Source organism: Piliocolobus tephrosceles, chromosome 5 (assembly GCF_002776525.5).
Source record: "Piliocolobus tephrosceles isolate RC106 chromosome 5, ASM277652v3, whole genome shotgun sequence".
In the NCBI taxonomy this organism is placed as follows: domain Eukaryota; kingdom Metazoa; phylum Chordata; class Mammalia; order Primates; family Cercopithecidae; genus Piliocolobus; species Piliocolobus tephrosceles.
This window is the reverse complement of record NC_045438.1, coordinates 21,816,850-21,945,680: the sequence shown is the minus strand read 5'-3', so window position 1 is coordinate 21,945,680 and position 128,831 is coordinate 21,816,850. Positions and strand designations below refer to the sequence as shown.

General features: G+C 36.3%; 1 protein-coding gene across 1 annotated transcript; it reads right to left on the bottom strand.

Annotated features, from left to right (window-relative positions):
* Positions 1-10,373: 10,373 nt before the first annotated feature.
* CLVS2 (clavesin 2) lies at positions 10,374-78,313 on the bottom strand. The gene is made up of 6 exons (XM_023230721.1): positions 77,514-78,313; positions 76,080-77,037; positions 62,980-63,154; positions 25,908-26,018; positions 19,086-19,306; positions 10,374-10,781 (listed from the first exon to the last, which is right to left on the bottom strand). Exons 2-6 carry the CDS (start codon positions 76,466-76,468, stop codon positions 10,694-10,696), a joined length of 984 nt encoding a protein of 327 aa, XP_023086489.1. The 5' UTR covers positions 76,469-77,037; positions 77,514-78,313; the 3' UTR covers positions 10,374-10,693.
* Between the last annotated feature and the right edge of the window lie 50,518 nt (positions 78,314-128,831).

Genomic DNA, 128,831 nt, shown 5'->3' with positions numbered 1-128,831 from the left:
GAAAGAAAGAAAGAAAGAAAGAAGAAAGAAAGAAAAGAGGTAGCTTTTATTGGGATGAGAAGAAATAGGAAAGTTTATACTTTGTGTATTTTCTTAGATGTTGATAATTATCTACTTGGCAGTATCTGTTATTTGAATATTTTATATAATTGTTAAATATCCTCATCATTATTCTAAATTTAAAAATATTTTTGCTTAGATATTTGTAGTTATTTTTAAAGTATTGAGTTGTTTCTACAGTTTATTTTACTTTTTTTTTTTGAGACAGAGTCTTACTCTATTGCTCAGGCCGGAGTGCAGTGGTGTGATCTTGGCTCACTGCAACCTCAACCTTGTGGGTTCAAGCTATTATCCTGCTTCAGTCTCCCAAGTAGCTGGAATTACAGGCATGTGCCACCACACCCAGCTAACTTTTTGCATTTTTAGTAGAGATGTAGTTTCATTATGTTGACCAGGCTGGTCTGAACTCTTGACCTCAGGTGATTCACCCATCTCAGCTTCTCAGAGTGCAGGGATTACAGGCATGAGCCACCATGCCTGGGCTATTTTACTATTTTTGAGAAACTTGTTAAAACATATTTATAATATTCACTAAATGATAAAAGAGCAACTGTGGCTACACATGACCTAACGCCATCCTCAAAAGAGCATGGATAAGGGGGGGATTATATTGGGGTTTTCCATGAAAAGGAAGAAGCCAAGTTTTCAAGAAGATACACAGGAAACTTAGCTCATATTGTTGGTACAATTATTTCCCTATTTTATTGATGAGAAAACAGTGTGCTGGCAGTCAATTAAACTAGTAGGTCTTTATTGCACTTGCAACTCTTACTGGCTTTTTATATGTTGTCTCCACTAGAGTGACTTTCAGAAGGGCAAAGACTTTGTTTTGTTCATTCCCATACCTCCAGTATACAGAACATAGGTTATGTTAGTGTAAAAAATGAAATAAACGGAAATCTTTATTCAACCCAGTCCACTCCTTTAAGGGGAAGACTTTATATATAACTGACACTTTCTTTTATCTCCATTCTATCATTCTAGAAGTCAGGAAGTTTTTTCTAATGACTTGGAGATAATACTAATGTATCAAATATATTTGATCAAATCAACAATAATTTCAAAATATTACAATATGGCCATATATGTTTTAAGTCAGTTTTTAAAGCATTTTATACGTCCAAATGCTAGCACCAAATACATATGTCTCTATATGACAAATTTCTTCATAGCTATTTGATATGATGTTTTCTAAATTTACAGAAATTTAGTTAATGATGAAAAAGCTGAAAGAAGCATATACACACACCTGCATTTCTGAATCCGAAATTTCATTTAGTGTTATTTTATTTAAGAGTACTTCATTCATCCTCAGAAATAAAAAAGACAATAGTTTCTCTTTAAAAAAGGAAATAAAATATTAATATCATGGTTTTCAGAATATAATAAGCAATTATCTGTTTTGTAAAATTGTTGAATGCATTATAAAGTGGACATAATTAACACGATTTACCAAGGAACATACCCTCAGGATTGAATCATAAGAAATTATGAAAAGAAAATGCCACCTAAGAGAACATGAACTATAGTATCTTTCATGTGCTGTGTATACTTGAGCTTGAACTCTATGTCTGAAGTGATGCTAAACACATTCATAAAGGTTCACAAGGATGTCACAGAGGGAAATGGTTTCCACTGTACAGACTATCAAGGAACAGATATTAAGAAACATAAGGAAATTCTGCCTTATTTGTGAGCAAGAATCATTAGTCTCTTCTCTAGAGAATGTTTTCCAAATTGTTAACCCTGATTACCATATCCTTGTGTAACTGACAAGAAACATAATCTATATTGATGAACAATGTCCTACATAGTGCACAAAGAGGAATAAAACTCCTACCCATCACAAAGCCACTAAAAGACTACTTCTGAAACATTTTCAAATATCTATCCTTATTCTTCAGGTTATATTTCTTCTTCAGCATAACCTGCTGTTCCTTTAAATTCAATGTCTTCTTAATATAGGTTCTGATAGGAGATTATAAAATAGGAGGCTTAAATTTTTACAGAGTTGGGCAAGGCACAACAATGTAGCTGAGAAAAAGGAATAACAGGTTTGGTAAGGATTAAAAGTTAAATTGCAAAGGGTACAAATCATAAACCTATCACACCAAGAACCAATATCTAGGTCATTTAGTTACTAAAATTATGGAGAAGTCAGTTCAAATAGGAAATAAAAATTTGGGATAGTTAAGAACAATTGTGACTGTAAGGCTCTAAAAACGATAGCTGAAATTAAAATAAAGAGAAGGGAACAAATTGAAAAGCCAGTTCAAATATATGTGAGCATGAGCAATTTCTATCATCTTGTGTCAGAGCTATAAATTTTCAACATAAAACTTTAAAGATATGTAACATGAAACCCAACCGTTAAAATAGTTCACAGACTAAATGACTGTAATATACAGATATCAAGATCATGGAAAGACCTTAGAAACACCAAAATACTTTCTCATTCATTTTATAATTGTTACAGAGAAGGTACGAACACAATGTCTTTCTTTTTTTTCCCTCTTCTCCTTTCCATTAAAAGTATACCTGATGTAAATGACGAGTTAATGGGTGCAGCACACCAACATGGCACATGTATACATATGTAACAAACCTGCACGTTGTGCACATGTACCCTAGAATTTAAAGTATAATAATAAAAAAAAGTAACTAGATAGTCACATTCTCTTAAACTGGCTTCCAATACTCGAATTATGGTCTTTTAACTCCCTGCAGATTTTTAAAAATAGAAATTAACTATGATAATCCATAAAGGACAATTCCGTATAGTTTTAATCTCAAAATGACTTTTCCCATGTGCTACCTTATAGTCTCTCCAAGAGTAAGCCATGTGGATAGATACAGGGTCCAGTGACCATGGAGTAACTTCTAAAGACAAAACTGAAACACTGACGTAAAACTTAGGCTCAGAGATAGAGACTACAATTGGGGAGAAGAGGATATCATTTTTGATTCATGATTTCATCATCATGAGAGGATAAAATTTCCCCTTTGAAGATAAATAACAAAACTTTTAAATTAAGAAAACAAGAAACTGTCTTTCAATTCATACTATTGGCTGTTATATAACTTGCTGAAACAAATTAGGATCTTCATGAAATCCTTTTGGATTCTCTAAGTTCCGGGAACTGTTCAAGGCACCAGTAATGCAGTAGTAAACAGACAGAAAAAAATTCCTGCCCTTGTGGAGTTCACATTGCTTTTGAGGGAAAATGTAAAGTAAATAAATAATCTGTATGGGGTATCAAGTGATAAATGCTATGGAGAGGAAATACAGCAGGAAAGGAAAACAGGGCTGTTTCATCTAAAATTGGGAAAGAGAGTCCTCACAAAGAAGACGACATTTAAGCAAAGACCTGAAGAAGATGAGGGAATGCACCATGTGGATATCTGAAATTAGAGGCAAAGGGAACAGAAATGCAAAAGTCCTGAGACAGAGGATGCTTAGCAAGTTCCCAGAACAGCAAAGATGACAGTTTGGCAGCAGTAGATAAAGGAGAGATTCTTAAGAGATGATCTAAGAAAAGACAAGAATGGGGTAGAGAACCTCAAAAGCAAGTAATTAAAGTATTTAACAACTATTTTTGCATATTACTGGCAAAAATGTCAGCCCAATCAGAAACCATGGTATGTTGCTATACTGGTGCTTACTGCCTTCATATCAACACTTCTCATACACATCGCGATATAAAGACATTGACTTTTACTCTTTCAGAGGGTTTTGAGAACAGAATGATCTGAGTTACATTTTAAGAGATTCACTCTTGCTAATGTGTTGAAAATTGACTCTGGCAGCAAGGAGACTAGTTTTCAGGTTATTAAAATATTCCAGATGAAAAGTGTTGAAGACTTGGGCCAACGCAGTGATGATGAAGATTGGAGAAGTGGTTAGAGTGTGGATATATTTTGAAGACCCAACAGCATGAGCTAGCTGATTGGATGTAGTTTTGAGAGAAAAAGAGGAAGGAAAGGGAGGATGACTCCAAAATTTTTATTCCTAGAAACTGGAAATTGGGGTCCACACATAGTGAGGTGAGAAGGCTAAAGGGGAAGCAGGGTCAGAGTGTAAGTAGTTTGGTTTTGTAAATGTTAAATTTCCCATGTCCATTGGCCATCCAATTAAAATTGTTAGCTATATGAATGAGGAGTAAGGGATATTACCACTCTTCCCTATGAATACAAGACACAAAAAACACAACAATTTTCTAGCACTAAAACTTTATGATTATATTTCATAAAACTTTTAGGTAATAATTTATAAACCAGCATGCAAATATTTCAATCATATGCAACTAAGTGAATTATGTTCATATATGTATAATATAGGGTTTTTTTCTTAAATGGCAACAAAGCATTTGTGGCTTCTGTCTCATACTTTTATGATACCAATTAGAAAAAAAGGGGGGAAAACAGCATATTTATTTTTATTTTTAGAGAAAGAAGTGATGCTCAGAGGTACGTGTTCTTGATGATGTTTCTATGTGGAAACTAGCTTCACAACAGAGATTTGACCATCACTTCCCCATGGTCTCTTTTCACTTGTCAAGTATTCAACAATTGATATTAGAAACGTTTGACTTTTTGAAATAGCTTTCTGCTTATAATTAAAAATATTTTCTACTCGATCCTCCTGAAGAAGGTACACACTTTTTGGTAACGAGAGTTGAGACAATATCTCTGGCTTTCTCTGTGTTTTCTGGTTGCCCCGGTTCATTCCCACCGAGGATACTACTGCCAGAAATGTGGCTTCTCCTGGCCTGCCTTTAGGAGGGAGCAGCAATAATGATTCTTGATAACCTCAAGAATTCTGTGTAAAGGAAATCCTCTGAGTTTGAGCCAAAGAAATTCACGAAGTCTACTTGTACATGGTCCTAGGTAAATGTAATTGAATCTCTTATACCTTTTAGATGACATTTCATCCACAAATAGGGTAAACGAGGGAAATTCACAGAAGACACAAATGTGTATTTATTGAGTAAGCATTCTTTCTCAAATCAGGTTGATTTTTTAAAATTTCATGTCATATTTTGACCTGGGATTACTTTTTTGAGGCTTTATTTAAACTGATGCTTTTCTGTAATTCAAATTCCTAAATTTAATCTCTTGCCTAATCCAGGTATTTTATGTGCAAATGTGAAAACCCTAGTAGTTTTATTTACTGATCATTCCTTTGCTATATGTAATTAAAACATTAGTTTACTCCTTTCAAACTTTCATTTGAAAGTTTGACTAGAAGTTATAGCATATTGAATATGTCATTTTGATGAAACAAATTACTATATATTTTCCTTTTTGATCTCCACACATGCAAATATCACAAATTTGAGGAATCCTAACTTAAATAGCTAAGCACAATTTCTCTCAAAATAAAAATATTGTTAATCTTTAGATGATTTTTAAAAGAAATCTCCATTTTATAGATGCAGCAGATCCGGGACTCACAAATTTAACATTAACCATGTGCAAAATAAATGTATACATGTAAAATATAAAATATACAAAATAAAAGTAGACATTTCTTTTAAACAGAAATTTATACTTATCCAAAAATTTTATTATACTGTACTAGAATTTATAACTCCTTCAAAAGGCCAAGTAGTAAATACTGTGTAGTACTAAATAAATAGTATGTAGTAGTAAAAATTAATAACATTGGAGTAAAATAGCAAATAATATACTCAATATTCTTCAAGGATTTATATGATTTCCTGTTAGACATCTTTTATTTTTCCTAGATAGCTTTGAAAACAAAACTATTTGGTTTTCTGAGTTTTATTTATCGTTTAAGCAAATATAGAATCTGAAAAATTGAAAAATTGGATTAGAAACAAGATAATGCTTTGTATCTCTGTTAAATATAAATGAATTAAAATTCACTGCAATTTTTTTAAGTAGTTGAGGATTGGTTGACTCTGAAAACTGTGGTTAAAATTTATTTTGATTTTTACCTAAGGCCCTCTCGTTCACCAGGTGAAATAAGTCTTACAGAATAAATGCACCGATATCAAGGACAGAAATATTTGCATTGAGACTTAAAACAAAGTCAAATACAGACAAAACATCTTCTAAATTTTAACAATTTCCACTATTTACCATGAGTGCTTTGATTATATTTAAGTCCTATAATTAAGTGATTTCTATTTTTTTTATTTCAATAGCATCATTTGTACACCTCCTTCCTTGAAAAAAAGCTAATTTGAGTGTTCCAATCTACAAAGTTGTTATTTTGTATTTTTTTCCTATCGTACCCGGGTGTTCATTCCCATATTTAGTACATAATAGAATCCACAGCACTATTTTCATGTCTGATGTTAACCTCCAAATATTTATAAAATAAAAACTTTAATTCTTAAAAAAGAATATATTCTCTAAGCCATTGAGATCATAATATAATAATGTTACAAAGCCAAGCTTCTTTTGTATTTTTACTTATTTGCCCCTTTTCATGTAGTAAATAATGTCAAATAGTTCCAGTAGCATATGGGAAGCTATTTTTTCAATTAAAACCAAAGACCAAAAGCAAGAAAACAAATCCTTTTCATTACTGAAGATAATTACACACCTTGCATATTTAACCAATCTTCTTTTGTTCCAATACATTGGTTTATAATCTGCCTCTTCTTGTATGATCAGTGACCTCACAAATTTCAAATGCATTACTGTGTTTCAAGCTATGTATTTATACAGCAGATCTAAAATGGAATATATGCCTATGAGCTTATTGTTGTAAAAATGTACATATACCATATCTGAAAGTTCAAATATCATGCTAGAGCTCTGCTCATTTTATTTTGTGTGTTAAAAATTGTTTGAAGTGTCCTCATGGCTGATGGCAACTTTTCATGTAATCATTAATAAATATACACAAAAAAAGAAGCTGAGATATTATTCACCAACCACACAAGGCAGATCTTTAAATAAAACAACAGAAGAGTGTAAAGCCTCTTAGCGAACTTTCTTAATGTAACTTCTTTAAGGACCACAGACATGTCCATAAACTTTTACATTGTAGAAGCAAATGAACCCTGTCCCTGAAGACATACTCCATGGCTCTGAAGGTGTCTTTTTGTGAAGTCATAAACATATTCCCCAATGTCCAAAACAACTCTCCAATTTCTTGATGCAATACAGGGACTTCTGTTCCCTCAGGAATATTACGGAAGCTTCACATGTTTAACAATATAGCCTAGTTAACAGTGTTAAAAGAAGCTAAGTATGAATGTATGAATTTTTGGCTTTCCTGCTTATGAATATATGAATTTTTGGTACTATAAAGTAAATAAGTATTCTGTATGAAAAAACTTAGGAAATATCCCTGTCTACACTTATGCAAACCATTACTGAAATAAAAGAATTCATGCATGCCCACTTTGAAAACTTGCTTGCAAAACTCTGTTTAATACTTGTATATCATTTCAGCATAGTGTCATGTTTATCATTAACATGTATTAAAGTTACTGTATTTAACTTACACAACAGAGACTTAATACTGTACGAGTATGCTCAAATAAAGGCCTTAAATATCCTTCTTCAAATGACATCTATATTTCACCTTTATAATATAGATTTATGTATTTACTTTTTGGAAGAGAGTACAAATAAAATCCATATGCCTGTATCACTGTTTTATTCCATTTTCAAAGAGGCACTTTTTCATATTTGTTAGAGTATATTTTCATGATAATCTCTTCCTTCTTAAATAATAGTCAAAAATGCGGGCAAATATCACTGACAACATGATAAGAGAAGTTACTTATTTTTAAATCAGCTTTGGAATCACCTGCCCCTGAAATAACTGGAAGAAAGAAAAGATATCAAAAATAGAAGATGGAACAGGTAGGGTGAAAGAAGGAAATGGACTACTGCACCATTCCAAGTCAAATGTGGTAATTCTTTGAAGCCCACAAATTTCAAGTGACAAGACAACTAAAAGAGCTCTCAAAGTACAGAGAAAAATTCATTAGGACAGTCTAGTGTGTTAATGTGTGTGTGTAAGAGTGTGTGTGAGAGAGAGAGAGAGGAGGTATGAGGAGGTATACTATTGCAATTAAAATACAAGAATATAGGAGTGTTTACAGGCATACAAGTATAGTGTATAGGTTATACATAGACATAGGTATGTGACACAGAATATCATGAAGGGAAAAATTACTAAACAGTGCTAACTAGCTGGTGCTGAGGGGTAAATTTATAAAGTTGAATGAATATCCCTTGACTAAGGTTCACAAACATTACTAGAAAATTAGTTTATTCACAGAATGAACTAGATATGGTGATTTCAAAAGGCATCATCATTGTAATTTGTTCATTCGTTTTAAAATATTTTTACACAATCTAGCCAACTCTCAATTACTCATCTGAAGATGAGCAGTAATGCAATGCAAACTTTCCAAATGCGGGTCTGGGAGACAGTGTGAATGATACTTATAATTAGATAGGCATACACATAAAATATGCCTTTCTAGTTATTTTTATATATGACACTAACTTTATGATAGGAGAAAGAAGCTGCCAATGCTGGTTGACATCTGAAACTGGGAGAATTTTGAAAACTGGAAATAAATGGTACACATCAAGAGAAACTCATGAGAATGAAAAGTTGACTGCCCTCTGCACTTACAATGTTTCTATTTTATTCCAATGGATTATACTGCCTAAGGTTTATATAGTCTATAAAGCCCATGGCTACAAACTGTATGTCAAGTAGGCAAGAATGTAAGAATATCAATGCTTAGAATTCTTAAAAAGGTAGAAACTGCTGAGACACGTTGTCCCCAGTGCATTCCAATCTCTGTAAAAGTCACAAGGAGAGCAGAGTGCCTGACAGTCATTATTCTTCTGCACTTGACTGGAGGTTGGCATTATTAAGGTATCTTTCATTTGTATTACTGAATGTATTTTTACACACATGAGGCAGTCCATTGATACACTGTATATTGGTGTACTCAGCTTGCTTTTACAATTTTTGGCTGCAGAATTGTAGTAAATTTTTGAAGCTTTTGGCTAAAAAATGTGAAGACTGCCACATGCCTTTATTTTTGATGATTTCCAAGAGTTTCTGAGATATTTTTCTTCCAAAAGAATATTTTAATGGTAAATTCTAAATCTCAAAATTTATTATGGGTGATAAAAATCTTTTTTTCACCTTGAAATTTAAAATAAAAAAATTAAAATTTGCTGAAATTGTATACATTTTATGAAATAAAATGTTAAATATGCAAATTTCTAAATCAATGTATAAATGATTACATGCTGTCTTAGATGCCTTCCGATGATTTCATTATATCTCCTGAATATAATGTGTTTTTTCAGCCTTTTCTGAAAGAAATTGTGGATAAATAGGATCACGAAGATAATTAACTTAAATTTGAAAATAAAATTGGCTCTCTGTCACGTGATGCTACCTACACTATGTTGAGATCTGTTGCCTCTTTGAAGGAAAAATATAGTTCAAATAAGATGGCACATATTTAAAATTGCATTATAAATTAAATTGGAATTCCCTTAAATAGGTACACTGAAAGTCAGTTTCACTATTTCTCATATTCATTAACTTCGGTGGAAGTAGTTTTCCAGAGTAATCTCATGTAATTATCTATAAGATCATTGAATATCTATGATTTATTTTATAAGCCTGTCACATCAAGGATTTGTTAGATCTCAGTAAAAATATATACGTGTGAATATATATATATATATAGATAGATATACTTTTTAACCAGTGCACAACAATTAGAAATTAGCCCCTCATCTGTAAGTGGAAAATTTTATGTTCAAAATTAGCTGTCAAAACACTATTCACATATGAATTCTCATTCTCTTGGTCAAAGAGTTTTGGGGAGGAAATGTACTTAGAGTACATTGGAGAGAAATATAATGGGGTCTTGAATAAAGGACACATTGCGAAGACAGCAATTTAAAAAGAATCCACTCTCTTTTACAATTCTACATCTTAATTGAGGAAATACATCTTTTCATAAGATTCCAAGAATTAAACAACATGGAAGAGTTCAAGTGTTTAGTTTACCAGCTCATCTGCCATTCCTCGTCTCCAAAATGCAAGGCCAATGATAGTTACTAAGACACATTTCTCTGAAATGAAAATCACTAGACAGAAAATACATTAATCATAAAATTTCCTGGAATCATTTAGTTGTGTGTGCCCTTTAAGAGTATGTTTGAATACTGACAGAGTTTCAGAGAAAAACAATGAAAGAATCACTATGATAGCTGAAATATGGCTTCATAGGAAAGAGGGCTACATTTAATTAGCTTTGATTGTGTCTTTTCTACTTTTTGTTATAGTTCATACCATTGGCATGGACTTCTGAGCCAACCTTTTTCCAAACTGAGTTACTACTGAAATTTACAAACTTGACATGAAGATTACATTATATTTACAAATAACTTGGCACTTACAGAATAAATTATTGACATTTTAAAAATCCAGCCTAGGGCCCCCATGGTTCAGGCCAAGGAAAGCCTGATGCCTTATTATGTATTATGCTACATTAACATGAATAAGTCGGTTTCCAGCTGGTAATTCCTCCACAGTGCTGTCCCTGTTGCTGAAAACCAATACTTCCCATTTCTAATCCATGAAGGGGATGTAGAGAAGTTATTAGTCCAGAGAAAGCAATGGTTGCATGTTTTCTTCCTCATTTTTATCCATGCGTTTTAGTACTGTAGGATCCACTACTGATTGAGATCTGGAAAGGATAAAGCCAGCGTCAGTGAGTTATTATCAGCTAATTGCACAGACGACATTCTCTCATCTGTCTTTTTGTCATTACTTCTCCCAAGAATGTGAATTCCCTTCCTCTATATCAAGAAATTTATGAACTGTGGATGTTGCACATTTAGAGAAAAACCTCTGCTGGTGATGTTTTTCCCTGGAGGGAGGAAACAATCCCCTCTGGCCTCTACATAGAATACTGAGCCACCAATGATTCTAAAGAGACTATACGTGACTTAAGAGCTCCTCACAGTTGAGCAAGATTCTTTTCTTTGAGATACCAAAAATTTCTAGTGTAGGATAGATGTTTTCCAATAAAGCATCTCCAAATGGGAAAAAAATTACAGTAAAATGATTATTATGATAAATTAAATAGAAATAACAGGAGGCTTAATTCCAGTCTTTAAAAAAAACTATGGAAAAAATGCAACAAGAACGCACCTCTTTTTTGACTGTCATTTTTTAACTAATGATTGTATCAAGAAAAAGATCAAAATTTTTATGTTTTTGTTAAATTTCCTAGTAGAATATCCAAATAAAATCAACCTTATCTTGAAAATGTCATGGAATTTTTACATTTCATGAATTTTTATTTTTTTAATTAATTAATTAATTAATTAATTTATTTATTTATTTATTTATTTATTTTTTGAGATGGAGTCTCACTGTCGCCCAGGCTGGAGTGCAGTGGCCGGATCTCAGCTCACTGCAAGTTCCGCCTCGCGGGTTTAAGCCATTCTCCTGCCTCAGCCTCCCAAGTAGCTGGGACTACAGGCGCCTGCCACCTCGCCCGGCTAGTTTTTTGTATTTTTTAGTAGAGACAGGGTTTCACCGTGTTAGCCAGGATGGTCTCGATCTGCTGACCTCATGATCCGCCCGTCTCGGCCTCCCAAAGTGCTGGGATTACAGGCTTGAGCCACCGCGCCCGGCCACATGAATTTTTAAAAAGTAAAACCCCCTCTTGTTTAGGCAGCAACACTTTATGATTAGTAAAGCACATAATTTGAAAACTCACTTATACATGCCTTTGGTAGCAGTTGGGGCTTATATCTCAATTTATCATTAGGAAACAACATGAGAGTGGGAAAGAGGAAAATCAATGAAACATGCTCCCGTCATGGCAGGAAGCTGCCATCTTAATAGCTATAGCATTTAGTAAGCAGCTGCCCTTTTAGAATTCTCCTTGGTAATGAATTCTTCCCCTGCTGCTGCATTCCAGCCAATTGGCTTTTGCTGTGGCAATATGCCTCTTAGCAAACCTCATTAACTTCTGAAAAGACTATAACCTAAAACACAACTGCACATGCAAATGAAAAAGAACAGCAACGGAACTAATTATCAGAGAAAAAATAATTACAGGATTAACTGATAAACTGATTAAATTTAAATGAACTTAAATTATTTCCTAAAGAGGGAATGAAAATGAAGGTGAAAGCATTAAAAAATTGAGAGATTTTATTTCCTAAGTGTCATTTACACTATTTTATCTCAATATTAAATAGGCATTAGATGCCTATCACGGAAAAAAAGACTGACTAAAGTTGTGTGTGTATAAGAGAGAATAGATGAGGATATAAGAATAGGATAGGATATGAATATAAGAATAGGATGAGGAAAAGGACAGTAAGGAGAAAGAATAGAGAAAATAGAGAGTTTGTGTCACTTTTAAATGCAATAATGCATAATCATCTTTATTTAAAGTACATGAATAAAACACTTTTTAACAAAGGAGACAATTGCACAAAAGACTAAGTAATTAGACTTTTAACTTTGTTTTTAGGTGAGACCCAACCAAGCAAATTGGCTCTCAGAAGAATTCATGTCAAAAGGGAAAGAGGCTCATTTAATGTCCTGTGCTAAAGTATTAACTTGACAACTGATATGCACTAGACTGCAAGCTCCATAAGCAGGGACTTTATCAGTTCCTTTCCTTATTGTGAATACAACGTGCATAATAGGGCTTGGAAAAGAGTAAGGTTTTCATGTCTTGACTTCTAGCCAGTAAATAATTTCCATATTAAAAGAACTTCAGTATTAAGCACTCAAAATGACGAGTAATGAGGATAATAGAGAAAGCAATTCTATTTTCTTTACAGAAAATAAATTTTAAAATTTTCATAAAATTAAATCTATCATATAAATATTGAGGTATATCCTAATAATATTCCATAAGTACATACCAAAGCTCTTCAGACAGCACAAGGCACAATAGTTAATTTGCCATAATATTCTATTGCACATTATACAGATATGCACACATATACACATTCTAAGTCTGTGTGTTTCATGACTGTTTTTGAAAAAATATGAGAGAATATGACATTTTTAACAAAATATTTTAAATTACAGCGTATTATTCAACCTGGGATTAAGTTTCTAGTTTGCTTTTATCATGCACTACAGATATGAGGATTGTTGGACGATGAATTCTGGTTCTATATGTGAAACAATGCCTCAATCACAGAACAAAAGTGAGTCAGAAACAATTTGAGATTAATTGTTTTTTCTTTTTGGTATTTAGTTGTCCCAAGTGTGTGACTATTTTAGTACAAATTTTTTTACTCTCTTTTATGACAGAATAGGATTATTTGTGCAGGATCAAAAGTGTTAATGAATTGATTTATTCCATCCACAGTAGAGGGAGCTGTCTCTCATTAACTCATACATCTCAGAAGTTTCTGGTTTTTTTTTTTCTTTGTTTGTTTTGGTTTTGTTTGATGCGAAGTCTCACTGTGTCACCTAGGCTGGAGTGCAGTGGCGCCATCTCAGGTCACTGCAACCTCTGCCTCCCGGGTTCAACTGATCCTCTCACTTCCCCCACGTAGCCGGGATTACAAGCGTGCATCACCACGCCTGGCTAATTTTTGTATTTTTAGTAGAGATGAGGTTTCACCATGTTGACCAGGCTGGTCTCATGTCTCCTGACCTCAAGTGATCCACCCACCTTAGCCTCCCAAAGTGCTGGGATTACAGGCATCGGCCACTGTGCCCAGCCCATCTCAGGGGTTTCTATGCAGCTTCTATTGTTTACACAATGAATATATTTTCTTTCTTTCTTGAAAACCAGTAATTTAGATTTAGGTATCCAATACTCATTTCTCATGCATCTACAATACATAGTGTTTGAGAAACTAGATTTTGAACAGAAGCGGATCATAACTCCACTTGCTAATAACAGCAGTTTATTAGCTGTGTGATCATGGGAAGACTAAACTTCCTAAGATTTTGTTCTCTATTTTTGGAAAATGGGGAAAATAATACCCACATCATACAGTTATAATGAGGATCAGATGCAACAATGCATCCATAAACCCCGCACAAATTCTGGCATATGGTTAAGGAAATGGCTCATAGAATACTATTGCCTATGTACAGATATTAGCATTACTACTTTGTAGTTATGCAACATGTGGAAGTCACTTACCTTTCCTGTTTCTCAGTCTCTCTATCAATAAAATGGGGATACTAGTACTTGATTAGTTGCTTCAAGAAGCAAATGAGTCAACATACACAGAGCATTGGAACAGGGTTTTGCATAGAGCAACAATAAATGTTTAACCTTATTCAATAATAATATATTCAATATTCAATAATCAGAAGTGCATATCATGAAAATAAGTACTGTTACTCACTACTGTTATGTGCCAGGCACTATCATAGGCATTGGCAACATAAGGTAAAAGGCACTCTCCAGTTCTAAAATACTTAGTCTAGTGAACTTTGTATCTTTACACATGATGACTATGCTGTTCCTCCATAAATTTATACCAAAAGACAAAGTAATCTTTTTACATGTCTAGCTACATTTACCCAAAAGAAGAATTATCCACAACTCTTTAGTGATGGAATTATTTTCTCTCTCTTAATTTAAAGATATCATAAAACTACCAAAAGAAAAGGGACAAGGGGAATCAATGTGGAACATAGGAGCAATCTTCTCTTATCCTTGATGGTGAACTGCCATTTCCTGACAGAGAACATGAGAATCAAGTGCAAAACTTTTCTTAATTTCATTCTTCAGGAATTGTCCAATAGAATCATAAATGTTTCATATGATACCAAACATACTCCAAACAATGCCTAAAACTCTAATCAGCCCATGACACCAGCAAGAAACTCAAGATTGGGGCCATTAATGGGCTATAAGCAAAGTGTGCAGGGGATAAAATAGCCTAATTAGAGAAAAGAATCATGATACAAAAGGTGGATAGACTGTGCTAAATCTAACAAGATGGGCCTTAATCAATTAAAATAATGTGATTGGAGGTCAAAGCTAAACAATAGGAGGATATGGATTGGTAAGTAAAGAGACTTTCCAGTTTTCAGAACTCCCATATGAGTCAGCTCTGGCTGTTTGAACAATAGCAACAGTGACAACAACAGCAACTCAAAGAAGCCACTGAGGTCTATCCTGCAAAGTCAGAACTCTGCAACTTAAATGCAAGTACCAATACCAGGTCAGATGTTCCCTATTCAGTTATGAATACTGCATTTAAATAGGGCCACTGATGGGCAGCAGAGCACTCCTCCATGCATTCAACTTGTATTTCCTGAGCACCCTCTGTTGCTCCAGGACCTTCTCCAGGCACTGGGGATTCAGAGAATAGGGTAAACATAGGCAATATCATCTCCTTGAAGCTTACTTTGGGGTGTGGAGTGGATATAAAATTGAACAAAATCAGCAATTTCACAGGCTAATAGTGTTATGAAGAGAATAAAATAAAGAAGGGTGATGGACAGGGAGTGACCAGAATGAGGAGGAAGCAGAACTGACTAAGACCAGGTGGGTGACGAAGATCAAAAGACTCTTTTGAGGAGCTGACTTTTGATTGGGACGAGCCATTTGAAGATGAAGGAAAAGAGCATTCCGGGTGGTGGTGACAAGGGTAAAAAGAGAAGACTATTGTGTCCCAAAAGCAGGGGAGGAGGAAGAATGTGGGATACACCTGGAGAAGAGAGGCAGCTGTGTCAGGTCAGGTAGCATCTTGTAAGCCATGATAAGGAGGTGATTCTATTCATTGTATAAATAACAGTCATTAAAAACATAAAGCCAAGGCCTGCACAGTGGCTCACACCTGTAATCCCAGCACTTTGAGAGGCCGAGGCAGGTGGATCATTTGAGGCCAGGAGTTTGAGACCAGTCTGGGCAAGATAGTGAGACCCGGTCTCTACAAAAAAAAAAAAAAAAAAATTAAAAATTAACTGGGCATGGTGACAGGCACTTGTAGTCCCAGCTATTTGGGGGAGTTGAGGTGGTAGCATTGCTTGAGCCCAGGGAGGTCGAGGCTGCATTGAGTCATGATCACGCCACTGCACTTCAGCCTGGGCAACACAAAGAGAACCTGCCTCAAAAAAATAAAAATAAAAATAAAGCCAAGATGTGACATGGTCTGATTTATATTTTAAAAAGATTTTTTGGATTGCCATGTGGATAATAAATTGGGAGTAGGGGAGCAGGTAAGGCTGGAATCAACAAGAACAGTTAAAAAAATTTTAGGGAGGCCAGGCACGGTGGCTCAAGCCTGTAATCCCAGCACTTTGGTAGGCTGAGACGGGCGGATCATGAGGTCAGGAGATTGAGACCATCCTGGCTAACACGGTGAAACCCTGTCTCTACTAAAAAATACAAAAAAACTAGCTGGGTGAGGTGGCGGGCGCCTGTAGTCCCAGCTACTGGGGAGGCTGAGGCAGGATAATGGCATGAACCCAGGAGGTGGAGCTTGCAGTGAGCCGAGATCTGGCCACCACTGCACTCCAGCCCAGGCGACAGAGTGAGACTCCGTCTCAAAAAAAAAAAAAAAAAAAAGAATTTTTAGGGGAAGGGTGCAGCTGAGCAGAGTGCAGGTGATGTGTAGTAGATATAGAGAAAAATGTGCTCACATGATGGGCCACACGAGGAATCATGCCTCAGGCAGAATGGCTGAAGAAAAAGGGCTTCATTAGCTGACAAAGAAGACCACTAGTGGTCACCAATGACAGCTGCCTCCAAATCCTTATGTAGTTCAGTTCCTGAGAAAGGGCCTCTGTGCCACAAAGGGTAGGCAGGCTTTATGTCAGTGAAGCGAAGGACGCCACATCTCATGCAATGGAGCCATGCTCCGCTACATATAGACTACCTAACGTTGAGGATGCAGTATCTGTTTAACATGGTTGCTGTGAGAATTTAATAAATTAATGTAAAAAAAAAAGACACCTAACTCATGATAACTACCTAGTAATTGACAGATTATAACAACTGTGATCATTAGGATTATTTTATTAGAAGAACACTATTTTAGGGGAAGTTTCTTTTAACCACTTTTGTTTTAGAAAACTTTTGAATAATTTGATGAAATATACGACTTTTCCACAGAAAATAAAAGCATGACATATACATAGAGTGCATTCATACTTATGCACACAAAATTTTGCATACAACTTTTAGCTCTTAACAGAATCCTTCGAGAGCCCATCCATGAACCCCTTAGGAAAGCAGAGATCTCAAGAAGTTCTGTTCTAAAAGAAGGGAGTTAAGAAGCCTAAAGTTGGTTTAAATATAAGCTTGCTAGCTAGTGGAAAACTAGAGCAGGGAAAGTTTCTGGCCTTTCCATTCTCTCCAAGGAGTTGTACAGCAGCCTGGGGAGAGGAAATCAATGCACACATATACTAACAACAACCACAACAGAGGCAGTAGCATAAAAGAGACCATCCTGGCCAGGCGCAGTGGCTCATGCCTGTAATCCCAGAATTTTGGGAGGCCGAGGCAGGTAGATCACAAGGTCAGGAGTTTGAGACCAGCCTGGACAAGATGGTGAAACCCCATCTCTACTAAAAGTACAAAAATTAGCCGGGTGCAGTGGTGGGAGCCTGTAATCCCAGCTATGCGGGAGGCTAAGGCAGGAGAATTCCTTGAACCAGGGAGGTGGAGGTTGCAGTGAGTCATGATTGCGCCATTGCACTCTAGCCTGGGCGACAGAGCTAGACTCATCTCAAAAAAAAAAAAGACCATCCTTAAAGAACAGGCACATTACTCCATGAGTCAGAGCTATGGGCAAAGGGCCTTAAGGCTTTCATCAGAGAAGGATGTCAGACATTGGCATGACCCGTTCAATGTCCTTGTATCCTCCCTGAGCTAGGTGAGGGGAGACTTGCAGGGGCTATGGTGCCCATATTTCTGTGAATGTGAAATGAACCAGAGAAGTCGTATTTGTTACTGTTATCCAAATGGACCCAGAGCTGTTGTTTCCTGGGAAGTCTGAGAATTACACATCTACTTGTTTGTGACAGAATGCAAACTCAGAGCCAGGTATTCATTTGTGCATGTCTGACAACTCCCCAGACTATTGACTGAAAGAAGAAAGGCATAAAAGTGCTGTGAGAGTCAAAGCAGGTATTTGGACTCTGACTCAACAATGAACTCTATAAAGATTAAAACTGAAGTGAAATACAGTGTTTTGTACTAGTAATGTTTAGACCTTTAGACAAAGACTTGGCAGAGATATTGAAAAAAGACCACAAACTTTGAACACAGTGTTTGAACTGATGTATGTAGTTGCTTTCTTCAAAAGAAATTTTACACAGAAATCAAATAAATTGCTTATAGGCGAGTTGCTCCCACTGCAGTGGAAATGGGCACTCTCTCTACTCTACCTACTTGGCCTGAGGCACCCCATCAAAACCCTTGGTTTCTCAGGATACAATTTGAAAACTACCAGATTTGGTGACTTCTAAGGGCCCTGCTAGACTGTCTATGAATTTAGAACAACACTAAGTTGAGGTTACCTCAAATTACTTTATCTTTTTCTTAATTGACAAATAATTGCATATATTTATGGAATACAATATGATGGAAAAATACTGCATGATTTCACTTTTATGTGGAATGTAAAAATGTCAAACTCATAGAAATAGAGAGTAGAATGGTGGTTACCAAGCACTGGGATGAGGCAGGGCGGTTTGGGGGATGGATGTGGAGATACTCGTCAAAAAGTACAAAGTTTCAATTAGACAGGAAGAATAAGTTTGGGAGATCTACCTTACAGAAAGATAGTTTTCAAATATATGATAATAATGTATTGTATATTTGAAAAATGCTAAGAGAATCAATTTTAAATGTTCTCACTATAAGAAAATGACTTTATCTTTGACTCAAAACTCTTAGACATCCAATTATAGGGCATAAAGAGTTTTTAAATCCCACCAGAAAAATATATACAGAAAAATAGAAAGCTTTGGGTTTGACCCAGGATGCCTCTCCCTGCCCTGGCCCAGCCTACTCCCCAGTCTACCTTCAGCATACCTCTTCATGGACTTGGGGGAGAGTTCCTTCTCTACTTCCTTCACAGGCATGCTGTAGGAATCTACGTTGTACTCGCTGTCATCGTCATATTCATGGTCTAGCAGTGTTCTTGCCCATGTCCCCATGTCATAAGGAGGCAGCATTCCTCCAAACTCGGAGGGCAGGATCTCGGGATGAATTAGTTGGTGTAGACTGTTCAGGTTGTTACCATGCAAAAATATCTATAAATGCAAGAAGACGGGAGGAAGGGAAAGACACAGAGGAAACTAAATACCATCTAAATCCTCCAGGGAGGAAGTGAGGATAGCAATAGCAAATATGAGTTTTCCACGTCTGTTAAAATACTTTAGCAAGTCATCTACTCTGTAAAACAGGTAGAGCTGGTACTTTTATACCAAAATCTTGAGGCTCAGACACTTTAAGTAATTTCTGGAAGGTCAGAGAGTTATTGGGTAAAAGAGCTGCAACCACAAATTTGGTTTCCTGCTTCATAGGCAGGGACATGAGCAGAATGATATGTACATGATGATCTGTACATCATCCTGGTGTGAGTTGTGCAAACTTGATGATGTGTATAATGAATGCAGTGAAAACAGATCCTTCTCATAAGGGACTCATCAATTACAGAGCCTATGCGAATTATTACACCCAAAAGCTGTCACTTGCATGGCTTTCTCTTTATCATCAATAAAAATAAGAATAGTGTAACAACTAAATAACTGTTTTGTAATGCAAAGTGGATGATGTAAATAACCAAAGTAGATGAGCATCATCATAATGAAAGGCTGAGTGAGGTTCATGTCCCAAAGGACATTATGTTCTGTAATGTTGCCAGTATCTTCTCTACTAAAGATTTCCATACTGACTGTACAAATAGAAAAAGAAATAATGAATTAAAAATGTAAAGCTGTATGCACACCTTAATTATTTTGTCTAGATAATGATTTAAAAAAAACTGGAGCAATATTCAAGCGACATACTCGAGATTTGTTTTTCCATAAACTGCTACCTTTCCTCTTCTTTCATTTCAGTTTCAAAACTGCAGATTGACCTTCTCTGCTACAACACTGTTGTCTCATCTAAATTTATATAATATTTATTTTAAAAATATACTTTATAAGTAACAAAAATAATTTCATTCTTCAGTTGAAGAAGAATAAGCTAACACATTCATATTTGCTTTCCATACCTTTAGAATCCACTGAAGTAAATACATTGGAAAACAAAGAAAGATTACTCTACAATATCAAATAAAATTACAAGATGGTAGTTGCCACTTAATAAGCATTTTCAACAAATTATAGAAGAGTAAAAGCAGATAACAGCAGGGCACTGGCCAAAATAGGCAAAGCAAACAGCTGCCTGGAGTACATAACATGAGGCCCAGAGGAGGTGGAAGATGCCGTCTGTCCCAAAGTACACCAGGTTAACTGCAAACTTTATACCTTCCCTTTCCTGTCTGAGGGCACAACAGCCAGTATTTATGTCCAGGAAAACACATGTGCACCCTTGTGTTCTCATAAGAAGAAATAAAAATAATTTTCCTGTGAAAGTTCAGTTATGGCACGTGCAACCCTTATTAGATATATAAATTTTACTTTATCCGATGGGATCATTCACATAAGAAATCTTCAACTCATGTAAGAGTCATGGTAATAAATCCTTGGAGCAGTCAATGTAATCCTAGCACACTACTTCCTCTCTCTTCTCTAACACTCTGTTGCCTCCTTCCGCAGCATCGTTTTCCGCTTTGGCCTTGCTTCCACTTTCACTGAGAAAATAGGACAACCAGATGACATCAACCCACCCACCAGCATCTGTGTCTATGTATTTTGCCTTCACTGCTAGTACAATGAACAGATAAACCCTACAAAGGGCAACCTCTCCACCTGCGCACGAGAATTCATCCTCTCTCCCCTACTCATTTGTATTTCTTAACAGTTCTCTCTTATCTCTCACACATCCTCAGATTTCCTCTCTCTGCTGGATCTTTCCCATCAGAGAAAGAACATCCTGACTCCACTCCCCGCAGACAGACACACAAAACCTCTCTCAGCCCTACTTCCATCTCCAGTTGCTTTCCTATTTCTCTCCTCCTCTTTATAGCAAAATTCACCCAAAGAGTTGTCTATATTCATAGTCCAAATATTCTCTCCTCATTTTTCCTAAATGGAATCCTGTGTCTTACCAATGAATGGCTTTGTGTCTTACCAATGAATGAAGACAACTTTTGTCAAGGTCCTTCTCATTGCTAAATTCAGTATCCAATTCCCAGTCCTTATATATCTTGAACCCTCAGCAGCAATGGATACAATAGATGACTCTGTTTATTGAAACATTTTCTTCATGCAGCTCTGATTTTCTCCTGCCTAACTCCTAGATACTTCTTTGCAGTCTCTTTTGCAGATTGTCCTAATATCTTTTTTTTTTTTTTTTTTGATAGAGTCGCACTCTGTCACCCAGGCTGGAGTGCGGTGGTGCAATATTAGCTCACCGCAACCTCTGCCTCCCAGGTTCAAGCGATTATCCTGCCTCAGCCTCTCGAGTAGCTGGGACTACAGGTGCGCCATCACGCCCAGCTAATTTTTTGCATTTTTAATAGAGACAGGGTTTCACCATGTTAGCCAGGATGGTCTTGATCTCCTGACCTCATGATCCACTCACCTTGGCCTCCAAAGTGCTGGGATTACAGGTGTGAGTCACTGTGCCTGGCCTGATCTTCCTAATATCTTAACTGGAGAATGACTGGTCTCAGTCTTTGGATTTATTATCTTCTTTATACTTTCTCATTGGTGATTTCTTAAGTTCGTTGTGTTCAGTCAGTGACTTTCAAATAATATCCCTGCACTAGAAATGTATGTCTTCAATCCAGGCCTCTTTTTCAACCTCTATAATTGTATTTCCACTCTCCACTTAAAATATCCATTTAAGTATTCAATGACCACTGCAAATTTAACATGTTCAAAATTGGACTCACAATCTTCCCCCACACCAAATATGTTCCTCCCTATCTCTAATATCAGTTAATGGTGTGACTATTCTTCCACTTTCTCAGACCAAAACTTTCAACTCAGCCTTTTACTCCTCTCATCATCTCAGTTGACAGTAAATCTTTTTGGTACTATCCTCAAAATGCATCCCGAATCCAATCATTCTGATTAGCTCTACCCAGACACCCATAACACAGCTACTATCCTTTCAGCTGTGCTCTTGCATGAGCCTCCTAACTGTCCTCTCTATGTCCACTCTTCCATCTATACTCTATTCTCAACAGCAGCCAGAATGACCATGTCAAAATATAAGTCAGGTCATATCTTTCTGCTCACAATTCCCCATTGACTTCTTTCTCTTAGCATAAACCTATAGGGTCCTATAAGAACTACTTATTTGAACACATCTCCTACTAGGCACTTGCCTCAGAACATTCATAACGGATATTTCTTCTGTCTGGAGATTTCTACTCCCAAATGTCCTCATGACTTGCTGACCTACATCCTGCACTTCTCTTCTTAAAATTCCCCTTGTCAGGAAAGCCTCCCTTAGTAAACCTATTTAATACTATAACCCTGCCCAACCTAGAAAGCCTATCCACTTTCTGTGTATAATGTTTCTTGACAGCACCTCTCATCTTCTAATATATCATATAATTTCCTTACTTAACTCATGCATATATTGTCTTAGCAATTCATTAAGTGCAATGCTGTTATTTCTCCAAAGCCAAAATTTGTTGAAAAAATATATATTATATGATGATGCTCTTTTAGAACTCTTACATGTGAATTGCATCTCCAGACTAGGCAGTAAAGATGCATTGCAATTGCCCAACTGTTAAGTTTCTACTCTTGGATTTTTCTTTGTTTTCACTAGTTCTGTGTAATAACATCATTTATTAACATTTTACTATTTTTCTTTCATTATAAGTTGTTTCTCTTCCTCTATTTCATGCAAGAAGTCTGGTCCTTTTTGGTTCCTGTATCTCTGAATACCTTAAAATTCTGAGAATTAGCCTGAATAATACTTTCATTTTTATTTTACTTTTCTACCCTGTGCCATTAAAGAGATTATGCTAGGTGATCTGGAGTGGAAAAGAATAGATGAAAGACTTTCGAGAATCACCAAGGAGTAGAAAACAACATTGGCCATATTGACTAAGAGGAAGAAATTTATGCCAATTAGTAGGAAAACCTGTTTCCCATCAACTTTTAAGTAGCAGGAAGACAATCACTGACTTGCTGAAGAAAGCACTAGGGTAGTGGGTTTCGTTGGATTTTAGCTTCAGCAAAGATACCCCTTTTTCACAGATAACTTGGGAGCAGAACGAGACCTTAGTTCAAGGAACTAATATTGGTTTGAACAATGAGGACATCAGAAGGGGCCATGATGGGTGGGAAGTTTGGCTCTGTGTAAGACTCCAGATACTGGTGAGCTTTTGAGGAAAAAGGACACCTGTGCTAAGGGTGATATTCCCAGCAGCCCAGTAAGTTGGAGACTCAAAGTCAAATTTAATTTAATTTAAGAAAACAAAGAAGCAAGTGATTCTTGCACACCTGAATTTGTAGAAAAAGATTCACAGCTGCTTCTTCAGTTCTCTTTTAATAGTTTTTCAGAACATAGACTTATAGCATCTGAAGTATAAGGTGTGTGAGTAATATTGTGATGCTGACTTACTTGGAATATCAGTGAAGAAATTGAATAGCTTTGCACTGTGTATTGATTATATAAGTAGAAATTTTAAGTATTTAAACATATAATTATTTTCTCATATGAAAATTTCCAAATCATATAATTTTAACTAAAATGGTAAAGTTTAGATATCTTCCTTCCATCTGGAATAACGCTAGCAATGCATACTTCTAGGTTGTCAAAGCTGTCCAATTCAATTACAAAACCCCAAATGCAGTGCACTCCTTGTTTTCTAGACTAGATCCTCTTCAGTCTTTTTCAACAGAGCAGAATCATGTTAAAAATCATTTCAGAACAAGTAACCCCTGTATTCAATGACCTTCAAGGGCTTCAAATTTCACTCTGACTGAAAGCCCAGATCCCAGCAATGGTATGTGAGTCCCTATGTGATCTGGTACAACACAGTCCCTCCTATCCCATTGCTCCACCAACTACTCCATCCCCTATCATCTTCCCCCATAGCTCATTCTGCTCCAGCTTTTCTACCTTCTTGCTGTTTGTCAAATACATCAGGCATATTTCTACCTAAGTACATTTGTCTTTGCTGTTCCTTCTGCCTGAAACTCTCTTTCCCATAAATTCATGTATCCGGCTCTACTATCTGCTAGCTGTGATTCAGAGCAAATTGGTTAACCTTCCAAGCCTCATTTTTCCATCCACAAAATGAGAAAAATAACAATATATACTCCAAAGTGGTGTTGTAAGTACTAAATGAGGTAACATATGCAAAGCACTGAGAACAGCATGTGACACTGAGTGAATACCGTATAAGCATTCACCAGTATAATTTGTACTAAAAGCCCCTGCAGGTTTTTTGGATCACTTGATCATCCTTTCATTAAAGCAAATCTTGAAAAAGCACTTGTAAGGCACTTCAATACACTTTCTGAATTCCAAAATATGAATTAATTTGATACTTGGTGGTAGAAACAATTTTTATTATAAATTATAATTCCTTATAGAATTCTTCCTCCTAAACTACTAAAACATTTTCAACAAATTCATTTACAGTAAACCCTGTGTTCACTAATGCTTGATATGGACATGTAATTATTGCACTTTCATGAGTGCAAATTCATTTACAGTAAACCCTTTGTTCATTAATGCTTAATATGAACATGTAATTATTGCACTTTCACACTCACAATAAAGCTTCTACCTGAAGTGCCTTCTAGGTCATTGAGAAACATGGAAAATTATCTTCCACATAAATTTAGAGGAAAGTGTATTTTGCTGTGGAACTAATCATTTGAAAACGGAGAACAGCACCAGGAGGTAAAAGTAGCTCTATACGTGGGTCTGAAATATTTGGGTTTGTATACTAGCTCTGCAACTTTTCTTCTGTGTATATGAGTAAGCAGGTCATTTATCCGTTCCAGGACTTAGTTTCTTCAGCTCTAAAACAGGAAATAATGCTTATTAAATTTACTTTTCAGAGCTGTTGCAAGAATTAGTGAACTGTACATCAAGATGTATTTTAATGAAAATAATGTGTTCAGTATTTACCTAGTGCCCTACATTGTATTAAATGTTTTACATAAATTATCGCAATCTCAGAAAAATTATTTTGTTTTATGCACTTTGACTATCCTCATTGTTAGATGAAAGTGAATTTAAAGAGACTTCAAGTAACATGTAATTTAAAGAAATATTAAAATTACCACAAATTAGCAATCTTTTCAAAATGTGTGATTGATCATAACCATTGTAAAAAATTGCATTAGATACCACAGATTTCACTACCTTCATTGCAGTATATACTGTGAAAGAACATCCACTTAATCGGCATATAAAATTATAACTTTTGTTTAGACTTTACTTAAAATTAAGTGCATCAATAGCACTATAGTAACACAGCATAAGAGATTTGTTTTTGCCTTTAAATTGGGTCTTTAACATATAATGAATGTACTAAAACGTCCTTTTTGTGAGCAAGTAGGAGAGTTAGCTTTTAAATGCTTCTTTCACAGATATACTGTTCACAACCACAAGATCTGGAAGAATCTTAAAATGTTTTCTATGTTGATTTATATACAATGTAGAAGTACATTTTACTATAGCTAAAACTATATACACATTATGCATTATAATTCACTGGATTGGGGGAGAGAAAGGATTAAAAAACAAAGAAACAAATACCCTTTTCCGAGTTTTCTCCTTCAGGAAAGGCCGGATCACGGTGTACAGGGCATGTATATACCATGGTTGATTAACAAAATGAATTCCTCCAAATCGCGCTGGGAAACTATCCTAGAGTAACATGGAGAAAGAAAAATCAAAATATGCTTTAATATACCGAGAAGGTTTAGGAATGGTTATATGGTATGCAAATTTATTCTTTCACAAACTTAGATGAGATTATCTGTAGAGTTAAGGAGAGAAAAGAAGAAAGAACCTTACCACATTAAACATTGTACTTTTCATACAGTAACCGAAGCAATGTATAATAAATCAAATCCTTCCCAAGAATAGGTTATTGATAAGAATGTCAGCATTTTTAAGAGGATCGTATTTTAAGCCTGTAAATGCTAATAGTCAGTACAGGCCAAGAAACAAAAAGAAAAGTCAGTAGAGATTTGTCAAATAATGAATCTACATTGTAAGAAAGTTTCATTTAAATTGTTTATATTTATATTAAAATCTATTTTTTAAATAAAATATTTTATTAAATCCCTATCTAGTCATCCATAGTGTGAGCAATGTCAGACACAAAACTCACTTTATTCTCTGTATCCTATTATTTTATCAACTTTGTTATAAACATTATCTTTCCTTATTTTAACTACAAAAAAGTAACATGCTTTAGCAAAATAAAAATGCAGAGTTATACTGTAAGAAACGTAAGGATGCATTTTGCTAGGTTAAATGAAAATCAAAGCTCTCTGATCTCACTCCACAGGAGGAAACTGTAAAGCCAGCCTCCTCCTCTTCCTACCCATGATTAAACAGGTACAGCTCTAGCCCATTCCATAATATGAAGGGAACCCTTAAGCCAAATGAATGACAACATTTGACACTGCACTTGAGTATGTTAACGATTGTACATAAATGGATCTGATTCTTGCTACTATTTCAAAACTACACATTGAACCGACTACAAAGGTCTTCTTTAAAAAAAAAAAAAGCTAGCCTACTACAAGTGCCTCTGAAGTGGCATCATAATACTTGGCATTCTGAATTCTATTTAGAGCATGAGCAGGAAGAAAAGAAGTAAAGGAACTGAAATAATTGTATTTTTTCAATTTAAATGTTCTCTTGAATAAGAGTCTCTGGTCAAAAACTTGCATGGCATAACCCCATTAATTCTTTTTTTAAATTTTGGACACTTATGAGCAATAGTGAATTAATTTAGTATTTGCATATTGATTTGCAGAGCTATCAAATTGTATTTTGCAAAGCAACTTCTATCTCTGAGAATAATACCCTATAAGGCAATAGTAGTTCAATAAATAATTAAAATAGCTTAAGATAAAACTTTTACTTTTTATGTCAGTGTCTTACTTCTTTTGTAAATATGTGGTTTTCATTCATCGAGAGGTTATTATAATAATAAAATGAATCTGAAATACAGGCATAGTATATTTTAAAGTTATGAAATATGTATAAGTAAAAAGAAGATACTATATACCTAAATTATAAAGAGAATACTAAGACAAATACTCATGTACCTTATTATTGTTATTAATAATTATTATTTCACCTTGATATGGGAGTGATAGAGAGGTTTCCTGGCCAGCAGGGATTTTCCCAGTTTAATGTTTCCCTAAGAATGTAGCACCTATAGGAATGAGGTCTCACATCCAGTCCCCCACTTGCCCTCAATGTGTGCAAGCCTAGTCTTTCCTCCTGAGCACCCTATAATTCAGACAACTACTATTCTCCAAAGTTCTAGGTTCCTGTAGTTAACAATTTCCTCCCAGCCTTCACCTACTCTCCTGTTTTTCTCCTGTAGATTTCCATGTGTGCTTGGCTTAGAAGGATTTGTCTCACATTCCTGAGAGTTCAGCAATGCACCTGGAAATAATTTTATTGTGAGGAAACCAACATCTTGGTACTTTATGGCAAAAGGATCTTTAAAAATTGTTAACCTGCTGCACTACCTGAAGCAATCTCTAGAATAAAACTAAATGAACACTAGCAATATTAAGCCAAAAGTCTTGGCTCAAGTGATTTTTTTTTTTTTTTTCAGAGTGAGTTTCACTCCTATTACCCAGGCTAGTGTGCAATGGCGCGATCTCAGCTCACTGCAATTTCCTCCTCCTGGGTTCAAGCGATTCTGTTGCCTCAGTCTCCTGAGTAGCTGGGATTACAGGCATGCACCACCACACCCGGCTAATTTTGTATTTTTAGGACAGACAGAGTTTCACCATGTTGATCAGACTGGTCTCAAACTCGTGACCTCAGGTGACCCGCCCACCTCAGCCTCCCAAAGTGCTGGGATTACAGGCATGAGCTACTGCATCTGGCCGGCTCAAATGATTATTAAACTTTGAGAATCACAAGAAGAAGGTCATGCTTCTTCTCTCCTGAAAAACATGAATATGCAAACATATACACATAACTTGCACACATGTCATGGGCTTTCTTGGACACCTCTTTAGATATACTTGATCAATATCCAATCACAGTTGAGGCAGAGTGAAAGAGCAGGGAAATTTCTGACTTTGCAATCAAGTAGATTTAGCTTAAAATTCTGGCTTAATGTCACCTATCAGGCATCAAAGTCCAAAACAAGAACATGGTTCTTTTCCCTCACTGTGAGCTTCCTCACTTCCAATCATGCCCAACTGCATGTCATTTTCCTGTCTCCCCTTCACTTCTGTGGTCAACATGCTGTTTTACGGCTTGTTAACTGTTCTCTCCCACACGCCTACTGTGGCCTTTCCTCCCTTTGAGAATAATCTGGTTTTACTAATTCCTTAAGACTTAGCTCCAAAAACATCATTTCCAGGAAGCTCTTTTTTATCCTTTCTCTCACTTCTCACTCATAAAAGCCCACTCTCTGCCATCACTAGCAAAAGCCTAGGTCTATCACTGCACTTGCCATATGACCCTGAAATTGTCTCTTTGTCTGCCTCCACTATTAAACCATGAGCACCTTAAATGCAGAGGTTGCGTGTTCTGTACGGTCTATTGGTGCCTGGCCCATAATCCATTTCTACTCACATTATCCCCCACCCTATAAGGTAGGAAATGGAAAGTTAAACATATGATTCTAAATGGGAGAGTTCTGCCCGTGAGATGTACCTGAGCAAGATTTAAGGGACCAAAGGGAGGCAGCAGTCACCTTTTTGTGCAGTGGTAGCTACTAAGCACCTTATTAGCTGAGAGATTGTTTGCAGCAATGTCTGAACCCCACCTTCCTCTTTCTAGGTGTCACTTAGGAGGTGAGAGGCCTCTGGGACAGCAGCAGCCAAGATGGACACTAGTTTCTTGACTCTGACTCACTTCCACAGGGATGTGGTCTCAAAACCAAGGATTCATCAGCAGTCCTCCTTTAACTTCTACGGCCGTAGGTCCTCCAATGAGGCCTTAAACACTAACTTCCTGTATTAAATCCATTTGTTCTTGAACTATCCAAAGAGATTTTTGGTTTTTTTTGTTGTACTGAACTCTGAGCCAGACTGTGCCTCATTCATCTTTATATTCCCAGAATTTCAAAAATGTGCTTTCTGTGTGTGTGTGTGTGTGTGTGTGTGTGTGTGTGTGTCCCAGAAGAGGTAGATAAATGTTCACTAACTAGACCTAGATACATGCTATTTAAGTAAACAATTTATCTTCTCTGACCCATAATTTCCTTATCTGTAAAATGGGAACAACATTTAATAGGATTGCTGATCACTCACAATATCTGTTAATTATTCAGCACACCCTCTAGATACAGGGTTGCCATATTAACCACCAGCCCCACCTGACAAATGTGGAAATGACCATGGAGGAGTGAAAGGAAAATAAAATGTCAGGACATCAAACTCACTAAGACAAAGGGAAAAGTTAAGCTTGGAAACTGAGTCACACAAAAAAGTACCTTTGTTCCTAAATAAATAGCTGCAAGATAGAAGGCCACATATCTTCCCAAGTGGTCTCCCTCATCCTGACAATATAAATTAACAACTTATCTTCACAGGTCCAGGACAAAGACGAGACGAGAAATCATCCCTCTACCAGTCGAGACAAATGCAGACTCACCAAGTAGCAGGAGATGAATGCATAATTGACTGTTCTTCTAGACCCTCCCTTCACACCTAATATGTAGATTCAGTGAGCAGCTAATCAAAGCTTCACAAGAATGTGACCCTTTATCTCACTACTTATTCTTCCTTGTTTTTTTTTTTTTCTTTCTTTCTTTCCCCTTTCCCTCCTGCCCACTCATCCCTCCTTAAGTACTGAAGTCCTCAAAATGCTCTCTGGAAAAAACACAGGCCATAGATCCTACTGTGGCTTGTGTCTCCTTTTCTCAGGCACGCCCTCAACTTTGGCAAAATAAGCCTCTAAATTGATTGAGATCTATCTAAAGCACTTTTGGTTTTATGGAGGTAGTTTTACAGTGTGGTTTAAGTGGCAGTTGTTTGACCCTAGATAGCACTACAAAGTACAAAGTAATAATAAAAGTCACAATATTCAATATGCCAATCATTGACTCTGCTGGCTATACGGTTCTTCACTGGAGACAATGAAAAAGAATGGCTTGGCAATCAGGAAGGGTACAGCCAAGATGGGTTGCAAAAACATAATAAAATTTCTAACTTCCTAATGGTTTTGCCAATTCACCTGCTTCTACTCCTTTTATTTTTTCTTTGAGCAAAGCACTTTGTGCCCAATGCAAAGATTGACTTGCCTCAATGCTTCATTAATGGAAAGTTGGATGTCATTTATGGGGTAAATTTATTTATATGTATCATTACATGTGTGTGTATTAGTGAATTATTCATATAGTTCTAGAAAAACATGTTTGCCTCACATATCTAACTATTCAAAAAGAAAAAGTAAAGAATCTGAACCATAGCATATTATTCTAACTTTTAAATAAGTTTTGATGGAACACAAAAGTTATGTGTTAGGATAAGTACTATTACAAGTAATATTGTCTGATTTATGAAGAAAATAAATCAGTATAATTGCTGGTACAATCAATCAGGATACAGTTTATAGCTCCAAATGAGAGCAAAATGAACTTTTCTATGAGAATTAAATCCACAACTTTCGTCTCATTTCACAAATAACACTGTCTAGGGTCCTAAACCAATCAGTTGTGCTAATATGTGTTTTCAGTGTGAACATAAGCAGAAATTGTGTGTGTAATTTATTTATTTAAAATTAAATCTATCAGCCTCTAAAATACTTTTGTTTAATCACTTTCTTGTACTTTTTTGAAACATTTAGCTTCAACTACTATAGGGCCCATAGCAAAAGGCATGTAGTGATAAGGTGTAGCACCCAGCACCTAGAAAGTACATGTTTAATTCCATAACTCTACCCATAAAATTATACTAGGACCTAAAATATTGCATTATTCCTACCTGACACTAGGAATACACTATGTGGATAAATATAAAAGATACTTACCCCAGAAATTTTCAATACAAAAAAAGTATAATTTAGAAAATCACTCATAATTTTACCAACCAGAGGAAAACACAATACTCTAAGAATCTTGATGCATGCTCTCAAGTTTTTTTCCAAGATTTATATAGATGATATGAAACTTGATGTACCTGTCTGGAATTATGAAAATAGTTTTTGGTAATGGCTCAGAGGTGTACAACATATATAATATCACTCTTTCTGAAAGTGATTTGGTTTAAAGAGTAGAAGTGATTTTGTAGCAGCTGGTATTACTAATTCCCTCAGGAGCACCACTATTAGCTTCCTTCAGATGTGTTTGAATTTAAGTTTGGTCTGCCTTGACGTACTAACCACACCGTGATTCCCTAACTACGACTTTTGGGGGTATCTTTTCTAGATAGTATAACAGCATTTGTGTACCTTGTATCCATTTTTTAGAATGTTGTATTAGCTGTTTGTATATAGGTCTTATTCATCTTCTAGAAGATTCTGATTCCTGAAGAAAGTCATGCTTTTCCCAGTTCCAAATCGCTGCTCATTATCACTAGTGGACAGACAGATCCAGGCAAGCCATTCACTTGCTTTCCTGACGAAAGCAAAGATTTTTACCAAAACATTCCAACCAGTGTCTTCTGCCAAATTGAGAAGAGACAGCCAGGAAACTATTTAATTACCAGCTAATTGGAATGTCTTTTTCTGTGCCTCACTTACAACTGGTAATGAGCCATATTTGAATGAATGGACTGAAAACAAAAGATTTCATCCTTCATACGGAGATAAGAGTTTAAATTGGGATTGTACACATGACAGAGGCAGCCCCACCTTTGTCCACTTAACTTTCATTCCTCATTAAAATCTCATGCTGTCCTGGCACACATACAATAAAGGAACTTGATTAGATGCAAGGAATTGCGTAGAAGCCAAATTCCACCCCAAAAAAGTAATTAATCTGATATGTAGGAAAGCAATAATGAAGAATATTTTTTTCTTACTAGATTATTTAACACTTAAGAGTTTGCCATCAGAGAAAAGAGGAAAAAAAGATAATTGAATGGCTTAAAAAATGAAGAGTCAGTTCCTGTTACAGGAGACATCAGTCTCTAGAGATACACAACACTGTATTTTAAACAAATGGTTTGAGCATTCTCTAAAACAAAATACACATGAATCACATATTTACATTTTCATAATTCCTTAAAAATAGTGTCTGAATTTTAATAAGTGTTTTAGGAAATAATATGGATTTACCATGATAAATCACTTAAAATAGTGATTAAAACAATACAATCATTTCCCATTAATATGTGGCTTTGTAGGTAAAAATTTCTAGAATATTCAATTTTTGAAATACAAATATATTTTGAAATAATTGTGTCCTCTCAAATGCTAAAATCTTAATTCCAAATATGCACTAGAATGTAGACAATTTTTTAGCATTAATTTTTAAATTGAAAATTGGTGTTCTAGCTTCACATCTAGATACGTTATAGTATCCCTTTAAGATCCTCAGCCAAACGCCAGCTATTGTTTAAATTTTCCATCACGAATATAATTGTGTCAATATGTATTTCTCTTAAGTGTAGTCAACGGAATGTGCTCTATCCAGAGGCATGCAGGTCCTTTCTGCCATTACTATAAAGAAAATAATAATTTCCCCATTCTATATGTGTTAATATTGGCTAAAGAAGACTTCACAACACTGTGACTCCTAGAAAATCTCTCTTTTGCTCTGTCACTCTCCTTTTAAGGAATTCAGTGCCCATTATAGAGACCTGAAGCTTTACTCTGTTTCATTTCTGTCTGAGGGTGTTTGTTTGTTGTTGTTGCTGTTTTATAGTTAATTACAGGTAATGCCCAAGTGACATATCTTCTCAGTGCACACTACTAGAAAATCTGCCATGGATTCTTAAGGTTTTACAAAATCGTGTTCTTTAAACTGTGGGCGGGCATTTACTGTAGGGAGAACAGGTCTCACACTAACATTTTGAAGGCAGAAGGATTTGGCTGCATTGCTTTGGTGATTCTACAATCACTATTTATAGTTTGGACAGGGAGAGTTTTCAACTTCTACTCAAGATGACTGGAAGGAATTTTCCCTGCAACTCAGAACTGTCCGTCTATTCAGTCCTCTAAATTTTTCTTTATACAACCTGTAGAGGAGACTATCAGACAACATCATGGCACTTGGGCATTATTTCTAATTAACTTTAAAAAACACCATGGTGCTCAGGACTGCTCCAGTTTATGAAAATGCAGGCCCATACAACGGCATGAGTTCCACTTACTTCATACAAGATAGCACATGACTGTCACCCGCCTATGGAAAAATGAGAGTTTTGTAATGGTCTTATCATTATTGTAATCTTAATGTGGACTATCATTTCCAAATTTTTAATTTTTTACCATCTTAAAAAAACTGTATGAATAGTCCAAATATACAATGAATAACTTCATTTCCTCTTTTACCACTTAATTATCACTTGTAATTAACAATTCTTTTCTTTTCTTTTTTTCTTTTCCTTTTTTTTCCTTTTTTTGAGATGGAGTCTCACTCTGCTACCCAGGCTGGAGTGCAATGGCGAGATCTTGGCTCACTGCAGCCTCAGTCTCCCGACTCCCAAATAGCTGGGATTACAGGTACCCGCCACCATGCCCAGCTAATTTTTGTATTTTTAGTAGAGACAGGGTTTCACCATCTTGGCCAGGCTGGTCTTGAACTCCTGACCTCATGATCCACATGCCTCGGCCTCACAAAGCACTGGGATTACAGGCATGAGCCACCATGCCGGGTGTGTAATTAACAATTATATATTGATTCCATGGCAGGGAGAACACAATGTTACTCTTTTTTTTCTTTTTCTCCTCTGTTTTGAACACATGTACTGAAATAATCTATAACATTCTTGACCCCCAGATTCCAGTAATAAATCCACTTACCTATTAGATAATGTGTCTGTATCAGCAAAAGTATCCCTGCCTCTCAGTCTCAGCCACATACCCAGAATTATCAAATAAAGCAGAGGAATTATTATGGGGAAAAAACCTACAGGAGTATATTATGACTATATGCACAGGGCCTCTGACGTGTGGGGGCCAGACATGATTAAGCTGTCTCAAAATCTGAGGCATGTTCTAATTATTGACAAATCATTCTTTTGTTACAGTTTTTCTGTGCCTACAGTTGAACTTGGTGCTGCCTAACAGCACTTCAAATACAACCTACCCCCTGCCCAAGCCTGGACCCTTGATACGATGTTAATGTATTTGTATGGATAGATCTCTATACCAGGAAAAATCTCTCAGCTTTGGTGACTGCTGTTTTATTAGTGATTCAATGACATCAGCTTTGCATATGGAGTGGAATGTCTGAGTCCTGAGTACATTAAAATATACACAACTTAAAGTAGAATACTATATAAAATATTCTCCCTTGAAAGAGGGAATTTTACATAGCTAAAGAGCTAATTTTACCTAGCTAACTATTTCTCAAAGTAAAATCAACACTAAAAACTCATCTGTAACATGTTTAGTCACCATAACTGAATGGGCAAGAAGATCTCTCTTTTGTGAGCAAAACATACATGGCCTTCTCACCAGTTAACCTTTTCTGCCAGAGAAGGCTGATAACAGATGAAAGCAAGTCACAGTCACACACCTCAACAGGAAGACGCAGGGCTTAAGTCAGCTGCTGCTGGTGTGTGCCTGATACAATCGGGAGTAAAATAGCCTACAGAATGTGAAACAAAGTCATTCTCACACCACCTCACAGTCTAGGAAGCACCAGTCTCAATCAAGTACAACGGCAGGAGAGAACGCAGAGTAAAAACTACCACCTTATAAAAATGTGTTCCTAAGTCGGGCTCCTTTATTAAAACTAAATGCATAGTAAGGGTCACAAATAATTGTGCCATTTTTAATCAAAAAAGTGAGTGTATTAATTTTCTATGAACTGTATTGAGACTTGTAGCTCCAATTTGTTAGCTGACAGCAGGAAGGCCTTACTATTACTCCAGCTAGTATATCAATAATGGATTGGGTCTCCCACTTGACTTTCAAACTACTTTAGATAACACACATTTAGAAGTGCTGATGTTCTCACACCTAAAATTGCCAAAGGAGAGGTAAGTGGCAGAATGTAGGCTAGAGAAACTGAGAGGAACAAATTACAGTAAGAATCAGGCTAAAGTCTTTAGTGGATATTCCAGGATACTTCTGCCTACATCAGGCATGTGAAACTAGCCAAGATTGAATTTAATGATGAAACGATGCTGTGAGGGTTTGGCAAGACAGGAACTGTCTTATTCTGAGGAGAGACCATACATGGGTAAAATATTACTGAAATAAGCCTCAAAACATACTCGTTATATCCCTAATGTTGCTTCCAGACATCAGTTATAAGAAAATTATCATTAATTTGGGCAAAACGTTTTGTGCAAGAATGTTTGTTTCATTTTTACATTTTTTAATTTGGAAAAATGTTGGAATCAATTTAAATTTACTTCAACAAAAGAATATGTGGATAATGTATTTATAATATGTAATATCAGAGAGCCAGTAAGCGGCATTTTCAAAGAATTCCTAATGATTAAAAAAAAAATCAAAATACAATATTAAGTTAATAATTAGGAAAAATAATTTATTTAAAAAATAATATAAAAGACTTGGAAAAAATACATCAAAATATTAACCTGATTAAATTTGTGTAATAATAGATGACTTACTTTCTTTGTACATTTTATATTTTACAAACGTTCGAAGAGGCCAATGTACTGCGCGCATGCATGCATGTATACACATTTACAAATATGTATAATAGAAGATTATCACATTCTTTAAAAAAAATCGGCACAAAGACAAACTATATAGCACTCTAAGCATCAATTAAACTTAACAAATATTTAGTAAGACTTACTCAAGGATAGGAAATGTAAGAGGAATGTGAATGAAGTAGTGTTTACCTTGAAGAAGTTTATATTCTGGTAGAGAATAAGTAACATAAAGCAAGGAAAGATAACTTCCATAAGGTGTGAAGAAGCTTAAAGCAGAGAAAGAATGGGAGATTAAAAAGTTGGAGGGATGAGGAAAGAACCCACAAAAGAGATAGCATTAGGAATGGATCTTGGGAGTGTCAATAAGAATCTGGTAGAAGTGTCCCAGGAAGGGGTAGTAGGAACAGAGATAAGAAAGAGCAGGCCACCTATAGGATCCAGTTGCCAGAACTGTTTGTCTGGAGTTGAAGGTAAATGTGAGGAAGTCTTGGCAGCACAGCTGAGAAGGCACTGTGGAGCCTACCTGGATAGTGCCAGCTGCCTCACAGAAAGGTTTGTGCGTATCTTAAAGGCACTGGGTATTCTTCAGAAGGGAGTGACACATTGAAGCTGTACTGTGGGAACATTAATTTAGTAGGGGCATGTGGTTTGATATAGAAACTTCACATTTTAATATTTATATTTTAATGTGACCAGTTTAATGTGGAGACATTGAGTCACAAGTAAAGAAAAAATAGAAGTAGCAACTAGAGTCTTAGTTTAATGAGTCTTAGTCTAATGACTAAGTAATGTGTGAGACAGACATCCATATACCAGGTTCCCCCAATTCACATCATGGCCATCTACCTCTGGGTTAAGGCAGTGAGGGGCAGGGCTCGGTAAGCACTGGAGTCAGACTTGGGAACTAATGGAGATCTGAGTAGAATTAGGGTTGTGGGTGTCTTTGGTGCACATTTCTTAGAGCAGAAAACAGTGATTTTATGTTTTGGCCTGCCAAGGTTGTTTGATAAATACCTGCAAAATTCTCTACTTTACTTGATTTCAAGTAGAGAGAAGTGAACTTGGAGACATCAAGTCAAAGCTGTTAGTACTGGCAAGTAACCAGAGCCCAAATCAGAGTTATACCAAGGGGTTAACTATAAAAGAAAAACTAGGTACCCATGTTGAACATATGAGTGACATGAGGCTCTACAACTTCATGAACGATTGAATACAGAGGGGACATGGGGAGAGAATAGCTGAAAGCAGTCTGACACAGTTTAATCTGGGTTAGTTGAGAGACCACTAACTGTACTACAAACTGAAAAGAGTCATATTTGAGAGAGTGATGTGAATTTCAAGTGTCTGTAGACCACACACATGGAGATGTTCCTGAGGTGGGATAGCTCAGGCCAGGGTAGAGATGTAGAAAAGCAGAAAGACAGAAAAAAAAAAAAATATATATATATATATATATATATGTTTCGTGAATACATGTAAAGGCATTTTTAAGTGCCACAGTAATCTATATATTTGAAAATAATAACAATACACAATTTTCTCTCTAATTTAAGTTATTGACCAATATCATGGAGCTGGCTTGACTAAGGAGTTGGAGAGAAGAGGGAGGTTACTGAGCCAGGGTGATGATTTCCACTCATCTGCCAGAACACTTTTAGCTCTACCACCTCCTTTCAGAACTGTGTGGTGTCCATATGGATTGTGAGGCAGTAGATTATAAAGATAGCTTGAGAGGATCTAAAGATGTTTCAGGCACATGTTCTTCAAAAAAGCACACATGAACAACAGCAAGACTGGGGCTCAGCGTGTAGGCAGCCCCTCAGTCTGAAACTGCTGATGAGGAACTCTAATTCTGTCTCCAAATGTTTCCTGAAAAGGTGAGGGGAAAGGGGGATGGTACCTCAGTTTAGCTAATCTGAGAAGATCTACTTCCTCTTACCTGTTAGTTTTATTTAACACAACAAGAAGGAAGCAAGCATTCAGCTTGGGATCATTACCCTATTTTCAAAATCCAGAAACACTTAATGAATGTACCTCTAAACACAAAAAAGAACATCTAATTCAATTCTTCAAAGATTTTACTGAGCCTTTCTTGCATTTACTGCAAAAAATCTTACAGAAACTTACTGAGAAGATCTACTTCCTCTTACCTGTTAGTTTTATTTAACACAAGAAGAAGGAAGCAAGCATTCAGCTTGGGATCATTACCCTCTTTTCAAAATCCAGAAACACTTAATGAATGCACCTCTAAACACAAAAAAGAACATCTAATTCAATGCTTCAAAGATTTTACTGAGCCTTTCTTGCATTTACTGCAAAAAACCTTACAGAAACTTATTAATTTTGGTTAATTAGAGAAGATTCTAATTAAAACACCAGGAAATTCAGATGGCCTGAGTAGAATTCTTCCTCCTTTTGCTTTACCCCCTGTGACTTTATTGGAAAGTAATTATCACCCAAAGCCATTCTCTAGAAGTTTTATTTCACATTGCTACAAAGTCCTCCAACAAATAAAGCTTCTCAGGAAATAATAATTGACAAGTTGTTGAACCATGATGCAATTCATGGGAGTGGAGATGTCAATGATTAGCACTTACTGTCTGCCCCTAGCATTATTGTGCATTCAATGCTTCCATTCCTCAAATTTTACAATGGAATTGGAGTGTTTATGCTAGTATTTGGTCTACTAATATGCATGTGGAAGATATGCAAGCATCTCTGTGTGTCCAGGCGTACACATCAGGACAACCACACACATCTGCAGTCTTTCCTTCTACAATCTCAGACATACAAAGAAAAAATTTCCATCCCAGCCACATCACTATTGCATAAAATCCTCTAGAAAGAACAGATCTTCTGAATAAAGAAATGTTGTTTCCAGCAGGTGCTGTGTATATGGGTGTGTGTTTGTGTGGTTAAGAGACCTCCCTAGCTTTTTGACTTTTTCCTTGATTTTATGAGTAGAAGTGAAAAAGATTACATGCCTTGCCTTTCCACCCACCCTTGATACCTAACTGAACAAAGCAATTCTGAAACTAGAAAAAAAGCTGGTTCAATAACCTGTTTTACAGAACATGAGAATCTGACTGACACTGGGGTAATGCATGTCATTTTAAACATGGAAGTATGTGACATTTATGATATTTCAATCTTCATTTTTTTGAAACCTAATCTCTACGCTTTAGAATAGATAGTGTAGCTCAACTAGGTAGATTCCAGAGATTTTTGAAGACAAAATATGAGACCTTTCACCCAACATCTTCATCTTCAACACTCTAACTGACCTCATCCATGTAGATTGTCATTGGATCAGATTTTGATAATATTTCTTTTCTTTCTACCATCTATTTCCCATTCCTTGAACATGAGACTTATATGTGTTCATGTTTGTATGGGTATAAATGTGTGTACCCAATGGTAAGTTCCATTTTAAGATTTATGTATTAATCCTAAAAAAACCTCACATTTAAAAAAGAAATCAAAAAATCCTTCACTTGTAAAAGTTAGCAAATTGGTAGATTTTACTTTGATTCTGCTTTTGTCCCTTTTATTCTCTCTGCCATACAGATTTGACCAAAAACAAAACATTAACAAAATACCCTACTTCTTTTAATGATGCAAAATAAAAATACTTTCTGAAGGTAATGCCATGCTGTTCTTCAAAAATGTTCTTCATGGTGTTCTAACAAAATTTTTTTTTTCTTCTCATTCAACAAGTATTTATTGTGCCTGCTGTACTCTGTACTGGTACAATGCTGGCAGTGGGATGCTGACTGTATATTTTTACTTTTCACCACTCAGAAAGTACTTGAATCTATCTACTGATTTATTTATTTTTTTTCACTTTGAAATAATAATAGATTCACGGAAGTTGCAAAAACTGAGCTGGGTGTGGTCCCATGCACCCCTTGCCCAGCTTCTCCCAATGAAATTACTACAATAATGACTAAAACCAGGAAATTGACAATGGTACGATCTGCAAAGCCTGTTCACATGCCACCAGTTTTGTAAGCACTCATTTGTGAATGTTTGCATTTATGTACTTCTAGGCAATTTATTATCTATATAGCTTTGTGTAACCACTACCACATTCAAGATACAGAAATGTTCTATCACTACAGGGCTCCTTCATGCTACCCCTTCAGAGTAACATTTAACCTATCTTACCTCAATTCCTAACCCCTAGTAATCATTAATGTCTCTCTAGCTCTGTAATTTTGATGGATTTTGTTGAGAATTTTATGTACGTGATACAGTATGCTGCCTTTTGAGATTGGCTTTTCTCACTTACCATAATGCCCTTGATATCCACAAAAACTGTTGTGTGTATGAATAGCTTTTTTGTTTTTTCTTTCTACTGCAAAGTAGTATTTTATGGTATAAATATATTACAGCTTTAACCATTCACCTATTTTAGGACATTTGAGTTACTTCCAGTTTTGGGCTATTATGAATAAAGCCACTATAAATGTCTGTGTACAAGTTTTTGTGTGAAAATAAGGTTTCATTTCTCTGCATTAGATGTTCCAGAATGCAATTTCTGAATCATATGGTCTCACGTTCAACTTTACAGAAAACAGCCAATTGTTTTCCGGAGTGCCTGTATCATTTTATATTCCTACCAACAAGGAATGAGAGAGCCAGTTCCTCCTCATCTTTGCTAGCCTTTACTATTTTCACTTTTAAAAAAATTAAATGATTTTGAGAGGTATGTAGTGATATATCATTGTGGTTTTAATTGCATTCCCTAGTGGGAAAGATGTTGAACATCTTTTCACGTGCTTATGTGCCATCTGTATCTCTTCCTTTGTGAAATGTGTGTTCACGTGTTTTAAACATATTCTTACTGTTTTTTCACTGTTGAGTTTTTAATGATTTTTTATATTACCCTAGATAAAAGTCTTTTGTCATATATGTGGTTTGCAAATATTTTCTCCCTATCAGTGGCTTGTCTTTTCATCCTTTTAACAGGATGTTTCACAGAGCAAATTTTTTCTTAAATTTTGGTGAGGTTCAATTTACCAATTTTTTATTTTATTGACTATGCTTTGGGCCTCAAGTCTAAGAACTCTTGGCCCAGCGATAGATCCTAAAGATTGTCTCCTATTTTTTTCAAAACGTTCTACAGTTTGCTGTTTTACATTGAAATACATAATCCATTTGAATTATTTTCACCTAAGGTTTGAGCTGTAAGTTGAGGTTCTTCTGTTTCATTTGCCTATGCTTTTCCAATTACTTCCAGCAACATTTGTTGAAAAGCTATACTTCACCTGTTTAATTGCTTTTGCACTTTTCTCAATTATCAGTTGGACACATTTGTATATGTCTATTTCTGCGTCTTCTATTCTGTTCTATTGATCTATGTTTATCCCTCTGTTAGTTCCAAATTCTAATATTTATCTCTCTACTACCATTACTGTTATATCAATTTGACAAAAAAGAACAAAATCTACTTCTTTTCACTATGTACATTAAAAATATCCTTCAAATATAATCTTATGTTGTTCTCTAAAAGATAAATTAAAGATAATTTCAATAAAATAATTCCGTACCCCCAAAGCTGACAAATTACCTTATCATTTTAAATCTTTCATCTTCATAAACCAAATATTAGTGTGAAATGTTTCCTTTAAACCAAAAATGGCTAATATGCCACCATGAAAATGATAAACCATATACCTAAGCCAAAGATTCATTATCTAAAGACTGAGAAATATTAGTAGGAAAAAAATACAACTAAGAAATGACTAATTCAAAAAACTCTTAACCATATAAAGAAACAATAGATAACAAAAAATCCTTGCTGGTCTGGATTTATAGAATACCCATAATGCCTTGGACAAACCTGTCATTGTATGATCTTAATTTTATACCTGAAGAAACTGAGGCACAGAAAGTTTAAAGGCCGATATAATCAAGCTGTTGTTGATCAAGGTAAGCATGGACCCTACCACAGTTTCAAATCTACTGCTTACTCCACTTACCTATAATTTTTGTATTCACCGATAAGTGGGAAAGAGATCAAAATTTGAATATTAAACCAGAGCTCGTATCATACTAAGAATATACTACTTCACATACTCCTATAGCCATGCAGTATTCACCAACTCTACAACCAACACTCACTTTTCTAATTTTTTTATTTAGGTTAAAACACCATATTTTATTGATGATAAAGTAATTTAAGGAATATTTGTTAAATGCCTTTTTTGCCACTCCCCTAGTGAGTGTAAGACACCATGCCCGCCTCCATGGATTTTCCTTTCTAATTGAAATAAGATGTTCTACTCTATATTTTGCCAGAATGCCTTTGATAAAGTAAGTATCGTTATAAGTAGGTATTTCTGATTTAAAGTGACAGACTGAAAACACGTCTTTTTCTCCCCTACTCCTGAGATTTTATTTAAAAAGACAGGAAAATATTTTTTAAAAGAAAAGCACAAATAGTGAAAGAACTGGAGGAAGAATCATCTTGCAATTATTTCAAAGTATTCTCAGATAGGAAAAGGAGATAAAATCTACCAGGAAAGATCAGGGGCACTATAAATGCAAAAACCAAGGGGAAAAGGTAGGTGAATTGAACAAGAAACTGTAGGTTTAAGTCAACAGTTAAGTGAACCCAATCTGGGATATTAACCCTGCAGCAAGACCAGGAATCAATTAGATAAATTAGAAAAGAAAGTGACTGTGCTGAAAGAATAATTTTTAAAAGAATAGAAATAATTTCCCAAATAAATATTATGAAAAGTTAACTATAAGATACTGGCAGTAAATAGTGAAAAGGGGATTCTAGCATGTAACTGTAATCTCTTCTACTTAATCTTTATGAAGAGTTAAGTATCTTACTTGATATAATATTAAATCAAGTTAAGTGTCAAAGAAAGAAAAATAATACCAAGTTCCTCATAATGAGGCTAAGGTAATTAGAAAAAAAAAAGAAAGCGCTGCTGGTAGACCTCTAATACATCCCTGGGTGTCTTAGCAGCAGAGTTTGGAGTTTGACTCCCTGACAATCTTCTGGAAACAACCACTTAAAAGATCATTGGATTCTTTTTCCCCCAGGTCTATTGAGGTGTAATAGACAAATACAAATTGTATCTATTTAAGGTGTACAACTTAGGGTTTTGGTAGACACAGATTTTGTGAAATAATCACCATAATCAAGATAATTAACATATCCATCACCTCATATGGTTACTATTTGTATGTATGTGTGGTGAAAACACAGTCTGCCTTCTTAGCAAATTTCAAGTATGATACAGTTACTATTAAGTATAGTCACCATGCTATACATGAGACCTCTAGAACTATTCATCTTGCATAACTGAATGTTTGTCTCTTTTGACCAACATCTCCCCATTTCCCGCTCCTTTAACAGATGTGTGAGCTGGAGTTAGAACCGCCATTTGCTTGTGCAAACAGAGGTAATGATAACATTTTAGAAAGGATTGAGATTCTAGGCAACGCATGGTGTGGCTCACGCTTGCAATCCTAGAACGTTGGGAGGCTGAGGAGGGAGGATCACTTGAACCCAGGAGTTTGAGAACAGCCTGGGCAATATGGCAAAATGTTGTCTTTACAAAAATACAAAAAATTAGTCAGGCGTGGTGGTGCACAAAAAATACAAAAATTTAGCCAGGAGTGGTGGTGCATGCCCATATTCCCAGTTACTCAGGAGGCTGAGGTGGGAGAATCACTTGAGCCCAGGAGGTTGAGGCTGCAATGAGCTATGATTGTGCCACTGCACTCCAGCCTGGGCAACAGAATGAAACCCTGCCTCAAATGTGAAAATATATATATATATATCTATTTGGGAATATATATGATATATATATTTGAGAGTGTGTGTGTGTGTGTGTGTATACACACACATATATATTCTCCTTACTAAAGTACTTTGACCCTGCACTAATGCTAGCAAATGGAGTAACCTTTAAAGCCCTAGGATTAACTCCATTTAGTTTGGCTGAACTACTCCTATATTAACATAAAGAAGAAAGTATGTGTTGGTCTCAGATATTAACATTAAGAAGAAAGTATATGCTATCATTTGGATATGCACAGTCTGCAGTCTAGTTCCACTTCAATATTAGCTGGACGGCAAAGTCCATTTTAGAGCTATGGAAAGAGACAAAGGGAAGCAGAACTGGAGAAAATATTACTGAAGATAGGGCTGACCTTCATGCTCAGCCAGCAGGGAATGAGCAATTCTCCAAACAAGCAATCATACATGAATCTGAACAACAGATAGTTTTAGGTGGCATAAAGCTTGACTTCAAAATGACTCATTCCTTCTTCTCCCTGCTAGAGCACTGAAAACATTAAAACAGAACATTAGACAAGGTTCTTGGATAACTGGGACTCCACTGAAGATTAAACACTACACAATGAATTCAAGAATCCAGTCTCTTATCTGTCTCTTATAATAGCTCCACAGGAACAGAGATGAGATGAAAGATCCTACACGAATAGAAATGAACAACAACAACAAAAAGAACTAAATTTACACACTTTTATTAGCAGCCCATTTAAAATTCTATTTCAAAGAAATAAGAAAAAGTGATATGAAAGGAGACAATGGAATATTACAAGACAACGCTGTGATGGTGATAAACTATATTTCTTTTTCTGACAGCCAGCACTTGCACAGTTTTTACTCTGCTCTCTCTGTATGACTTGGTAAATGTCCAGTGTGCAGAGGTTATGAACATTTCACTAAGTGAAGGCGATGCATCTTCAGGTCTAACAGCCGTTCTCCACGTAGGACGATGTGTGAGAACTGGTCACACCATGCTCTTGACAAAAACTGCTTCATCGATCTGTTTTAATGCTCAGGCTCCTTGCTACCTATGAATTCCATCATCAGGCAGTATTTGTAAGAAATATGGCTGCTGACATACTTAAAGTGAACCAACTGCATGTTGCAACTGTTACAATATCTTCCCCTGTTTAATCCATTCTTTATCATAGGGATGCTAGATTTATCTATTAAAATACACTTGTCCTGTCAAGTCAAAAACTCTCCTACAAAAACAAACAAACAAACAAACAAAACTTACTTTTTTTTTTTACAGTAGCATTCATGTCCTTCTACTGTTTAGTTTCAACTAAATTTTCCAACCTTATTTCCTATTTATTCATGAATACTAAGATACAACTAAACTAACCTACTTCCTAATACTCAAATGCCTCAAGTATATGATTATCTCTTCATCAACTGTTTCTTCATCTATAATGCTTCCAACAATGCATTTCTTTCTTTCAAAAGGCCTTCTATGGATATCTTTCTTCTCAGTCCTTTCCCTAAGTAAGATCTTATGGCTCTTTACTTCCTTTTCCTTTCATATGTTGTTTGCACTTTTACAGAGCATTTGAAATTTTAAATCAACACAGTCTTTAGCTTTTTAATAAGATACTTTTCTAATAGTGGGAAATGTGCACCACACTGATCAAAACACATGTGGAGTGATGACTTTCCTACTTTGGTATCTTAGTATGAAAAACTATAACAAGAATATCATAGTCTGGGTGGTTTAAACAACATTTGTTTATCACAGATATGGGGGCTGGAAGGTCAAAGATCAGGGTGAGGGCATGGCCAGGTTCTGGCGAGGGTTTTCTTGATTTTCTCATGTGGAAGAGAGAAAGAAAGATAAAGCAAACTCTCTTCTGTGTTTCTCCTCATAAAAGCACTAATCTTACCAGGAGGGCTCCACCTTTATGACCCAATTACTTTCCAACGACCTCATTGGGGATTAGAGTTTCTGCCTATGAATTTAGGGATGGGGTAAACACAAACATTCAGTCCCTAGCATTGACGATAAACTGACAAAACATTGTGAGTTTAGAAGGTGAATAACACTCTATTTTAAAACTATGTCATGAAGAGAAAGGGATAGAGAACAGGTCTTAAACATTTGGAGAAAAAAATTATAAAAATGAAAAATATCAGATAGCTTGCAGTGTTCAAAGAAGCAGGCTGCCTGTGTCTTTGAAAAATTGTTTCATGCAGGACAGTGCATTCAGTAGAGTGGCATTAATCCCGTGTTCAAGATTTTAGCTAAATTTAGGAAAGACTTCTGTGGCCAAACTCAGAGATGAAAAGAGCTGCTATGTGAAGTAGTACACTAGCATGCTCTGAATGTGCAGAAACAAAAGCTGCATTACCGTGTTTTTTTGTTTGTTTGCTTGCTTGTTTGTTTGTTTGTTTGTTTGTTTGTTTTTTAGAGACGAGGTCTCACTTTGTTGCCCAGGCTGGTCTCGAACTTTTGGGCTCCAGCAATCCACCTGCCTCAGCCTCCCAAAGTGCTGGGATTACAGGCATAAGCCACAGTGCCTGGAAGTTATGTGTACACAAGATGTTCTGTGATTTCTAAGTTTCCTTCAAGTGCTAAAATTCTAATATTCTAGACATGTCTGCACTAAACTTTTCATTGCAGGATCTCACACAGCATGTGCTTCCTTATCTGCTAAAACTGATTTAGATCTGTATAGCGTAGCCAACAGTTCAACACAAAATGCCAAGAAATAGAATCCCTATTAAATGAGAACAATCACATTCAGGTGCTCTCTGATATTTTAACACTCAGTTTTTCACTCATGTGCACTAAATTATTGGTCTAGAAAGTCTAAATGAAAAATAAGTTGTCCAACTGTGAATTTGTAACCCTTAAACCTTTAAAGTACACAAATAATTGCTTATGATTTACCAACATTTGATCAGACTTTAGAAGAAAATAAATGTTATTATTAAAAATTCATGTAAGACATTATGCTATTAATGAACTTCTCTGTAAATGTACAGTACATTAATATAATAAACACAATTTATCATCAGATACGGAGCAAATGCAAACATAAACCTTTTCAAGCAAATCCTTTCCACAAGAGATTTTAGCATGCATAACAACTTATTTAATTTTTTTTCAAAGAATCTCTTTAAGCAGCATTCTAAATTAGGCCCAAACTGTTGTTTTGCCAAGACTCCTGGTTTATTTCACTTAAGTTAAGCTCCAGGTACACACAGTATGGCAGAGCCCTTACTTCTAGTCTATGCAGAAGAAACAAGATGAGAAAAACAGTGGACTGGAGAGACTGACTGTGAAAGAGAGCATGCTTTCAGAAGGCAATTGTGATCACCATGCACAGGAGAGACTGAACAGGGGCAGGCTAAAGGCAAGGCAATGTCCTTATGTTCTGAGGTAACCAAGGTGAGATGAAACAGAGATTTAAATGAGGACAGAAGAAAAATGTGAATAGGAGAGGACATAGACAAAACTACCTTCCCCTTCCTTTTTATTATCACTTGGCCTGCACTAATGTGGATTTTTAGCATCTCGGGGCTGGATTGCTATGAAAGCCTCTAAACTTCTTACTTCTTGAATTTTCTCCTTTAAAATTATCCCATTTTATGGGTATTTATAGGGTGAAAGCATAAACAAATGAATGGTGTCACATTAATTTTTCTATTGTCCATTTTTCACAATTTGTTCCTCCACTCAAGATGTCACTGATACTCCATTCTTCATAAAATAGAGTTTAAATTCAAAGTGCATCACGTTTTGACCTCTATCTAACAGATGACTTCTTCACTTTATCTTGCTTGCCTTCCTTTGATCAACTCTTCACATCAGACAGCCTAGACTCATTATGATACCCATAATGCAATATATGCATTTTCGCCTCCGTACCTTAGCTCATGCTGTTTCCCTCCCTACATCTCTCCACATACCCAAAGAAAATCCTGTAGAATTTATTTGGCCATTTGTTGAATTGATTTTAATGGCATAAGAATATAACTAACAGACAAGAACAATGCATATTGTTTAAAAGCGTGAGTGTCTTCATAAGATGTAATTTTTCCTTTTTTTTTTTTTTGTTTTAACTTCATTCATGGCTATCTTATTCTAGATTTTCATAAAACTATTTTTAAATGGTGCTTATTGATGGCTACTGGACTGAATTCAACTTCTTTCCTTTCCCCTACCAAAAATTGATCAGTACATGCCAGGTACAATATTAGCATAACATTTGGGATTTTATATATATCTGATAACTTCATAAAATATGCTTTTCAAAAGATGTCTGATATTTTTCTCTAAGGCATATTTACATTTTCACTAACTCTGCTTCCTCAGGTCTTGCTATAAATTTCCTTTGTGGTCCCAAATGTGACCCACCACAGCTATATGTATTTGCAATGCATAATTTTCTTAAGATGAGCAGCTGCAACTGCCTGATTCTATTAATTTGCTCATCAAGTTATGCTAATATTATTTTTGAAATGGAGATTAAACTTTTCAACACAATGCATTGTATATTTATTTGCAAAATAATTTGCTTTACTTTTTGCCATATATCATGTCTCTTTGAAAGAAAGTTTTTAGGGTGAAAACATTATGTTCCAAATAGCAAAATATGTAAAATACAGAAAATAGAAAAGAAAATTTCACCATAGTCCTATTAGTCTCATATAAGCATTGTGTCCATTCCAACGCCTTTTCTTCTGTCTTTGAATGTATTATTTACATCAACATGACAATATTTTACATTTGATTATATTGTACATATTCCACTTAATATTATGCATAATGATTGTTCATATTATTACACTTTGCAAATATTACTCTTAAACGGAAAGATCATCCTTCATAGAAATCTGTTTCACTCTATTTCCTTACTATATGCCTATTATGTGGGTCACAATTTTTCAGCCTTAAAATTATCAATATATTCATAAATTTATAATATATCATAAATAGTGCTATGTGTTTTAAGTGGCATTTCCTAGGTAACAGATACCAAGACCAGTATTTGCTTATAGAAATTTTATCAGGGAGTGATTTCAGGAAAAAACTCATAAGGAAGAGAAAGAAACTAGGCAGAGGGAGACATTCAACTATGATGCAGTTACAACAGAGGAAACTCCACAGAAACCTCTGGAGTTGAAGTGGCCTCTCAGAATTGTCCATAATGGAGGAAATGGGTACAATATTTGTCCTTGTGCATTGAAGCTGTCACATTATGTTTACTTATGTTCCCTGGGGACATAAACTCTGGCAAAGTAGCTCCCTTTAAGCGAGGGCAATTCTTGGAGAGGGACTCAGCTTGAGCTATCAGCAGCAAGTATTCCTGACACCTGGGAGTATAACTGCCTTGGTCCTAAGGAAGGGATCTAAAGAGCACACCACATTATCCATTACAGTTCACTCTTTATACCACTCAGATTCATTTGCTTCATATATGTTCATATTATTTTGTGGAGAGGAACTTAAAACAGGATAGTGAGACAAATCACAGCTCTCACAGATGCTACTGGTCTCAATGCACTTCCTTCTTACAATGAATTTTTTCCCAACCAATGACAATGAGCCCAAGAACTGGGCTATGGATTCAGTCCACCAACTGTGAATCAGATCACAGCTAACACTCCATTTGTTCATTTTTTTGCACCTATTCATTCCCACTGTAATGTGAGGGGAAGGAGGGCTTAATAACGGTTTTCCAGGTCTCTGGATATTGATATCAGCTTAATTCCTGTGTCCAACAGAGCTTTAAATGGCTGGGCAACCCCCTTATTCCCATGTATGTCCCAAGTGAATGACTGTAAATGTCTTTGAAAACAACTGATGAAGTAATTATATACCCTTGGTATTGCAGGGTCTTTCCTCATGGGGATCTATATTCTTCTTCAGTTCATGATTTGGAGTCTGAGAACTGGCTCAAGTGAAGAAAGTAGACATGGTTTCCTAAGCTTATATTGGGATAGCTGTCCTCATCCTTTTGATTTCTTTTGGTTGACTATTTTAATACCTTTATTGTCTTCCCATTTATATTTCTCATAGGAACATATGGCTTAATAATTATATCCAAAGCTTCCTGAGTACTAGGTGTCCCCTATGCTGCCATTCCAAGTGTGACACTTGTTACAATAATTGCACTCAACATCCTTCTAACGTTAAAATGCCACTAACGTGGCCAGTATTATTTCCAAATCTTATTATCGCCATTTGTCAAGAAAGTATTTCTGTAATACATTAGATATCTTTCTAATAGTCTTTTTGATGACTACTTATCCAGAATCCTTCAAATGCCTGAGGTATTGAACACTCCAGGGTATGGTCTCTGAAAAGAATCCTACCCTATTTCATGTCAGGTGCAAGTTTTAATAATCAAAGTTCTACCATCTGCCTTTAGTCCACCCAGAGCCAATGGTATGACCCTCCTTGTTGCCATCTGGTGAGTTCACTGAATTGAGTGTTTTTCTTACCATTGAGAGTCTCTTCATCTAGTAGAGAACAGTGAGGAGATATGTGTTTATTAATCATTTCTATCAAATCTCTTAATGTGGTTTCAGTAGAAAATATTTGTGATTTTTCAAAAGTGAAAATCTCAAGTTTTATATCCTAGGAATAAACCAGTAATTTCTATTTGTTGTAAAGAGCTAATACCTGTTATAACCATTTCTAATCATTATCTTACAACCTGGAAGGCCAGAGGCAGTGGCTATAAACTTCTAAGGGAAAAACTGCCTATGACTGCCTAACAGTTTTTTAAAAGAACATTATTTTCAGAAAATGAGGGTGGTGTATGTTCTTCATATCAAACTTCAGTTGGTGAGTTTTGTATGACATGCCAGTTCTGGTTGATTAATCACAGTATATAAAAAACATATTTCAGCCTGAAGGGTTAATATTCTTGTTACATAAGTTTACTTACATTCTCTTTTTGAGCATAGGACAAAAAAGAAATGAATGACCAAGGCTGATTTTAACCTTATAGGACTGGGTACCATGCCAATTTCTTTCATGTATATCAATTCATATAATTATAACAATACCAGGTAGAGGCAATAGCCCTATTTTTAGATGTGATAACAAAGACTTCGATCAGTCAAGTATTCTATCCAAAATTAAAATCTGGACATGATAGGGGCAAGGTTTAAGGCCAGGAATGCTTGATTCTAAAGTCTAACCTATCCTAGCAGTTGTCAAGAGAAGAGAAAACTCTGATTGGACTATATCTTACGTAATTGTTCTCCAAAATTCTTCATGAATAAGGCAGATAATCAAAATATGATTTTCCCAGAAGCTTGCTTGGATGAGAAAAAGTAGATCTCTTCCTTATACGGCCTCATGATAAAACTCAAATCACAGTACATCAATTATCTCTTATTGTATATAGCTTAAGAATGTTTTGTGCTTGTAAATTAGGTTATAAATAACCTTATGGGAAGTCTCCAAGGGAAAAGAAAAGGGAGGGATAATTCTATTCTTAATACCAACACATGAGCTTCCAGTAAATAATTCCACCAACTCTAAAAACAAGAGCTGAATAATGAAAAACAAAGACTCTTGTAGGGAGAAGCTTGGCAACTCAAACACATAAACCGTGAGATTCAGGGACAATGCAGGAAAGCCCTACTTCTGCAGCAACCTCAAGTTATTCTAAGAGAGGGGCCTTCTTTAAAGGACTTGATGGCTAGAGAGAAACAGAACTGCAAAGGACAAAAGGACACACCACAGCAATTGAGTTCCAGAGAGCTCTCCATGGTGCTGCTCAAGTCAATCTAGGCTTCCTCTGATGGTTCCTAAGCAACATTTAAGTTACTTTTACTCTTTTTGAGTTAAGGCTCTTCCTAGTTCTAAATATCTGTAAAACTGGAACACAGTTTCCTGTTATTTACATAAGAGTGCTTTTACCTTCCTTTCACTAACTAAATTATGTCTCCACATCTAGCGTTTAATAGGACCTGCTTTGATGTTTATCATCCACCTTAAGTTAAGACACCATGCCTCACTTATCATCAAATACAGTTGGTTGTCCAGGTCTGCAGGAACCCATAATTGTTCTATGTGAGGCAGAATATGTTTTCCCTTAGTCATCTTAAGAGAAATAATGGGCTGACCAGATGTATCTCCCTGAGGTCTTTTGAAACCAAGTGATAAAGTTGCTCATCTGCTTGCATCACTACCCAGCTATAAGTAAGCGTGGTTTTCTAAGCTTAAGAGTCTTAGTTCAAGTCTGGTTGTATTTATTTGCCAAGAATTATAAGTACATCCATTAGAATTTTGATTTTGGAAATAAATTTGTTCCATATTTTACTCGGGGGTGGGGGGGAAGACCTCTCTGGGGATCCAGATCAAAGAGTATCATCTTTATCATCATCATTATCATCATCACCATACAACAATTACCACATAGAAAAAGAATAATTTATCTCCTAGCACCATTATGCTAAGGTAAAAATGGTGGCTAATGACCTTCATTTTTATCATCTTGTAATCATAAACTAATCACTGGCTTTAAGGCATTAAGGAGCTTCCAAGTCAACATGGCAGCCTGAATAAGCACACTTTTCTTACCTCCCTCCACAAGTTTAAATGACAGTAGACAGTACAAACTATGATGAATTTTCAACAGTACTAGAAACCAAATGAGGCAGATAACATTAGTAAATCAGACAGTTTGAAAAAATTTTAGAAGATAAAATGTACATGTGGCTCTAACTTCTGCTTCCATAAAGATGAGATGGTCATAATTTTCCCCATTCCTCCCATTAAGTATAACTAAAATGCCTAAACATTATATACAAAATAAACATAAGAATACTCTGAAAGGTAAGGAGAATAAGGTATACCAGCTAGGGACCTTGACACCCAAAGAATGACACAGTGGTAAGTTTCCTTAGTTTGATTTTGCCTCATAGATTCCAAATTTAAAGCTAAAGAAACTGGAAAATCCTATGGGGACCCAAAGACTAAAAGCGGTAAGAAAAGCTTGTTCTCACTAACCAAAGAACCAGGAAAAATACATACTAGGAACAATTTTAGGTAATAACTGTACTATTCTAGCCAGATATCAGGAGAAAAAATATGGCCTCATCCTCAGCCATACCAGCAAAGGTTGAGAGGGGAGCCTACAGTTAGGACACCCTCACGAAGCTATAATGAGGCATCTCATCCCCATCTGAGTGATGCCGGAGAAGGTTGCATAGGCAGCCAGGTCCTTCATTCCTGCTGTATCAATGCCAATTTCCTGGTTGTGATATTATACAATCGTTTTAGATGTTACCATTGGGAAAGACATATTTGGGATCTCTTTGCATTATTACTTACAACTGCATACAAATCTATAATACAATGATCTCAAAATAAAAATAAACACTTATCAAATATATGTAATTACAAATGAAAAATGTTATTATATACAGAGGATTAAGAACACAAATACAAAAGTCATGCTATAGAAATACCAAAAGAAGAATCAGAGGAAAAATAATAAATTTTTTTTAACTGAAGAATTTATTAAGTGTCTGGTGGACACATAAAAAGATCCCCTCCTGGTTGCGTGTTTGAATGCCAAACATAATAAAAAAGATATTAAAATCTTTTACAGAGAGATTTCAGCTACCTACAAAGTAATAAGAACTTGTTTGAAGTTAAGGTTCTCATCAGAAATAACGGATGCCTAACAACTATAAGATAATAATTTCAAAGTACTAAGAAAAAAATTATTTTGAAGTCATATTTGTATATCTAGAAAAACTATCAAACAAATGTGAAAACAAAATAAACACATTTTAGAGAATGCAAATATCCTGCAATTTTACCTCCCCTGCACTCTTTCAGATTAGTGAACAACAATGACAAAACCCTTAAGATTAAGTCTAACAAAACAAAAGAGAGAGAGGAAAGAATTCTAAGACTTGCAGCAATGAAATTCAAGAAAGAGCTAAGATGACACAAAGGTGAAATTTTTTAAATTTCTAGGATGACAGTTCTAATATAGGACTAATAAAAAGAGGAAAAAATTATATATTTATAACATAAAGAGCTTCTAGAATATTCCCAAGAGGAAAGTTGCTTCTTTGAAGTTATAACATAATGAATAAACTAAGTAATGATAATGTAATTTTAAATTTTATTTATTAATTTCTATCCTGATTAAAATTGTATTGACTTCTGCATGTTTTCAGTATTTGGCCAAACGGTAAGTAAACCTCCAACCAGTTTTTAAAGTACTTGATAAATGTTGATAATATGGTGAACCCTATTGACATGATGAAGCTTAACAGTGATTCTATTCTCTAAGTCTACACATACAACAAGACTTTATTGTGAAACTCTTTCAGTATTGTGGCAGCTAGTATTCATTTCTGAAAGTTTCTTGTTAGGCCACCTCATTTTTTAAAAATACCTTATTCTCATTTTATGACAACTAAATCCCAGGTCTGGATGATTTCTAACTTCAAGGCAAAGCAACAGCTATATTGCTAGAACTTGACCATCCCAAATCCAAAAATTCAAAATCTGAAGTTCTCCAAAATTCAAAACATTTTGAGCACTGATACGGCACTCAAAGGAAATGCTTGTTGGAACATTACAGAGCTTGGGTTTTAAGATTTGAGATATTCTACTGGTAAGTATAATGCAAGTATTTCAAACTCTGAGAAATAAAGAAATCCAAAATAATTCTGATCTCAAGCATTTTGGATAAAGGAATATTCAACCTGTGTATCTATTGTGATCATTTATTATATCAATTTGACTAGACCAAGGGGTGCCCAGGTATTTGGTTAAACATTATTCTGGGTGTCTGTGAGGGTGTTTGGGATAGGGTTAACATTTGAATGGATAGACTGAGTAAAGCAGATTGCCCTCCCCAGAGGGGAGAGTCCTCATCCAAATCTAAAAAAAAGGCAGAGTAAAAGTCTCACTCTAGTTATCTGTCTTTGATCTGGAACACTGATCATCTCCTGCCTTTGAATTTGAACTTGGACTATAACTTATACCATAGGCTCTTTTGGTTCTCAGGCCTTTGGACTTGAACTGGACCTATACCGTCAGCTCTGCCAGGTCTCAAGTTTGGTGAATGCATATCCTGGGACTTCTTAGCCTCTGTAACTGCATAAGCCAACGTCTTATATAATAAATCGCCTGATATATTTGTTCTATTTCTTTGGAGAACCCAGACTAATACAGCTGTCCTGGAGATAGTCTTAAGAATTTACAGGAATAATTTACCTTTTCTTTTTCTTTTTAATTTAGGATGCTTGTAAATACTCATCATAGGAGCCAGGGAAATTTGTGGAGAGTAGAATTGATTGAATCACAGGTGTATTGCATTTGGTATAGAGACATCGCTATACTGACACAAATAAATAGAAATTGCTTGCCCCTTAACCTATGCAAAGCTAGTCAGATACAGAGAAGAGTCAGTACATAGAATGAATTGTAGGGATGATGTATTTATTCCTTCGTACTTGAATGTAGGAATTAAAGTTCTTCAAAACACTGTCTGATTATCAACCCTTCCTTTCACAGAACATAAGCAAAACACTCCTAACAGTGCCAATTGAAGAATCATCAAAATTATTTTAATAATAAAAAAAAAATTATTTTAGAGAATCAGCATTGTGAAAGAGAGTACAAGGTGCCCACCCATTCCTCCTCTTCCTAAGACCAAGTTATATTCAATTTCTCAGCCTCCCTTGTCATAATGACTGTCCCCTTGTGTGAGTTCTAGCCAATGGAATGCAAATGGCAAAGATGTGCAACACATCCAGATCTGACCCATAGGCATCTAATCACATGCGATTCTCCATGTTTTTACCCTACAGGGAAAAGGAATAAAATTGAGCAAGGTGGCCTTGGAAACCATATGGAGAAGACGGCAGGGCAAGAAGGTGGAAGGAATACGGGCCACTGAATCAAAAGGAGCAGCAACATCACTTAGACTTCATGTGAGAGATGGTTGAGTCAACGAACACATTTTGGTTTGTTTGTTACAGAAGCTATCATTAAATTAAGTAATGACCTTACACTCGTCCACATTTTAAAACTCAAATTAAAGACTTTCAAAATGCAGTTGACTTCAGGCCATAGAAACACACTGTTATTAATTGTGCATCAAATGGTATCCCAGGATGAATGCAAGCAGGTATTCCTCTTGTGAGTTTATTGTGGCTTCTCCAAATGCAGATGAGAAGAAAACCAGGCCCATTTTTTTTTAAAGCTATTCACAATATAAAGAATAAAGAGTATTTTAGTTTCTAGAACAATCTTAAGAGAATAGAACAAGAGTGCTATTCATGGATAAGAGAGAAGAATCACTCACTTCTAAAATTCTGGCAATATAATACCAGAATTTTTAAATACAAGAAAACAAAAATAACCCCTTAAATTGATATTTTGAAAGATTTTAATTGAGTGTTTACGAGATAAAATTTATAAAAGTGAAATGACTAGACATTTAAAAGATAAGTATGTCAATTTCATCAGTATCTACAGAAAAAACGAATGCCATTGAGTCCTAAACTAGTGTTTTAAAAGGATAAATTGATGTTCACTTGTTGGAGTTTTGATCTGAAGAGAGAAAAAAATGCTGGGAAAGAAGAACACATCAAGATGCATTCACATTGCTGCTGAAAGAATAAGAGAGGGTCTGCATTCACTCATCTTTTTTGTTCTCTAGTTCAGGACATGTCTAAACATAGCCAATAAAATGAAATCCAGAGTAGTTCATACGCTTTGTTCAGTTTTTCATTATAGATAATTACTTTTTATCCATTTGTCATTAGCTCAATGACTCAGACCAAAAAGTGTTTTTTCTTCTTTCCTTTATGTTATTTCAATTATTCTACCATTTGAAGCAAAATGATAACAAGTCACATTGTCAGTGGTTGAAGGTTTAGAAGTATTAAATTTTATTAATAATTATCTTTAATTCAGTAAATGTTAAATAACCCTACAGCACTCATTTCTCTATTTTACTTTTTGTTAAGGTTGACACCTGCTTCCTACAACTAGACACTTTTAACAGATTTAGCTGCTAATCAAAAGAAATGAACAGCAATTTTAACACAAGAAAAACACCTCAATTATATGTACATACATACATAGGTATATGTACAGAATTAATCTACTCCATTATCAAAGGTTACATAATCCTTAGCCTGCTTGCTGAACGGAATATTATATATAGCTTTTACCTATTGTCAGCTTTTAAGAAAGACTTACAACGTCCTACTGTGAGAACTAAACCTCTCAGCCAAACTACATTCTCAAACCATGAAATAAAGCACTGTTAGGGTTTCCACTCATTTTGTTTTAGGTTAAGTAACAACTAAGAGGAAGCACACTTAGCTCAGTCAGTTATGCACGTTGATGAACAAAATGTCACTTTTTTTACACACTACCCTTGTCACTGTTTCTCAATGTGGTTACGCCTGTGCATACAAAATGTGGAAATAAACGTTCCCATCTCCAGGCTGCCTGAATGAATACAGTTCATGAGTCTGTGTGTTTACTTTCAAAAAGATAGGCATTGCTTCAGCCCCCTCCCATCAATGCATCAAAATGCAGCCTTAAGCTTAAAATGTAGCTTGTAAACAAGAGGTTTCTGCTATTGTCCAAAGCATTCTAAGCCTGAAAACTATTGGCAGCTTAACAACCACTGCAAAGAACACTGTTGTAAAACATAGACTCCTTTTGTTTTATTATGAATTCCTAATTTAGTCAATATCTCACTAAGTTCTTTTCTGCCTCTCCCTTAACCATCTTACACACACACACATACACACACATACACACATGCACACGTGCAATTTCAAAACTGTTAGAAATTACAAATAGGTAGGACTTGAAGGACTGAATAAGCCAATGCTATAGTGAAGCTAAGGGAGCTCCTCACGCCGCAGCCTTGGACAGTGATGTTCCAAGTCATTAGCATGTCCTCTGTTTTTGGCAAGATTCCCTAGGTAGGACTGGGCTTCCAAATACTTAGAGCCAGAATGTGTAGCAGCAGCACTTTTTGCCTTCCACATGAATGATCACAGCTCTCAGAACTAGCAGATTGGTGGCTGCTGGTAACGCCGGGCTTTTGAGTCAAGTGAAAGGGCCAGTGAATTGATTACATATTCTTTATTCTGTCACAAGTCCTACTTATTAAGGGCTCTTACAATATCTGGCACTATTTTAGGCATTTTGTGATGGCCCTACGATCTGAGCCTTATGTAGCAATTCAAAGAGCTATTCAATCCCTTGTTACAGCCAAACCCCTTGCCAGCAAGCCATGCCTTGACTACATTATGTACTTATTGGCAGATGGAGTTTGGGGAGTTCTGTCAAATTGTGAAAGCAAAAGCACAGAGACCCAGCAGGGCAGAGCTAAGGGAGAAAAACAGATAAATATGTCTCAAGGGCAGCAGGGTAGGGTTAGGACAAGCTAAAAAACATCTACAAAATTGGGAGATTCTGGATTTATACAAGAGTCTGAGTTTCTCATTACTAAAGAATTATAGGGATACTTTATTTAAAAAAAAAAAAAAGTAACCCTCCCCCTCCCCCCAAAAAAGCACGTAATTTTACTCTAAATTCAGAGTCTAAGCTTTTGTAGATACTTCTAAACAATTTGTGTTTTAGTTGGCTTTCCAGGCAGATATCTTATTCGACTAGTCACGTTCACTTAATCTTGTGTTGATTTTTGAAGAAATTTTCTGTTTCTATGAGTACCCTAATCAATTAACTTCTTGTAAGTAGCAAGACAATTTTCTCTTTTTCTTTTCTATCAAATAAAGCTGAATACTTTCTTAATTTTTCCTTTTTTTTTTTTTTGTTTTCTGTTTGCCACCCTGAATATTTCCTTTCCACAAAAAAAAAAAAAAAAAAAAAAAAAGTCTGGTGTTGTGCCTTACCTATCAAGGAAATACATTTTGTTGGTAAAAATGGTTGCTGTCTTTCATATTTGAAAACATTTGAAGATTTTTGCACAGAGAAAGCATATAAACTTGCCTTGGACCAATATTATGAATGGCTTATCACTTTGTTGTTATATTAATAAAAGTTTTCTTTGGTGATCAGCAAAGTGGCTTGCCCTTGGCTTTCATGCTTTATCCTGGAGAACTGGGAGGGTGACAGTAACTTAAAGAGATGGCTCACTGGGAAACGAACATGGTTCTGCCACACGGTGTCAAAAAAGTCCAAAGCCACAGGCCAGCCATTTGTGATGTCTTTAGTTAGAATTGCACTGTCTATTCCAATAAATAAATTTCACCTATATTAATATATGAGAATTTGAGTATTGGTGGGAGAAGTTACTCTAATCTGAGCCTACCTACTATTTCTTAGAGACAGACCTGGAAACAATAGAAGATTCACGAAAGACATTGGCCTTTGGAGTCAGACAACCAGGACTCAAGCCGTGAGGTCAGTTGAGAAAATTTGATTGAGCATCTTAAACTCCTTAAAGTTTCATTTCCTATCCAAAAAATGATACCATTATAATTATTTCAAAGGTGGGATAGGATTCTCCAGATCTAACTTCTCTTTCCTTTGATCTAAGTCAATTCATTCATTTATCCAAAGGATGTTTCCAAATCAGAGAAGTGATTAGGACGCTTTCCTGTCCCAAAGCTCCCTATATTTGGAGAGCACAAGACACACCATATAGTATGCAGTCTTTTATGCCATACAGTCAGGGTTCAGCCTGCCTTTCCAGCCTCATCTCTGGTTATTCTCCTCAATTCATTTCCCATTCTAGCCATGTCAATACAGATCCATCCTGTGTTTTCAGCCCCCTATAGCTGCATGTTTGTTCAGAGTACTTCCCCAATGTTGCTCTGATCAGTATGTCCTTCCTGTTTTTGTCCACTTAGCAAACTTTCGCTCAACTTTCAAAGCCAAGGATATCTCCACAATCCCCACCTTTCCAGCTATGCCTAGAGCTTCTTCCAAGAGAAACAAAGATTAAATTTCACCAGGTGAAACAATCCCATTCTTTGCTTCTAAAATGAAAAATGTATTTTATTTGCCACCCAACATAAATATATCTAGATGCTATTTAACCACAGAAAAATTGTAGAAAAGAATGCAGTCTGTGTATCTAAAATCTGAGCACCAAACAATACTATGGTATTATTCAGATTTCCAAAGTCAGTCAACTTTAATTCATCACAGTTTATGTAGTCACTGACTTGTGAGAAAGGCAGCGCACATCCAGAAAAATATGCCACCCGAAAAATGAGCTGATCCACATCAATTACTTTAATCATTGATATTACTTGCTAGGTACAAGGTGTATCATTTCTAATATAATAACACTCGAAAATTGGTATAAATGAGTAGACTGAGATTCAAAGAAGTGCCCAGGTATTTGATGCATGGCAGGGTTCTCATCCAAATCCTGTTCTGTCTGACTCTAGAACCTTTTTTATTTCTACCTTTCCACATTGTCCCTTAATTGATCTTATACTATATTCATGTATGAATATATATAACAATGGTTCATGTATCTTTATACAAGGTATAGGGTGCTATCTCTAGCCAGGTCACTTTAAATGCTCTTTTGCTTAAGAAAAAAAAGTAGCCTTATGATGTGGATTGATAGGTTACAGCCAATTCTAGAGGAAGAGAGAAAAGGAATCTTCAAAACAGAGTTACATCCCATTCTGCTAGACTGGTAGCCTTTCTTATTTTTGGTTCAATTCCCTATAATTTTTTTTAAGTTTGTCTAAATAAAGGTGACATGATAGTAGAATTATGGCATAAGTTCTAATTGACTTATTTAAAATCTTCTCATTTCTTCATTTTCCTGACTAACTGGAAGGGATTTATTACTGTTGTGGTGGTGGTCTTGGCATGGTGGTGGCTGTGTTTAGCAACCTAAAACCGTGTATGTATCTTTACTTCAAACATTTTGTGATCTTATGATGATATTGAAAAAAATGTTTATTCATATTCTGAATGAAATATATAGTGGTACACAATATTTCTCACATAGCAAATGCAAAGTAAAACAGTGACTTGATTTAAAAAGTCAGAAAGTATTACTTCAATAGAAGAGTAAATATGAGATCATGCGTGTCACAACAAAACATTAGAATATAGAATTCTAATGTTTAGAATATTTAAATATATTAAATATATTTAAATATTCTATTTAAATATAGAATAAGAATCCTATATTCTTATTCAGAATTCCATTGTTTTTAGATACACATATAGTAGACACAGACACAGATACAGACACAGACGTAGGTATAGAGATAACTATATAGCATTTAAAAGTCAATTTGAACTGAAAATAAAAACGAGTTTAAAGGTTAGTAACACATCAAATCTATTCCCAGGAAGAGCTTCCTTCTCTTAAGTGGCTTCTTAATTGCGAATCAGGAGGAATCAGCCCTGCTTACTCTGTCTTGTGTTCTGGGAAAAACGAGAAAGGGGCTGAGATATTTGTGGGGAACAGAGAGAAGGCAGCTCCAAATGTGCAGCCAGAACAGGTCCATATAGGTATGGGGATTATTTCCTTCACTAGACAATAAGCACAGAGGTTTCCTCTGAGTGGAGCTCCTGTGGTGTTCACATGTAGCACTTAAAGAACTTCTGATAGTAGTTACAGCTAACAAGGAAGCTCCCAAACATCTCCAAGTTGTTAGTTTGCTCTCCTGCAATGACTTATCACAGTATTATTTAAAAACGCCATAAACTAGGTTGGAAAGTAGCAAGATACTGAGTCTATTCTTGAAGAGGTTTTTATTAAATTTCTTGGGAAAAAATATGAGTTCTCTAGTCCTTCATGAGCTGAAGGCCTAGCCTAGCTCCAGAGCAAAGAGAAGACACAGGTTAAATAGGGACAACAATTGTAAAAGGCTAGATTACCATTCCGTGTTAGGTAACACAGTGGGTGGTAACCATTCTTGTTCACAACTGAAGAACACCGTATACATGCTGGAAATAGGGCAGAGCTAGGACTGATTCTATATGATATACACATTTCCAAACATTCATTATCTTATGCTGTCTACCATCTTGTATTAACTGTCGCTGTGGAGGTTTCTAAAAAGCATTGTTTAAGATAAGACAGAGCAAGGCTATCTCACCAAGAGCAAGTCAGGAAGCCTCCATCAGGAAAAACCTATGTGGAGAAGAAACATCAGTGTGTCTTAATAAGTCCAGAGGCAGAAATCAAAGATTTCCAGCACCTGGAAAAGTTGCCCACTTTTAAGAGGTCAGCAGTCATCAATTTAGGTGTGTATACATGCAGTCAGAAATTATTAATGAGTAAAAATCTAGATGACTTGGGCTTACTCAACATTGATGCCCCGGTCTAATGAATGACATCACTCAAGGACTAACTCACAAATATTTTTAGAAGTTTGAAACCAATTCCATAAGTATTGCACACAAAGTAGCATAAAGCAAAGAGAGAGAATAGAAGGACACCCTGGAAGTTATAAGCAACTTGACAATAGCAGGTTTATGACAGACCAATAAATAATAATATATTTCCCATCTTCTAATTCCCAAGCAGTTAAACATTATTCACTGGAAGAAGCACTATTACTATATAAATTCCATGTGACAGCCCCTGCCACTCACAAAAAGACCCAATGAAGTCTAAAGAAAATTTCAGAGAGATATCGTTGTATCTTAGAGACCAAAAAACATATTGATTGACTTTCCAACAGTTGAACATACTGCTGATCATATCCCAAGTTCACCAGGTTAAATGAAATAATGAAGCAAGTATTTAGCTAATTAATATGTACATAAAAGAGAAACAAAACAAGCCTAAATAACTAATCATTACAATCTAAAAAATATTGCTTGTTCTGATTTTCAAGATTAAAAATCTTAGCTCATTACCTGTATTTATGTTTAGACAGGGAGCACTGTACTAGTGTCACAAACTCTCTTCCTTCAGCGTTTCTTCTATAATCCTTTCTTCAGTTAGTATTTTAATGTTTGTGCTCAACAACTACAATTTTTTTTGTTTTTGTTTTTCTGAAAGTAAGACATTTTGTCATTCTAACACATTAGACAAGAGAAGTCAAACGGAAGAGACCAAGGAAGTAGGTAATTTGCATATCCTACCTGCAGGCCTTCAATAGCTAATCGCAGCATACTTGGTGTGAGTTTAGAGGCTTGCTTGAAAGTGAAGTTACTCCAGTCTATGATCAAAACAAACCCATTCACTTGAAGCTCAGGATCTTCAATCATGGCTTCTAAAGAAAGTAAGATGGCGCGCAAAATGTCCACCAGTGTGTACCTATCGGCAACAGAAAAGTACTAAATTAGGTCTGACAACCATTTTTGTAAAAAACTATAAAATATTTTCTAGCACACTAAAAATTCACTTTAAAATACTTTCAGAATCTTAAGGAAATAATTTTGTTTAAAAAACTATTTTAGGAAGAGGTTTAATTTATATGTACTCAAAGAACATAATCGAATGTAACATGTATTCTGCCCAAACAAATGGCAACGCTTTCTCATATTTTATCATCATTTAGTTTACCTCCAGGCCTTCTTATGATTTTCTAAAATCTCATTCAACTAACCCAAAATTAGGCATTGCATTTTTTAAGTGGTTCAGAAATGCCCTCAGTAATACTGACATTTAATTTCTTCATATTTGAAAAAACTGAGAATGAGATTTTAGTGAGTCTCATCAATAAATGAAAACACTGTACATGACAGCTATGAATAAAAGTTACTCAATTCAAATGACTTGTATTGAGTTTGTATCATAAAGAAAAGAAAAGGTGGGAGGGATAGAAAGAGAAGGAAATAAATATAAATAAAAGTGGGAAAAATCATGGAAATTTACCTACAATAATACAAGCCAAACTAACTCAAGGGTTGGATGTTTTTTTGTTTTGTTTTCTGCTTTTCACCTTAGCACAGTTCCTGGAACGTTCCAGTAACCTAATAAATGCTCTTTATGTTACTGTAAAAGGGACTTGACTAGAGTAGAAAGACACTGGTTGGAGATTAAGACACTCCAACACAAAAATAAGAAGCCAAATTTGAGTGGCATTTTAGATGATCTTGCTATACTGTGACAATGTAAGGACTGAAATTAGGGAAGTATAAAAAATGACACATAAATTAACTTCAGAGCCTGAATACATAGTAAAATTTTTAATCAATATCAATAATGAAAAAATAGGATACTTTGAACAGAACTTATTGTATTTGAGAAACATGTAGTATACTCAGAGAGGTATATCAAGCAAGCTTCTGAAAAAAATGGATCCTGAACTCAGGGGAGAGCTCAAAACTGAAAATTGTGGAATTAAAAGCATATGGACCCTAAGTTCAAGGAAGTGAAGGAGGTAATGCAGTCAGAGTTGAGAGATACATAATTATTCTAAAAAGGAAATCTCTAGAAATCCCAGCACTTTAAGAGGTGTCAGAAAATTTATGAAAGATGTTAACAATTTCAATTTTTAAACACCTTGCATTTTAAGTTTATTTTCTCCTAAGACATTCAGGGGAGATTTTGGGAATAGCTAGAGAAAGAGATATGGACCTCAGGGAAGAGGCAGGATGGGGAGGGGAGTGGATTAGGAGTCAAAATCATTCCCATTTATTGGAAATGATGAGTTAGTTAGGAAGGCAGTATGATACAGTGAAGATATATGAGGGAGTAGGTCTATTTTTACTTCTAAAAACACTTGGATGTGCTAGGAGAAAGCATAGTAGTTCAGAAAGGAAGGAATAACATTGGAACTTCAGGCAATTTCTCACCATTTCAGGACCTCATTTCTTCACCTGTAAAATCAGCAGTTTGGAACAGAATCTTGTTTAGAATCCTAGCATTAATCAAGCACAGGGCATGGTGTCAGAAGACTTCAAGATGTAATCTCTGCCCAGTGCCTCATTAACCATATGGTCCTGGATATGTCGCTGATTTATAATTCTGAGGATCACTTAACTGTCCCTATCTCACGCTATTCTCATTATCTCATTGGCCGTGGTTTGGAGAGGGTTGGGAGCAGCACCAGAGAGTCATCAAAGATATGACTCAAGTGAAAACATTTGTACAATTTTGCACAATTCTAGGTATAAACAGGTGTTCAGTAAATGTTGGTTGGAATACACACATAGCATACTTTTTGTTAGAATGATAAGCATAGATATAGTGTACTAGGCAGAGTGTAAATCAGAAATAATAATCTTTAGGATAGCCTATTACTATCATAAAAGGGAAAAGTCAAAAGGCTTAGGGATGCAGCATCCAAAAAACTATCTGAATATATAAAATAATAAAACTTTTTATAGAGCTCTACTATGTATTTGTTATTAAATCTCTGAAGCATGTGCGGCTGAACACCTTTGAAAGTCACTTTATGGCTGACCTACCTCCACTTTAAACATAATGACCTGACACACTGTCAGGACCTGAAGCCTATAAACATAGGCACTGGAAAGCTGGAGCAGGAAGACCATATTTCTGGTTGAAATTGAAATTCAGACCCCCACCAAAAAAAAAAAAAAGTTTTAGTTTCTGAAATTCATAATAATATCATGGTAAAGAAAATTAAGGATTCGAAAAGTCTGACTTCAAAGGTTTCCTTCCTTCATTATGAGATTGACCATTCTTATGTTATTCATAAGAAATTAAATAGCATTAATACCAAAATGCCATTAAATAAATCGTAGATTTGAAATCAGCTTTGGAAGGATGATACATCGTATGTAATAAAAATTAATCAAGGTACCAATAAAGACTGAAAACAAGAGGCAATGTGTTTTAAATAACACACTTGAAGTATGGTTCTCCTAAACTGTTTCAAAATCAAGATAAATGTTGACACACATATCATTATTCCAAAGGAAATAATATAAGGCAAATCCCAAAATCAGCAATGAAGAAAAGTAGGTTTGCAAAATTTTCAAGACTAAGTCTAACCACGTTTTTTGAATTCAATATCTGGCTCCAAGAAGAGAATCAAATGATTTTTATAAAAATCATATTAATTTAGAAGTTTAGAAAAAGAAACATAAAAATATATTAGCTAACTTCATTCAGCGGGCAGGTCAAAACCACTCTTGACTTAATTCCAGTCCCCTATTGTCAAACATCTCACATTATTACCATTAGCAGCTCAGCAGGCTATTCCTCAGCAGAACAGGACTACACAAGATCTTGCCAGAATCTGTAAAATATCTTCCAAAGAAATGTAGCATCTACGAATTTTATCTCTTCAGGACTCCTGCCATATTCTCCTTTTTAAAATTATTTTAACTGTTATAATTTACAAATTAGAGGTCGCCACAATGAAATACTCTACTTGTTCATGTTTGGGGTTTACATTGAAATTGTGTGAGTTCCACCATAGCTATTCTTCTCTTGTATATGCTGAAAGAAAGCTATAAATCAAAACTACCACATTATTGCAGCTCCTGACTCCTGATTGTGCTTCTCAAAATAGCATTAAGTAAAATCTGAATTTGTGAAAAGAATGCTGCGTAGCATGTAGTAAGAAGAAATCATGACACCAATAAGAAATTTTACAACTGACACTGGACTATGTAGAACACTGCTCTTGGAAAGAATCAAAGCTGCTAGAACACATAGACAACATATGGAGAAGACTTTAATATCCATAGCAACTATGTACTACCTGTGCAATCAGAAGGAAAACATCTAATCCTTCTTGAAATTTTTCAGTTATGAAATCAGTCTTCCTTGCAGAGTAGGATATATACTCATGAATTAATTATTTGGGGCATATTTATGTAACTTAAAAGCCTTTTATAATGTAAAACTCACAGCTATTAACAAATACAAAATAAAATGCGAATCCCTGATTATTTGTCTAATCTTAGCTTGTTCTCATACACCTTGAAGTTACTGAACTTTGCTAAGCCTCCATTTTCTCTTTTAAAAATGGTGATAATAATAGTTACATCATAGGACAGAATGTAAAATACTTAGCCCAATGGGTAGTACATAGCAAACAATAAATGTTAATTTCTATGACTTCTACATTTGTATTACTTTTGCTCTTTCAACAATCACATACTCTATACTTGCTTTTTGTACTTTTTAGTCACTTAATCTTAACTTCATAGAACTGTTGTGAGGACAAAATGAAACAAAATAATATATGTAAAGTTTTTAACAGTACTTGACATAGAATAGAAACCATAAATATTTGCTGCAATCATTGCTGTTGAAACTCTTCTATTTGGTTCTGTGATGCTGCATTGAACATTCTCTCCTTGCACTTTTCTGGTCACTGTATTATCTTTCATGTTTGGTTCCCTGCTGCAATTATCCAAATGTAGAAATAAGACTTTATTCCCCTGCTGTCATCATATAGTATCTCCTGGAGTTACCGAATCATGCAGTCATCCCCTTGGTCAATACATTGGTGACGGCTCGATATCCACAGAGCTAGTGTCAGTCCTGTGCAACATCCGCATCTTTCTAGTTGCCATCTGAACATTAGCACCTTAGTGACTCCTTGCTACCTGAAATATATTAGTGTAACTCAATTTAGCGCCTCCCATTTTCCTCTGGGATTGCCTACATTAATCAGTTTACGAAGAATCATTCTCAAATATTCCCTTTCCTTCTCCCTCTACATTTATTCACCAAGTCCTACATTTATTCACCAAGTTTTTTTTTTTTTTTTTGTCTTTTATATATGTATACGTCTTTGGCATCTAACTCTTTCTACTAGAGTCCTAGCTTTATTTCCTAATATAATAACACCTGTGTTTCTTTTTCTCTCTCATCTTTCTCTTCCAGAAATCTTGCCCACCCTCTGTTGTGCGATAAATTGTCCTAAAACATTAATTGGCCTGAAAAAATGTCCTGCACACAACACCGTTCCCCCATGGTGCTTTCAAAACTGCACCATTCCCTTAATAACCATACTTCTCGTTTTGTACACCCGTGCATAGGCTCACCCCAACCATCAAGGTCTTGTCATATTCAACCCCCAACAATCTGGTACACACCGATGCTTTATCTTCACTTAAATCTAGGGGAACGCTCCCCTTCCTTTTCACCTCACCTGAGTTCTACCCTTCTCTGGACCCACGACCAGCTTGCCCTGCTCTTCAAAATTGTCTACCTGCTGGAGACCTCAGCGCCCTCTCTCTGGTATTCTGAAATTCTGGTGCTTCAGTGTTTGTTCTATGGCCCCAGACATACAAGCTTAGCTTAAAAACTCTTTCACTGTTTGATACTACTTTCTATCTTCAGCACCAAATACTGTGCGCTGCACACTGCGGGTGCACAAAAATATGTGTTAAAAATCAAGCTATTTCCCAAGGGCATAGACCATGCTGCTTTATTTTACCTACAACAGTCATCAAAGTGCCATAATGGTATCATTTAAACATAACATTCACTTAAGGCTTCCCTGTCAGCTCAATACAAAACATGCTCCCGGACCAGAAAGAGGACAAGAGCCTTGTACTGCCACACTGTGGAGGGGCGGCACCCTGCCTGCAACCAAGAGCCCCCTCAATTTTTTAGATCAGAGAAGCTTCCTCTCCTGCCTCTGGCCATGCAATTTTTTTGGTGACTACCTGACCCATGCTTCGTTGCTGGGGTTCACAGCATCTCCTCCTCTACCACAGTTTTCAATCAGTGCAAAGATCAACTTAATGACAAATAGGTCATGTCCCTCTACTTTTCATCCTTTTCAGCATGACAAGAAAAAACTAGTATCTTGGCATCGCATTGAGCAGTACAATACCAGCAATTTCTCTTTGTCACTAAATCAATCAGCCATTATTAAATTCTTCATTAAGGCTGCCCCCACCCCTCAGTTTTCATTAAGCCACATTTTCTAAGTCTGAAGCACTTCATAGTAGAAGGTGCTAGGGGGAGAGAAAAAAGGAGAAGAATTATCTTTATTAATGCCTCAGGGTACTGTTAATGGTAAAGCTGATGAAGCCTTCTAGGTGTTTTATATTACTGAGTGGTAATAATAATAATATGTCTATCTGGGTAATAGTTTAAGATTTCCAAAGCAATTTCAAATGCATTATCTTAATCTCAAAACAATTGCAAAATCTCTGAGCTGAATTTGTTCCTATTATTTCACAGATGAGGACAGAGGGTCTCAGAGAAATTAAACAGTTTGCTTAAAATCACCTTAGGAAAAACGGAGCAGGGCAAGCTGGTCGTGGGTCCAGAGAAGGGTAGAACTCAGGTGAGGTGAAAAGGAAGGGGAGCGTTCCCCTAGATTTAAGTGAAGATAAAGCATCGGTGTGTACCAGATTGTTGGGGGTTGAATATGACAAAACGGAGAAGCCAAGTTTTCTAATAACACATAGACCAGTGCTCTTCCCTCTTCATGGTGCCTCCTACTCAGAACAGAGTTTGATGAATAAATGATTGGTCTGCTTTTTCTTTTTCTTTTTTCCTTTGGATATGCAGTTTTGTTCTTGTCGCCCAAACTGGAGTGCTATGGCATGATCTCAGCTCACTGAAACCTCCACCTCCTGGGTTCAAGCGATTCTCCTGCTTCAGCCTCCCTAGTAGCTGGGTTTACAGGCACCTGCCACAAGGCCCAGCTAATTTTTGTATTTTTAGTAGAGACGGGGTTTCACCATGTTGGCCAGGCTGGTCTCCAACTCCTGACCTCAGGTGATCCACCTGCCTTGGCCTCCCAAAGTGTTGGGATTACAGGCATGAGCCACCGTGCCTGGCCTGGTCTGCTTTTTCACGGTAGCATAATATGTATATCAGAAAATAGGAGATCAGGAAGTCAATATCCTGGCACTGTCCAGCCTCACCACAATAGGGAACTTTGGTGGAGGAAAAGCAATAAGACATCCTTAGGACTCAGAATAAGAAATGGCTAAATCCACAATCCCTGGAGGAAATATGAACTCTTGAAATTTCATCTGTCTGGCTTGTATTACTGAGCACAGATGATTAGATGTCTGAGCCTTGCTTTAATATTACTGCTGTGGGAATGTAGGTGATTGAGAACAAGAGAATCACTGGAAATGAAACATCTACAGGCAAAATGTCTTTCTTTGAAGAAGATGAGTAAAGAAAAACTTTTGCATCTATTGCCACCAGAAAATAAAATAAAATAAAACAGAACCATGCTGGAAGCACACAAACACGTTGGAAAGGCAACTCTTTTTATCAGGGCAAAGTACTTTAAGCAAACATCTAGTTAGTAAAGTCTTCGACTTCAGAAAGTTTATTCTTCCACCTTAACATTCTGTTACTAATTGCCTGTATTGTTATATTTGACCGAGATTTTCTAAACCATAGATGGAATTATCTTTAATTATCAGAGCTTGATTTTTTAATACATTTTCCTTTCCCTAGATTTAGGTTGGTAACTGTCTACACACACACACACACACACACACACACACACACACACACACACAAAGTGACTAATTCACTTACTAATTGTATGATCATGAATGAAGTACTTAATTGCTACAATACACACAGTAGAATTATTTTTAAATGAATAATGAATAAAAATGGAACAATAAATGTTGAATTCAGTTAACCAAGCAGGCAATGTTTTTCCTACACAACACTAAGTAGCCCACAGCTGCCCACCTGTGCCCAACTTCTAGCATTGGTAAACAATATCCTCATTAGTTGCATATGACCTCTGAGAGTTACTCAGCTTTACATGTTTTTTCTTCCCAGAGAGATACTATCACATATCGCTTAATAGTACAATGTATGTGTCTTTATTTGCCCCCAGTACCTACTAAAATGCTACGTATATAACAAATGCTCAACCAAAGTGTATTTTTTAATTCATTTGAGCAAAATATTAATCATTCAGTTTGTCATTTGATACCATAAGGATTCCACATACAGGAGTATCCTTTCCTTCATGATACTATAATAGTGTAATAACCACTTACTGTAATAGTGAAATAGATGTACCTGCCCTCAGTGAAGTAAGAGAATTTAATATTTCCCTCAGAAAGGAGGAAATTTATTAATTTACTAAGGATAACTTGTTAATATACTATTGGCTCATGTTTTAAAATATCTTTAAACATTTCTTTTGAGGCATCCTTTCAGGACACTGTAGTAACCTCAAATCCTTTGCTTCTCGACCTTGTTTAAAGTTGATTTTGAAACATGAAAATAGCTTGGCTCAGGCCAGACTTAGTCAACGTCCTACTGGAGGTTGGCACTTGTAGCTTTTGCTGTTATTTCGGGATTATTTTACTAATTATTGCATAATTGCCCCAGTTTTTGGAGATTGTCCTATTTTTGCAGAGATTCATCACAGTATTCCTCCAACATTTATCAGGACAACTTTTTCCCTCCCCTATTTGCCATGATATGTACCAAGAGTATACCTTGGAATAAGTTGCAGTCAGTAGAGGACTTGTTAAAAGAGTTTCCCTGAAAGGAAGCAAGATGGAAGCTCTACTGGGACAGAGGTCCCATGGAATACATACCTGCCATTTGTGGTTTGGCCCTAACCAGTATCCACCCAAACGACAGCAAAGCTATGCCTCCAGAATTTTTAAGAGAACTCCTGACTGTGCCACTAGGTATAACTAGGTATTGAAGCAAAAAGTTGGGAATTATTTAATATGTTAATAAACTGAGAAAAAAATTCTTGAAAAATTAAGCTGCAAAGTTAAACCTCTTTTTTTTTTTTGCTTTTTTTGTTGCTGACTACAAATATTTCTCCACAATTATCTGGATAATTGCCCTGGACTGTTCTAATCTATTCCTGTTCATTTTATTTTATTTTATTTTTATTTATTTTTAGTACAATTCCAGAGAGAAGTAAAGCTTTGTGATTGGCATTAATGCAATCTGTGTAGTCTGTGACTATGTTTTAAAATTGTAAGCTATCATCACCATAATCTTCTATTCTGAACATTGGCCATATTATTTTAGTAAATGGAAATATGATCATAATTCAAACTGAACCACAAATAGCAACCATTCATACAACGTTTGCTTTTGTATGAAAAAGCCACATAGTAGGAGAAAACTGACAAGCTTTTGGGGCAAATTCCAGGAAAGTTGAAGGATCATATCAACGTATGAGCAATCAATTTTCTGCCCCTTCCAGAGCTTCACTACTGTAAGTGGTAATCAATGTCCACTATGATAAGCCAAAGACCACGCATGGTGGCCAGTGCTTTCTGGATTGCCACCATGCTAAGAATCATTTCGGTTCTAACTGTGCTTGTTTTTGAATGGCCATTAACTAGATTCCAGATAATGGTGGTTTGCTACACTAAAGTTCAGAGAAGTACTGTTTCTAACGACTATTGACCATATTCCAGATAAATGGTTGTTTGCTCTACTAAAGCATAGTGAACTACATACTTCTAATGAGACCTAGAGAAATGAAATATGACTTGCAGGCTGACAGCTTACAGGTGAACTCTCATACTTCCTATCATCATTATGTTTCAGGTGACACAATTTCACTCATGAATATTTCCAATAATTATGTGACAGCAGATTTCAATTTCTTAGATACCTGCTTGCATGCTCTAGTACCTAGAATGCCATGTACTTTCTTTCCAAGTTTCCTTTTCTCCAGCCGTGTTACCTCTACTAGCTTTATGACACATTATCCTCACACTCTGTTGAAAAGATCATGCAAACCACTTGAAGGTATTTGCTGAGTCCTAAGCAGGTCACTATCATTTAGGAAGGAAAACAGTATGCAGTGCATGGAGGATAAAGGCATCTTTGTGATGCAGTGTAACAGTCAAATCGTTCTTAATTTCATGGCTTTTACATTTGTTGTCAGAAATTCTGTAAGGCAATCTAAAAGGAGATAAAATTATATGAATCCTTTCCAAGGTACAGCTCAATAAATGTAACAGGTCATCTGGGCCTGCCCTATTCTTTTTTTGAAAGAACCACAGACCACACTGCAAGTCATTTTGACATTTGAGTATTTCCATTTTTTTTTTAAGATTTGTTAGAAGGAGGGTACATTGTAAATATTACGACTTTATGTTAGTCTTCTTAATGATGCCATGTCTCTCGAAAAGACTTCGGAAATCATCCAATTCTTTACAATAACTTAAAACTAACCTACACTATATTGCAGCAGAAACAGACACTATTTTATTTATAGTCACTGTCTCACACGCTTTTACTGTTTTCAGTGTCCTGAGGAGCACAGAAAATTGTCCTACAAATTAGATAGAGGAGAAAGCATATATCAAATAAATCTCTACTAAGAATTCTTTTTATACAAATGCATAATTCAAGTCAACTCTAATATTTATTGAGCATCTACTCTAGTTCAAGTGCTGTAATAAATATGATAACATGATGTAGTCTTTTTCTTAGATCAATTCTGTTGGGGGTCTTTATAAATTTTTTAAAAATTCATAAAATCTTGTTTTCCTTTTGTAGTTGGAAAGTTATAAATAACCTGTTTTCCAAATAAATGAAGGCATTTTCTTCTGCCTCATTTCTAGAATTTACCTATGTAATTATCTACACTTCTCACATACTGTTTCTTTAAAACAGGCTACTTTTTAAGAAAGTTGTTGAAAGCCAGGTGATTCACTTAACAACTCAAAGAATGTTGTTAGGATTATTTTCAGACATGAAGTCTTCTGGAGAAATCCAAGTAGCTTTGGATTGGCGGGATCAAGTCTTGAAAGGGGAGAATATCTCACTCACAGAACAAGGGAGGGATGAAGGACAAGAGAAACTAGCACATGGCATCATCCACCTAACAGAGCAATAATAGTAACTTAAACATCTAGGGAAAGAGGCAGACTTCTGTAGGAGTCAAGGAGCCTTCAGGGTAGAGGAAAGGAATTCAGGCTGAGAAGGGTTGGTAACATCCTGGCATTGACAGAAAGGCAGCTGTCCTTTGAGTTTCAGTGCAGGAGCCAGGGAAGCTTTTATGCACATGCTCCAGTGATAAAGGTTTATAGAGGGTGCCAAGATGACAGATCTGTTTGTCCACTAGTCCCTGTCATTGGGTTATGTAGATTTGGGATAAAGGGAAGGTGAGGAAGAAGAGGGAATTATTATTTTTTTTAATATAGGAAGAAACTCGACTGAAATTTCGACTAAGCTCTAAATCACTTGTATATATTTTCACCTTGATATGCTATAACTTCTTGATTATATCTGTTTATTTCCAACCATAGAAATAGAATTCATAATTACAATTCTAGACATCTTGACAGGATATTTCTACAGAACAGAGCTTTTCATTTTGTTCTAATATACAACATTTTAGTATTTAAGATTATGTGTAAGTTTAATAAAATATAATTCTATATACCAATTATTAACTTCCTTTCCATTGTAGATTTCCAGAGAAAGAGAATTTGATTACTAGTTATCTTCCCTTTATATGGAAACATGAGATGGACAACTTAAACAAAGTGTCTTTAATAAATTCAGAATTATCGCCTTCTCATATATATGAAAATTATAAGTGACTTTCATCTTAATTAGGTTTACAAATCATTATGAATATTAGTGTACTTATAGAAATTAATGAAAATAGGTCTGATATATATGTATGTCTGATATATATATATATATATATATATATATATATATATCTGATTGCAATCTGCCTCCATAATGGTATCTCTAACAGACTTCAAGATTTATATAAATGTAAAATTTCCAATTTCCATTTCACTATAGCTAAATTAACAAAGTTCCAATCTGACATACAGAATATTAGTTTTTTCCTTGAATAAAATGTTTCAGCTTTGTTATACACAGTCATTGATTTGCATGATCCTACAATGTACTTTTATGATGAAAAAAACATTTTTAAACAAAAATTGTGGTCAATGGATAAAATGTTGTAATTTTTTAAAATTTTAAGCTACCTGATAAAAAGTCGAATAACATCTCTATAACTGGCCAAAGTAAGTAACAAAACTCCATTCCCTCTGAATGACTAACTCTGTATGAGTTTCTGAGCATTATGAATTTTCAGGTAGTAGTTTGTCTTTCTATTGCCTAAAAAATCAGAGTGATTCTCAACCTAGAATTACAAAGAAAAAAATCACAATAAAATGAGAGAAAAACTAATTAAAAATATTAATTTATATTCTACAATACCAAGACTCAGAAGCCTATCTGGAAATCTCTATGATCTACAAGCCTTCTCAGTAACTGTAAATGTCTTGTACAATGGCTCCAGAGATTATTTAAACTAACCAGATGCATCAAAAGTCACCATTCACAGAACTAAAAATATACCAATGTCTTAACAAGCAGCTTCTTATGATTCATAGCTCTGGTAGCATTTTTAAGTCCCATGAAATATATTTAACTTTGAACTTAATTGAAACTACCTTACACAAGAGCCTTGTATAATTTCTTATATCTTTCAGTCTGAGAAAACAGTTCTGATTGAGGATAGAGAAGTGCCATTGTCTACATTTTTCTATAATAATGTTGATAAAAAGAATATTATTTCTCCTCTATTAAATAGCACAGGAGCTCAAAAAGTCCACCAACTGACACATCTGAATATTTTCCACTTCCTTCCAAAAGATGAAAAATCACATGAGACAAGAAACAGATTCTTTAGATTGGTGGCAGGTGTAGAACACATACACCAGTCAGTGTACATTTTCAGTTTCAGCAGGCATGCTCAGCGACAGAGGATGAAACTCTTCCTTTCATTGAAGGGACACACATCATATTATTCCTTCTTCTACACATCACCAAGCAGAGAAGTTCCCAAGCAACAAAACTACTTGCTTTTGGTCGAACACCAGGCTATGCTTTAAAGATAAAACGTCAGTACCAAAGAGAGGATGATGATGATGATGATCATGACCATGATGATGGGTCTAGTTTAATAATTTTTTTAGGAAGAAGGAGGAAAAGTTGTCCTCATTTTCATACTGGTTTATCCAGCCTAATAAACTTATTCGGAAGGTGAAACATATAAAGAAGCTTTATTTACAAGTTAAGTGATTTAGATCTAGTTGCAATAATATGGTTAAGGTAGCACCTTAAAGCTGCAGTAGAAACTGGGTGTTAATGAAGTAAGTTTTAAAAGCAAAAATACAAGCCCTCCTCCCTTCCCAGGGTACCCACCAAAAACTCATCTCCTGGTTTGTTTCTCTTTACTCCAAGCCTAATAAACAAAAATATCAAATCTACAAAACCATGACACTACTCGGGGTAAATTCTGGAAAATGGGAGAGTAAAAGGAGAACACAAGTTTGGATTTAGGATTTACCTGCTCTGATCCCAATTGGCAGCAAAAAGGACTAGAATCTTCCTGCCATAGTGGTCCAGATTGGCCAGGCCCCCCGGGAAGCCATCCTTCAGTGCCTGCTTGATGCCAGGGTCGGTGGCCTTAAAGCTTTTGAACATGTCCAGGTTCTGCTGCCGATACTCAAAGTACTGCGCCAGGAGGCGGAAGGCCTCAAAGTGATGAAACTTCCTAGCCCGCAAGAAGCGTAAGATGAAGGCATCATCCGTGCGCAGAAAGCCAATGTCCGGCCTGGTGATGACCATATCCCTCACCTCCTGGATGTCCTGGTGCAGCGTGTCTGGGTTTTCATTGAGCTCCAGGCGAGCTTTCTCCAGGGTCTCAGGGGAGAGACCAGCTTGCAAATGAGTCATTGTTCTGCCTATCCCGGAGATTTCCCTCAGAAGCCCTTGTTGACTGTCCCAAAGCAAACCTGGCCCTTTCCACCACCAGACTCCAGCCCCCAGACCTCCCGCTGCCTGCTTCCTCTCCCCTACAGGAAATTAATAATCTTGGTGTCCAATCAAGTGCCCTGTTGCTCCTACTTTCCCCCAGCTTTACTGGGGTGGGGGTGGGGGACGGAGTGGTGTAAACTTCTTCCTCCGCCCCCTAAAATACAACACCCCACTTTGGTTCCCTCTTCCCTTTCCTTTAAAGAGATGTAAATCCCTGAAGGGCTCTGCACTCCTCCTCTTGTCCTTTCTCTCTCCTAACAAATCACCCCTAATCCCACCTAGCACGGGTGGTTCTGATCTTGGTACTGTCCTCTTCTCTTCTCTTCCAAGATGTAACAAAAACAACCCCCACGCACATCTCAGCCCCTGCACTGTGAATGTTCCTGCGGTCCCTGCTGAAGGATACGCCTGCCAGGGGTGGCGATGGAAATTCTGATTAATAATAAGGTAGCTCTTCAGCGCTGAGCTCCGGGGCGGAGAGAGATCATCTTTGCCAGAAAGAAAAAGAGACAGAGAGAAAGACGGGGAGAAAGGAGATTATTTCTCCCTCTACTTATTCAAAGACGATATTTTTAAAAGACATATTTGTGTGATTTATTTAAGATTATTGTGATCCAATTAGGTGGAGACTCTGCAGATAGCGTACCTTCCCACCTCCCCTTTGAGATACACCGTGATCTCATAAGGCACCAGCAGGGGTTCTGGTGGCGTTGGTACCAGCGTGGGCTCCCTCAACCCCACCCCCAACTTCTGCCTTCCTCTAACCCTTCATTTCCAGGGACTTGCCGCGGGGTGGGAGAAAAGGGGGGGAGGGGGGAGGAAAGGAGGAGACCGGGGATCTTTCTGGGAATGCACATTTCAAAAACCAAGAGAAGGGGAGAGCGTTGGGAGAATGAAATAAAAATGTCCTTATCTTTTCTATAAAACCCCAAAGCAAGAAAGAAGAAAGAGCAGCCGCTCCTACCAGCAAACCCGGAGGCGGGGTCGCTAAGCAATGCGGCACTCCCTGGCATCCATCAACCGCGGCTTCAGCAGCGGCGGCGGCGGCGACAGCGGCATCAACTCCTCTGGGCAGGATGGAAGGAGCAGAGAAGAGGGGCGGCGGCGGGGACCCGGGCCGAAGATGCGCTCGGGGGCAGTCGCGGCCACATCGTCCGCGGGCAGCCCGCAGCCTCTCCCGGCAGGAGGGGTGGGGATCGCAGGGCTAGGGCCACCGCTGTCCCAGGTCCTCGCCTGGCCCTGCCATTTTCGCCTTCGGGAGAGAAGGTGGGGAGGAGGACCCGAACGCCTGGATGGAGAAGGCCACTCGGGCGGTCACCGCCTTTGTGCGCCCTCCGGGAGCAGCCGGGGCGGTGGGCGCAGCCGGGCGGCTGCTGCGCGGCGCTGGCCTCTCCTGGGGCTCTCCCGAGCTGTCCGAGTCGGGTGCGCCCCTCCGGGCTGCGGCGGCGGCTCAGGCTGCTGCTGCTAAAAGAGGACTCGGCTCAGCCCAACTCCTCTCTAATTATCCCAGCACAGATCTCGCTGCGACGTAAGCACTCACTCAGCTCGCGCGCGCACTCCGCTCTTCTCCCTGCCTGGTTGGGGTAGGACGGCAATTTGGGTGGCATCGAAATATCCCGAGCCCTAAGTTTAGGCTGCTCTTCGTCCCCACTCCTCAGCAGGCTGCTGAGCGGACGTCGCCGGGCCAGCGGGGGGGCAGCGATGCTTTCCAGCCTCCCCACGCCCCTCTCTCGCCCTTTGTGTGCAAGACCCCAGATCGGCCGGGAGAGTAGCTGTTGTAGACGGTAATTCATATTGACACGCATTTTCTAGTTCCTGTAGGAGGCAATTTTGATGCAGAAGGAGTACGGAAACATTTTGTACTTTTCGCATTTGTTGTAGACAGAGATATTTAAATTAGAAAAGACCAGAGTGGTTCCAAGGCAGTGTGTTGATGATTTAAGCCTCCGGAGGAACTTACATGAGTAGTTTTTCAACCATACAGTCTCCCTGCTAAATTTCTGTTGAAAAGGATAAAAATGAGCACTAGGGTAAATGATAATAAAAACATAATTCTCAAAGGAAGAAACAAATAGGTGCTTCAGTCATATCTCATGATAAAGCAAATATTTCTGGAAACACATACTATCCTTCCTTCAGTTGTATACATCTGCATATGAGAATCATTATAAATAAACAGGAGTCATTGCGCTTAAAATGACTACGGATTTGAGGAAAAGGGATATTTTCTATTTTCAAAACACAGCACGTATTACTGAGCGTGTTACTAAGAGCAACTTTTGACTTACAAACTGTAGAATGGGGTCTTGAATTGAAGTTAACTCAATGCAACTAATATTTACTGAGTTCCACGAGGTGTAGGTCATTTTTTTGGATTCTGTGTATAGGAGGTGGTCTTCAACACAAGCAAATTTTGTCATTTTCTTATCTTGACATTTCTTACCTTGTCATTTTCAATTTTAATGACTATGAGAACCCTCAAAATACAGGCACACTTTTTTTGCTGTTCTCACGGCGATGGTGCTGACAAAAAGAGAAGGAAAAGGGTTGTATGGTAGAGCTAGAGCATTTATTAAATTAATGCAAATTAATGTAGGAACCCGAATAAGACAATAAATTACACACACACACACACACACACACACACACACACACACACACACAGTCATTATTGTCAAGGAATTTATGTTTTAAATGGGGAAGGCAGAAAATAAACCACTTAGGTGAGTGTATGTATGTTAATACATGTGTGTGTTGTACATATACTCTCTATATAAGGTCCTTATAGGATTTTAAGTGATTATGACTTTCTCAAGCATTCTGAATCCAATGTGAACTGTTAAATTTTTGGTTCTCTTTTTTAAAAATTTGAAAAAATCATTTTTGTCTAATATTTTAGAGGTTGAAGAAAATTTATGTTTTGTTATCAACTGTATGAAGAGGTTAGAGTCATCACCAACATCGAGAGACAATTCTCCCTGAATCCATTGTGTTTCTACCTGTCTTATGAGCAAGGCACTAACTACCCTTTTTCCTAGAGTATCTTTTCAAGGGTATTTGTATAGTAAATGGTCTTGGAAGATCTTGGAAGATAGAGATAGTACCTCCATCTGAAGCAAAGCCTTGAAAGCTGTGATATCCCTCTCCTGACCAAAAGGTAGGCAGACTTATTTGAATTCCCTAAACTCAGAGTTACTCTGCTGTAATGCCACCCACTGTTTATGCCAGTATCACTTGATGCTCTTTCTTAGCTCTGTGGGAATTAGTGCTCAAGGGAACAGTGGAAGATATGCAGATACTCATACTGCCTGCTATGCCTGAGTGACAAAATCCTTTATCTCTAAGCCAGGAGTTTTGCATCTTCCATCTGCATCCATGAAACTATAGCTAGCTAACTTGTTAGCCTGTAAGTAGAGTTAAAACGCAGATCTTTCACCTTGATGAAAATCCAATTGCTTAATTTTGTTCTCTGAGATGGACATATTAGACTATATTTTTAAGGAAATTTATAAAATAAGAATTTTTTTTGGCCCAGCATATGATATGACCAAAATTGAAAGATGACACTTTTGTTATTTATTATTTACCAATAATAGAGTTGCTTAAAATAGATTTATTTTAACATATCAACATATGACAGAAATAGTCTCTATCACCCATTAGGATTGTTGGATTGGGTCAGTTAGGTATATATAAGATTTTTAAATCATATTTACAAACCATTAGTGATTTTACTGTTATTCTCTCTCTACTTATACATTTGACTCAGTTCTGAAACCAAAATGAATACACTAAGCCATCTAAAATTAAACAAGGTGTTTATTCAGATGACATCAGAGCATTTGATTTTCATTCAATATTAATTTACCTTGCCAAATTAATGCAAAGTAATGTAGGAACTGGAATATGAGAATAAATTATCTAAATAAAAGGATTAATTAAAGCATTATTGGAAAAATAATTAAATCAAGGACTGCAGGTATTTTCAAGTAACTAGAAAGAAGAGTTTGGTTTACTGCTAAATTTAAAATGAATAGAGTAGTTTACGTTTTAAAACATTTTATTCTCTTTATTGTTAAATAAAATATATGCACAAAAAGGGGCACAAAATAAAGATGTACAGCTCAATTCTATCTTACAAGGGAAACACACATGTAGGTGTCCAACCAGGTTAAGAAACCAAGCATTGTCAGTAGCCAGAAAGCCCCCTCCCATTCCCCTCCTAACTACTGACCTCTTTCCAACAAAGGAAGCCACACTGTCTTTATTTTTCAAGTAATCCTTGTTTGTTTGTTTTTAATTTTACCAACTAAATAACTATAATTTTGTTTTTCTGTTTCTGAACTTAAACGTAATCATTCATATGTAACGTTATTATTGACCTCTTTCATTCAATATTAAATTTGTGTGATTTGGCAATGTTGTTGTATGTAGTAGCTCCCTCTTATTCAGTAATGGTGCAAGTAATTGCTTTTTTTTTTTTTTTTTTCTGAGATGGAGTCTCCCCTGTCACCCAGGCTGGAGTGCAATGACGTGATCTTGGCTTACTGCAACCTCTGCCTCCCAGATTCAAGCGATTCTCTTGCCTCAGCCTCCTGAGTAGCTGAGATTACAGGATTACAGACATGCACGACCACTTCTGGCTAATTTTTGTATTTTTAGTAGAGACAGGGTTTAACCATGTTGGTCAGGCTGGTTATGAACTCCTGACTTTGTGATCCGCCCACCTTGGCCTCCCAAAGTACTGGGATTACAGGCATGAACCACTGCACCCAGCCCTAGAATTGCATTTTTATACACCTACTACAATATGTGTGTCCACTCTACTGTGGAGGGACATTTGGGTTGCTTTCAGTTTGGGTTGGTTTCAGATCTTATGAACCATGATGTATTAACATTCTGGTACATGTCTTTTGGCGCACATGGAGAGACCTAGGAATGAAAATGTTTGGGTCATATATGATATCATCTCCAAATTTAGTAAATAATGCCAAACTCTTTTCCAAATGGTTGTTTCACCAACCCCCCAGCAATATATGAGTGTTCTTACTGTGACATGTTCTCAGAAATCTTATTATTGTCTATAATTTTAACTTTATCCATTCTGAACAAGGGTATTGCATTATGGTTTTGGTATGCTTTTCCATCATTACTAATGAGGATAAACTTCCACATTGTTTTGGGCCATTTGTACATTATTTGTGTGAAGTATCATTTCAGAGATTTTGCTGATGTTTATAGTAGGGTGTTGATTGCTTTAATATTGAATTGTAGAGCTTCTTTATAGATTCTGAATATAAACCCTTTGTCACTTGCACATGTCATAAATATCTTCTCCGTGTCCATGGCTTGTTTTTTTTTTTTTTTTTTCACTCTCTTAGCCCTGTTTCTTAATCAACATAATTTCAAATTTTTAAGTAATTCAGTTTTTCTCCTATGAAGAGTGCTTTTTGAGTCCTGCTTATAATATCCCATAATTACTTAGATATTTATTCTCCAGTATACCATCTAGAAGTTTTGTTGTTGTTGCTCTTCACATTTAGATGTGCAATTCACCAGATTGTGTTTTGCACATAAGGTGAAAAAGAGGTCAACTAATTTTTTTTTCCATGTCAATAACCTGTTTACTCAGTACCATTTATGGAGACTCTTTGTTAAAAAGATCACCTTTTTTTCCCTAGTGGACAGGGCAACTGTTGTCACACAAAAATAATTTTTCACATGTGAGTAGACTGTGATTTAATGTACATTTTAAACTCCACCTTTTTTTATACAAGCAATACTCATCAGTGGTTCCCAAAGTGTGGGTCCCAGATCAGCAGCATTAGAATTACTTGAGAATTTGTTAGAAATGTAAACTCCCATGCCTGACATACTGAATCAGAAATCCTCCCTAAAATTCAGGGACTCACAAAGTTTTCTGCTCAGTCCTTTGAGTGATTGTAATTTACACTGAAATTTGAGAATTAATGCTTTAGATTTAACCCCATATGTGTCCTTTTTACTCTTCTTTATTCCTTCCTGTATCTGAGTTTCCATATAGTAGTGATTTGTTTTTTTCATTTGAACACATTATAATGTTTCCTTTAGTAAGATCTGAGGGTTATAAATTTTTTTATTTGTCTGAAAGTTATTTTATTTTACTTTTACTCTAAAAACATATTTGTAAGCTATAGGATTCTAAATTAGCAGCTATTTCCTTTGAATACTTTAAATATTTCACTTCTTTTTTTTCTGGCTTGTATTATCTCTGTAGTAAAGTTAACTGTCAATATTTTCATTATTCCTTTGAAAGTAATATCTATTTGTCTCTACCTGATTTTATTTTCTCTACTCATCTTTGATTTTCAGCATATTTCTGATGAGCTTTTTTTCATGTTTGTTGAACACATAAATGTCTTCTTTTGAGAAGTGTCTGTTCATACTCTGTGCCCACTTTTTGATGGGGCTGTTTTTTTCTTATAAATGTGTTTACATTCCTTATAGATTCTGGATATTAGTCCTTTGTCAGATGGACAGATTGCAAAAACTTTCTCCCATTCTGTAGGTTGCCTATTCACTCTGATGATAGTTTCTTTTGCTATGCAGAAGCTCTTTAGTTTAATTAGATCTCACTTGTCAATTTTGGCTTTTGCTGCCATTGCCTTTGGTGTTTTAGTCATGAAGTCTTTGCCCATGCCTATGTCCTCAATGGTATTGCCTAGGTTTTCTTCTAGGGTTTGTATGGTTTTAGGTCTTACATTTAAGCCTTTAATCTATCTTGAGTTAATTTTTGTATAAGGTGTAAGAAAGGGGTCCAGTTCCCGTTTACTGCATATGGCTACCCAGTTTTCCCAACACCATTTATTAAATAGGGAATTCTTTCTGCATTGGTTGTTTTGTCAGGTTTGTCAAAGATCACATGGTTGTAGATGTGTGGTGTTATTTCTGAGGCCTCTGTTCTGTTCCATTAATCTATATATCTGTTTTGGTACCAGTATCATGCTGTTTTGGTTACCGTAGCCTTGAAGTATAGTTTGAAGTCAGGTAGCATGATGCCTCCAGGTTTGTTCTTTTTGCTTAGGATTGTCTTGGCTATACGGGTTCTTTATTGGTTCCACATGAAATTTAAAGTAGTTTTTTTTTTAATTCTGTGAAGAAAGTCAATGATAGCTTAACGGGGATAGCATTGAATCTATAAATTACTTTCAGAAGTGTGGCCATTTTCACAATATTGATTATTCCTATCAATGAGCATAAAATGTTGTTCATTTGTTTGTGTCTTCTCTTGTTTCCTTGAAATGTAGTTTGTAGCTCTCCTTGAAGAGATCTTTCACATCCCTTGTAAGTTGTATTTCTAGTTATTTTATTCTCTTTGTAGCAATTGTGAATGGGAGTTCACTCATGATTTGACTCTCTATTTTCGTGTATAGGAATGCTTGTGATTTTTGCACATTGATTTTGTATCCTGAGACTTTGCTGAAGTTGCTTATCAACTTAAGGGGATTTTAGAATGAGACACTGGGGTTTTCTAAATATATAATTATGTCATCTGCAAACAGAGACAATTTGACTTCCTCTCCTCCTATTTGAGTGTCCTTTACTTCTTTCTCTTGCCTGATTGCCCTGGCCAGAACCTCCAATAGTATGCTGAATAGGAGCGGTAAGAGACAGCATCCTTATCTTCTGCCAGTTTTCAATGGGAATGCTTCCAGCTTTTGCCCATTCAGTATGATATTGGCTGTGGGTTTGTCAAAAATAGTTCTTATTATTTTGAGATATGTTCCATCAATACCTAGTTTATTGAGAGTTTTTAGCATGAAGGGGTGTTGAACTTTATTGAAGGCCTTTTCAGCATCTATTGAGATAATCATGTGGTTTTTGTCCTTGGTTCTGTTTATGTGATGGATTATGGTTATTGATTTGCATATGTTGAACCTGCCTTGCATCCCAGGGATGAAGCCGACTTGATCGTGGTGAATAGCTTTTTGATGTGTTGCTGGATTCGGTTTGTCAGTATTTTAGTGAGGATTTTTTCAGTGACGTTCATCAGGGATATTTTCCTGAAGTTTTCTTTTATTTTGTTGTGTCTCTGCCAGGCTTTGGTATCAAGATGATGCTGGCCTCATAAAATGAGATAGGGAGGAGCCCCTCTTTTCCTATTGTTTGGAATAGTTTCAGAAGGAATGGTACCAGCTCCTCTTTGTACCTCTGGTAGAATTCGGCCATGAACTCATCTGGTCCTGTGCTTTTTTTGTTTGGTAGGATATTAATTACTCCCTCCATTTCAGAACCTGTTATTGTTCTATTCAGGGATTCAACTTCTTCCTGGTTTAGTCTTGGGAGGCTGTATGCATCCAGGAATTTATCCATTTCTTCAAGATTTTCTAGTTTATTTGATAGAGGTGTTAATAGTGTTCTCTGATGGTAGTTTGTATTTCTGTGGGATTAGTGGTGATCTCGCCTTTATCATCGTTTAGTATGTCTATTTGGTTCTTCTCTCTTCTTTATTAGTGTGGCTAGCAGTCTATATATTTTGTTAGTCTTTTCAAAAAAACCAGCTCCTGGATTCATTGATTTTTTGAAGGGTTTTTATGTCTCTATCTCCTTCAGTTCTGCCCCGATCTTAGTTATTTCTTGTCTTCTGCTAGTTTTTCAGTTTGTTTGTTCTTGTTTCTGTAGTTCCTTTTATTTTGATGTTAGGATGTTGATTTTAGATCTTTCCCATTTCTCCTGTGGGCATTTAGTGCTATAAATTTCCCTGTATACTCTGCTTTAGCTGTGTCTCAGAGATTCTGGTACATTGGTTCTTTGTTCTCATTAGTTTCAAAGAACTTATTTATTTCTGCCTTAATTTTGTTATTTACCCAGTAGTCATTCAGGAGCAGGTTGTTCAGTTTCCATGTAGTTACGTGGTTTTGAGTGAGTTTCTTAATCCTGGGTACTAATTTGATTGCACTGTGGTCTAAGAGACTGTTTGTTATGATTTCTGTTCTTTTGCATTTGCTGAGGAGTGTTTCACTTCCAGTTATGTGGTCAATTTTAGAGTAAGTGTGATGTGGTGCTTAGAAGAATGTATGTTCTGTTGATTTGGGGTGGTGAGTTCTGTAGATGTTTATTAGGTTTGCTTGGTCCAGAGCTGAGTTCAAGTCCTGAATATCCTTGTTAATTTTCTGTCTCATTGATCTGTCTCATACTGACAGTGGGGTGTTAATGTCTCCCAATATAATTGTGTGGGAGTCTAAGCGTCTTTGTAGGTCTCTAAGAACTTGCTTTATGAATCTGGGTTTTCCTGTATTGAGTGCATATATATTTAGTATAGTTAGCTCTTCTTGTCGCATTGATCCCATTCCCATTATGTAATGCCCTTATTTGTCTTTTTTGATCTCTGTTGATTTAAAGTCTTTTCTATCAGAGATTACGATTGCAACCCCCACTTTTTTTTCTTTCCATCTGCTTAGTAAATATTCCGCCATCCCTTTATTTTGAGCCTATGTGTGTCTTTGCATGTGAGATAGGTCTCATGAATACAGAACACCAATCGGACTTGACTCTTTATCCAATATTCCAGTCGATGTCTTTTAATTGGGGCATGTAGACCATTTGTATTTAAGGTTTATATTGTTATGTGTGAATTTGATCCTGTCATTATGAAGCTAGCTGGCTATTTTGCCCATTAGTTGTTGTAGTTTCTTCATAGTGTCGATGATGTTTACAGTTTGGTGTGTTTTTGCAGTGACTGGTACTGGTTTTTCCTTTCCATAGTTAGTGCTTCCTTCAGAAGCTCTGGTAAGGCAGGCCTGGTGGTGACAAAACCTCTCAGCATTTGCTTGTCTGTAAGAGATTTTATTTCTCCTTTGCTTATGAAGCTTAGTTTGGCTGGATATGAAATTCTGGGTTGAAAATTCTTTTCTTTAAGAATGTTGAATATTATCCCCCACTCTCTTCTGACTTGTAGGGTTTCTACAGAGAAATCTGCTATTAGTCTGATGGGCTTCCCTTTGTGGGTAACCTGACCTTTCTCTCTGGCTGCCCTTAACATTGTTTTCTGTATTTCAACCTTGGTGAATCTGATGATTATGTGTCTTGGGGTTGCTCTTCTCAAGGAGTATCTTTGTGGTATTCTCTGTATTTCCTCAATTTGAATGTTGGCCTGTCTTGCTAGGTTGGGAAAGTTCTCCTGGATAATATCCTGAACAGTGTTTTCCAACTTGGTTCCATTCTCCCTGTCACTTTCAGGTACACCAATCAAATTTAGGTTTGGTCTACTTCACATAGTCCCATACTTCTTGGAGGCTTTGTTCATTCCTCTTCATTCTTTTTTCTCTAATCTTGTCTTCATGCTTTATTTAATTAAGGTGGTCTTTAATCTCTGATAACCTTTCTTCTGCTTGATCGATTTGGCTGTTAATACTTGTGTATGCTTCACAAAGTTCTCATGCTATGTTTTTCAGTTTCATCAGGTCATTTATGTTCTTCTCTAAACTGATTATTCTAGTTAGCAATTTATCTAAATTTTTTTTGAGGGTCTTGGCTTACTTGCATTGGGTTAGAACATGCTCCTTTAGCTCGGAGGAGTTTCTTATTACTCACTTTCTGAAGCCTACTTTTGTCCATTCGTCAAACTCATTCTCTGTCTAGTTTTGTTCTTACTGGCAAGGAGTAGTGATCCTTTGGAGGAGAAGAGGCATTCTGTTATTTGGAATTTTCAGCCTTTTTTTGCGTTGGTTTTTCCTCATCTCTGTCAATTTATCTACCTTTCATCTTTGATGCTGGTAACCTTCTGATGGGGTTTTTGTGTGGACATCCTTTTTGTTGATGTTGATGCTATTTCTTTCTGTCTGTTAGTTTTCCTTCTAGCAGTCAGGCCCCTCTGCTGCAGGTCAGCTGGAGTTTGCTGGAGGTCCACTCCAGAACCTGTTTGCCTCGGTATCACCAGTGGAGGCTACAGAACAGCAAAGATTGGTGCCTGTTCATTCCTCTGGAAGCTTCGTCCCGGAGGTGCATCTGCCAGATGCCAGCTGGAGCTCTTCTGTATGAGGTGTCTGTCGACCTCTGCTGGGAGGTGTCTCTCAGTCAGAAGACACAGGGATTAGGGACCCACTTGAGGAGGCAGTCTGTCCCTTAGCAGAGCTTGAGTGCTGCACTAGGAGATCTGCTGCTGTCTTCAGAGCTAGGAATCAGGAACGTTTAAGTCTGCTGAAGCTGCACCCAGAGCTGCCCCTTCCCCCAGGTGGTCTGTCCAAGGGAGATGTGAGTTTTATCTATATGCCCCTGACTGGGGCTGCTGCCTTTCTTTCAGAGATGCCCTGCCCAGAGAGGAGGAATCTAGAGAGGCAGTCTGGGTACAGCAGCTTTGCTGAGTTGCAGTGGGCTCCATCCAGTTCGAACTTCCCCGGGGGCTTTGTTTACACTCTGAGGGGAAAACTGCCTCTTAAGCCCCAGTAACAGTGGATGCCCCTCCCCGTACCAAGCTCAGGTGTCCCAGGTCAACTTCAGACTGCTGTCCTGGAAGCAAGAACTTCAACCCAGTGGATCTTTGCTTGCTGGACTTTGTGGGGGTGGGATTCACTGAGCTAGACCACTTGGCTCCCTAGCTTCAGCCCCCTTTCCAGTGGCGAAAACCGTTCTGTCTCATTGGCATTCCAGGCGCCACTGGGATATTAACAAACAAAACAAAACAAACAAACAAAAATCTCCTGCAGCTAGCTCAGTTACTGCCCAAAGGGCTGCTCAGTTTTATGCTTGCAACTCAAGGCTCTGGTGGTGTAGCAATCCAAGGGAATCTTCTGGTCTGCAGGTTGTGAAGACCATGGAAAAAGAGTAGTATCTGAGCCAGAATGCACTGTTGCTCACGGCACAGTCCCTCACGGTTTCCCTTGGCTAGGAGAGGGAGTTCCCCAACCCCTTGTGTTTCCTGGGTGAGGCAACACCCCACTCTCCTTTGGCTCGCCCTCTGTGGGCTGCACCCACTGTCTAACCAGTCCCAGTGAGATAAATCAGGTACTTCAGTTGAAAATGCAGAAATCACCCACCTTGTAGGTTGATCTTGCTAGGAGGTGCAGACCACAGCTCTTCCTATTCGGCCATCTTTCCAACCACCTATTGCTTTACTCTTTTATCACTCTTTTTTTCTTGTATTACTTTTTATACATTTTAAAAATTCTTCATGGCATTTATAAGGCTTCTTGATTCTATCTTGATGACTCTTATCTATTTTGGAGTGATCTAAGTCTTGACATCTTCAAGTATCACTTCTGCTTCATTTTATTTCTCCTCCGCTTCTGAATTCCAGTTATACACATATTGTATCTCCTCACTATTTTCTCTGTATCTCTTACTGCATCATGTGCATTATTCATCATTTTTTCTCTCCATCTTTTATTTTGGATGTTTTCTGTCTTATGTGTTTTACAGTTTATTAAGTCACTCTTCAGTTCTTTCTAATTTGCTGCTCTGTGTCTTCACTGTCTCTTCATTGAATTCTTGTTTTTTTACTTTTTTTTGAGATGGATCTTGCTCTGTCACCCAGGCTGGAGTGCAGTGATGCAATCTAGGCTCACTGCAACCTCCACCTCCTGGATTCAAGCAGTTCTCCTGCCTCAGCCTCCTGAGTAGTTGGGATTACAGCCACCTGCCACCATGTCCTGCTAATTTTTTGCATTTTTTAGTAGAGACATGTTTCACTGTCTTAGTCAGAGTTTCACTATCTTGAACTCCTGGCCTCGTGGTCCACCCACCTTGGCCTCCCAAAGTTCTGGCATTACAGTCATGAGCCACCGCACCTGGCCTCATTGATTCTTATTTTTAATTATTGTATTTTCTGATTTTAGGATTTCTACTTGATACATGCACAGACATATACACACAAAAAATATTTTTCTATATCCTTGTACATAATAATCAGTGATTTTAAAGTCTTTAATAACTCTCAAATTTGGGTCCCTGGTAGATATGTTCTATTATTTATTATTTTATCTATTGATTATGTTTATTTTCAGTTGTATTGCATTATCTTTTTCAGTGTATGACTCTATCTTTTTATTATATACTTATCCTTACACTTGCAAAATAAATTGAGGCCTAAGATGGTGTTATCTGTCTCCAAAGAGTTTTTACATTGGCTTCTATCAGTCACCTAAAAACACTGGCACTCATGGACAATTGGGCACTAGAACTGCAGATCAACTCAGTCCCATTTCAGGGAATAAAATTGTTTGGAAATGAGCTGCACACTCTATGAGCATAAGTGTACTTCTTGGAGTGAACTGAATGTTTATGTTCCCTCCAAAATTCATAAGGAGAATCCTAATTCATAATGTAATGGTGTTTGAAGGTGGGGCCTTTGTGAGGTGATTAGATCATAAGGGCAGAATTCTCATGAATAGGGGGATTAGTGCTATTATTTCAAACCCCAAAGAGTTTGTTCACCGATTCAACCATGTGAGATTACATCAAGAAGATGGCTATCAGTGAATCAGGAAGCAGCCCTCACCAGACATATCTGCTGGTGGCTTGATCTTGGACTTCTCAGGCTCCAGAGCTGTGAGAAATAAATTTCTGCTGTTTATAAGCCAGTCAGTTTATGGTATTCTTTGTTATAGCAGGCAAAACAGACTAATATGCTTCTAATACACTTCCCCTTTATGAGCTATGGACTCTAACCAATCCCCTAGAACTTCAAAGATGTCAAAAGTAGTGGTCAGCCTCTCAAACTCTAAGCTGTTCTCTCTTCAATCATACATAAAGTGTCTCCAGTGAAAAAAGTAGCCCCAAGTACTGGATTTATCTCATCTAAACTTCCTCTGATTCTACCATAGTAACTGTCTGATATCTCTAAGCAGAACTTGCTTACATTTATTGTCACTTCTAGACATCCTCAGCCAGAGAATTGATCTCCCAAAATACCTAAACTGATTCTTCTTCCTTACGAGACTGAAGAATAACTTAAGGCAGTTTCCAAATTTTCTTATTACTAGTAGACATTTTTTTAATGTCAGAGATTATAATTTTATATCTCTATCCACATTTATGTGTATAATTAGAAGATATTTAGAAACTATTCCACCAGAAGAAACTATGTCTGCATTATTAAATCACTACTGGGAGCTCACATGTTCATAACAACAACCAAGAATTTTACTTAAGCACTAAAACGTATTTCTAAATTTTCCCTTTAGTATTTATTTTTCAGTGCTTATTTATTACATCATCTGCAAGTATCACCCACAGACAAGTGATAGCTGATACCAAAAGTATGGGAAGAGATTTATAGATTTAAATTTTAATTAAATTAAACTTTAAAATTAGGAATTATTATTTAACTTTTTATTTTGAGAAAATTATACATTCACTGCAGTTTTAGGAAATAATACAGAGTGATCCCATGGACCCTTAGCCCAATTTCTCCCAATGGTAACATCTTACAAAATGATATGGTTCAGATCTGTGTCCCCATCACATCTCATGTCGAATTATAATTCCCACTGTTGTAGGTGGGGCCTGATGGGAGGTGATTGGATCATGGGACCACGTTTCTCATGAACAGTTTAGCACCATCCCTCTTGGTAATGTCCTCATGATAGTAAGTTCTCATGAGGTCTGGTCGTTTCAACGTGTGTAGCACCTTCCCCCAACTCTTGCTCCTGTTCCTGTCATGTAAGACACCTACTCCCTCTTTGTCTTCTACCATGATTGTAAGTTTCCTAAGGACTCTCCAGAAGCAGAACCCACTATGTTTTCGAGGCAGCCTGCAGAACCATGAGCCAAGTAAACCTCTTTTCTTTATAAATTACCCAGTTCCAAGTGTTTCTTAACAGCAGTGTAAGAATGGACTAATACATAAAACTATGCTACAGTGTTACAATCAGGATATTGATATAAAAAAGAGTCTCACTAAAATGGTCAACACAGGGATCCATCATGTTGTCCCTGTAAAGCCAACTTACTTCCTATAAGCTCTATTTAGCCCTCAGACCCCAAAAGACCAGTTCCCCTGATATATCTAAAGGGATCGAACACTTTAGAATCTTCTTTCTGCTCTATCTCTATCTATATTTAATGTATAATTTAGAAACTAATTCACCAAAAGAAACTATGTCTGCATTTTTAAATCACTACTCGAAGCTCACATGTTCATAACGACAACAAAGCATTTTACTTAAGCATTAAAACATATTTCTAAATTTTCCCTTTAGTATTTATTTTTTCAGTGCTTATTTATTTCATCATCTGCAAGTATCACTCACAGAAAAGGGACAGCTGATACCAAAATTATCTGTAGGTAGTACTATAGATAAGTTAAATTAAAAATGAGGGTATTACCTTTAAAAGCATCACATAGAATAGATGTTGCAGATGTAGTTGGCAAATTCTCAGAACAGACTCTTTTCTGTATCATTATCAATACCCTGATTGAGTACTATATTAAGAAATACCTGAAACTGGGTAATTTATAAAGCAAAGAGGTTTACTTGGCTATGGTTCTGCAGGCTGTACATGGAACATAGTGTCTTCTGCTTCTGGGGAGGCCTGCTGTATTAGAGGGTTCATAACTAGTAGTCTCCTAAACACAGGGAAACATTAAGAATAATGAAATAATAATTTGGCAATCATCATTGTCATGAGAATAATTCACAATCACTGTTGTCATTGTTGTATTTAATAGGCAAAGTGCTTGCCTCCAGATGTTTATGTCAGTTTCTTCTTTCTTTTTTTTCAGATCTAGGTAGAACTACAGATAAGTTAATTAAAATGAGGGTATTGCCTTTAAAAGCACTGTATAGAATTGATGTTGCAAATATAGTTGGCAAATTCTCATTTCATCTTAGTGTTGTGTTATCAATAATATCACACCTTCACAGAAGCCAGTAACAGCGAATTGATCCAGCTAGTCCCTTTGTGATAGAAATGCTTTCCAGATATCCCGTTAGATGCAGTGGAGATTGTAGTGCTCTCCTTCTTTCTGAGCGGTAATAAGGAGGGGATTATATTAAATCTTATTAGTCTGAAGAGTTTTATCTAAAATTATAACACATAATATATACAAATATTTTTAACAGTTTTCATTTCATGGATCATATTAAATCAAGTTTTTGGTTATTTTATTTTATTTTGCAATGTTACACTCTACTTTTAATAAGGCCCTTCATAAAAGGATATAATTTGCTCAAGTCACTTAATTCCATGGGTCAATAGTTCCAACATAATTATACAGGTAGAACTAGATTGAAATAATAATCAAGGGCCGCCTCAAAGAAAAACACTCCCTAACAGATTTGAGAGGGGTATGTGTGCATGACTGTGTGTGTGCACGTGTGCAGGCAAAGACTAACGAAGGTCTGGATGGATACATAAGAGCCTCAACTGTTTTTAACATAATCAGCAACCATGTGCTCAATCCTTGGGCAGCCACTTGATATGAGCGATGCAAACCCCCATAAAGCATCTATTTAGGGTGAAGATACCTCAATAGATAAACATATAGAAAACTGCTATTTTGCTGACTCTCCCAGAGTGGTCATTTCTTAAATGATTGCAGTTATACCTTGCACTGTCAATGGCAGCAAACATGGCTGTGACTAAATGTCACCCTGTTGGTGATGTGTCATCAGTAGATAAGAACAAAGTCAGTTCTGCCTCGTTGCTCTTGTTTTGAGACACATAATTTCGGTTGTAACGTATTTTTCTGCCAACTGTTCAAATTTGAACCCCTTTCATTTTCTCAGGAGTAATTTTGTTCTCAAAAATATTGACAATCTTGTAATTGCATCCTATCTGTTAAAAATCATCCAATAGGACCTGGGTTTGTTTTAGTGGAACATGATTAGCTAAACTTTATAAGCGTTGGAAGTAAGTTTTTTAACACAAGCACAAGCAAGTGTGTTTCCAGGGTTCCAGAAAACTGGAAATCATATGTCTATCTGTCCTGCCTCATAGCCCTCGCGTCTAGCATGCATTAAACACTCAAAAAGGCCACCAGTAGGGAAAAAAGTAGAAGAAAAGTGAAACTCATGAAGGTTAAAAAAAAAAAAAAGCAAAAACCCCTGATATGTTCCAGATATGGGCCATGTTTTCCTTGTGTAAATACTTCATATAATATGCAAATAAAATATTTCTAATTATTTAAAGTAATTCTTTTTGACATTTGACTCAATGTGTGATCAATTGCTGTGATTTCTTTTGCACTTCAGTTGAATAGTCCTTTGAAACTGTTTCTCTTAGATTTCCATTTGTTCATCTTTTCTCTGGCAATAGTTACGGATACTCATGTGCCTTTCCAAACTGTTTATCTTCTGTCTTACTAGGCAATGATTGTTGCTTATACAGTACAAGAAGACCTTGAGCCTGTCCAGTTGGATATTCACTGATGGATTGTTAAGAAAACATCCTAGTCATATTTTTTAAAAACCACGTTTTGTAGGAGGAGGAGATTTATTTTTATCCTATTTTATAATTTCAACTTTTATTTTAGATTCAAGGAGTACATGCGGAGGTTTGTTACATGAGTGTATTGTGTGATGCTTAGGTCTGGGATATGAATGATCCAGTCACCCAGGTTGTGAACATAGTACCCAATAGTTTATTTTTCAACCCTTTCCTCGCTTCTTTCTTTCCCATCTAGTAGTTCCCAGTGTCTATTGTTTCCATCTTTATGTCCATGAGTACTCAATCTTTAGCTCCTACTTATAAGTGAGAACCCGGCAGTATTTGATTTCCTGTTCCTGCATTAATTTGCTTAGCATAATGGTTTTCAGCTGTATCCAGGCTGCTGCAAAGGACATGATTTTGTCCTTTTTCATGACTGTGTAGTGTTCCATGGTGTTTATGTACCACATTTTTTTATCCAGTTCACTGTTGATAGGCACCTAGGTTGATTCCATGCCTTTGCTATTGTGAATAGTGCTGTGATGAGCATGCATGTGTCTTTTTGATAGAACAATTTGTTTTCTTTTGGGCTTATACCCAGTAAAGGGATTGCTGGATCAAATCATAGTTCTAATTTCTTTGAAAAATCTCCAAGCTGCTTTTTATGGTGCCTCTACTAATTTACATTCCCGTCAACAGTGTATAAATGTTCCCTTTTCTCCACAGGCTGGCCAGTCCCTGTAGTTTTTTGGTTTTTTAATATAAGTCATTCTGACTTGTGTAGGATGGTATCTCATTGTGGTTTTGATTTGCATTTCTCTGATGGTTAGTGATGTTGAACATTTCTTCATATGTTTTTTGGCTGTCATATGTTAAAAACACTCAAATAAGTCATGGATTTAATCCTCACATGAAATTTAAAAAAGATGCTGTTTTAACATACAAATGGAGTTTCAGTCCCTTACTAATGCATTTATTCCTTCACAAAATATTTGTTGAGAACCAGTTATGATGCAGGTTTTGTACTAGGCAACTCTCCCCTCTGCTTCATTTTCAGCTCACTACTGTAGGATATACTGCAGGTAAATTATCTAAACTAATAGAGGCTTATTTCCCAAAAGCTTACTTTTAGGATTTTATTGCTATAGTCATGTTTTCTAGTTTAAGATGGGGACATATCTAGAAATTCAAACAAACCGGTTAGGATAGCAACCAGTCACTACCAGTGATACTGTGGCTTTTCAAATCAATGTTATACCAAAATGGTATCCTTTAGCATCCCTTCAGGAGAAGGTCCGTTTTTCTTAACCACTCAAGCCATGTTTTCCCAACATGTGTAGGATACCAACACATGTGAGGACATCATCTATGAACCCACAGAGAATATAAGCCTTTAGGTTTTGTTTAATCCCTGGAAAGCTTTCCTTATCCAGTACTTTTCCACTCAGAAAAGTATATCAGAAAAAAAGAGAATGAGTTATAAGAATATAACCAGGAATTTTACTGTCGATTTTCTGTGTAAAGGTCAGTAATTTTCAAACTTCAGTCCTTCAAGTCCTAGTGGCAGCACATTATATGCAATACACCACAATTGATCATTCACAAAGTATGTGTGTCAGCTCCTTGTAGTTAAGAGCTACTGGCCTTGGCTTCATCAACTGAAGTGAAGCTTAGCTAGTTTCTGTGTCTGAATAATTAGATGCCTTTGATAACACTACTTTTGATGACAGTTTTCCCTTTAACGGTGTGAGCAGTAACTTTAATTTCTCTGCCTCCAATTGACTGAGGTTTGCATAGCTGAAATCAACATTGGCTGCATTAGAAGATTCTGGTCCTTCTTTGCTTTCCAGATTACCCAAAACAAAAGTGTAAACCAAGGTCCCCAGTGTCATTAAGGGCCCAGCAGGGATCTGAAGATATGAAGCTGCCTGTGTGAGGCACAAGAACTGATGGTAATTGTGGCAAACTAGAGAACATGCTCAGCCTCCGTATGTCCTGATTTCTTTTCATACTGCACAGGCAACCAAAACATCTGATGGGCTACCAGTTTGCAACTCTTGACATTATAGAAAACCTTCTGCCAAAGCTACTCCTCTCTCATTCTTCAAACCTGAGATTTTGGGGACCATTCCAGTTTCTGGATGCTCAAGTTGTGCACCCACACTGACCTTCCCCAACAGCACCTGAAAACTTCCTTATATCTGACCCACAGGTGGACTCAATCCACAGGACTGAGCTGTGAAGCATGCCCCAGACCCTTACACACTGACTAGTCACCTGTTACTCTGTTTGGCTCCTTCTGGTTGCTCTCCCTGTGGCTGTGTCAGTGGTGGAAGAGATCTAAGTTACTCCCAAGTTACCGGCAGCAAATCCATAAGCTCTGCAGCAACTTCGGCCTTTGCCACCTCAGAAGAAAAAATTCAACTGAGAGGCATAAAGCAGAAAAAAAGACCAGACCAAGGCAAGTTTCAGAACAGAAGTGGAAGTTAATTGAAAAGGCATTAGAACAGGAAAGAAAGGAAAGTTCACTTGGAAGAGATCCAAGAGGGCATGTGAAGGTTAAAGAGAGAGGTCAAGTCCCCATTTAACCACGATCCTAGGAACTTTATAGGCTTGCCTGTTTCCCATGATTCTTCCCTTAGGTTGGGCTGCCCACATGAGCAGAGTCCTCCTCACCCTTGGGAAGTTGGCAAGTGCAGCCTGTTTAGGGAGTTGTATACATGACCATCTGAGGCTTTCTTCCTTTATCTGGTGGAACCTACCTGGAAGATCATACTTCACCATTTTTGTCTCTTAATGTGCATGCCCAGGAAGTTGCTTTTCCCTGGGGTCTGCCTTTAATTAACTCTTTAATGTTAACAGGTGTGGGCAATCAGGAAATCGCCTCTGACTGGTGCAGGCTTACAATTTATCACTTTGAGAGAAGCAATGCAATAATTGCTGAATCATCACCTGACATTTCTAGTGGGTGTGGGGAGAGACCTCTGCTGTTCTACTCATGCCTATCTACCTGTAACAGCTGGAATGTTGCCTTGTATCTGAAATTAGGTCCCCATTATAAATAGGCAATTTTTCCAGAAGCTGACCACAGACCCACCAATGTCAGAATGTTCTTCCAACCTGATGGGGACTGGAGGCTACAGCCTGTCTACCTGAACATGCAGCCAGGTCCAAGAATCTACTGCTACTAGAATCATGGTTGAGAGCATGTCTTTCTTCTAATTCTGTGACCTAAGAATGCAATCCCCACCATATAAGCATCTGAAGCCCAGGAGCATCTCAGAGAAATTTTAGGGCTCCATCCTTCTTTCTTTATCCAACAAACATTGTTCCTCAGTTCACCAAAATTGTAATTCAAGAAAATACAACGAATAGGGAAGAATAGGACTTTAGTTTTCCACCCACTGAATTATGCATGTTTCTCTCCACATTTCAAGAAACTATGGATAATTTGTTGTTGACCACTAGAGGGAAAACCACTCATAATATACTGACCAGGATACTCTGCCTTGTGCAGCCAGCAGCTTGGCCAAACAGTTCATTTTCATGCTGCTTGGTTGCAAAAGTTAAGAGGCATCTTCACTATAAACACTTTCCTACAACTCCGCAACTTTGTAGCATACGCCTATCAAGTCACTCTGAAAAAGATGTGAGCAACTCTCACAATGAGACAAAACATAAGAATATTATATCATTAAACTGTTAGTAGCAATTTTCTCCATCTAGTGCTTTCAAATTGTCTGTTGCTAAAACAATAATCCCTGAAAATCATATCTTACTTCTTCCTTCTGATCTTGTAATCCTCTAAAAGCTACAAAACAGGACACTAAAGATAGCTCCTAGTTTGCTGAAAGGCAGTACAAAGGAAAAGCAAAAGAGTTTGTTATATATTTATTGTCAAATAGAAGAAATAAAATACTGGCATCATGATTTCAAAATTAGTCAAAGAATAATTGACTTAATACGGCTGTAATAATTTCTTAACTATAAAACAACTTATGGAAGAAAATTTCAACCCAAATCTTCAAAATACTCCCTACTTCATGCAAAGTGATCCACTCACTATCCCCTGTAATCAACATATCCATTCTCCCAGTGCCATCCATTCCTCCATGCTCACAGAGTTATAGTTGAAGATTTGGTGTGGCTTCCCAGCAGAGGGAGTTGTAAATTTGATAGAGCTTCACTAACATCCAGTGATCAAAAGCTTAGTGGTCACTTGAGCTCTGGGCTATTGAATGTCATGTTGGATGACTTATGGAGGAAAAAAAAAAAAAGATGTTCAGATAAATTTGAATTTTAGATAAACAACAAATACAAATTTTCAGAATAGGTATGTACTAGGCAATATTAGAGACATAATTTAAATTTTTTGAGTTAAATTTAAATCTAATTAGACATCCTATCTTTTCTCCAGCAACCCTGGTTGAAAGTCAGTTGGCTACAGAGGGGAAGAAAGAAGAGTAATATTTAACAGTAAAAGACAGGGCCTCTTTTATCAATACGAGAAACGGAAGCAGGAAGGAGCTGGTTAGCAACATCAACCTCATGGTGATGGCACTGCACCTGCCAGATCAGATGATCAAATGTCTGCAGAAGAGTAGCCTGCTAGGCTATGGGATAATGGCAGTGGGTGGAATATAAGGAGTGGACTTCAGAGGGACTTTGCATAGGAGCTCAATAAGGATGCCTGCAGGCTGGGAAGCAGTCATTTGACTTATCTGACCTATCTTATGTGATTGCCCTAACGACTTTTGGAAGTAGGGCAGAGACTCTACTTCCAAAAGTCTCGTGAAAGGGAACCAAGGAGGTGAAGAGTTGGATGTTCAGAAATATTTTGTAGATGTTTGAATTAAATGTGTCTTTGAGCATAATTCCAACCTTTGAAATACCCTGTGGCTTAAATGAAGTAAAACCGGCAGGCACAACTATGTCTGTCTTGCATCCACAGGATCCTTCATCTTCTTCAAGAAAAGGATAGAACCTTGTTCATCATTGACTCCCCAGTAACGGATACAAACTTGTTTCAAAAGACATGACTCTAAGTGTCTATCGATTTGATTTGTTATAGTTATGAGACTAAAAATAGTGTTTCTCCAAAGAAAATAAATTGGTCTCTTACAGCATCAAGAGATGTATTTGTTTTTAAAATGATCAATAAATCAAGATATAATTGAGAATTTTTTAAAAAGCAAAGGGAAATAAAAGTAATCTGGTAAAAAAAAAGTTCCTCTTTCTTTGTATGAAACTGTACTATTTATCTTTGAACACGATAAACTACTGATATTTCTATGCACAACCAAACACTCCACCCTTACAGGAAATGGTTAGCTATACTCTGGTGGCAGAGTGATCTCAGTGTGATCGGGATTTAAATCACTGGGTGGATGAGGAGTACCTTGTGGAAGAGCAATGAGCCTAATAGACACTGATGTGTCTGGAATACTGTCCTGTCTTAGCCTCCCTCCATCTCACATCCCTGGTCCACTGCCCGAACCTAGACTGCTATGAGACTCATCATGTCCTTTCCAATAGATGAATAGCGTAGTTCAGAAGGAAGTGCTTCAGCCTAAGAGACTTACCCTGAAAAATGTCACTTTGATCATAAAATGTTATATTAGATACCATGAGAATACGGAAATGATATGAAATCAGGAGCATGAGACAAAGCAAATGTTTTAGCTTATATCATAAGCTTTATCTTTCACATTAATGCCCAGACTGTCTGGTTGACATGAAAATTCATTAGCTGGTATGGCTTAAGTCACCCTCTAAAGTCCATTTTACTACTTGTGTAAAAAAATATTTTTGAACTGTTTCAAAATTGAGATTTTTATACTGTCAAATAGTAGAACAACATTATACTAATTCTTATTAACTGTCATCTTACCTCCATGAAAATGACAAAATGAGAATATATTCTTAGAAAAAAACTGACCTCTCGCACAGGATTCGCTAAATTCATAATATTTGTAACTATTCAGGTAAAGGCAGAGGGACAAGATAAAAGAGGTATCCCATGAGGGTTTAAATGATCACCACTATTTTATATTTTAGGGTGTATGGTGAGCATATTTTCTTGTAATACTCTTTGCATCTGTTTCTATCTTAAATGTTTCATAGTAAGCTTTTAAGAAAGATGAAAAATCATAGCTATTTCATTCATGCATATATTACGCTGACCTTATATATAGGTCAAATTACGTGCTACACATTTATTTAGTATAAATTTTTTATCTTTAGGAATGTGATCGCCCCTCTTCTCTGATGCTTTTATAGTTATTTAATTACAAATCAAAGGAAGATATTTTGATGAGCTATTGAGATGGCTTTCGATTTTCAATATCTATCATCTGTAAAACATCGTATTGATTGTAGGCTTCTTCAACCCCATAAATCTCTCTAACTACCACCCTCTTTTTTTGTCTCTTCTTCGACATTTTGAAAAAGCTGTTTAGAATAACCATCTCCTCTTAGCCGCCCTCCATTCATCGTCAGTTGTGTCCTGTGACTCACTCCATTAACAATGAAGTCATGCATTAGTAGTTGTCACTAACAAATTCTTGCTAAATCTTAATCTCTGTAGCCTTTGCACTGTTAATCTTCCCATCTTTCTTGTCACATTATCTTGTCATCTTTAGGTTTCCATAATGTATTTACTTGGCTTTTCTCTTCTGAGTCCAGTTTTCACCACTTAGCCACTTTCTCTTTACAATTTTACTCTAAACCTAATTTTACCCATAAGCCTAACTTTCTTCACTGTGAATACTGCTCATTGCAATGTGACCTAGATTGCTTATTGTGTCCATACAGGGGAATTCCAGGCAACTCTTTTAAAGTATAAGGTAAATCAGTTATGACCACTTGGAAAAAGTAAGTGGCACAAAATAACACATTAAAAAAAAAAGAATTGTTGATAGCAATATAAATGTTCAGAGAAGGAAAAATTAAAGAAATATGCACTATGCTTTACCAAAAGTTGTTTTATAGAGTGGATTACATAGGATATTTACCTTCTAAATTCTATATTTATATCATTTTGAATTTTGTATGAGCATATATTGCTTTGAAAGCTATAAAATATGAAAAAGAAAGTGAGAAATAGGAATGTAATAGACTTCATTGTATTGTCAGGTTGATTAAATGACACAGGACTTGCCTGGATTTATTGTGGGTTTAACTGTCTGTCGGACATCATAAACCCACAACAAATGTTAACTATTAGTATTACCTCATTGCACCTTTGCAGTTTCATTCTTCTTCTTCTCCCAATCCTAATGCTTTGTTCAGTAGGGTTGCCACCTCAGCTCTTTTCTGTCACTCTATATACTTCCCCTGACATTCCTGTGCCAATAACTCACACACTTCTAGCCAAATTATCCTGTGAAGCTCCAGACCCACCTGCCATAGTCTTGAGCACAGTTCTACTTGTATATCCTACAGGCCCCAAAATGCAACGTGCATAGAGCCAAAGTCTTCATCTTGACCATCCATAAGTACTTGGCCTCTGAGGTCCCCATTTCAATGCCTAATACCATCATCAATCCATTATGCAAGCCAGAAACCTGAAGGTCAACCAATATTCTGCCATCATCCCTTACAACTGATACCTGTGTGCAGTCGATTCTTCCCCTTTATCTCCTTCGTAGCTCGAGAGCCCATCCACTTCTATTCAACTCCACTGCCATTCCCTTGGTCAGTTCCTACAACATATCTGTAACTGCTTCCTATTGAAATCACTGCCTCAGTTTTACATCATCCCAATTCGTTTATTCAACAAACATTTACCCACATAGTTTATAACCACTGGGGAGAGAAACAAATAAATTTGCAATTGTAACTTCTGCTTTCATCAGTGCTGATGTGGTTCTTATTTCCTATATTATACACACATACACATATCTTATTCATGTTCAATTTTTTTAAGAACACAAACATTTTACTACAATCATACTATAGGATGACAGTGGTATAATAGTGATGGTACAGAGAATCTCAAAGACACAGAGTAGATGAAAACCAGCTTAGAGTAGGTTATTTCAAGGAAGGCTTCCTGGAGGAAGCAACATCTGTGCTGAAATCTAAAGTATGCGGAGGTGTTGGTCAGACAAAGAGGAAAAGAAGTATCCCAGGTCAGAAACTGCATTTTTGATGTTCTAGAGGCCAGTCTTCTTAGTATGAAACAGTCTGTTCCAGTGTAGCTGTTATCTGTCATCAGAATGGAAGAAACCAAGGCAGATTCCTGTAAAATTTATAAGGATATTATATTCTGTCCTAGGGAGAATGAGAGCCATTGTATGATTTGAAGCAAGAACATCACATAGTAAAATGATCATCCTGGCCACAGGGGTGTCTGTCCCTGCCCTCCAAATCAGAGTGAATTCTGTACCTTCTACTTAATACACTTCGACAGATCTCTATTTCCCTCGGTTTTAAGTCCAAGTATTATCTGATCCCTGCTTACTTCTCTATTCATATATCTTATTCTTCACCCAGCTTTAACAAACTCAGCTTCAGCAAAATCAGTCTTCTAGCACCCCGTGGAAACAAAAGTACTGCACAGTTTGCTTCTGAGCCTTTGCATACTCTGTTCTATACTTCCTTCACTAATTCTGGAACATATTTCCATCTTTCTTCACTACGGTAACAACTAATCATTTAGAACTCAACTTAAAATTAACCCCGTTATATGGCATCCACCAACCACATCCAAAGTTTGATCTGTGCCCTTTCTTTGCAATCAAAATACTATATGATGATTTTTATATTTTATTATCTATCATGCTCCACTGTAAGTGTCTGCTTTTCTCTTTTCTTTTCTTTTTCATAAGATACTTTGATACGGGCATATAATGCATTGTTTTCTTTTCTTTTCTTTTTGGTCTTGCTCCCTAGTATGCATAAATTCTGTAAAGGCTAGGAGTTTGTCTTGTAGTAATGTGATAAACATATGTTGAAGTAATGTATAACAGTATTTGGCTTTCTTGTTTAGAGAATATAGCAGGTTTCTAAAGAAATGCAAATTATGTATCAATTAATGTATCAAGTAAAATATTATAATAACATTAATCTAAAACATATAATAAATAGTTTTATAAATTACATGCTAGAAATTTGAAGATTCAAGAGATTTAATATTAGTTACATCTTTCTTACTTGCTGTGCTATTAAGTTAATTTTAATATTTCTTTCAAATTTAAAATCCTCTAATCGGATAATAAAATTGATTGTAGATAGAATCTATGTAAGTTACAAATGTTTCCCAGACAACAAAATTAACAATGTAGTTTACTTATTTCTATTCAGTTATTTAAAAAAAAAAGTGGGGGAAAAAATCTTTGTAAGCCATCAATGTTTGACTAATATTTTTTACACTATCCTGATAAATTGGTTTGTTTTTGTGATTATGTTACTGAAAGAAAAATTTAATTCTTAAGTAAAATTATAGTGGAAAGCAATTTGTCTCAACTATAAATGGTGCCTGGAAACCCACTCTTAAATCTTCTCTTAGTAATTCAATTCTAACCACTATAATTCAACCTTAGATAAAAACTCATTTATCAATTGAATGGTCATTTCTTCTGACTCTGTGTTGTATTAGTATTTTTCTACGTATTACCATCTTTAATTAGAGAAATACAGAAACTGGCATAAAGAATTTCAAACGTTAGTATTATATTTCTTCAAATGAGTTTAATTTAATGTCAGAACATTGCCATGTGGCTATAAATCTAGAATTTCCAGTTTTAGATGAACAAGGTAATACCACCTTTGAGAATCTATCCACAAACTGCCAGAGCAAAATTAAAAGCAATTTATCAAAAGAGCATAACGACTGTCTTAGTAGAATGGACATTGATTATGTACCAATTAAAGCGAACATGACTCACACTGAATGGAAATCAATCGACTCTATCTGTATAATAAGCATGTTCCCCCCTTCGCTCTTGGAGAAGGAGCCATGCAGACAGCTGGGGAAAGAGATGGGCACGATATGTCACATGAGTGCTGTACTGGAGTTCAGGAAAGACGAGGGTGAGTCCCAAAGGATGTGTGGCCAAGGAAACACCAGACACAGGCCTGTACACACATACCCCTCCATTTACTTAGTGGCCAGCCAGCCTGTAGAGGGAACTCTAGAGGGAATCCTGTGAACTGCTGGCCTCAGCCAGACCCAGGGCTTCTCCAAAGACAAAGAAGATTGAACTAAGGTGAATGTCTGCATGAGACACAGAAGAGGCCCCTTCTCCCACTGGAGCCAGCCAGTGTGCATTCCTCAGGGCAAAAGTGAAAAGCATCTGCCTTTACTTTTCTTTCTTTCCTTCTCATCTCCTATTTATTCTTTTTTTTGTATCAGATTTATTGAGAAATAATTCATATGCCAAGTAGTTCACTATTTTATACTGCACACTTCAGTGGGTTTTAATATATACACAAGGTTGTGCAACCATCACCACTATCTACTTCCAGGCCTTTTTCATCACTCATGCCATTAAGCAATCATTCTTTATTTCTCCTCCTCCCACACCTCACCCCAGTCAACCACTAATCTCCTTTCTGTCTCTATTTCATTTGCCTAATCTGGACATTTTATATCAGTGAAGTTATACGTGGTCTTTTGTGACTGCCTTCTTTCACTTAGCATGTTTTCAAAGTCTATCCACGTTGTACCCCACGTATCAATACATTCCTAGATATGACTGAATAGTATCCCACTGTTAGGATATTCTGTGCATCTATCCATCTGTTGATGGCCATTTTGGTTGTTTCTACATTTTGGCTATTATGTATAGCTGCTTTAAACATTCATGTACTTGTTTTGTGTTGACATGTGTTTTCATTTTTCTTGGGGAGATATTCATTTTCTTGGGGAGAAATGCTGTCATATGGTAACTCTATGTTTAACCATTATCCTAAGTGAATTAACACAGGAACAGAAAGCCAAATATCACATGTCTTCACTTATAAGTGGTAGCTAAACATTGAGTACACATGAACACAAAGAAGGGAATAATAGACACCAGGGTCTACTTGAGGTGGGAGGGTGGGAGAAGGGTGAGGACTGAAAAACTACCTATTGGGTACACTGCTCGTTACCTGGGTGAAGAAATAATTTGTACACAAAACCCCGGGACACATAATTTACCCATGCAACAAACCTGCACATGTACCCCCGAACCTAAAATAAAAATTGGAAGGATAAAGTACCTGGCTTTAAATTGGTGGGTGTCAATGTATCCCTTACCTTCTAACTTCCTAGCAACTGAGTTTCATACTGCATCCTCCCGGTGCTGCTGTCATACACTCAAAGGTTCCCTAACAACATTTATTAAAAGAGAAAAAACAAATTCTTACATTTTACACACTTTGCTACATAGCACTAGGATGGTGAGAGTGAAGGCCTTAAAAATCTCATCAGCTCCATTTATTAGATGTTGTAGACCTCTTATGGCTTGTACAGACAATTAGGCATTGCAGTGCAATGAAACAAGAACAACCACAGGGTGCCTGAAAAAGCTCTTTGAGTTGTGTGAATTCAGTAAACCATATACAAATCATGAGAGCAGCTGCTTTGACTAAAATGCGTACTGTAATTTGATGCTATTTTTTTCACGGAAACTATTTAAACCTATAATGTTATATGGTACATTTAGAAAAACTCCTCATTATACCCTCTTTTATCTTATTAATTTTTTTTTTTTGTTATTGAATACAAATACCACACATATTATCAACTTTCCTTTGAGATTGTGGATTAAAAAAAAAAAGAAAGAAAAACCTATGCTGTTTTCTTTAGAATTTAAACTTGTTTCACACAGTTGTTTTGTTTTGTTTTAAGTGGTCTCTCAGGGCAAGAAAATAGATTACCTAATATTTGATTTTTCTCAGGTTCTGGAGATAAATTGCAACCCTCTAGTTAAGCATTTTGTTTGTTTCTCACTGTACTTTTCCTCTGGATTTAATTGCTCCTTTCTCTGTCTTCATTTATTTGGACCTCTATAAAAGTATTTGTTTTATTCTGTCCAGCAGTGGATCTCTGCTGCGTGTTTTTCTCTATGGAAGGATGCGCAAGCTCTTAAGAGAGTGGTGCACATGGCTTTTTCATGTTTGCATACCTGACAGCCACACAAAAAATGTAGCTTCCAGAGACCTTGTGTCTGATTGAACTAAGTTTAACAGACCAGGTCAAAAAATCTTGCTTGTAAGAGATTTAGAGAGAAAAATTACATATTGACAACAGTCAACCTCTGTGATCACTATGGACAATCTATGATCAATGAGAGTCCATGCAAGAAGATTCATTTTGTGATCACATTAGGCAGCAATGTTCCCTAAAGACACAGGATAGAAACTAGATGCAAAGATCTGACATTTAACATAAGCAGTAGTGTGCAAAACATTACATTTTTCTTGTTCTTACTGAATAATATAATAAACCACAAAAGTAAAAAAAAAAAAATCTGTCAATTATGTGGTCATTTTAATGAGAAAAGATTAAAATAACAAATGGTTTAAAGGCATACATTTTATAGGCTATATACACAATTGCTATTTCCAAATATCTGCCTATTCTATGTCAATTGAGCAAAATATTTGTTTAAGTGATCCAACTTTATGCTTTCCACACAACTTCGTACAGATAATAAGTTTAATTCATTTTTTACATGCACGTTCTTCCGTTTAACACATTTATTTGGTGTTTACAATGCTCAAATGTCTATAAAATGTGTCTTAATACTTTGTATTTGAAGTTTCTAAAGTGAACCTATATTCTTTATAGATTTCATCTTTATAAGAAGCCAGTATTTGCCTCTGAGCTAAAGGACAGTTTTTAATTCCTACTTTAGAGATGAGAACTGAGGACATAGAACACAAGGTACATGACCAAAATCCCACTGGTAGCATATATCTAAGTCAGGACTTCTAACTTAAGGAAACTAGAAACTTCCCAGGGCTCCTCAATACTGTACCACATGAGCATATCCAGGGGAGATACTTGGGATTGTCACATTCATTTGATTCTTTTTTTATACAATCCTTAACCTTTAACAAGGGCTCCATGCAAATAAAATTATATACGGGTGAAATGATGTTATGTTTGGGATTCTCTTTAAAACACTCTAGGGGAAAAAGTGAGGGTAGTGGAAAGTTTCAAAATAATTGAGAAAATGTTGCTAAGTGTTGAAGCACAGTTATGGATATAGAGGACTTGCCATGCTATTCACTCTAATTTTGTGTGTGTATGAAAATGCCCATAATAAAAAGTTAAAGAAAATAGAGACAATTTTAAACACTCACTTGGGAGCATAGATGGTAAATTATTCAAGTAAATGGTTCCTTCTGATCTTGACAACAGAATGATTCTGGAGGAAGTCCAAGATTATAACTCTTAGAGCTTTAGACCTGTAGATTCTACTTCAACTCATCTCCTTTCAATAAACAAAATGCTTACTCTGCAAAAAAACATTTACTGAGTATTCAAATTCTTCCATGAGATAGCCAAAGAAAACAAAGTTAATGGAAAAATTATGCATAAAAGCAAAAATTAAAATTCCTTTCAGAATAATGGATGAGAAGAGCTATTGGGAAAAGGAAATGATAAGAAAACACCAGTTGAATACATTATTCTCAAATTCTTTGTAATGTGCATATGACTTGACACATTTTAAATTTCAGAATTTGTATGGAACTTAGAGAATACTCTCTAAAATAATGCAAGAATAAAACCAAGGATGGGAACAAATTTAGTAAAGCATGAAAAAGAAAAATGAAAAGTATGACTGCTTTAACCTGGACTCCTTTTATGGCCTTACAGGGGAAAAGTGATGCAGGAACATGACCTCGGATTTATTATAAATGCACCACATAGTAGGTGTGATGGCCCTTAGTATGTCACCTGTGAAGGGAAATACATATTTTTCCTAACCCAGTAAAAATGAAGACGTGAAATATCAGGCTTTCCCCTACCCATAGTGACCAAAAACAGCACTTAGAATAAGAAAGCAAGTGTCCTATCGACAACCTACTTACTGGTCCATGAGAGCAATTTGTCCAACTTTTCTAAAGAAACACAGAACTGAACTTTCTGCAGAGAGTAGCGAACTACCTCAAAGTATTATGGCAACCTCTCTGAGTATTTGATTATATTTGGGGCTTCTATAATTAGGCAGAAGTTAAAAGAGAAGAGTGGAAACATTAAGAGTCTCTGTTTCTGCATTAACTTAGGACAACAGAATTCATATTTTTGTGTTAGAAAGTCAAGGTCATCCCATACTAGACCAGTGAAGGGGAAAATACAGGTTAGAGCCATATTAGGAGAAACAAAATATGATCTTTATATTATTCTTGCTCTTTCTTTTACCTTCAAGTGATTACACAAAATGTTGTGAATCAATATTAATATTTTTCTGCTTTTATGATTCTATAGTGATTTTGTCAATCACTTAAGGCAGATTAACTTGAAGGCAAGTTTTCTTACAATTGAGCCCTCTGACTTTTCTCTGGAATGTTCTAAGGGAGTGGGCTTTGCCATTTTACTGCTTGGGTTTGAATCTCTCTTCCATAAGTTACTTATCTAGAGCAAGTTGCTGAAACTCTGAGGCTTAATTTTTATATCTATGAAATGGATATCATTGTACCTGCTGTAATAGACTTATTGCAAGGGTTAAATTAGGTACCACATGTAAAGGGCTTAGCTTCGTATTTTGACACGTAGTAGGAACTCCACAACTGGTAGATAATAATATTATGCACATTACAACATATAAGTCTCTCTAATTTTTCTTTCTATGTTTCTTTCTACTTTTAATTAAAATGGATAGACCATAGGCCAACAAATCTCAGTCTTGGATACTGAAGTACAGTCCTGATTCCTCATGAATCAAAGATTCTGTTTTAATAGAGTATCGTTAACATTGTTTTTGCTTACCAAAAATCTATGCAAACTCCCTTCTCCCTTCCTAAGAAACACTCATTAACAATTTTTTTTTTTTGTAGAAAAAAATATAGCATACAATCTACCCACTTAAAATTTTAAGTGTAGGGCCAGCGAGGTGGTTCCTGCATAAAATCCCTGCACTTAGGGAGGCCAAGGCAGGTGGATCACTTGAGGCCAGGAGTTCCAGACCAGTCTGGCCAACATGTTGAAACCTTGTCTCTACTAAAAATACAAAAATGTCCCAGCTACTTGGGAAGCTGAGGCAGGGGAATCACTTGAGCCTGGGAGGTAGAGGTTGCAGTGAGCTGAGATCATGCCATTGCACTCCAGCCTAGGCAACAGAGAGAGACTCAGTCTTGAAAAACAAAAAGTGTATAGTATAGTATTATTAACTGTATGCATATTATTGTAGAACAAACTTTTTCATTTTGCGTGACTGAAACTCTATACCCATTGAACAGCAACTCTCCATTCAACTCTTCCTTCCACTCCAGAATTATACAACTTTCTTTATTATACAACTTTCTTTTCATTTTGTTTTTTTTAGACTACTGTTTTTTCAGCTTTATTGAAGTATAATTGACAAATAAAAATTGTATACATTCAACATATACAACATGATGTTTGATATACATATAGTGAAATAGTTTCCACAATCAAGCTAATTAACACATCTATACCTTCACCTACCCTTGTGTGTGTGTGAGAGAGAGGTGAGAATACTTAAGATCTACTCTCTTAGCAAATTTCAAAGATAAATTATTATTAACCATAGTCACCATGCTGTACATGAGGTCTCTAGAACTTATTCATAACATAACTGAAAGATTATTCCCTTTAACAAACATTATCCCATTGTCCTCACTCCCTAATTCCTGGCCACCGTTCTTCTAGCCTATGGTTCTTTTATATTTTCTTTTTTTTTTTTTTTAACTTTTATTTTACGTTCAGGGGTATATGTCATGTTTTTCATACAGAGTTTTTGCATGTCACAGGGGTTTGGTGTACAGATTATTTCATCACTCAAGTAATAAGCATAGTACCTGATGGGTAGTTTTTCTACTGCCTGCCTCCTCCCATCCTTCACCCTCAAGTATGCCATAATGTCCATTGTTCCCTTCTTTGCACACATGTGTTCTCAATGTTTAGCTTCCACCTATAAGTGAGAACATCTAGTATTATATTTGATTTTCTGTTCCTGCATTAGTTCACTTAGAATAGCCTCTAGCTCCACCCATCTTTCTGCAAAGGACATAATCTTATCCTTTTTTATGGCTACATAGTATTCCATGGTGTATATGTACCATATTTTCTTTATCCAATCTACCATTGATGGGCATTTAGGCTGATTCCATGTCTCTGCTATTGTGGATAGTGCTGCAGTGAACATATGCACACATGTGTCTTTACGGTAGAATAATTTATATTCCTTTGGCTACATACTCTATAAGGGGATTTCTGGGTTGAATGGTAATTCCATTTTAAGTGCTTTCAGAAATCACCAAACTGCTTTTCACAATAGTGGAGCTAATTTACACACCCACCAGTAATGTATAAGCATTCCCTTTTCTCTACAGCCTGTTCAGCATCTGTCATTTTTCGAATTTTCATAATAGCCAATCACACTGCTATGAGATGGTATCTCATTGTGGTATTGATTTGCATTTCTTTAATGATTAGTGATGTTGAACATTTTTTCATATGCTTACCGACCATGTGTATGCCTTTTTTGTTAACAGTGTTCATGTCCTTTTTCCACTTTTTAATGGGGTTGTTTCTGTTTTGCTTAGTAATTTGTTTCAGTTCCTTATAGATGTGGGATACTAGACCTCTGTTCGATGCATAGTCGGCAAATATTTTCTCCCATTCTGTAGGTTGTCTGTTTACTCTGTTGATGTTTTCTTTTGCTATGCAGAAGCTCTTTAGTTTTATTAGGTCCCATTTGTTAATTCTTTTTTGGTTGCAATTGCTTTGGTGTCTTTGTCATAAAATCTTTTGTCAGGAAATGGCATTTCCTAAGTCATCTTCCAGAATTTCTATAGTGTTAGGTTTTACATTTAAGTGCTTCATATAGTTTTAGGTTTTACAGTTAAGTGTTTCATCCATCTTGAATTGATTTTTGTATATTGTGTAAGAAAGGAGTCCAGTTTTAATCTTCCGTTTATGGCTAGCCAGTTATCTCAGCACCATTTATTGAATAGGAATTTCTTTCCCCATTGCTTGCTTTGTCAACTTTGTCAAAGATCAGATTATTTTAGGTGAGCAACATTACTTTGGGGCTCTCAATTCTATTCCATTGGTCTATGGTCATTTTGTGCCAGTGCCATGCTGTTTTGGTTACAGAAGCCTTGTAATATAGTTTAAAGTCAGGTTGTGTGATTCCTCTAGCTCTGTTCATTTTGCTTAGGATTGACTTGGGCTGTTTAGGCTCCATTTTATTCTAAAATATGAATTGAATTTTAGAATAGTTTTTTTCTAATTCTGTGAAGAATGTCATTGGTATTGTTATAAGAATAGCAATAAATCTACAAATTGCTTTGGGTAGTATGGCCATTTCAACAATATTGATCCTTCCTATCCATGAGCATGGAATGTTTTTCCATTTGGTTGGATCATCTCTGATTTCTTTGAGCAGTGTTTCGTAATTCTCATTGTAAAGATATTTTATTTCCCTGACTAGCTGTATTCTTAGATATTTTATTCTTTGTGTGTCTATCATGAATGAAACTGCACTCTTGATTTGGCTCTCAGCTTAGACATGGTCAATGTGTAGGAATGCTAATGATTTTTGTGCATTGATTATGTATTCTAAAACTTTGCTGAAGTTGCTTATCAGATCTAGAAGCTTTTGGAGAGAGACTATGGAATTTTCTAGATATGGAATCTTATCATCTGAGAAAGAGAGCATTTGGCTTCCTCTCTTTCTATTTGAATGCATTTTATTTCTTTCTCTTGCCTGATTGCTCCAGTTAGGACTTCCGGTATTACAATGAATAGGAGTGGTGAGAGTGTACATCTTTATCTTGTTCCAGTTATCAAGAAGAAAGGTTCCAACTGTTGTCCATTCAGCGTAATGTTGGATGTAGGCTTATCATTCATGGCTCTTATTATTTGGAGGTACGATCCTTCAGTGCCTAGTTTGTTGAGGATTTTTAACATAAAGGGAAATCAAATTGTATCCAAAGCCTTTTCTACATCTATTCAGATGATCATGTGGTTTTTGTTTTTAGTTCTGCTTATGTGGTGAATCACACTTACAGATTTGCATATGTTGAACCAATCTTGCATCCCAGGGAAAAATCCTACTTGCTTCTGGTGAATTTGCTTTTGGATGTACTGCTGGATTTGCTAGTATTTTGTTGAGAATTTTTGTGTAAATGTTCATTAAAGACATTACCCTCAAGTTTTCTTTTTGTGTGTGTGTCTCTGCCTGGTTTTTGTTATCAGGAGGATGGTGGCCTAATACGATGAGTTAGAGAGGAGTTCCTTCTCAATTTATTTGGAACAGTTTCAGTAGGGATGGTAGCAGCTCTTCTTTACATAGCTAGTAGAATTTGGCTATGAATTGGTCTGGTGGCTTTTTCTGGTTGGTAGGCTCTTTATTACTGATTCAATTATGGCCCACATTATTAATCTGTTCAGGGGTTCAATTACTTTCTAGCTCAACCTTGGAAGGTGGTATGTTTCCAGGAAATTATCCAGTTCTAAGTTTTCTAGTCTGAGTGTATAGAGGTGTTTACAGTAGTCTCTGAGGGTTTTGAGTATTTCTGTGGGGTCAGTGGTAATGTCCCTTTTAGCATTTCTGATTGTGATTACTTGGAGCTTCTCTCTTTTTCTTTATTAGTCTAATTAGCGGTCTATCATTTTCTTTATTCTTTGAAATAACCAGTTCCTGGATTTGTTGATCTACTGTAATTTTTTTTAATCTCAATATTTTTGGTTCAGCTCTGATTTGGGTTATTATCTTCCTCTAGCTTTGGGATTGGTTTGCTTTTGTTTTTCTAGTTCCTCTAGGTGTGCTATTAGGTTGTTAAATTGAGATATTTCTAACTTTTTGATGTGGGTGTTTAGTGCTATAAACTTTCCTCAACACTGCTTCAGTTGTGCCCAGATATTCTGGTATGTTGTATCTTTGTTTTAATTATTTTCAAAGAATTTATTGATTTCTACCTTAATTTCATGTTTACCAACAGTTATTCAGGAGCTGGCTGTTTAATTTCCATGCAACTGTATAGTTTTGAGTAATTTTTTATTTCCTTTTTTTAAATTTAATAGGTTTGGGGGGAACAAGTGATGTTTGGTAACATGAATAAGTACTTCAGTGGGGATTTCTGAGATTTTGGTGCACCCCCTCACCTGAGCAGTGTACACTGTACTCAATACGTACTATTTTGTCCCTCATCCCCCTTCCACCCTTTCCACCAAGTCAAGTGCATTGTATCATTCTTATGCCTTTGCATTCTTATAGCTTAGCTCCTGCTTATGAATGAGAACATACAATGTTTGATTTTTTCATTCCTGAGTTACTTCAGTTAGAATAATGATCTCAAATTCCAACCGGGTTGCTGCAAATGCCATTATTTCATTCCTTTTTATGGCTAAGTAGTATTTCATGGTATGTGTATACCATATCTTCTTTATCCACTCATTGATTGATGGGCATTTGAGCTGGTTCCACACTTTTGCAATTGCAAATTGTGCTGCTATAAACATGCACGTGCAAGTATCATTTTCTTATAATGACTTCCTTTTCTCTGGGTAGATACCCAGTAGTGGGACTGCTGGATCAAATGGTAGATCTAATTTCAGTTCTTTAAAAAATTTTCCATGCTGTTTTCAATAACAGTTTATATGGTCTCGTTCTGTGTCCCCACCCAAACCTCATCTTGAATTATAATCTAAATTGTAATCCCCACGTGTTGGAGGAGAGACCTCATGGGTGGTGATTAGATCATGGGTGCCATTCCCCACCCCATGCCATTATTATAATAGTGAGTCAGTTCTCATGAGATCTGATGGTTTTATAAGGTGATTTCCTCCCCTTCTTTGCTCAGCACTTCTTCCTGCTGCCTTGTGAAGAACGTGCCTTGCTTACTCTTCACCTTCTACCATAATTTTAAGTTTCCTAAGGCCTCCCTAGTGATGCTGAACTGTAAGTCAATTAAACCTCTTTCCTTTATAAATTACCCCAGTCTCAGGTATGTCTTCATAGCAATGTGAAAACAAATACAGTAGTTTAGCACTGCAGATGATGGAGTGCTGCTATAAAGATACCCAAAAAAGTGAAAGCAACCTTGGAACTGGGTAACAGGCAGAGGTTGGAACAGTTTGGAGGGCTCAGAAGAAGACAGGAAAATGTGGGAAAGTTTAGAACTTCCTAGTGACTTGTGGAATGGCTTTGACAAAAATGCTGATGGTGATATGGACAATAAAGTCCAGGCTGAGGTAGTCTCAGATGGAGATGAGGAACTCATCTGGGGACTGGAGTAAAGGTCACTTTTGCTATGCTTTAACAAAGTGACTGGTGGCATTTTGCCCTTGTTTAGAGATCTGTGGAAGCTTGAACTTGAGAAAGAAAATTTAGGGTGTCTGGCAGAAGAAATTTCTAAATGACAAAGCATTCAAAAGGAAGCAGAGGATAACATTTGGGACAATTTGCAGCCTGATGATGTGAGAGAAAAGAAAAACCCATTTTTGATGGAGAAATTTAAGCCAGCTGCAGAAATTTTGCACAAGTAATGGGGAGCTGAATGTTAATCATCAAGACAATGGGGGAAATTGGCATGGGCATGTCAGATGTCTTCACAGCAGCCCCTCCCATCACTGGCCAGGAGGCCTAGAAGGAAAAAATGATTTCATGGACTGGGCCCAGGGCCCCTGTGCTCTGTGTAGCCTCAGGATGTGGTGCTCTGTATTCCAGCTGCTTCAATTCCAGCTGTGGCTAAAAGGGGCTAATGTACAGCTCAGGTGGTTGCTTCAGAGGGTGCAAACCCCAAAAATCGACAGTTTCCACATCATGTTGGTCCTGTGGGTGCACAGAAGACAAAAATTAATGTTTGGGAACCTCTGCATTTCATAAAATGTATGGAAACATGGAAACACCCAGATGTCCAGGCAGAAGTCTGCTGCAAGGGTGGAGCCCTTATGGAGAACCTCTGCTAGGGCAGAGCAGAAGGGAAATGTGGGGTTGGAGTCCCAACACAGAGTCCCCACTGGGGCCCTGCCTGATGGAGCTGTGAGAAGAAGGCCACCTTCTTCCAGCCCCCAAAATGGTAGATCCACCAACAGCTGGCACCATGAACCTGGAAAAGCCACAGACACTTAATGACAGCCCATGAAAGCAGCTGGGATAGGGAGCTGTAGCCTTCTGTACCCTTCAAAGCCAGAGGACAAAGCTACAAGGTTGTGGGAGTCCCATGTCTTGCATCAGTGTAACATGGAGTCAAAGGAGATCATATTGGAGCTTTAAGATGTAAAGACTGCATCACTGAATTTTAGAATTGTGTGAAGCCTGTAGCCACTTCATTTTGGCCATTTCTCCCATTTGGAATGGATGCATTTATCTAATGCCTGTACCCCCGTTATATCTTGGAAGTAACTAACTTGCTTTCAATCTTACAGGCTCACAGATGGAAGGGTCTTGCCTTGTCTCAGATGAGACTATGGACTTGTACTTTTGGGTTAATGCTGAAATGAGTTATGACTTCGGGGAATTGTTGGGAAGGCATAATTGTGTTTTGACATGTGAGAAAAATGAGATTTGAGAGAGGCCAGAGGCTGAATGATATGATACGACTGTGTCCCCACCCAAATTACTTGAATAGTAATCTCCCTGTGTTGAGGGAGAAACTTTGTGGGAGGTGATTAGATTATAGGGATGGTTCCCCCATGTTGTTCTTGTGATAGTGAGTGAGTTCTCATGAGATATAATTGTTTTATAAGGGGCTTTCACCCCCTTCACTCTGCACTTCTTCCTGTCACCTTGTGAAAAAGACGCCTTGCTTCCCTTCCACTTCTATCATGACTGTAAGTCTCCTGAGGTGTCCCCAGTCATGCTGTACTGTGAGTCAACTAAACCTCTTTCTTTATAAATTACCCAGTCTTGGGCAGTTCTTTATAGCAGTATGAAAATTGACTAATACAGTGGTTGTACTAGTTTACATTCCCACCAACAGTGTAAAAGTATTCCTTTTCACCATATCCATGCCAACATCTATCATTATTTGATTTTTTAAAATTATGGCCATTCTTGCTGAAGTAAGGTGGTATCACATTGCAGTTTTGATTTGCATTTCCCTGATCATTACTGATGTTAAGCGTTTTTTTTAATGTTGGCCATTTGTATAACTTCCTTGGAGAATTGTCTATTCATGTCCTTATTTCACTTTAGTATGGGATTATTTGCTTTGATTTCTTTCTGATTTGTTTGAGTTCCTTGTAGATTCTGGATGTTAGGCCTTTGTTGGGAGTATCAATTGCAAAGATTTTCTCCCATTCTATAGGTTGTCTGTTTACTCTGGTGATTCTTTTGTTGTGCAGAAGCTTTTTAGTTTAATCAAGACCCATTTGTTTATCTGTACTTTTATTGCATTTGCTTTTGGGTTCTTGGTCATGGAGTTTGCCTAGGACCATGTCTAGAAGAGTATTTCCAATGTTATCCTTTAGAAGTTTTATGGTTTCAGATCTTAGATTTAAGTCTTTGATTTATCTAGTCCTCATATTTATATAAAGTTGGAGATGAGAATTCAGTTTCATTCTTTTACATGTGGCTTGTGAATTATCCCAGCACCATTTGTAGAACAGGGTGTCCTTTCCCTCACTTTATGTTTTTGTTTGCTTTATTGAAAATCAGTTGGCTACAAGTGTTTGACTTTATTTCTTGATTCTCTATTCTGTTCCATTGGTCTATATGCCTATTTTTATACCAGTACCATGCTGTTTTGGTGACTATACACTTATAATCTGCAGTCAGGTGTATTAGTCTACTTTCACTCTGCTGATAAAGACATGCTAAAGACCAGGCAATTTACAAAAGAAAGAGATTTACTTGGACTCACAGTTCCACGTGGCTGGGAAGATCTCACAATCATGGCAGAAGGAAAGGAGGAGCAAGTCACATCTTACATGGATGGTAGGAGGCAAAGAGAGAGCTTGTGCAGAGAAACTCCCATTTTTTAAACCATCAGATCTCATGAGACCCATGTACTATCATGAGAACAACATAAGAATGACCACCCTGTGATGTAATCATCTCCTCGAGGTCACTCCAATAACACATGGCAATTATGTGAGCTACAAGATGAGATTTTGGTGGGGACATAGGGCCAAACCATATCACCAGGTAATTTGATTCCTCCAGATTCAGTCTTTTTGCACAGTCTTGCTTCACTTATGTGGGCTTTTTTTGGTTCTCTATGAGTTTTAGAATTATTTTTTCTAGTTCTATGAAGAATGATGGTGATATTTTTATGGGAATTGCATTGAATTTGTAAGTTGCTTTTGGCAGTGCAGTCATTTTCACAATCATCCGTGAGCATGAGGTGTGTTTCCATCTTGTGTGTGTGTGTCATCTATGATTTCTTTCAGCAGTATTTTGTAGCTTTCCTTGTTGAAGTCTTTCACCTCCTTGGCTAGGTATATTCCTAAGTTTTGGTGTTTTGTTTTTTGATTTTTTCTTCTTCTTTTTTTTTTTTTTGCAGCTATTGTAAATGAGATTGAGTTATTTGTTTGTTTCTCAGCTTGCTTGCTGTTTGCCTATAGCAGAGCCACTTATTTGTGTACATTAATTTTGTATCCTGAAAGTTTGCTATTCATTTACCAGTTATAAAGGCTTTTGGGGTGAGTCCTTAGGGTTTTCTAGGTATACGATAATGCCATCAGCAAACAACAACAGTGTGACTTCCTCTTAACCAATTTGGGTGTCCTTTATTCTTTCTCATCTGATTCCTCTGCCTAGGACTTCCAGTATTATGTGGAACAGTAGTGGTGAGTGGGCATCAATGTCTTGCTCCAGTTTTTCCTTTTCAATATAATGTTGGCTGTGGGTTTATCATAAAAGGCTTTTATTAGCTTAAGGTATGTCTCTTCTATGCCAATTTTGCTGAGGATTTTAATCATAAAGGGATGCTGGGTTTTGTTAAATGCTTTTTCTGCATCTATAGAGATGATCATGTGATTTTTTTGTTTTTAATTCTGTTTATGTGGTGTATCACAATTATTGACTGGCATATGTTAAACTATTCCTGCATTCCTGGTATGAAACCCATTTGATCGTAGTGAATTATCCTTTTGATATGCTGTTGGATTTGGTTAACTAGTATTTTGTTGAGGATTTTTGCATCTATGTTTATCAGGGATATTGGTGTGTTGTTTTTTTTGTTATGTTATTTCCTTGTTTGGGTATTAGGGTGATATGCGCTTCATAGAATGATTTAGAGAGGATTCCCTCCCTCTCTATCTTTTGGAATAGTATCAATAGAATTGGTACAATTCTTCTTTGAAGGTCTGATAGAATTCAGGTGTTAATTCATCTGATCCTGGACCTTTTTGTTGTTGATAATGTTTTAATTACCATTTCAATCTTCCCTCTTGTTATTGGTCTGTTAAGAGTTTCTATTTCTTCCTTGTTTAATCTAGAGGGTTGTGTATTTTCAGGAATTTATCCATCTCCTCTAGGTTTTCAAGTTTATTTGCCTAAAGATGTTCATAGTAGCATTGAATGATTTTTTGTAGTTCCATGGTATCAGTTGTAAACTTCTCCTATTTCATTTCTAATTGACCTTATTTGGATCTTCTCTCTTCTTGGTTAATGTCACTAATGGTCTATCAATTTTATTTATATTTTCAAAAAACAGTTTTTTATTCTATTTATCTTTTGTATTTTTTGTTTCAATTTCATTTAATTGTGCTCTGATCTTTGTTATTTCTTTTCTTCTGCTGGGCTTGGGTTTGGATTGTTCTTGCTTCTCCAGTTCCGTGAGATGTGACCTTAGACTGTCTATTTGTGCTGTTTCAGACTTTTTGATACAGGCATTTAATGCTGTGAACTTTCCTCTTAGCACTGCCTTTGCTGTATCCCAGAGGTTTTGATAATTTTTGTCACTATTATTCAGTTCAAATAATTTTTAAATTTCCATCTTCATTTCATTATTGACCCAATGATCATTCAGAAGCAGGTTATTCAATTTCCATGTATTTGTATGGTTTTGAAAGTTCCTTTTGGAGTTGGTTTTCATTTTTATTCCACTGTGGTCTGAGAGAGTACTTTCTACAATTTTGATTTTCTTAAATTTGTTAAGACTTGTTTTGTGGCCTATCATATGGTTTATTTTGGAGAATATTTCATGTGCTGATAAATAGAATGTATATTCTGCAGTTGTTGGATAGAATGCTCTGTAAATATCTGTTAAGTCCATTTGTTCTTGGGTGTAGTTTAAGTCCATTGTTTCTTTGTTGACTTTCTGCTTTGATGACCTGTCTAGTACTGTCAGTGGAGTATTAAAGTCCACCACTATTATTGTGTTGCTGTCTATCTCTCATTTCCTTGGTCTAATTGTAAATTTGGGAGCTCCAGTGTTAGATGCATATATATTTATGATTGTGATATTTTCCTGTTGGACTAGTCCTTTTATCATTATATAATGTCCCTCTTTGTTTTTTTTTACCTGCTGTGCTTTAAAGGTTTTTTCATCTGTTATAAGAATAGCTACTCCTGCTGACTTTTTTTTTTTGTTCAATTGCATCAATTGCATGGAATATCTTTTCCTATCCCTTTACCTTAATTGTATGTGAGTTATTATGTGTCAAGTGAGTCTCTTAAAGATAGCAGATACTTGGCTGGTAAATTCTTATCCATGCTGCCATTCTGTATCTTTTAAGTGGAGCCTTTGGTCCATTTACATTCAATGTTAGTATTGAGATGTGAGGTACTATTCTATTCATTGTGCTTTGTGTTGTCTGAATGCCTTTTTTTTTTTTTTTTTTTTTTTCATTGTGGTGTTGTTTTGTAGGTCCTGTGGGATTTATGCTTTAAGGAGATTCTACTCTGAAGATTTTGTATTTTGAGGATTTGTTTCAAGATTTAGAACTCCTTTTAGCAGTTATTGTGCTGGCTTGGTAGTGGCAAATTCTCTGAGCATTTGTTTGTCTGAAAAAGGACTCTATCTTTAGTTTTGAAGTTTAGTTTCACTGGATACAAAATTATTGGCTGATAATTGTTTTGTTTAAGGAGGCAAAAGATGGGACCCCAATTCCTTGTAGCTTGTAGAGTTTCTGCTGAGAAATCTGCTGTTAATCTGGTAGGTTTTCCTTTATAAGTTACCTTATGCTTTTGCCTCACATCTCTTACGATGATTTTTGTCTTGATTTTAGATAACCTGATGACTATGTGCCTAGGCAATTATCTTTTTGTGTTGAATTTTACAGGCATTCTTTGACATTCTTGTATTTGGATGTCTAGATTTCTAACAAGGCTGGGAAAGTTTTCCTCAATTATCCCTCAAATATACTTTCCAAACTTTTAGATTTCTCTTCTTCCTTGGGAATATCAATTATTCTTACATTTGGTCATTTAACATAATCCCAAACTTCTTGGAGTCTTTGTTTGTTTTTCTTTCATTCCTTTGTCTTTGTCTTTGTAAGATTTGGTTAATTCAAAAGCTTTGTCTTCAAGCTCTGAATTTCTTTTTTCTGTTTATTCAATTCTATTGCTGAGACCTTTCAATGCATTTTGCATTTCTCTAAGTGTATCATTGACTTCCAGAAGGTGTGATTGTTTTTTGCTATCCTATCTATTTTACTGAGATTTTTCCATTCATATCCTGTATCTTTTTTTTTTTTTTTTTTTTTTTTTTTCCCTTTAAATTGGAATTCACCTTTCTCTGGTGCCTCCTTGTTTGGCTTACTAATCAACCTTCTCAATTGTTTTTCTGGCAATTCAGAGATTTTGTCTTGGTTTGGATCCATTATTGTTGAGCTAGTGTGATTTTGGGGGGATGTTAAAGAACTTTGTTTTGTCATATTACCAGAATTGTTTTCCTGGTTCCTTCTCATTTGGACAGACCATGCCAGAGCAAAGATCTGGAACTCTCAAGAGCTGCTATTCAGATTCATTTGTCCCACAGGGTGCTCCCTTAATATGGTGCTCTCCTTTTTCCTCTAGGAATGGGGCTTCCTGAGAGCTGAACTGCACTTATTGTTATTTCTCTTCTGGATCTAGCCACCCAGCAGAGCTACCAGGCTCTGGGCTGGTACAGAGGGTTGTCTGCAAACAGTTCTATGATGTGTCATGTGATTCATCTTCAGGTCTCTCAGCTGTGGATACCAACCCTTGATTCGGTGGAGGTAGCGGGCGAGTGAAGTGGATTCTGTGAGGGTCCTTTGTTTTATTTTTGTTAAATACACTGGTTTTGTGTTGGCTGGACTCCAGCCAGGAGGTGGCACTTCCAAGGGTGCATCAGTTGTGGTAGTGTAGGGAGGATCAGGTGGTGAATGGCACCATAGAACTCAAAAGAAATTATGTCCTTTGTCTTTAGCCACCAGGGTGGGTAGAGAAAGACCATCAGGTGGGGGCAGGGTAGGTGTGTCTGAACTCAGATTCTCCTTGGGCAGGGCTTGCTGCAGCTGCTGTGGGGTATGGACATATGGTTCCCAGGGCAAAGGAGTTATGTTCGCAGTGAAACTACGGCTGCCTCTGCTGTGTCACACAGATCACCAGCAAAGTGGTGGAAAACTGGCAGGCACAGGCCTCACCCATGTCCCAGGCAGCCCACAGCCCAAAAGTCCCATCTCACTCCCATTGTATGCCCCCAACAGCACCAAGTTTATTTCCAGGCAGTCAGTGAGCAGAGCTGAGAACTTGCCCCAGGTTACAACCTTCCAGTTGAGAAAGCAAGCCAATTAACAGTTCTTTGACTATCCCATGGTGCCTGCAGCAGCATTTCACCTACTTCAAAGGGTCTGTGGATTCTCCCCACTTTCCTGGTATATTCCTGCAGTAGTTCCTGGAGCAAAAGTTCATGATGTGAGCCTCCACACACTACTCTGTCCTTCCAACAGGGAGGTGCAAGTTAGTCCTTCCTCTTAGCCACCATTTTTTTCCCTCTCTTAGCAAATTTCTTAGTATTAATTTTTACTTTTACTGTACTGTGGCCTGAGATTGTGTCTTGTATCTTTTCATTTTTTTTTATTTTGCTGAGGTTTGTTTTATGGCCAATTTTGTGGTTGATTTTAGACTATGTTCCATGTGCAAATGAGAAGAATGTAGGATTTTGTTGTTTTGCAGTGGAGAGTTATGTAGATATATGTTAGGCCCATCCAGTCATGTGTTCAGTTCAGGTCCTGAATATCTTTGTTAATTTTCTGCATCAATGATCTTTCTAATACGGTCAGTGGGCTATTGTGGTCTCTTACTATTATTGTGTAGTTATCTAAGTCTCTCCATAGGTCTCTAAGAACTTGCTTTATGAATTTAGATGCCTCTGTGTTGGGTGCATAAATATTAAGGATGGTCAGGTCTTCATGCTGAATTTGACCCTTTACCATTATGTAATGCCCTTCCTTGTCTTTTCGGATGGTTGTTGATTTAAAGTCTGTTTTGTCTGGAATTAGAATAGCAACTCCTCCTTTTTTCTCTTTTCCATTTGCTTGGTATATTTTTCTTCATCCCTTTACTTTGAATCCTTGGGTGTCATTGCATGGGTCTCTAGAAGGCAGCATACAGTTGGGTCTTTCTTTGTTATCTAACTTGCCACTCCATGCCTTTTATTTGAGGGCATTTACCCCATTTATAGTCAAGGTTAATATTGATATATGCAAATTTGATCTTGTCATCATGTTGTTAGCTTATTATGTGGATCTGATAGTGTGGTTGCTTTATAGTGTCAATGATCTATATACTTAAATATGTTTTTGTGGTAGCTGGTAATGGTCTTTCATTTCCATATTTAGCACCCCCTTAAGTTCTTGTAAGGCAGGTCTGATGGTAACGAATTTATTTAGTATCTGCTTGTCTGAAAAGGATCTTATTTCTCCTTTGTTATGAAGCTAGTCTGACTGGATATGAAATTCTTGGTTGGAGTTTCTTCTCTTTAAAAATGCCTAATATTGACCCCCAATCTCTTCCAGCATTTCAGATTTCTGCTGAAAGTTCTGCTGTTAGCCTGATGGATTTCCCTTTATAGGTGACCCTCCCCTTTTCTTTAGCTGTCTTTAATATTTTTCTTTCATATTGACCTTGGAGAATCTAATGATTATGTCTTAAGGATAGTCATCTTACATAGTATTTCACAGGGGTTCTCTGCATCTTCTGAATTTAATGTTGGGAAATTTTCATGGACCATAACCTCAAATATGTTTTCTAAGATGCTTCTTTACTCTCCCTCTCTTTCAGGGATGCCAGTGAATCACATATTTGGTATTCTTACATAATCCCACATTTCTTGGAGGGTTTTTTATTCTTTTTAATTTTTTTTCTTTATTTTTGTCTGACTGAGTTATTTCAAAGAACCAATCTTCAAAATCTGAGATTCTTTCCTCAGCTTAGTCTATTCTGCTGTTAAAACTTGTGATTGTATTATGATATTCTTGTTGTGTGTTTTTCAGCTCTATCAGATCAGTTTGATTCTTTTTTATAGTGGCCATTTTGTCTTTCAGCTCTTGTATTATTTTATTGTAATCCTCAGTTTCTTTGTATTGGATTTCAACTTTCTTCTGAAAGTCAATGATCTTCCTATACATATTCTGAATTTTATGTCTATCATTTCAGCCATTTCATCCTGGTTAAGAGCCCTTGTTATGGAAATGGTATGGTCATTTGGGGGAAAGAAAACACTCTGGCTTACTGAATTGTCAGTGTTCTTGTGCTGGTTCTTTCTCATCTGTGTAGGCTGATGTTTCTTTAACAGTGGTGTAATTTGATTACAGTGAGTTGACTTCTTTTCTGGACTAGCTGAAGCCCTAGTGGAGGTAGGATAACTCCTGAGCCTAGCATTGCAAAGGTCCATGAAAGAAGTGTGAATCCCCAGGGACTCTCACTCATTGTTTCCTCACAGTTGGAGGCCTCTCCTAGCTCCACACTACTCCTAGCTGGTTAGTTGTCCAGTCTTGCTCTTCTCCCATTCCTCCTGGGTTGCTTTGCTTCCTTGGTGAATCCCAATGTGTTCCTTGGGTGATGCAGTTGAAGAGCAAGTGTTTACTCACCACTCTCTTCTTTCCATGAGAGCAGCACACACTAGCTGCTTCTCGTTGGCTATCTTGGCCAGAATCTCTACTCTCTGTTTCTATGAGTTAAATTTTTAGATTCTGCATATTAGATCACACAGTATTTGTCTCTCGGTATCTGGCTTATTTCACTTAGTGTAACGTCTTCTGTGTTCATCCATGTTGTCACAAGTGGCAGGACATCCTTCTTTTTTAAGGCTGAATATTCCATTGTATATACATACCACAATTTCTTCATTCAGTCATCCATCAATGGACACTTAGGTTGTTTCCATATTTTGGCTATTGTGAATAATGCTGCATTGAATATGAGAGTGCAGATATATTTTTAAGATACTAACTCATGACTCTACTTTCTGCTTCTATGAGTGTGATAACTTTAGATACCTCATATAAGTGGAAACATATAGTGTTTGTCCATTTATGACTTTCTCACTTCACTTATCATAATGTCCTCAAGGTTCATTTATGTTGTAGCATATGATGTAATATTCTTTTTCAAGGCTGAATAATATTCTCTTATATGTATATACCACATTTTCTTTAACTATTCATCCATTGGTTGACATTTAGGTTGTTTTTACCATTTGGCCTTTCGAATAATGTGGAATAAACATAGGAAGACAAATGTCCCTTTGAGATCCTGTTTTCAACTTTTAGTATAAGTATCCAGAAGTACAGTTGCTGGATCATGTGGTAGTTTTATTTTTCACTTTTTGAGGAACTTTTATACTGTTTTCCACAGATGCAGCCCCATTTTGTATTCTCACCAACAGTGCACAAGTATTCCAATTTCTCCACATCCTTGCTAACACTTGTTATTTTCTGTTTGTTGTTTCTGCTGTTCTTGTTTTTGAATAATTGCTATCCTAACAAATGTAAAGCCATATCCCATTGTGGTTTTGATTTGCATTTCACCTATGATGAGTGTTGAGCATCCTTTTGTATACCTGTTGACCATTTGTAAGTCTTTTTTGAAAAAAAAAAAAAAAAGCACTTTGTGCATTTAAAAATTTTTTATATTGAGTTGTGGAAGTTTCTCATATATTTTGGATATTAAGCCATCTTTCCTTTGCTGTGCAGAAGCTTTCAGTTTAATGTAGTCTCATTTGTCTATTTTTGCTTTTTTTGCCTGTGCTTTTGCTGCCTGTGCTTTTGCTGTCATAACCAATAAATCATTCCCAACACCAATGTAATGAAGCTTAAGTTTTTAATCCAATTTGAGTTGATTTTGTATATGGTATAAGATAAGGGTTCAATTTTATTCTTTTTCATATGGATATCCAATTTTCCCAGAACCATTTATTAAAGTACTGGGTGCTACACATTTTTTTCATTGTGTAGTTTTGGCATGCTTCTCCAAGATCATTTGACTATATATGTGGGTTTCTTTCTGATCCCTCTATTTTGTTTCATTTGCCTATATATCTGTATTTATGCTAGGGTCATACTGTTTACATTACTATGGATTTGTAATGTGTTTTGAAGACAGAGTGGTGAGGTCTCTAGTTTTGTTCTTTCTCAAGATTGGTTTGGCTATTCAATATCCTTTATTGTTTCATATGAATATGATTTTTTTTTCTCTTTTGGAAACAGAATTCATTGGGATTTTAACAGAGATTGCATTGAATAGATTTATAATATGTTTTAAAGTCAGGAAGTTTGAGGCCTCCAGTTTTGTTTTTCCTTCTCAAGAATGTTTTAATTATTTGATTGTTTGTGGTTTCATATGAATATGAGATAGAGATAGCATTAAATCTGTAGATCACTTTGCATAGTGTGGATATTCTAACAATATTAATTCCTTCAACCCATGAACATGAGATGTATTTCCATTTATTTGAGACTTCTTTAGTTTTTCTTCAGCAATGTTTTATAGTTCAGTATACATATCTTTGGCCTGCTGGTTAACTTTATTCCTAAGTATAAGTTGAAACATTCCTTCTGATGCTATTGTAAATGGGAATAGTTCTTAATTTCCTTTTTGGCTTGTTTTTAGTGTATAGAAACACAACAGATTTTTGAGTGTTGATTTTGTATCCTGAAAATTTGCTGAATGTATTTATTAGTTTTAAAAGTTTTTGGAGGATCTTTGAGTTTTCTACACATATTATCACGCCTTTTGACAACAGAGATAATTGTGCATCTTTCTTTCTAATTTAGATGCCATTTATTTCTTTTTCCAGCCTAATTGCCTGAGAAGGACTTCCAGTACTATGTGGAATAGAAGTGATGAGAGTGGGTATCCTTGTCTTGTTCCAGATCTTAAAGAAAAAGCTTTCAGTTTTTCGCTATTTAGCGTACTGTTAGCTATGGGCTTTTTGTATAAATAGTCTTTATTATGCTGATCTGATTTTCTTCTATTCCTTGTTTGTTAAGTGTTTTCTTATCATGAAAGAATATTGAATTTTGTCAAATGCTTTATCTGCATCTATTGAGATTATCAAATAATTTTTATCTTTCTTTCTGTTAATGTGGTATATTACACTGATTGATTTTCATGTGGTGAATTATCCTTGCATCCCGGGATAAATCTCACAAGGTCATGGTTCATAATCCTTCTAATGTACTGTTGATTCAAGTTGTTATTATTTTATTGAGAATTTCTGCATCTACATTCATCAGGAATTAATAGTTTGATTGATTGATTTTACTGAATTACTGATTTCCTACAGTTTTCTTTTCTTGCAGTGTTTTTGACTAGCTTTGGTATCTGGCTAAAGCCAACCACACAAAATAAATTATGACATTTTCCCTCTCCTTAAACTTCTTTTAATAGTTTGAAGATTGGTAATAGTTCTTTTTAAAATGTTTGGTAGAATTCATCTGTAAATACATCTGGCCCTGGGCTTTTCTTTGTTGTGATATTTTTGATTCCTGATCAATCTCTTTACTAGCTATAGGTCCGTTAAGATCTTCTATTTTTTCAGTGTTCAGTTCTGGTAAGCTGTATGTTTGAGGAATTTATTCACTTCTAGATTATCTAATTCAATCACAAATAATTATTAATCATAATTTATTGTAATCCTTTTTATTTCTGTTGTACTGTCTCCTCTTTCATTTCTTTTTTAAAATTTTTTTCCTACTTTCCAGCTAATAAGTTATCATCTTTCATTTCTTATTCCATTTGTATTTTGTTTTTCTCTTAATCAAACTAGATCATTTTAAATTTTGTTGATATTTTCAAAAAGCCAACTTTTAGTTTTGCTGATTTTTTGTTTTTCTTTTTTTTTATTTATACTGTTCTAATCTTTATTATTTATTTCTTTGATTTTGTTAACTTTGGGCTTAGTTTGTTTTTCTTGTTACTCAAAATGTAAAGTTAGGTTGTTTATTCTAAATCTTCAAACTTTGTAAATGTAGGCACTTACTAGTATAAGCTCTTCTCTTAGAAACGCTTTTGCTGCATGTCACAAGATTTTATATGTTTTGTTTTCTTTTTTTGTCTCAAGATATTTTCTACTTTGCCTTTTGATTTTGTGTTTGACTAATTGATTGTTCAAGAGTGTGTTGTTCGATTTTCATGTAATTATAAATTTTCTAGTTTTCCTTCTGTTACTGATTTCCAGTTTTATTTCACTGTGGTCAGAAAAGATACCTTATATGATGTCAATGTTCTTAATTTAAGACACTTTTTATAACCTAATGTGAGCTATACTGAAGAACGTTTAATGTGTGCTTGAGAATAATGTGTATTCTACTACCATTGGGTGAAACATTCTGTATATGTCTGTTAGTTCCATTTAGTCTGTAACATTGTTAAAGTCCTATTTTTTTTTTTATTGATCTTCTGTATAGCTGTCCTATCCACTATTGAAACTGAAGTATAATTTACTATTATTTTTCCCTGCAATTCTGTCAATGTTTACTTCACATATTTGGGGACTCTGATGTTGGATGGATACATAATCACAGTTATGCCTTCCTGGTGAATTAACCCTTTTATTACTATATACAGGCCTTCTTTGTCTCTTGTGACAGTTTTTGATTTAAAGTCTATTTTGTTGAATATTAGTGTGGCCACTACTGCCCTCAGTTGGTTACCATTTGAATTAAATAACTTTTTCCATCCTTTAACTTTCGGCCTATACCTGCCTTAAATCTAAAGTGAGTTTCTTATAGACAGCATATATTTGGATCTTGTTGTTTTAATCCACTCAGCCACCCTAGGTCTTTTCACTGGTCACTTTAATCCATTTACTTTTAAAGTTATTACTGATAAAGAACACACTATTGCCATTTTGCTAATTTTCTTGTTTATCTTGTAGCTCTTTAGTGCTTCTTTTCCCCTTTTACTCTCTTTATTGTGTGTTTCATGGATGTTTTATAGTAATATGCTTTGACTCTTCTCTCATTTTCTTTTGTATATCTTCTATAGGCATTTTCTTTGGGGATACTATATATTGTAACAATTTATTTTAAGCTGATAAAAACTTAACTTTAATCTTATACAAAACTCTACTTTTATTTAACCTCTTTACATTTTGTTATTGATGTCACAAATTACATTTTAATATTTTGTGTCCATTAACATATTTATACAGTTGTACTTACTTTTTATATTTTTGCCTTTTAACTCTTATTCTAGAATTAAAAGTGACTTACGCACCATCATTACAGTATTATAGTATTCTGTACTTGTCTATATATTTGCCAGAAATCTTTATACTTTTATGTTTCATGCTGTTGTCTAGCATCCTTCATTTCAACTTGAAAGACTTTGTTTAGAATTTCTTGCAAGGCAAGTCTAGTGATGATGAACTTCCTCAGTTTTTATTT

Excerpts from the sequence above, each read along its gene's own strand:
- CLVS2 (XM_023230721.1), bottom strand. The coding sequence starts at position 76,468 with ATGACTCATTTGCAAGCTGGTCTCTCCCCTGAGACCCTGGAGAAAGCT. Across the intron at positions 26,019-62,979 it reads TAGCTATTGAAGGCCTGCAG|GATAGTTTCCCAGCGCGATT; the intron begins GTAGGATATGCA and ends ATGTTACTCTAG. Across the intron at positions 10,782-19,085 it reads TCCCCCAAGTCCATGAAGAG|ATCTCAATCAGTAGTGGATC; the intron begins GTATGCTGAAGG and ends TATCCTTTCCAG.